The sequence below is a fragment of the Ovis aries genome, chromosome 23 (genome assembly GCF_016772045.2).
Source record: "Ovis aries strain OAR_USU_Benz2616 breed Rambouillet chromosome 23, ARS-UI_Ramb_v3.0, whole genome shotgun sequence".
Classification (NCBI taxonomy): domain Eukaryota; kingdom Metazoa; phylum Chordata; class Mammalia; order Artiodactyla; family Bovidae; genus Ovis; species Ovis aries.
In genome coordinates this window covers 7,328,879-7,473,057 of record NC_056076.1, presented here as the reverse complement: position 1 = coordinate 7,473,057, position 144,179 = coordinate 7,328,879, and the positions used below count along the sequence as shown (strand labels likewise).

The window sequence follows — 144,179 nt, the reverse complement described above, 5'->3', positions numbered from 1 at the left end:
AGTGTAAACTCATGAAATTTAAAAATAAGTTTCCTGATTCTATCTACCAGAAGGGTCTAGAAGCAGGGACAGCTGAATAGCCCCATCAGCTATGAATGCATTAAAGACATTGTATATTTGATGACACAATTGGGCACTGAGGTGCCTTTTAATCTAGCCACCCACACAATGAGGTTGGGTGAATTTTCTGAATCTAATGATCTGAGGCCTTGAAGAGGAAGTGGGAGTGGAAAATTAAAGAAGGAACCACTTCTGAGAGTGTTAGTGGAGTTGCCATGAAGCGCACTGTTATGCTGTAATTTTAAAAAATATTTATTTGGCTGCCCCGGGTCTTAGTTGCAGCATGTAGAATCTTTAGCTACAGCATGCAACATCTTAGTTGTGATGGGCAGGATCTAGTCCCCTAACCAGGGATCAAACCTAGGCCCCCCTGCCTTGGGAGCATGACGTCTTAGCCTCTTGACCACCAGGGAAGTCCCTGTTATGCTATTAATATAATTTTTGACAAGGTCAGTGGGTATGAGAGCAAAATTGTTGTCTATTGAGGATTTGGAAACATTTAGAAGAGATAAACATGAGTCTCTAGTAATATACTTTACTCCTTTTCAGAGTCACTTATCTCTTTATTATTCCTTAATTCCCACACTTGTGCTCAGACTCTCAGTCATATTCACCTCTGCAACCCCATGGAGCCATATTATTTACTCTATCAATATTCATTATGTGCAAAGTCTCTTTAGCTGTGTCCAACTGTTTGTGATCTCATGGACTGTAGCCTGCCAGGCTCCTCAGCCCATGGAATTCTCCAGGCAAGAATACTGGGGTGGGTTGCCCTTTCCTCCTCAAGGGGATCTTCTGGCCCAGAGATCGAACCTACATCTCCTGCGTCTCCTGCATTGGCAGGAGCATTCTTTACCACTGCGCCACCTGGGAAGCCCTTAACTCCCATAAAAATCTATGGATAAGAAGACCAGAAAACTCTCCAAGTTATTTACATGTCACGATTCTCTACCATCTGCGCATGTCCTGCTGAGACTGTCTGTAACCTTGGTTGTGTGATCGCTGTCGTGTCAGCCTGAGCAAACTGCAGTTACGGAGACAAAGAGTAAGTGTTAACAACTGGATGTTTCCTCAATGTATTGCATGGAATGTGGAGGAAACCTTAATTCCTCTGGAATGGGTGGCTCTCTGTGTGTGTGTGTGTGTGTGTGTGTGTGTGTGTGTGAGTTGCTCAGTCATGTCCAACTTTTTGCGACCCCTGTAGCCCTCCAGGCTTCTCTGTCCATGGAATTTCCCAGGAAGAATACTGGAGTGGGTTGCCATGCCCATTCCCCAAGGGGACGGGTGGCTACTTAGGTCTAAAAGGACCTAAGAAATCAGGTCGATGTGGAGGCACATGGACAGCGAGAAGAACGGTAGGAATGAGGTAAGGGTTTACAAGCAGAGCAGGGTCTTCCCAGTAGAGGCAATAACTGGTCAGAGGGGGTGGTGGCATGATGTCTTGGGGAAAGTACAGAGAGAGAGCTGAAGAATGTTTAAAGTAAAACTAAACCAAAAATAACACCAACCAAACCATAAACCGTATGTTTCTAAAGGGTCCTTAAAAGATCAGAAGACAGATCTTAGGGTGGGTTCAAATTCTCAGAAATGAGAACCAGCTCATAGCTGAGCAGAAATAAAAGTGAAACATAAGCACTTGCCACAGTGTTTCCAATTTAGTGATCATCCTATAGCTAACAATAAATAATAGCATCTGTCTTCCATAGAGTACCAACAGGTATGCTAAGTAGGGACAAAGTAATAAAAAATTTAGCCATCCTAAAATGCTAGAAGAATAATATTATGGGCCCACAAGGCGCACGCACACATATTGAATTCAGATGTATGAAATGTCTTGCCTAATGATCAAGCAGAGGGAAGGAAATCAGTGGCTGTTGCCCGAGAACTTGGGATATATGATTCTCTGAGTACAGAATAGAAACAGACCAGTAGTTGTTTTCTTTTCAGTTTAATAACTGTATTAACTTGATCTGTGCTCTTATCAGCTCTAAGCAGAGAAGAAACAGAGCTTTAACTTCACTGGGCTGTAGAACAATAACCCATAATTCAGATGTTTCCGGAAGTGAGGTTGGTGATTACTGTCTGGCATCCAAACGTAAATTGAGGTTGAGCATCACTGTATGGTCAGCAATACCCTACTTGTGGGAGCCAGTGGACGTTCAAGTTGGAGGCGAGAGGACCTCCACTCAGTGCAAGGTGACCGGACCCAAGTAAGGGCATCAGCAGATATGGGCAGCCCCGCCTGTGACCTTGGAGACTGAGCCGCTCAGGGCCGGGGCGGGGGGGTGGGGTTTGCACAGGAGCATGGCCCACCCAGCTCCAAGCAATGCTGGAGCCCAAACAGGGCATTAAGTAATCAATTTGAAGATGTTTACGCTGCTTGGTGTCTATGTCAGAAGCTTTCTATATCTCTTTTATACTTTAATAAAACTATATTACACAAAAGCTCTGAGCAATCAAGCTTCGTCACTGGCCCCAGATTGAATTCTTCTCCTCTGGAGGCAAGAATCCCAGTGTCTTCTGGGGTTCAGCAACAAACTTTCATCTTGGGGGCTCGTCCGGGATTCTTCAGGACAAGGTTAGGATGCTTGGAGCTCTAGTTCTTTGTTCTCCTAACAAACATGTTTTCTGCTGTACTTGACTAACTCTCCAGTGTGCTTGTGTGTACGACACACCCTGCGTGAAGCAAGTGAGGAGCCCTGCTCTGCCGTTCCACGGTGACCTCATATGGCTTATGGCAGAAACCCTGTCAGGGGTTTATACTGACCCGCCATTAGACTTCCCTGGTGGCTCAGATGGTAAAGCATCTGCCTACAATGCAGGAGACCCGGGTTCAACCCCTGGGTCAGAAAGATCTCTTGGAAAAGGAAATGGCAACCCACTCCACTATTCTTGCCTGGAAAATTCCATGGACGGAGGAACCGGGTAGTCTGCAGTCCATGGGGTTGCAAAGAGTTGAACACAACCGAGTGATTTCACTTTCACTTGCGCTGCTTGGTATCAGTCTCTCCCTGTCTCTAAGTACCTTCTCCAGACTCTAATATATGCCCATGATATGTGTGTGTGTGCTGCACAAGTTGTGTGTTTCTCCTGCCCTGGAGGATAGTGGGGTCGAATCCACATATTTTCAAGTCCATCAAGAGCAAACCTCTCTCTTATCCATTCCTCTTCTTTGAGATTAAAATATGTTTAGGTCTTTCCAGTGTTCTTGCCTGGAAAATCCCATGGACAGAGGAGCCTGGTTGGCTAAAGTCCATGAGGTCACAAAGAGTCAGACACGACTGAAAGAGGCAGACTCCAATGTGGAGGAGCTGGAAGGCTTTGAGCAAATACTGAAAATGTAATTGCTCCATTCATGATGAAGATTGAAAGCTGAAATGAGCATAACAAAGGGTTATGAGCTTTCACCGAGTGCCTGAGGCTAGGAACGGATAACGAAGGGTTATACGCCTGGCCTTGAGGCGTTCGAAGGCTTCCTTCTGACCACCTGTTTCTGAGAGCAAGGACTGTTGTTTCATGATAAGGCTCCCTTTAGAGTTTCGCCAAAGCTATGTTATGGCTTGGGTGGTGGGAACTGTATTTTATGCTTAAATGCTTTGAAGTTTATCTGAAATGGCTACGTGCAAGTCTGTCTTATGCTCTATTCCCTGAAAACTATAAAACTACACAATTAGATAATAAACTTTGTCAGTCCACTAGAGGCTGTCCCTGAGTGTCCTTTTCAGAGTGCGGTTCTCCGAGCCTTACAAAGCAACTTAGCATCATGCATTCAGGTCATTTGTGGGTTGTGTCTAGAATTTCATTTGGGTTTTTCTATACCAGTTTATGGAAATACCCAAACTTTCTGGCCAACCCAATAATACTCTTTTCATTTCAGATGTAACCTAACAGCGACATGAGCTGAACTAGTTTTAAGATGCCCCACAAAGTCAGCATTAACTATAAATCAGTGCCATCTTCAGCTCTAGCAGTCTGAGGCAGGCACAGTTAGCTGCCTCATCCACTGGACTCTAGGAGCTCACTGATCTTATTTGGGTCATGTCAGCCAGCAGCTGATGTGTGTATGTGTTTGTCTCTGCCCTGAGGGCTAGGAGCTGCTTAACCAGGGGCTCTGTGTTTCATACCATGGTGTCAAGGCCTGGAACATAGTGTTCGATGTGTGCTGACTTAATACAAGTCTACGGCAAGCGAAACGCACAGCAGACTCGTACATAGCATTGTTTTTGAGATTTTAGACAATGATGCTCAAACTCTAGGTATGCTTTCATAATGATGAAATCCAAGAGGTTCTTTCTAAATTACAATAGGTTAAAGGCATCTTTTAAGCTTTTCAGTTTAAAAAAAACGTTGGCCATTAGACCCCCTTTTAAGAAACATACAATTTCCATTTTTCTTGTTCTACCAATTTATTTCTCAGTTTGTTTCTGCATTAAATAATGCTTTTCTCCTGTGTTACTCATACGTAACTGGAATAAGGGAGAGGGCAGTCTTAAGCTGAAGTCTACCAAACAGACTTGCAAACCATATGAATATGTATTATCAGGTTTCATTCTGCGCATTTGTGACATGAACTTTTAAAAACCCATCACACATCTATAGCTTGGAATGTAAACTGAAGGAATCGATTCTACAAAATCAATGAAATAAAAAGCTCCAAGTGACTACTTTTACAGTTGACAGTTTGAAAGAAGAAAAATTTCCACTGTCCGTGCACACATCAAATCTCACTCTAAAGCCCTGGGCAGCCCATGTGGAAAAGAGGAAGGGAAACATGATCACCAAGGTTTATGTCATGGATCTCATAGCCACCAGAATCAGTATCCTTTCAACAAAGGAGGCTGGGAAAACTGGATATCTACAGGCAATCTATGCTCCCTCTGTATCAGCTTCATTGAGTTTCTATCATGAATGGACACTGGATTTTGCCGAAAGTTTCTTCAGCATCTGTTAAGGTGATCATGTGATTTTCTTTATCCTTCACTTTGTTACTATGTTGTAGCATGTTGATTAATTTGAAAACTAAATCATCACTGCATCCCTGGGAAAAAATCTCCCTTAATCACGATGTATGATCCTTTTGATGTATTGCTGGATTTGATTGGCTAATATTTCGTCAAGGATTTTCACATTGATGTTCATCTGGGATATTACCTATAATTTTCTTCTTTGGTAGGGTCTTTGTCCTGTTCTGGTTTCAAGGTTATGATGGCCTTATAGAATGACTGTGGAAATGTTCCCCCCTTTTCAATTTATAGACTAGTTTGAGAAGGCTAGGTATTAACTCTAAGTGTTTGGTAGAGTTCCCCTATGAAACCATCTGATCCTGTTCTTTCATTTATGGAAACTGTTTTGAATAGTGATTCAATTTCATTTCTAGTAATTGGTCTGTTTAGATTTCCTATTCCTTCCTGATTCAGCCTTGGAAAATTATATGCTTCTAGGAATTTAGTTATTTCTTTTAGGTCATTCAATTTATTGGCATATAACTGTTCATAGTATTCTCTTAGGATTGTATTTCTGTGATATTGGTTGTAACTTCTCTTTCTAGTTTTATTTATTTGGGCCCCTCTCTTTTTCTTGATGAGTCTGGGTTAAGGTGTATCAATTTTATCTTTGGAGAAGATAATTTCATTGATCTTTTCTATTATTGGTGGTGGTTTCTCATCCTACTTTATTTCCTTTCTTCTGCTAACTTTGGGCTCTGTTTGCTCTTCTTTTTCTAATTCCCTTAGGTGGAAATTTACGTGGACTATTTGGGACTTTTCTTATTTCTTGAGTAGGCTTGTATTGTTACTAACCATCCTCTTAGAATTGCTTTTGTTGTGTCATATAGATTTAGGAAAGTTACATTTCTATTTTCATCTGTCTCAAGGTATTTTTAGTTTTCTTTTTGATGATCATAGGATTTCTAGTAGCATGTTGGTTAGTCTCCACGTTTTTGTTTTATTCCAGTTTTCTTCCTGTAATTAATTACTAGTTTCATACCTTGAGTCAGAAAATGAAACAATATAATTTCAATTTTCTCAAATTTATTAAGGCTTCTTTAGTGCCCTAGCAGATGACTTGGAGAAAGTTCCATGTGCACTTCAAAAGACTGTCTATTGTGTTGGGGGATGGAATGTTCTGTAACTGTAAATTCCAAATGGCCTAACATGTCATTTAAGGCCACTCTCCTTACTGATTTTCTGTCTAATCTATCCACATTCATTAATGCAAGTGGAGTAATAATGTCCTCTACTATTAATGCAATACTACCAATCTCTCCCTTTATGTCTGTTAATAATTGCTTTATATATTTAGATGCTGTTAGGTACACATATATTTATGAACATTTTATATCTTCTTGGATTAACTCCTTTTTCATTACGTAATGCGTTTCTTTGTCTTTTGTCATAGACTTTGTTTTATATGAGCATTGCTACCCCGCTTCCTTTTTGTATCCATTTGTATGGAATATTTCTCTCCATCCTTTCACATTCCTCTGTGTGTGTCTCCAGCTCTAAAGCAAGTCTCTTGTGTTGTTGTTGTTTAGTAGCTAAGTTGTGTCCAACTCTTTAGCAACCCTATGGACTGTATGTAGCCTGCCAGACTCCTCTATCCATGGGATTTCCCAGGCAAGAATACTGGAGTGAGTTGCCATTTACTTCTCCAGGGATCTTTCCAAGAGATGGAATCTGCATCTCCTGCTTGGCAAGTGGATTCTCTACCATTAAACCACCAGGGAAGCCCAATTCTCTTGTAGGCAGCTTATTTACAGGTCTTGCTTGTTTGCTTTTATTCATTCACTCTATGTCTTTTAATTGTGGCATTTATCATTAAAATGATTATTATTAGGTACGTACTTATTGTCATTTTGTCACTTATTTTCTGGTTGTTTTGTAGTTCTTTTAGTCTCTTCTTTGTGGTTCAATGATTTTATTTAGTGTTTTGTTTGGGTCCCTTTCTCATTTTTTGAGTATTATCTATTGTAGGTTTTTGGTTTGTGGTTACCATGAGGTTCATATATATTGATATGTTATTGATATATATTATAAATGGATACATAATATTGATTATATTTTTATTTTAAACTGATAGTGATTTAAGATCCAGCACCTTCTAAAAGCCTTTGACTATGTGGATCACAGTAAACTGAAAAATTCTGAGAGAGATGGAAATACCAGACCACCTGACCTGCCTCTTGAGAAACCTGTATGCAGGTCAGGAAGCAACAGTTAGAACTGGACATGGAACAGACTGGTTCCAAATAGGAAAAGGAGTACGTCAAGGCTGTATATTGTCACCCTGCTTATTTAACTTCTATGCAGAGTACATCATGAGAAACGCTGGGCTGGAAGAAGCACAAGCTGGAATCAGGACTGCTGGGAGAAATATCAATAACCTCAGATATGTAGATGACACCATGCTTATGGCAGAAAGTGAAGAGGAACTAAAAGGCCTCTTGATGAAAGTGAGAGAGGAGAGTGAAAAAGTTGGCTTAAAACAAAGCCAAAAGCTGGTTCTTTGAAAGGATAAATAAAATTGACAAACTATTAGCCAGACTCATTAAGAAACAAAGAGAGAAAAATCAAATCAATAAAATTAGAAATGAAAATGGAGAGATCACAACAGACAACACAGAAATACAAAGGATCATAAGAGACTACTATCAGCAATTACATGCCAATAAAATGGACAACGTGGAAGAAATGGACAAATTCTTAAAAAAGTACAACTTTCCAAAACTGAACCAGGAAGAAATAGAAAATCTTAACAGACCCATCACAAGCACGGAAATTGAAACTGTAATCAGAAATCTTCCAGCAAACAAAAGCCCAGGACCAGATGGCTTCACAGCTGAATTCTACCAAAACTTTAGAGAAGAGCTAACACCTATCCCACTCAAACTCCTCCAGAAAATTGCAGAGGAAGGTAAACTTCCAAATTCATTCTATGAGGCCACCATCACCCTAATACCAAAACCTGACAAAGATGCTACAAAAAAAGAAAACTACAGGCCAATATCACTGATGAACATAGATGCAAAAATCCTCAATAAAATTCTAGCAATCAGAATCCAGCAACACATTAAAAAGATCATACACCATGACCAAGTGGGCTTTATCCCAGGGATGCAAGGATTCTTCAATATCTGCAAATCAATCAATGTAATTCACCACAAAAACAAATTGAAAAATAAAAGCCATATGATTATCTCAATAGATGCAGAGAAAGCCTTTGACAAAATTCAACATCCATTTATGATAAAAACTCTCCAGAAAGCAAGAATAGAAGGAACATACCTCAACATAATAAAAGCTATATATGACAAACACACAGCAAACATCCTCAATGGTGAAAAATTGAAAGCATTTCCCCTACCTAAAGTCAGGAACAAGACAAGATTGCCCACTTTCACCGCTACTATTCAACATAGTTCTGGAAGTTTTGGCCACAGCAATCAGAGCAGAAAAAGAAATAAAAGGAATCCAAATTGGAAAAGAAGAAGTAAAACTCTCACTGTTTGCAGATGACATGATCCTCTACATAGAAAACCCTAAAGACTCCACCAGAAAATTATTAGAGCTAATCAATGAATATAGTAAAGTTATAGGATATAAAATCAACATACAGAAATCCCTTGCATTCCTATACACGAATAATGAGAAAGTAGAAAAGAAATTAAGGAAACAATTCCATTCACCATTGCAACGAAAAGAATAAAATACTTAGGAATACATCTACCTAAACAAACTGAAGACCTATATATAGAAAACTATAAAACACTGATGAAAGAAATCAAAGAGGACACTAATAGATGGAGAAATATATCATGTTCATGGATCAGAAGAATCAATGTAGTGAAAATTAGTATACTACCCAAACCAATCTACAAATTCAATGCAATCCCTATCAAGCTACCAGCGATATTTTTCACAGAACTAGAACAAATAATTTCAAGATTTGTATGGAAATACAAAATACCTCGAATAGCCAAAGCAATCTTGAGAAAGAAGAATGGAACTGGAGGAATCAACCTGCCTGACTTCAGGCTCTACTACAAAGCCACAGTCATCAAGACAGTATGGTACTGGCACAAAGACAGAAATATAGATCAATGGAACAAAAGAGAAAGCCCAGAGATAAATCCACACACATATGGACACCTTATCTTTGACAAAGGAGGCAAGAATATACAATGGAGTAAAGACAATCTCTTTTAACAAGTGGTCATGCTGGGAAAACTGGTCAACCACTTGTAAAAGAATGAAACTAGAACACTTTCTAACACCACACACAAAAATAAACTCAAAATGGATTAAAGATCTAAATGTAAGACCAGAAACTATAAAACTCCTAGAGGAGAACATAGGCAAAACACTCTCCGACATAAATCACAGCAGGATCCTCTATGATCCACCCCCCAGAATACTGGAAATAAAAGCAAAAATAAACAAATGGGATCTAATTAAAATTAAAAGCTTCTGCACAACAAAGGAAAATATAAGCAAGGTGAAAAGACAGCCTTCGGAATGGGAGAAAATAATAGCAAATGAAGCAACTGACAACTAATCTCAAAAATATACAAGCAACTTATGCAGCTCAATTCCAGAGAAATAAACGACCCAATCAAAAAATGGGCCAAAGAATTAAATAGACATTTCTCCAAAGAAGACATATGGATGGCTAACAAACACATGAAAAGATGCTCAACATCACTCATTATCAGAGGAATGCAAATCAAAACCACAATGAGGTACCACTTCACACCAGTCAGAATGGCTGCGATCCAGAAGTCTGCAAGCAATAAATGCTGGAGAGGGTGTGGAGCAAAGGGAACCCTCCTACACTGTTGGTGGGAATGCAAACTAGTACAGCCACTATGGAGAACAGTGTGGAGATTCCTTAAAAATTGCAAATAGAACTGCCTTATGACCCAGCAATCCCACTGCTGGGCATACACACCGAGGAAACCAGAATTGAAAGAGACATATGTACCCCAATGTTCATCGCAGCACTGTTTATAATAGCCAGGACATGGAAACAACCTAGATGTCCATCAGCAGATGAATGGATAAGAAAGCTGTGGTACATATACACAATGGAGTATTACTCAGCCCTAAAAAAGAATTCATTTGAATCAGTTCTAATGAGATGGATGAAACTGGAGCCGATTATACAGAGTGAAGTAAGCCAGAAAGAAAAACACCAATACAGTATACTAACACATATATATGGAATTTGGAAAGATGGCAATGATGACCCTGTATGCAAGAAAGCAAAAGAGACACAGATGTGTAGAGTGGACTTTTGGACTCAGAGGGAGAGGGAGAGGGTGGGATGATTTGGGAGAATGGCATTGAAACATGTATACTATCATGTAAGAAACGAATCGCCAGTCTATGTCCGATGCAGGATACAGGATGCTTGGGGCTGGTGCACGGGGATGACCCAGAGAGATGTTATGGGGAGGGAGTTGGGAGGGGGGTTCATGTTTGGGAATGCATGTACACCCGTGGTGGATTCATGTCAATGTATGGCAAAACCAATACAGTATTGTAAAGTAAAATAAAGTAAAAATTAAAAAAATTTTTAATTAAAAAATAAATTAAGAAATGAAAAAAAAATAAATTAAAAGAAAAAAAAAGTTGGCTTAAAGCTCAACATTCGGAAAACGAAGATCATGGCATCTGGTCTCATCACTTCATGGAAAATAGATAGGGAAACACTGGAAACAGTGCCAAATTTTATCTTTTGGGCTCCAAAATCACTGCAGATGGTGATTGCAGCCATGAAATTAAAAGATGCTTACTCCTTGGAAGAAAAGTTACGACCAACCTAGACAGCATATTGAAAAGCAGAGACATTACTTTGCCAACAAAGGTCCGTCTAGGCAAGGCTATGGTTTTTCCAGTGGTCATGTATGGATGCGACAGTTGGACTGTGAAGAAAGCTGAGCACCGAAGAATTGATGCTTTTGAACTGTGGTGTTGGAGAAGACTCTTGAGAGTCCTTTGGACTGCAAGGAGATCCAACCAGTCCATTCTGAAGGAGATCAGCCCTGGGATTTCTTTGGAAGGAATGATGCTAAAGCTGAAATTCCAGTACTTTGGCCACCTCATGCGAAGAGTTGACTCATTGGAAAAGACTTTGATGTTGGGAGGGATTGGGGGCAGGAGGAGAAGGGGACGACAGAGGATGAGATGGCTGGATGGCATCACCGACTCGATGGATGTGAGTTTGAGTGAACTCCGGGAGTTGGTGATGGACAGGGAGGCCTGGCGTGCCGCGATTCATGGGGTCGCAAAGAGTCGGACATGACTGAGCAACTGAACTGACTGACCTTCTAAAAACTGCATTTTTTAGTCCCCCCTCCAAAGTTTTGTTTTTGATGACATTGTGTATTCTCTATTCATTGCAATTATAGTTGATTTTACAAATTTTTGTCCTTTATTCTTCTTTTGGTCATGCTGCATACCATGTGGAATCTTAGTTCTCATGTAAACATGTTACCCGTGTTCCCTGCAGTGGAAGTGCAGAGTCTCAGCCACTTGACCACCAGGGATGTCCCTCCTGTTTTGTTTTTTTTTTTACTTTACAATACTGTATTGGTTTTGCCATACATCAACATGAATCTGCCATGGGTGTACACGTGTTCCCAGTTCTGAACTCCCCTCCCACCTCCCTCTCCATACCATCTCCCTGGGTCATCCCAGTGCACCAGCTCCAAGCATCGTTTTTAAGTGTTTGATCCTCTGCCTTTACTAGATATTTGCCGTTACCATTGAGGTTTTTTTCACTCATATATTTTATTATTTCTTCTTATGACCTTCTTTTACTTAAATAATACTCTAACATATTTTTGTAAGGCTGATTTAGTGGTGATAAATTCTTTTAGCTTTGGCTTGTCTGGGAAACTATATCTCCTTCAATTTTGAATGATAATCTTGCTGAGTAGAGTCTCCTTATTGTAGATTTTTTTTTCCTTTCAGAATTTTTAATGTATCATGCCACTCCCTTCTGGTTTGCAGCTTTTGCTAGACCTCAATATCTGTTTCCTTCTTCAGTTAGGAAAGTTTTCAGCCATTATTTCATCAAAAATATTATCTGCTCCTTTCTCTCCCTTTTATCCTTATTGGATCCCTAAATGTAAATGTTAGTATGCTTGAGGTTATCCCAAGAGGTCCCAAAAAGATTGGTGTTTTGTTTTTTGTGGGGTTTTTTTTTTTTTTTTTTTTTGCTGTTTTGACTGGGTGATTTCCACTATTCTGTCACCCAGTTGCTTATGCATTTTTGTCACCTAATCTGCCATTAATTTCATCTCAGTTCAGTTCAGTTACTCAGTAGTGTCCAACTCTTTGTGTCTCGAAGGACTGCAGCACTCCAGGCTTCCCTGCCCATCACCAACTGCCAGAGCTTTCTCAAACTCAAGTCAAGTTGCCATCATGATGATGAAACTCATCATCGAGTCGGTGACGCCATCCAACCATCTCATGCTCTGTCATCTCCTCCTCCCACCTTCAATCCTTCCCAGCATCAGGGTCTTTTCAAATGAGTCAGTTCTCCGCATCAGGTGGCCAAAGTATTGGAGTTTCAGCTTCAGCCTCAGTCCTTCCAATGAACATTCAGGACTGATTTCCTTTAGGATCTCCTTGCAGCCCAAGGGATTCTCAAGAGTCTTCAACACCACAGTTCAAAAGCATCAATTCTTCGATGCTCAGCTTTCTTTATAGCCCAACTCTCATATCCATACATGACTACCAGAAAAATCATACCTTTAACTAGACGGGCCTTTGTTGGCAATTCCGTCTAGTGTATTTTAAATTTCAATTACTGTAGTCTTCAGTTCTAATTTTTCTTAAATTTTCTAATTCTTGATGAAGTTTTCACTGTATTCTTCTATTCTTTCTCCATGTTCAGTAAGCAATGCTTTGAACTCTTTTTCAGGTCAATCAATTATCTCCATTTCATTAGGGCTTTTTTCCTGGGGTTTTATTTAGGCCAAGGCCTTTTCCAGGATGTGCTGGGGTTGTCACTTTCGTGACGGAGGGTTGGAGTGGGGTGTGGTGGCCACAGTCAGTATCAGGTATGAGCCATGGCTTCTAGGGGTGCTAAAGGTCTATGAAGGTGGGGGGCAAGGCTGAAGCTCAAGGAGTTGGGGCCACAGTCCAGTGTGAGCTGCATCTTCTCTCCTAGGGTACGTTGGCAGCTAGAGCCCCGTGTGGGCTGGGGGGTATGCTATGGTGGTCTCAGTACACTGGTCCAGAGCACCAGCCACTTTTCAGACCGATGCCTCTGTGCTGGAACCAGTAGCAAGCAAATCTGGATGCACACTGTAAGAGTAGAGTCTTGGTTTCCTACAGCCCTCTGGTAAGCCCATCTGGTTTCTAAAACCAGCCAAGGAGGCTCCACTTCCTGGTGCTGGACCCCTGGGCTAAGGTGTTCAATGTGGAGCTGAAACCCCTGCTCCTTAGAGAGGCTCCACAAGTTTGTAACTTTGCCCTCCTCTTCTGGGTCACCCACAGGGCTATGGGTCCTAACCAGATGGCTTCTCTTCCCCCGTCTGTGTTTTTTCTTTATAGCCTTCATTGTAGAACAGCCATTCTGCTAGTCTTCAGGTTGTTCTCAGAAAGAGTTGTTCTACATGCAGCTGTAGTTTTGGTGTGTTCATGGGAGCAGGTGAGCTCAAGGTCTACTCTGCTGACTTGATCCTGCTTCCCCAAATGCCAAATTGTTTTTGTTGTGTGGTTGTACTTACTTATACTTCCCCTAACAATGTATAAAAAACTCCTGTGGATTTATATCCTTGCCAATATTTTTTATTTGTCAGAGTTCTTTACTTTTTGTCAGTCTGAGTGTGGTCTTAATTTCTACTTCTCTAAATGAAACTGATATTGAAGATCTTTTCATATGTGTATTGGGCATATGCACTTTTCTTTGAAATGCCTGCTCACGATTTGTGCCTACTTTTCCACTGGACTGTTTGGGTTCTACTCACTGATTTGTAGAAGTTACTTATGTATCATTGATATTAGTCCACTGTCAGTAGCATTTGTTGTTGTTTAATCACTAAGTATATCCAACTCTTTTGTGGTCCCATTGTCTGTGGCCCACCAAGCTCCTCTGCCCATGGGATTTTCCAGTCAAGAATACTGGAGTGGGTTGCCATTTCCTTCTCCAGTCAGTAGCATATGGTGAAAATATTTTCTTCTAGTTTATAAACATTTTCAATTACTTTTTGGTGCTTTTTAATTAATAAAGTTAATTTTTATTTATTAAAATTTATCAATCTTCTTATATTCAATGCTTTCTAAAAACTAGTAGGAAAAAATTCTTTCCTAGCCCCAGGTCTAAAGGGTGTTCATGTTTTGTCTTTGACATATCAGTCCTTAATTATTTGTAGTTTTTACATATGTTACGAAGAAGGAATCCAACTTCATCTTTTCCCGTATGGATAACACTTTATCTTCTCCTGTTAATCAAACTGTCCTGCCTTTCTCCATTATCGTCATGCCACTTTGGACATATACCAAACTTCCATAAATATGTTTTGCTTATCTTTGCACCATGTCAAACAGTTTTAATTACCGTTATTTCATATGAAATTCTGCTGCTTGGTAATAAGGTAAATTCCCTCCTCTTGCTATTGATCTTTAAAAACGTACTGGCTATCTCATTATTATTTCTTGTAGACTTAAGAATAAACTCATCAAATTCTACCAGGAATACTCTGTTGTAATTCTGGGTGCAATTAAACCTATCCATCAATTTGAGAGGGCTTCCCTGGTAGCTCAGAAGGTAATGGATCTCCCTGCAATGTGGGAGGACCTGGGTTCAATCCCTGTGTCAGGAGGAAGATCCCCTGGAGAAGGGAATGACTACCATTCCAGTATTCTTGCCTGGAGAATACGACACACAGAGCACCCTGGCAGGCTACAATCCATGGGGCCCCAAAGAGCCAGACACAACTAAGTGACCAATGCTTTTATTTTCATCAGTTTGAGAACTTACATTTAATGATACGAAGCAGCCACCATTCTGGTGGTCAGGAACCCAAGGATTGGGACTCAGAGGAAGCAAAGCACTGACAGTTTTTCAGCTACCGTGACATCTGGGGCCTCGGGTGGGACGATGGAAAGGCTGAAGGGGGATGCAGTGGCTAGGTGCAGGACTCGTGTGAAGGTTCCTTATTCACATGACTAACTGGCTGTTGAAGCCAGCCATCTGCAGGAAACCCAGTCGCTATCATTCAGAACACCCATTTGTGGGAATAATTTCAAGGGAATATCACTCCTCGATAACCACAAGGTATTGGCTCTAGGACCCACACAAATACCAAAATCTGCTGATACACATATCTCTAAGATGGGGCAGTATTTCCATATAACCTATGGACATCCCCCCCTCACTTTAAACCATCTCTAGATTACGCAGGACACCTAATGCAAAGTGAAAGTGAAGTCTCTCAGTCGTGTCCGACTCTTTGCGACCCCCTGGACTGTAGCCCACCAGGCTCCTCCGTCCATGGTATTTTCCAGGCAAGAGTACTGGAGTGGGCTGCCATTTCCTTCTCCAGGAGATCTTCCCAACCCAGGGATCGAACCTGGGTCTCCCCCATGCAGACGGGTGCTTTACCATCTGAGCCAAGGAAGTCTGTAAGTACAATGTAAATTGCTGCTGCTGCTGCTGCTGCTAAGTCGCTTCAATCGTGTCCAGCTCTGTGTGACCCCAGAGACCGCAGCCCACCAGGCTCCCCTGTCCCTGGGATTCTCCAGGCAAGAACACTGGAGTGGGTTGCCATTTCCTTCTCGTGAGACAAATCCAGGTCTGCTTTGGGGATTTTCTGGAATTTTTTCCTTAGTATTTTTACTCTGCAGTTGGTTGAATCCAAGAGTGCAGAACTGTGGATACGGCAGGCCAACTGTACGTCTGCTGTTCCTCCATTTAGAATGATGGTGCTCTGTTTTTTAAATATACTCTTTATTGTTTAACGTATTGCTTTCTACCTCTGATTCACTGAGAGCCTGCCATTAAGTAGAATATTATCAAGTACTTTTTCTACATCTTATCAGTGGAGAGAAGCATATAGATGTCTTTATATATATAGTCTACTTGTGCTAGTAATATTGTTTAGGATTTTTGTCTCTATTCATAAGTGGGCCTATACTTTTCCATTCTCATATTTTCCTGGTTTGGTTTAGGTATCTGTTATATTGGCTTCATAGAATGACGCATTCTTCCCTCTTTGGGCATTCTTCCCTATTTTCCTATCACTCTTGCAAACAGCTTGACTAAAACTGGGATTGCCCTTGGAATGTTTGTTAAAATTTGCCTGAGACCATTAGTCTTGTGTTTTCTTTATGGGAGAATTATAATCTCTACTTGAATTTCTTTATTAGCTACAAGACTATTGAAGTCTATTCTTTTTTAGGTCAATTCTAGCAAATGATATCTTTCCATGAATTTGTCAGTTTATGCTTTTAAATTTGCTCGTACAGAATTGCTGATATTTTGTAGTAACTCTTCATGCTACTTTATCCGTGTTATGTCCCCCTTTATATTCATTACACCATTTGTTCCTTTTGCTTTTTCAGTTGACCATTTATGGCAGAAATTCATCTATTTTCTTCAAAGAACCAGTTTTTGCTTTGTCTTCTGTTTTGTAATATCTTTGATTCTATCTCACTACCTTCTGCTCTTGTTTCTTTATTATCTCTTCAACTTCATTTAGGTTTATTCTGTCATTAGTTTTCTAACTCTTAAGACAGGCACACGGCTTATCATTTTGAGGCTGCCTTCTTCTAGACAGATCTAAAGCAAGAATTTTCTAAAGGATTAAAAAATATGAGAGACTTTCACTTTTGCTGCATCCCATAGTTCTTTCCGTGTAGAGTTTTCATTATCATTCAGTAACTTTCCATTGTGGTTTTCTTTCATTGTCAGTTATGTAGAAGTTTTTAATTTCCAAGTATACATTCTTATTGTTTTATTAAAATTTAACTCAATTACAAAGTGGTAAGAGCTCATGTAATATGAACTTATTCTCTGAAATTTATTGAGGGCTTTGTTGCCTGATACTTGAATAACTAAATGCTTTACATGGATTGAGGGGAAAATGTGTCTAATTCTTGGTTGCAGAAATCTGTAAATATCCACTAGATCAAGTTTATCAATTGTATTATTCAGATCTTCTGTATCTTTTTTGAGCTACTGCCTACTAAAACTTATCAGAAATCAATAGCATGGATATACAGCTATTCTTGCAATAACAGATTCATTATTTCATCCTTATTGTTCTGTCACTTTGGGATTCAAATATTTTGAGGTTATTTTCTTAGATATATGTATGTTAAAATTGCCACATCTTCTTAAAGCATAGAATCTTTTACCATTATAGTGACCTTTTTCATATCTATATGTTTTATCTTAAGGTCAATTTCATTTCACATTAATATCAGTTTTATTTTTGCTACATTTGCTTTTTTATCCTTACTTCAACCTTATAGATAGCATATACTTAGATTTCATCATACAATCTTTCAAGTTTGTCTTTCACTTGAGTTTAACCCATTTACTTTTATTGATATATTGATATAAGGTTCTGTCATCTTATTCCTTCAATTTGTCACTGCTTTTTTCATCCTCACTAAAAACAAAAATTGATACCTGCATTCCCCTCACAATAGCAATATAGCATTCTTTTACTTGCTTTGTTCTTCTCCTCACTAATGTCCATGCTGTTGATATTATCTAAATATAATTTTCCTTCTTTCAGGTGTCTTATTGTATGTATAATATACATACAATAACATGCACATTTTTAAGACTTTTTTTTACATATGCATGTTAACACAACCTGAATCAAAGGATAATATGCTGTAGATCAGACACAGAACCAGGATGATTGCTTTGTGTCTTTTAAGTTAACACAAGACAAAAGATTATTGTTACTATAAACTCCAGCGAGGTTGGGTTTACCTGTCATTTGATTTCATGTAAGTGGAATCATCCAGTACATTCTCTGTCAGGCTTTTTTTGCCCAATTTAATGTTTTGACATTTATTCATGATGTTGTGGTTATTGGTATTGTTATTTTTTATTGCTGGGCAGTATTTTGTTCCATATAGTACAATATTTTTTAACTTATTCTTATTGATGGGCATTTAGGTTGTTTCCAGTTTGGGGTTATTATCCTTTCTATTGGGTTGTTTAGGGGCTTTTTGTCTTTGACATTCTTAGATTTTCACAATGAGTGTATAATATATATATATTTTTTTTCTTCCCTGTCTTCTTCGGTTTTCTATGGGCTGTTTAAGTACAAACTTTATTGTCTCTTTTTAGTATTAGGAAAGTTATGTCCACATTTCAAAGACTTATTTTCATTTTTTTTTTTCCATTTTTGAGACTTCTGCCATCCAGATGTGAGCACTTCTACTTTTAGCCTCCACATCTCCTAGTGTTTATATTTTTCCTTTCTATTCCCGAGTCACTGTTGTTTTCTTCTTTCTCAAAAATTTCCTCAGTCATGTTTTCTGATTAATTCATCCTCAGTTGGATCCATGTTACCACTTATCCTACCCATTGTCATCTTTCAAATTTTCATATCCATTGTACATATTTTTGTACCTTTTTCATGTTTCCTCATGTAGGTCTTTTATTTTTAATTTCTTATCTCTTTCAATGTATTTATTTGGCTAATTTAAAATTCCTGGCTCATCTGTTTTGACATTGCTGTCGCTTTGAAAAATTTATTTTCAGCATGTGATTTTCCCTCTAAAGTGGTCGTAGTTCTCAAATGTCTTGTTATTCAATATTTGGTGAGTGAGCTAATTTTCCCAAAGGAATAGCAGACTACTCACAGTGAAAGGCCAGGCCTTGGTCTGTAGAGGCCCAGTCGGCTCAAGGGCTGGAGAATGGAATCTCTGGGGCACCCATCGTTCAGTCATCCCCAAACCAAAAACCACTGCTGGTCAGTGAGAAGCAGCATGAGGAAGGAACACTTCCATGACTGCATGTCCAGGCCTGGGGATCTGAAGTGTCAGGGCACAGGAGGGCCTGATGGGCATCAGAGAGACCAACTCCCTGGCAGCACAGCGGCTCTGTGTTGCAGCTTCGAGTTTGCTTGGAAGCACCCCCAGCCTAGAGATCTGAACAGAGAGGCAGGCACTGCTTCGCTCAAGGCATTGGCTGGTGGAGGCGAGAACAGGCTGTCTTCTGCCCCTGAGTCAAGACACCACCACCTGCTGCACACAGCGGTTCCAACAGCTGCCCCGTGACACCAGGGTTCGCTCACCTCGCTCCCTCTCCAACTGGAAATGAACTGGGGAAGGTGGACCCACAGTCCTGAGAGCTCAGCACTGTGGTGAATACCAGCCCCCATCTCCTTAACAACTTCAAATCTTTAATTCAGAGTAAATGTCATATGCATTGAATCTATCAGTTTTCAATTAGTCTCTGCATACTTAAAACTTCCCCATTTGGGTAAAAATGTGCAGGCACTATAGTAGTATCCTCACCTTGCAGACAGAACTGTATATTTTCAGCTGGGGACAGAAAATATACATGAAAAACATAACGTGAAGCAATCCCAGACTTCATTCCCTATTGCAGTGGTATCAACCAAAAAAGCATTTCCCCCCATTTTAAGTCAAACTATTAAAAGTTTCCTTTCAGCCATTACCACTGCCCCCTCCTTCCTTTCTGTGCAAAGCAGTGTCACGTTTATTTCAGTCAAAGGTTCTCACAGTGCCTGCCTGCTGCTGCCAAAATGTGGGCACGAAGAAGCAAACTGGAAGAAAGCCAACAGGTTATCTGTTGGTTTGTGCTTTGTACACAGCATGGGCGATGCAAACTGGCTTCTTCTGTTCTTTCCACACTGCTGGAGCTACAGCTTATATAACTTTCAGAATTGAAGGTTCCGTTTGCAAAAAGTTGATACCTACATCCTGCCTCCCAGAAAGAATGGCCTAAATAAGATTCCTCATAAGTAATGGGCCTTGACAGTTTAGATCAGAATCTCTGTTCCATGTCAGTGATGGTTATATTTTCAAATCAGATCTAAAATATTGGGGTTTTATTCTTTCTCTACGAAACTAAAAAAAAGAAAAATTCTACAGATTTTAAAGTGTTTTTAAGCAGTGCTTTTTGCTTTCATTCTTTAAACACCTAACAAAAATCTACTCTCATAAAAGCTTAAAATAATGCCTATTTTGACAAAGTCAACAGAATTTGAGCCTAACTTTCATGGTGAAATTCAACAGCTTTTACTAATAAAGTATTTTCTATATCCATCCATCCATTCAATTCAAGTAAATCAATATAAACTGAACACTTGCTTTGTGAGGCATTGTCGGAGGCAGAGAGTCCCAAGCTGTCAGAAGTCATGTTTTGAAGCAGATGGTGGGGAAAATGACTTTATGCAAATGAGTATAATACAAAGGGAAAAGGGCTAAGTGATATAAAAGTTAAAAAAAAATTCGACTAAAATCAATGCGGAAACTCAAAGAGTAAAGACGTTCTTGCCAGTCGGGGAATCTGCCACAGCTTCATGGGAGAGATGACCTTTGATCTTGGCCTTTGAAAGCAGGCAGAAGTGGAAACAAAAGGTGGGTGGAGGCACGCTGGTGGAGGAAAGTTGAAGAATTAAACCAAGAGGCAGGAAGAGAAAGGGCACGGAGGAGCAAGCCAGAGAACATGAAGAGGATAAAAGGGGAGTTGACAAGGCTGCTGAAAGGGGAACAGATAGCCGGGGGAGGTCTTTCCTTCCCGAGGTCCACAGGATAACTTGCTGGAGGAAAAATGCACCAAAGAATGGGCACTTGAGACTGGAGATACTGGCACCCAAGGACTGCCTTCCAGTGGGAGGAAGTGGGTGAGGGGGGCTTCCTAGGTGTGGGAACAAAAAAACAAAAAGAACAAGAAAATAAAACTCTTCTCTCACTGAAGCCATTATCATTTTGGGCTTTCTACTTTGCATAAAGCAATCATGGCTTTTCCTAACAGATAGAAGAGGTAAGCTTTTATAAGAGGTACCATATCCATAAACTGATTCTCTGCAACTCAAGCTTTACAAATCTCATCAGAAAATGATTAAAAATAGTTTTCCACTTTATAATCTGTTTCTTTCCAGGGTAAGCCAAGGGAAGAATGTTCACAGAGGATCTGAGGAATTCATGTTTCCAGAATGTGCCCAGAATGCAGGCAATCTGCTACCAGATCACCGAGCACCGCTGCCTACATGAACGAATGGAACGAGACGCAGACGCTCCTCCAAAGGCACAGTCACGGGCAAGCCACAGGGCAAGCCACAGGGCAAGCCACAGGAAAGTGACATTGTTGGAAATGGAGAAATGCATGGAAGAATTTTCCTTGCAGTCTACATTCACATACATATATTTCTCTTAGATTAAAGAGAAATTTATGGAACATCACCATATGGAGCACTTTAAAAGAGCAAATTTCTTTTCTCAGGCAGACTTCCCAAAGGCAGGAGTGAATGAAACACAAAAACGGACGTTGAGAACATCTGAAACGGGATCACGCTGAACTCTTTGCATCTCACTACCAAGTCTCGGGACCCAGGTCTTGGCTTGGTCTTCCATATATTCTAAGCCTCAAGGTCTACCTACTCAGCTCAGCAAACCCATCTCACTTGGAACCAGGTGACTTGTTACTTGAGTTTTAAAAGGAACATCTTGGGATGAATAACTTCTGACTTAAGAATAAACTGAAACTAAGTCTCCTAACCCCCCAAAACAATGGTCTTCTGTCATCCATTTCCCTAACTGCTTGGATCATGAGGTCAACAACAAGTGGCCAGAGGAAAAATCAGCTCCCAAACTGATGGGTTCTTTAGGCTAAGATTTTCTTTTGGCTGCTAAGATTATAATTTCATGTGTTTTTCATTTTCACAATTCAAATGGAGAAAAAGCAATATTTCACCAACTGACATTCAATCAAGACAACTTGATGGGCCAAAGAACAAGAAGCCTCAAGTCACCCAGGTGTATAAAGTGCCTCTATGCGATGCTTTACAAGACTTAGTTCTTCCTGATGACTTGCTCAGTGTCTGCCATTAGTGACCACAGGACTGTGGACATGAGCCTCCACCAGAAATGGATGATCTTTGGGGAATGTAGTTCTGAGTAAAACTCACTTTCCAGCATATCTGGAAAGGGACGGAAGTATTGCAAGGACACAAAAATGTTAATGTTTTAATGAAAGATAGTAGAGATCATAAGAATAATCAATCACTGATAATGTCCAAGAGACAATCACGTACGTACAGGGAGGACCAGGCACTCAGTCTTCTCCCTCACTTTACAAGGCGGGTGTCCGTATCCCCAAGGACAGCAGAAGCAGCAGGCTGTTCCCGGTCCCACAGCCATGTGGGGCGAGGCCAGGCTGGCCCCGGGTCCCTACACTTGAGAGCCCTAGGCCCTGAACCACTGCACCATGCTCTCTCGTTTGCCGAAAGAACCGTGGATACACCTCACGTGACAAGAGCAACTGTTATTCTTATCCATCAATCTGCCAGGTACAAGAAACATAAGGGGTCAGGCAGATCTCAAGAGACAGGAGCAGACAGGTGCGGCCACCAAGACTGACAATGGAAAATTACTACGGATAATGAGTGCATTCAGCACTCCAAAGGGAAACTGGTGACCTGCAGTTAAACCCGCAAATTCCATCTTTCATTCCCCTATTTACAGAATACCAAAGAAAAGAACATCCAGTTATTCACTTCTGAAAGCAATTTTTGGAAGAGTGTGGAAGGGCTTCAACTAGGTCAGCTAAATATTCTATGTGTTTCCTCTGTTTTCAAAACCGGGGGCCACCTTCTCCCCCAGAGGGCTCGAGGTCTAGAACACAGACACCTCAGGATCAGTGTTGGCCTGCTGTGGCTAACATGGCACAGTCTTTGAGCTCATTCTTAGCAGTTACACATACTAACCCCTCCAACAAAATGGCCAGGAAATGGGAACTCTGGGGACAGGGAGGCGTGAGCTAGTACCCTACCCCCCAACCCTGTTGTGCACTGGACCGCTGCCTAAATGAGGGATGTGTGATGGGAGGGACATCTGGCTCGCAGGCAAGAGACCCAAACTCAAGCCCTGACTTCCTCACTAAGTGACTGAGTGATGTTAAGGCATCTGTAAAGCTGAGGTATTAATCAGTGGTTCTCAAGCTGTGATTAGGATCAAGATCATCTGGCCAGTTTGCTAACCGTTCCAGACACAGGCCTAAGACTATGGTTCAGGTGGCCCAGGCATCTGCATTTCAAGGCATCCTGGGGGATTCTGATGCTGCTGGGTCCTCAAGGTAGAGCCACGGTGGCTGCTGAAACAGCAGGCCAGCGACCTCAGGGACCGTCTGCTCAACAGCTTCCCCACTGGTTAGCTGGACACAAGCTGAAGAGACAAGGACAGGCGGGCAAGCCACCAAGGCCCTGGAACACCACATGCCCCCGAGGTTCACACCTTGGATGCGTTCTCCTAAAGCCAGGACCTCCCTCCCACTTTCCAGGGTGGCGGCCCTTCTGTAACGTCCCTGCGGGGTCACAAATCCCCCCATGGCACTGTACTACCCTGAACTGCTAAGAGAATACAATCAATTACAGTTCTCTTAGCTTCCAAGGACATGAGGCAAAGCAAACCCTGAGATGTGACTCAATCAACCAATGAACCAGAAAGGAAGTGATGACTTCCCTAAAGAAACCCAACTTTGGTAGAAAAAATGGAAGTTATCTATAAGATCCAAACACAAAGACAGGGATATCAATGAGGGGGGAAAAGGAGCAGGGGGAACAGAGTACAGTGGTTGGAACCCCCAGGCTAGTCAACAGTTATCCTGGACTCCAACCTCGCCTGCACTCTTTGTCAGCCACAGATGAGCCACCAAGCCGACTCCATTCACTCACCTCCAACCTAGCAACAAAGGCAGTATTTTACAGGAAGACAGATTAAATAATAAACATTCTGAGAATAGTGCCTGACACACTGAAAGAAGTTCTTTAAATGAAGTTACAAAGAAATCCATTTTATCATTCATCAGTGAAGACTTAAAAGGTAATACCCCCCAAATGACATAAATATAAGAAACCAAGCAAAAGGAAGAAATAATTCCTAAGGTTTCTGCTCTTAGAATTTTTCAGAATACTGCCATGTCCATTGCTTCAAATTAATTTGGGCTGCCTGGAAACTTCTGAACTTCCGAGATCTACTTCTCAGATCTCTAATCAATAATTTTCAGACACTAAAAATTAATCTGCTTCTATCTCAGTATTTAATATATATTTTGTCCCCATGCTTCCAGCTTAAACATTACATGGGTTATTTTATTAATGATAGCAATTTGCTAACAGCACTTAGTAAAAAAAAAAAAAAGTGCTTTTTTTCTTATTAATCACAATTTATTTAGAAAACAGTTTCCTAAATAATGAGTGTGTATGTACATGTGATGGAGAAGGAAATGGCAACCCACTTCAGTATTCTTGCCTGGAGAATTCCCATGAACAGGAGCCTGGCAGGCTATATAATCCATGGGGTCACAAGAGTCAGACACGACTTAGTGACTAAATCATCATCATCAAATCACGTACAGTGAGGTATATGTGTGTATACAAACAGAGATGTGTATATACACACATACATCTATGTATTTCTGCTTTTATTTTTCTTTTTTCAGACAAAATTTTCTCTTCTTAATTTCAAAAATGTCAGGGAAACTGCTGAAAGTGATTACATCTGAAGTTCTCTTTTTTTCCCCTGCATGTAGCTTGCAGGATCTTAGTTCCCCAATCAGGGACTGAACCCAGGCCGCAGCAGTTGGATGTGCCAAGTCCTAACGGGTGGACCACCAGGGAACTCCTGACCTTAAGTTCTGAGTTTAGAACTACATGCTGGCTACGAGTTATGTCCAGAGACCTCAACAGAGTTGGTCCTATTAAATTTTTCACATTCTTTTTCTTCATGATGTTCTAAGCTGAGACAGAATTTGAATCCAGGTGTAAGTGACCATACATTCCACTTCTTCCTTTTTTTTTTTTTTTTACTACACAGCATTTCAGAAGTTGAAAGGTGAAAATAATAAGATATAACACATTTATAAATCATATGGAAAGGAGTTAATATTACTAAAAATTGCAAAAATAAGCTACTCACCAAACTAAACACATTTACTACAAATATCCATTCACTGATGTGTATGTTTTGAAAAATAGGGATTTGTATTGACAAGAGCCAAATTTTACATACAATGTTTTTTTTAAAAAAAATCAGAACACAATATCTTCTTTCCATTCCTAAAATTTATACTCATGAGACTGATAAAAGCCTGCAAGCAGAAATTGTTAGTCAATTTTCAGTTACTAAAAATATTTTATTAAATAATTGATAAATAAGATTTTTACAAAACACATTGCATAGAAAAAGGTAAAACTGCTTGTGTTTCCAGGACTCTCTACATCTTTTGTTGCGGAGGCTTAGCATGTCTTCGGGAATGGGTCTACATACAACTTGCTTCAAGGTTGGCTCACCTGTGCAGCGGCCGCCAACTTCGGAGCAGAGCACCTCAGGGCATTCATGAAGAGTTAAGCTGCTGCACAAGATTTTCAAGACATTTCAAATAATAGGCACTTAGAGGGGTTTCTTCTGAGTCTGAGAAAGCTGAGACAGAAAGATCAGAGCACAGAAGAGTAAGTTTATTTAACGTCAGCACTGCACTGAGCAGCAGACACACACACTAACCTATGTGAACAGAACTGTGTATAGATTCCAGTTCTATTTCAATTCTCGATGTGCTAGTACTATAAGGACATTTTTAAATTTAATATTTAAAACACATTTTAAATATTAAGACACTGTAAAATTTGTCTTTAGTTAATGGTTTAGCCAAAGAATAGAAACAAAAAATAATATAGCTCCATAATGGACACTTAAAGACCTATAAGCCCAAATGAATGTCTTGCTTTTTTATGTACCATCCCTAATACATAACTCAGTTATTCACTACCGACAGAAACCCATGGTCACAGCTAGGAAAAGAACCCCAAATCCCACAACCGAACCACTTACCAAAAAAAAAAAAAATCACACTTTATAAAAACACAAATTAAGAACCAATAGACACAGAGTAGAACAGGAAAGACACAGTTCAGCGTCTTAACAGAAAAAAGGTTTAGAGAATAAAGCTTGTTGAAAACTGGTGTCACTTAAAGTGAAAAATGCCCTTTGAGAGGAAAACCCTGCCTCATACCATGATCACATCACAGGGCTGAGTGGGTGCAGGGATAATGGGATCTATTCTTAGACGACTGTAATTCAGCTCCCTGACGTTGGGTCAAAGTTTTCTGTTCAAGGTCAATTTTAATTGGGCCCAATTCTTATCACCCGAGAACACACTGTAGCAGTGGTAGCCATTGGCAGAAACAGATTTGGTACCAGAAAAAAAATGACGGAGAGAAAGACCACTGACATGTCTTAAGAAACTACTACATCTCAAATATTCTCACCTATTACAGCATTTTATTACTGAAAAAAATATTTACAGTGAAAAGCATAGATCAAATACTGGTCCACTTTACAATGCCTTCACAAAGAAGTCTGCTTCCTCACAATACTTTCACAAAAAAGCTCCTCAGATGTCAGTGTAAAAATCAGTGTAGGAAACTGCCATTCTGCTGTGAACTGTCCAAATATTTCATTAATCAGGGAAGTCTGTATAGATTTCAACTATAATCTCTTTAATAATAAAACTTACTTTTCTTTGCTAAGGAATATGCTTCTTCCACTCTTCTTTTTATTGATGGATTTTTCAAAGTTGTTTTTGCCTAGAGACAATACAGAGCCATCCATCAATCACGTTTAGTCCCATGTGCCTAAGAATCAGGACGGCAGAGCACTAGCTCTGCGCTTGCGGACTACAGTACTCAACAAGACACTGCAGAAGAGCAGGAAGCAGCCGGAGAAGCCGGTCTGTCCCGCTGCGCCCCCCACTCCCCTCCCCGTGTAACCAGGTTCTTCCTCTGCTGTCCCGTGCTCACTCCCCCCGCCCCCATGTAACCAGGTTCTTCCTCCGCTGTCCCGTGCTCTTCCTTTCCTCCCCTTCCCCCCCCCCGCCCCCATCTCAATTTGCTACTTTCAACTATGCAATCTCAGTTTCAGTGTTTCATTATTCCCTCAAACCTCAGATTTCAGATCATCAATATGGAATATGAGCAGTTGGTCAGCTGCTCACGTATTTACTGAGGGACTCCAAAACGCCAGAGCGTGTGCTGGGCCCTGGGGGTCAGGGGTGCCGGGGACAAGAGTGGCCTCTGTCCCCCTGTGCGCTGACCCAGCCAGCAGGGAGGGCAGCCCACTGACCAGGGCCGGCTGGCTGCCTGAGCACCACTCAGGGACCCCCCTGCTGGTCACCACCTAGCCGCCAGGGACACGCAGCTATCTCTCTGAGGAGTGAGATGTCTGCCATCAGGAGAGCTGAGGCCAGAGAACCTGCCTGCCATTCTCACAGGGCTGGCCCTGTGAGAAGTGAGCTGACTTCAAAGCTCAGCGATGACATGTCTGGGAGAAAAGCGAATCCCACAATTGGATAAAAATTCACTGTCTGGCTGGATGTCAAGATGAATTTCTCCCGGACACATCCTTTAGGAAAAACGATTCATAGTAACACCGCAGGAATATGGCAAATCTAGTTCTATTAACAAGGGAGAATTCACCCAAGAGAGACACTTGGGACTGAGGCGCCTCCTATGGAAATGATAACATGAGAGATTCCAACCAATGGTTTACTAATGGTTTGAATGCACAAAGGCAACACTGTCTTTGACTTTTTTTTTTCCTTGCTGACACTCCTCTGACATCCCCAGAAGCTTGGCGTTTGCCCCCCAGGGACAATGATTTTAACAACTGACCTTCTGGTAATTGTGAATGAGAGCCCACAGTGCGGCTGCTCCAATCCTCTGGGCGTTTTGATTCTCACTTTCCAGACAAGCAGCGAGCACACTAATCACTTTCTCTAATAATAAACAGACACAAAAAAAGAAAGGGTCAGGTCCAGACAGTAGTATTCAAATCTCAGACTAGTCAAAGATACCCACTTTTCACCCATCCAATACATACAAAGTTGGCAAAAACAATCTTTTACATCATGTGATATGTGGGAGGACAACCCTAAAACAATTTTCAGAACAGGCGCAGAACCACAGAAGCCGTGGATGCTTATCTTTTTCGTCCCTAATTCAACGAAGCCACACTCCTTTAAAGACAACGACAGGGCAGAAATAAGCAAAGAACTTACTCTTACAATAAATTATAAAGACATTATAGGAATATATCAATAGCAAGGGCTGCTATAAAGAAAAAAAATCAAGAAATACCATAGTAGCTAAGCCTTTTAAGAAAGGACTAAACATTTCAAAGGTATTTTTGTGTGTAGGTATGTGAAATTATTTAAAGATATAACAACATATAAGATACACCCTCTTTGAGCAAAGCTAGCCAGAATATGGAATCAAGACTTACAGATTATCTGCAGCAGCCTCCTCCTTTTAAAGTAGAGACATCTAGCCCCAAGGAGACTGTCCAAGTGTCTCAGAGCAATACATGAACCCATTTTATTACTTAACTCTATCAAATTATTTTCCCTCTTAAGAGAGTGATTTTTAAGACATAATACATTCTTAGGGTTGAAACACTTGTTATTGGGAACTCTCTCCCTGTGCCTGACTGAGGGCAGAGTCTGTGTAGAATCTGCTCACCGGCGAATATCCACAGTGCAAGTCTACTGTAGGGGCACAATAAACTCTAGCTGGATGAAAGATACCATAATGAAAGCAAACAAGAATGCTGTTTAAGTGATCCTATCTAGAATTTTTAAAGAAATTTTAAGAAATTTAAAATCTTCTATAGGAAATAAATAAAAAGCTGCTCCATAAAGTGAACTCTGTGCAGTAAAGGGACAGACAGAGAGGAAGGGAGGTGTGGGCGCTGCAACCTTCCCGCCACCCACCCACTCCTGCTTGACCACCTTCTCTGCGCTCTCTGCTTCTCCTGCACCATAACCTACAGGAGCCAGCCTACATAAATAGCTATCTGGTGAAATTCATCATGCGAGGTCATTTCAGACGATGAAATTCATCATGGGAGGTGATGCGTGGCAGACTTTAGGGAACAGCATCAAATGGGAGGGTGACTTCTGTGTTCTCCATCTGAGTACCAGCCAGGGACATTTTCACACTTCGCAGCAAGCCCTCAGAACATATAACCCATGGTCTATGTAAGCTGATACAACTCCTCTGTCCAGTTACTATCTCTTATATTTTTAAAAGAAAGTACATATACAGGACAATTCATGTAGTACCCCCTCTGATAATACAAGTAGATCAATTTTTAAAAAAAATTTTACTGTGAAATATAACATGTACACAGACAAAAAGCATATAAAACATTTTTAAGTTTAACCAAGAAGTATGATGTGAACTCTCAAAGAAACATATAGATAATCTCTTATTTTTACTTATCTGCTTGGAATTATCTGAGTCTCCTGCATCTGTGGATTAGTGTCTGATGAAAACAGTTCTTGAAATGTTTAGTGATCGCTGCCTCAAACACTTTCTCTCACTTCCCCTTTTCTGTGAGGACTTCAATGCACAAGCAATCAGACTGCTCCAGTATGTCCACTCTGTCACTTAGCCTTTTTTTTTTTTTCCCCCTTAACCCTTTATTCTTCTCTGTGCTACATTCCAGAAATTGTTTCCTGATCTATCTTTGAATGCTTAAATTTTCTCCTCCACTATACCCAACTTGCTGCCAGACATGTATACTGAATTTTAAATTTTGGCTATTGAAGTTCTGTAACAGTCTCCTGTCCATCAGAACTTCCCACAGAGATGGAAATATTTATATGCCTGTAGTCTAATAACATAGCCAATAGCCACCTGCAGCTAAGTGTGATAAACAAATTGAGTATCTTAATTAATTTGCACTTAAACACCTGTAAGGGGCTGACATTATCGTACTCAACAGTGAAGTTCTGTTTGGTTCTTTTTTCACATCTTTCAATTTTTCAGTTTCTCATTCCCTGCAAATACTTTCAAGCTTGTTGTTTACTTATCTAAACGCAGCATCACTAAAGTTGTTTTCAAATCTGTGTTTCACAATTCAGGCAGGTAAGCTGGTATTTTGCCCCTGTGTTGCTGTTGCTCTTTCATGCTGCCATTTCCCTGACATGCCTGGTCATCTTTAACTGTGAATTGGCTGATGCTTTTGAAAAACTGTTTGTGGAGGTTCCCTGAGGCCTAGGATGAACCTGTCCTCCGCCCGTTAGAGGGCAGTTCAACTGAGGAGCAGCTCCCACCAAGGTCAGGGGCCACTTGTCTGTGTGTCTCTGGGCTGAAGAGCTGTAAGGGGCGGTCTGTGTGGCGCCTGTTTTTCTTTATCATCGCCTGGATGAGGCTCAGGGCACCAATTTAATTCTGATTCACCTTCTTCCTTTGTGGCTCAGCTGGTAAAAAATCCGCCTGCAATGAAGGAGATGTGGGTTCAATCTCTGGGTTAGCAAGATTCCCCTGGAAAAGGGAAAGGCTATCCACTTTCATATTCTGGCCTGAAGAATTCCATGGACTGTATAGTCCATGAGGTCAAAAAAAGTCAGACTCAACTGAATGACTTTCACTTTTACCTTTTTCTAAGAGGTTAGTTCTTTGAGATTCCAGCTTAGTATCTGCAGGATGGCCCATAGGACTTGAGAGAGCCTGTCCTTTAGGACCCTTCCCATTTGGCACTCATGGACCAAAGCCCAAGCACACTGGCTGGCCAACGTCCCTGGAGCAGAAGAGACTTCTCCAGACTTCTTACCATCCTGGGCACAGACTGCCGATCAAAATTGGCCTGGAAGTTTCCCACTATCTTCAGTTATTTGATTTTTTTAAGGTGAATTTTAATATATTTTACCTGGCACATTTTTGTTTTGCTCAGAGACCTGGTCCGACATGACCAGAAACAAGACGCCCTCTGGATCTGTTCACACAGCAGTCGAGCCCCACTGCCCACTCCACTCCAGACCACCTAAACCTAAACTGGATGTTGGCTGCTGCTGATCAGAGTCACGTGGCCTTGCCGGGAAGATCTTCCAGCCTCATGACCCAGCCAAGCTCCTTCCTTCCTCTGGATCCCCAGGTGGAAATGGAGGCCGCGCCTGGGACACATCCACGGAGAAACTGCACAGTCACTGCCTCCCAGCCACCTTGGAGGCCCCTCATCTCACATCTGTGGGGCTAGGGAGCTTCCTTCTTCAAGCTCATGGAGGAGAGAGAACACTGCTGACGCAAGGAAATGCTTAAAAATAAATCCTGAGTGATCCAGAAATGGAAGATGCAGGCTTCTCTCCTTCAGCTCTTCCTGACCCTCTCAATAATAAAAATACAAAGAAATGTCTTTGGTCCCCAAAGAAGAAACTTATCCTGAGAAAGGTGATGCTAATAGGCGACCATGGAACAGGGACAGGCACCTCCCAGAGGCTCTCGTGTCCCATGAGGTAGGGTCCTATTGTCACCCTCATTTCAGCAATGTGAGGACAGAGGGGGACACAGTGAAGGAGGGCAGAAACCTGGAAACAAAGCCACCAACACTCTCGTTGATCCCTCTCCGGGAAAGGAGATGACAGTTAATTCAGGTAAGTTAAAGGCTGGCTGAGCTTCTAAAATCTTTCGCTGAATTTCTAACAATTCAATAATTATCATCAGAAAAATAGAATCATGACTATACACAATAATATAATCAGTTTTCCATTTGGGAAATTCCATGTTTTGTAGAAAAACACTTCTAAGAAAAGATTAAGTGGAAGGCATGAAAAGAAAAGAGAATTAATACATCTAGAGCACCTACCACATTCTATAGACAGGGCTGGACAGTTTATGTGTTAAAACTGATTTCTACCAAAGTCAGGAAAAGAGGGGTTCTTTTCCAGATGAAGAAACTGGACCCAGAGAACCAGCACCCGAGGCCCTGGAATCCAGCACTGGATACATGGGGTCTAGAGTCCACCTGTCCTTTTTTTTTCTCATGATAACACATCCCCTTATAAAACCTGAAATTCACATACTCCTCACAGGAACAGCACATGGCTGCAGAAACAGAGCGCTCCATTTCCCCTCTTTCAGAATTTCTGATTCCTCACCAACCCTCGCCTCCATCTGTCCCAAGGGCAGAGTGAGGTCGCTGTGGGGCTCCTGTCACCGTGCGCTCGCGGGTCCTCAGCTCCGTGGCCTGCTCACTCTCTCCATTTCACGTGCCCCCCGGGAGCCCACTCGTGACAGGCACGATCATAGATGCCCCGGTACACACAGCAAAAGAAGCAGAAACCTCCTGACCCGTGAGACCTTCTGCTCTAGTGCGGACAGAGGAGGGATGCACGGATGTGCACTGAACACACAGCCTATCAGCTGGTGCTGACTCTCCAGAGGAAAGTAAAACGGGGAAAGGAGGCAGAGAGAGGGTGGGGGAGGCAGGAGACGGGCACGGGGAGCACCAACCACGCAGACAGGCCGTCTGGAAAGGCTCCAAGGGCGGGGCCGTGCTTGCCCAAAGGCACAAGAATCAGAGGACCAGGAGGAGGGACGGGGGGAAGGAGGAGCCCAAACTCTCCCAGGAGCTGCCTCCTGAGCCCAATGTGGCCCTCGTGCGGTGATCCGTGAACGCCAGGCGGGAGTCACGCCCGATCTGTTCCCACAGCCTCCGCCTCCAGCAGAGCCTTGAACATGGCTGGTGCTGAATGACCACCAGGCAGACTGTTTATAAAAGTACTCTGTTTTAACCTGAACATAACGCTGTGTGGATAAGCACGTGTATCAATGGATTCATCTGGTGCTCAAGGAGAAGACTCACCGTTGGCCAGGATCTTGGGCTTGTTGGCAGGACTGAAGCAGATGTTATGGAAAATAAGAAGGGGGATGGAGAGGCTGCTCTTGTGCTTGAATCTGCTCATCTCCGTGAGCAAGTCTAGACAGCCATCCAGCCGCAGAATCACTTGCTGCCCGTCTTCTTCGAAGGACATGTTCAGTAGCAGCTTCAGCCAGAGCACGCTCAGGTTACTCAGATGTTTGTTTCCCCCTTTCGGCAACGTCAGAGACAGAAAGTTCTGCAGGAAGTTACTCTGTGGATAAATGGAGAGAACGTTACTTTACTTTCTCCCTGAGTCTTTTAGAATTACTTTCCGAGTCCCAGAGAGATCAATTAACCAGCATTCTACTCCTGTTTTCCTTTAAATTAAAGAAACTTTAATTTCTCCTTCTTCCCAATACTCCATCGACACTGTTTCCAAGTAGAAGTGAAAAAGTAAAGGAGAACAAAATAGTGCTCAAATTTTAACTCCTACTAATCAGTCCCTGACAATGGATAAAGCAACTAGTCAACTCAGTTATTTAGGATTGATCATTCGGTTTGGGGACTGTTTCAGGCATCCTGGGTTTTTCTCTTCCTGTCTGCCTTCTGGCAATTTTGCTACTCACTGAGAGCTATCCTACAGGGAGGAGAAAGAAACAAAATCCCAGTCAGTCTTGGACACCAGTTAATAGCTGTGGTATTACTAAGGATATTTGAATCTTTATAGCTGCAAGTGTTTTGTTTTTTTTTTTAATCCGTGGGTATATCTTATACCCACTTTACCCAACCGCTTATCATCACTGAAGATTTCTCATGGCTACGTGTCATTCTTGTAAACTTAGAGCAAAGAAAGCTCCAGTACTTAACTGTAAGAGTCATTTCAACCTCCAAATAAAACCCCTTCCAAAAACCACACCAAACCCTGGACTATGTGAAAGACAGTGGCTTACTGCCTAGAATAATCTACATGCAACAGGAAAGAAAGCATAAAGGTATCATCAAGAAGCAGCCTGGGCCAGCATGGGAACCAGTCAAACGAGCATTTTGATCAGGGTACAGAAATAGGAACTTAACTTTCACAACTCTCCAGGATACCCATGTCTCTTCCTGTTTAACAATCTATTCGGGCTTATTTCTTGGGTTCCTCTAAACCTACATCAAGATTTTGGCTTGAATCTATAAAATAAATTAAGCACTTTTATGTAAAAGGACTCTGAGTACGAGAACAAAACGAGCTATAGGAGCCTTAGCCACCCCACCCAAGCATCAAGGAAATGGTCAAACTACACCCTGTTCTGTCCTGCAGCCATCACTCACGTCTGCTCTCCTCTCACCCAAACGAGGGCTGGTTAGATTCACCCCTTGCCTTTCCCATTCAGCCAGGTTCTGCCGTGACCTTGGAGACCTGGAGCTGACAACGGTGATAAAATACAGAGAAGAGTGTTAAATCGTAAATAGGCTCTGGGCATTCCCTCTTTCTGCTGGGCCTAAAGACTTGCGAAGAATGTGCCAGCCAACGCAGGAGACACTAGAGATGCAGGTTCAACCCCTAGGTCAGGAAGATCCTCTGGAGTTGGAAATGGCAACCCACGCTAGTATTCTTGCCTAGAGAATCCCATGGACAGAGGAGCCTGGAGCTACAGTCCACGGAGTAGCAAAGAGCTAGACACGACTGAGAGTCTGAGCATGCACACACACACAAAGACCTTTTCAGACTTCCCACACTGGTTAGGATGCAAAGAAATATGCCCTGGTAGACAGATATTTTAGAATCTTAACTGTATAACAGCATTCTTGACATTTTCTGGTAACTAAACAAGAGTTAGCGGAGGTGTAACTCCAAGTGTCTAGGGCTCGTCATGACAGAGCAGCAGAGGGAAAACAACCTGACTGGCCTCTACCTGGAGTGGGGCCTGATCGCACTGATATCAGAATATACTGAAGTTCAGCAGCCAGATCAGAGATCGGGAGTTGAAATACTTTAGAAAGCATTTTGTTTAACCTAAACATTTTTTGAGTGAAGAAACTGAAGCTTTTTAAAGGGAATAAGCACCAGTCAGTCACACGTCAGATCCGAGAGTAGCGCTTATGTTCCACTTGGAAATTCCTACTTCGCTTCCTACCAACATGTTCTCTGTAAGGAAGTGGCAGAAAGCACTGTCCCCTCACCCCCAGGCTATGCTTTCACACATGTGGAAGGATGGCAACCACAAAAATTCAGTCCAGGATAGTCATACACACATACATACAGACCAGCTATCCAGCCACATGCTAGTAAATAAACAGCTGAGGCTGAAGCAGTAGGTCCTCAATTTGCATGGAGTGATGTTCCCACCATGGCTGATTTCAAGATACCATGATGATGTCAGCTGGACTGCAAAATTCTTGAAAATGATCAACAAGACTCATGAACCAATGCTGAGTTAGCACAACATATCACTGAGAAAAGATCTTTCTTTAGTAAGACTTTTCATTTAGAGACTGTACTCAAAGTGTATTTTTTCGGGGGCGAGGGATTGCAGTGATGATACAATAGAGGAAAAGGGGGCTCAATTCTTATGAGAGCTGTCAACTTTTTCAGTTTATCTTGGCCTTCATGTAAATGAAACAGAAACACTCAAATGCCTGTGGACTATTAAGTAACAATAACCTGTTCATAATCAGATTTTAAGGAATCTTCCAAACTAGGGATTCTGTTTATATATCACTAAATACAGTCTAACTGAACATGTGTAGTAGATTTTGTTTAAACCAGCAAGCCTCCTTTAAAGTGCCCTAAGTTAAAACCAGTGATAAGAATTCAAGTTTTGGCACAAGGGTCCCAGAGAACTGAAAAATCACCTGTGACATAAAGAAGTTAGGTCTAACTTGGGGAAAAAGGGCTACAATTTGACAATGTCAATTGACTTGAAATTGTTACTTCTCAATTTGGTCTGTTTAAAGACCAATATATTACTTTTGGGCTTCCCTTGTGGCTCAGACAGTAACGAATCCGCCTAAAATGCGGGAGACCCAGGTCCGATCCCTGGGTTGGGAAGATCCCTTGGAGGAGGGCATGGCAACCCACTCCAGTATTCCTGCCTAGAGAATCCTCATTGACAGAGGAGCCTGGTGGGCTACAATCCAAGGGATCACAAAGAGTCAGACACGACAGAGCCACTAAGCATAGCACATACTACTCTTATGATCTCAGACAGATATAAGACAGCTGTCTTTCTGAAACTATCATTTTTGAGAGAGAGAAAATACAATCCAAAAGCTAAGAAGATAAATTAAAAGGAAACGATACAGTCATATTCTAGTTTCCATCACTTTTCATGTGTCAATAGGCTGTAAACAAAGTGAACCCTTCTAATCTCTTTACAATCCTTTAAAATGCTTAAAATCATAATAAGTTTCCCTAAAAACCGAATTCTAGACTTTTCACACATGTCCTGGGTTGGAAAGGTATTTTACGAAGTCTCTTTTTTATGAAAGGAAGGCGAGTGTAATACTCACTTTCTGAATTACCCCTTTACAGTCGTGAGATAAGGCCAGGTTTGAAAGAATCATGAACACTGTCTGCTGAACAGCCGTGTTCTCTGGAGGCACTTGGGAAGCCATCTTCAGGATACACAGCATCAGGGAGCTGCCGGGGGCCCCTCGGTGTGCAGCTTGAACAGGATGCTGTCCGTAACTTGACCAACAGAGGGAACTGCAACCTTCAAAAACAGCAGCCGTCACAAGGTGGCTCAGCTTCACGCTTTGGTTCAACCACCTGAGTGGTGAGCTCATCCGTCTGTGGAAGGACTCGGTCATTAACCCGTCAGCTGCAAGCACCCTGAAGGCCGGTACTGGTGACCTAATGGACTGAGGGGCTGGCAATCTCAATAAAGCACGGAAAGCACTATGACTCCTGTCTCCATTTTACAGAAGGGAAAAATCGAGGAACACGATAAACTTGGGCCGCGGGGGAGCACAAATGCCACCAGGACGGGCGGCTGCAGAGTGGAGGCCGAGGTCAGACTCTGAGGAGTAAGCCACCCTCAGCACAGCAGTGATGAGATGGGCTGCGTACGGTCCCCAGTTCTGGTCCCTTCTGTCTTTTGATATTTGGAAAAGCCAACTGCTGAGCTGCTGAATTTGCTAGAAAAAGCAGGCGAACCCCAGACTTGCTGGCTTAAACCTCAACTCTGTACCCCTGAGTTTACGTGGGAAATGCATACTGCCTGCAGGCCCACACTTTCTTTTGCTCAGAGAGTGTGTTTCAGTTTCTCCTCCCTTCCCAAGTCGTCGCCCGCCTGCCTTTCTCACTCTCAGCTGTCGGCCACTAACAACAGGGCCTATGGGAGGCGCGCAACAAAACGCCTGACAGAGGCAGGCGAGAAAGAGGCACCCCAGTGACATCAACTGTCACCAAGCCACCCGACCCCAGGACCACCTGTCATCACACCAGCCTCCTGTTCTAGAATCTATAAAAGCTTAACCTTTACCTGGTTTTTAAGGTCTTCTATCACACTTTTCCCTCTCCCAATTCGCCTATTAAATCCAGTGTTCTCCTGTGGTATCATCAGGACAGTTTCTCCCTCTATGCCCTGAGCTGTCTGATGACTCTTCTGTCTCATCAAACCATTCACTCTTATAAATCCCTACAGGAAAGCATACCTCTAACCAACACACCTTCAAAATAAGTGGAAGAAACACTTCAAAAAGTATATTCATTTTTGCACTTTAACAACACTAGTACTTTAGTACATTACTGAAAGGCAGCATCAGGCTCAGTTTACCATTTGGGAAATTTGCGGTGTAGACACAAAGCAGCTGCAGCGCAACCTGCATCAGTGAGTCATCCATCAAGAGCCAAGGCCAGAGAGCGTGCAGGACGGGGACCAGGTGAGCGTCCAGAGCCGCCTCCTGTGGCGGGAAAAGAGGCAAGGCGGCATTAGTCTGAATAATGAAAATATAAACGAAAATCACAGCCAAAACATCTTCACCAACACAGGAGACAAAACAGAATTCATTTTGTTCTGACTGGAGAACAGAATCCTGTGGACAGGTTCAGCACCCTGAAACCAGGACCACCCTGACCATGAGACCCAGTCTCAGGAACTCCCTCCAACACTGGGTGACCAGGATATGCAACTTCGGTAAGAAATGAAGAAAAACAGCTTCTGAACACATACATTAAGCAAGACAGTGGTATCTTACAGCACTGAATGAGCCCTTGCAAATGCTGTGATACAGTTAAGAAATGGGATTCTCTGCTCAAGGAAACATGCTGATCAACTCTGAGTCCTCCCCACCTGCTCTTCTCCTGTGTACATATACATACCTAATGTGTGTGGCCAGATAGATCAGAAGATCACTGCTTTTATTTATTTATTTATTTTTACTTTATTTTACTTTACAACACTGTATTGGTTTTGCCATACATTGACATGAATCCACCACAGGTGTACATGCGTTCCCAAACATGATCCCCCCTCCTACCTCCCTCCCCATAACATCCCTCTGGGTCATCCCCGTGCACCAGCCCCAAGCATGCTGTATCCTGCATCGGACATAGACTGGTGATTCGATTCTTACATGATAGTATACATGTTTCAATGCCATTCTCCCAAATCATCCCACCCTCTCCCTCTCCCTCTGAGTCCAAAAGTCCGCTATACACATCTGTGTCTTTTTTGCTGTCTTACATACAGGGTCATCATTGCCAAGATCACTGCTTTTAAATGAGCTGAATATGGCAAAATCCAGTCAAAATATTATGCTATCTCAATAATTCTTAAGGAACTCAGTTTTCATTATGAAGATCACTGGGACAGTATTATGGATAAAATATAACTATTGGCAGCAAATGCAGCAATTTCTTCATGAACAGACTGACTAGGCAGTTTGTAGACCCACACATGTACACACGTGGGCGTTTGTTCAGTGCCCTCACAACTTCACAAAGAGAGAGGCGAGTTGTTCCCAATGCTGTTCCCCTTGCTCCCCACTTTCCACGAGCCTGGAGGGCAGCCCCACGACCACAGAGGACAACCACGTTTGCTGTTTCGTGGAGAAGACAGAGCCAGGCAGGGATGAGCTCCTCCTCGACTCCACATGGCTCATCTGGGTCTCCTCCCATCCCTCCTTCCCACCTGGCAGGGAGGACCCGGAGTCCCTCTTTTGGCAGCACTGATCCATCCATCCTGGACAGAGCCCACTGCCTCCTCAGGGCTCTGAGTCCATCTAGGAGGTCGTTTCTTCCTCTCTTTAATAACTAGTCCTCGATTTGCTTACTTCTGTCTATACTTAAGCACTACCTGTTAGAAGAAGTCAACATATAGGCTAGCTTCCTTTACAACTACATATTCTCAATTATAAATGATGCTTTTCATAAGCGAGCTTCTTGCTGTCATTTCCCAACCGTTATTTCATCTTCAATTTCTTTTCTGAACTGATGATGCTGGTAAAATTGTTCCTACCTTTGTAGCTGTGAAACCCTCAGGCACTGTGGCATCTATTAAAGGCACTTTTTTCTTCATTTCCATGCAGCCCTTCTATCCTTTATTACCTCCAAACTCTCCAGCATTCCCTACACAGTCTCATTTTTAAATAGTTGAATTTTCCGAGAATATGACCTAGGCTTTCACTACGTACTCTACTGGGAAATTTCAACAACAGTCACGGCTACAAACACCTCTATCCAGCGCTAACTCCTAAGACCCCCCAGTCTGTGCTGCTCCTCAGAGCCCCAGGCCCACGTGATCCACTGACTGCCAGCCGTTCTCCACCCCGATGTCCCACAGACGGGCAGACCCCACGTGAGCATCACTCACGGCGACATTCTGCTCTGCGACTCACGCCTACGTTACACCTGAGCCTGGAAGTTGCTCCACATCTCTTCATCCCTCGGATCCTCAAATCCGCCCCTCCCTCCCCATTCTCCTCGTCACCTCCTGCCTGACCAGCACCGTCCCCCACCTCTAACCCTCAGTCCATCGACCTCACCAGCCCTGGGCTCGTCCCAGTGTGAAAGCTCCTCATCGTCACACACTTACGGACATCAGGGTGGCGTGGGCGTGGAGGACTTGCTGAGTCACCACAAGAGTGACCAACACTTAGTACTGGGAGTGTGTGACACCCCTCAGGTAAGTTGGAACAGGAAAAGAAACTAAGGCTGTCTGTCCCACAGAACTATGTTTATCCTCAAGAGTCATCTGAATATTCTTCTTTGGATTTATTCGTTATTAAGCAACTTGGAAATGCACACATGCTTTGACCTGTTGAGAGATTACACTTTCATAGCTGGCTAACGTGTTACAAATGTGAGCACTACATTTACACCCAGTGCCCACGCTAGCATCTCGTGAATCTACAGGCAGATGCTACCTGGGAAGTGTGCCAGAGTACTGCCTGAGTGAGGTGTCATGGATGAACACTAACTGCATCCAGTTGCAAGGACACCAGCAAATTGAGTGACATTACTAATGAAACATATCAATACTTAATTCCCATGAAATTGTTTTGAAATGTAAATTGTTAGGCATGTGTCTTGAGTAAATTATTTTATATAGTTTAAGGAATATGTGCTCCAAATGTTCATTTTCTAAGATATACTTTTTCCAATTTCATCATAAGTAAAATAATGAAAAAGGTAATACTATATAGCACATGGAACTCTGCTCAATGTGATATGGCAGCCTGGATGGGAGGGGAGTTTGGGGGAGAATTGGATACATGTATACGTATGGCTGAGTCCCTTCGCTGTTCATCTGAAATTATCACAACACTGTTAATCAGCTATGCCCAAATACAAAATCAAAAGTTTAAAAAGAGGTAGGAAAAAATTTTTTTAAAAGACAGCTTCCTTAAGTTATCTCTGACTTACTCATTTTCCACAGTGATTCTGTGTGGAGGTTAGTGCTTCAGAAGTGTCCCATCACTGACAAAGCAAATCAAGGTGTTCCAGACACTGTGTTCTGCGTAAGAGCCCCGATGGCTGTGTGGAATGACAGCACCAATGCTCACAGACAGAGCAAAACATCTCAAGGGTCCCGACAGAGGGGCTGCATCAGGGGCCCTGCGAGCGGCAGAGCTGGGACTGAAGAACCTGCCTGACATCAACACAGCGATACGTTCTCTCCTCTGAAGCAGGAGACATCCTCATCTTCTTTCCTGTGCATGCGGACACCTCCGCATGGAGAGGTGTCTGACAACTGCCTAGGCAGAAAAAAACCCTGCCTAAAAGACATGCACAGCCATTCACACCATCTTAGTTAAAATTAAATTTAAAAAAAAAAATGGCTAACAGTAGGAAAAAAGAGACTCAAGTTTGCTTTAGCTGCCTCAAGTCAAAGTTTCAGGGATAAAGTTAAAATGCTGATATGAACAAGAAATGTCATCCGGGCTGATGAACAACGGTAAGATTAGGTGCCTTATTTTCTGAAATCAACGCTGAGCTTATGAACCAATCAACCGTGCATCTAAGGAAACTTCAAAGAGCTTTCCAGTTTCCCTAATTATCTCATATGAAATTTAAATTGTTTCATAACAGCACTGCTTTCAAAACTGAGAAGGAGCTCTACTTACTTTACATTCTTCATTCTGATAAAGACAGTTTCTTAGGAGCTGCATGGCAATGCTTAATTCTTTAATAAAACCATCCTCCTGTTTAAACAAAAAGCAGTTGAAAGATGTGAACGACGATGGCGTATTCCACTTTTGCATACAATAGTTCCTTCTCCCTTGGATCATGTGACACCACAGCTATGCCCTTTCTGTGGCCCGACCACCACGGTTTGGAGGGGACTAACAGGCTAACGATCTCTGAAAGATGACCACGTCTCGAGAAGCACACCCACCACAAAAAAGCTATTTCTGTTCAATCAGCCCCAGAGGGACTGAGATACATGATAACCTCCATATTTCATCTCAATAAAGTAAAGCACATACTGGCTGGTTTTCAATCATATCAGGTGTTGGCTGACTTTCTCAATGATGAGGAAAAGGGCCTTTGCATGAGAGGAAAAAGGAAAAGAGGCAAGAAAAGAAACTGACAAACATATAAGCACCTAGACCAATAAAATGATTAAATAAGGCTTTTTCTTGGTTTCTTACTAGATGCAGTAGAAACAAGTCATTACACAGACCGCTGTAATAATGGTCTTAGATATGCAGGTATGTTTATAAATACACACACATCTTTATTTCCTCAATAAGCTTCTGTGGCAGATCTTTTTAACCATATTTATTATTATTAACCACTGCTATTATATAAAAACTGTCATTTTCAACAGTTGAGTTATGAAAATAATCTAAAGAACTATTGACAGATGATGGATTAAAAAAATGTGGTGTATGTATACAATGGAGTATTAGTCAGCCACAAAAAAATCTTGCAATCTGCAACAAAAGGGATGAATTTTGAAGGTATTATGCTAAGTTAAATAAGTCAGACAGAGAAAAACAAGTGCTACATGATTATACTCATATGTGGAATATTTTAAAAAAACAAACAAAAAAACAAAATAAATGAACAAACCAAACCAGACCCAAAAACAAAACACCACACAGACTCAGAGACCAGCAGAGCGGTGACCAGGAAGGAAGGGGTGAGGGAGGGCAAAGGCAGTAGAGGGAGTCAGCTGTTTGGTGATGGACGGAAACTCAAGTTGAGTGATGAGCAGGTATAGCATACACAGAAACAGATACCATGTAGTACAGGTGAAACTGACATAATGTTATAAACAAAAGTTATTGTGATATAAAATACAGTGTTCTTAAAAACCTATGTCACATCAAGTTGACAGTGAACATGCAGCCTGTCACGAGTCCAGCAGACTCAGTGCTAAAAAGAGACACTGAGAGTCACCAAAGGATATGAACTGATACTAGGAATACCAGTTCTGCAACTGCACAGACACGGGGCGAACAGTGGCTTTACCCGTTATTGGTTCTATGAGTACTGTCATGAGTGAACAGTGGATAATAAACATGAAGTGTTCAGAACAGTGCCTGCCATACAGAAAACACTTAGTAAGTTATTCTATTTCTAGTGAACCTATGAAACATATTCTTTCTGTGGAATAAAAATGTATCTTACATATCCCCAAAGGCTTAAAACAACAACATATCATATAAATCTCACTTAAAGATCTTCAAGTGAGAAATAAGGACACACACGCACAAATAAATCCCAACGCAAACCTCCTAATGTAGAAATCCCATTAATTTATGTGGCTGTACCTTTCCTCTAAAACACTGACTTCAACCAAACATGGGTGTCATTAATGAGCACAAGGACTCGAGAAATGGTCACCCCTGCCTCCCAGAGTCTGAAAACTCAGTGACCTTTTTCTTCAGCGCTGCCCTCCCCGGCTTCAGAGAGCCCAGGTTCAGCTGTGCATGAATGTGCTTCATCTGCTCCACGCAGCTGTCTACGAGATGAGCTGGAAGACAATGTCCAAAATAGCCACAAAGATACTTTATTTCCAAATAAGTTAAAACTATATACAACAACCAAAGTTCTCAAAAAATGATATTTTCTGTTTCTGACCAATTCTATTTTCACATTTTCAGTGAGACATTAATGAACCAGAGGATAAAAACACAAGAGAACTACAATGCTAAAACCCACTTATTTTTAACTTATTACTCCTCTTCACACATCTCATCTATGTTGGAGGCATGCGGAGTTTCAGTAGCAAAGTTACAACTGAAATTAGTGGACTTGATATTCTCTTTCATCTCAAACACCTGTGTTCCCTGACTCTGGATGAGAAATTACAACACTCCAGAGGGAAACTGATATGAAAATATAGGATCATCTAATGCAGTTGTTATTCCTATCGAAACTACGTGTTTTCTTTGTATGTGCAATATGTGCTTGTAGTTAACACGTGATTATTATGAAACTGAGTGATATGTTACGTTAAAAAACTTCTCTAAGATTTAATAGATTCTCTCGAGAAAGACTCATTACACAAACAGTAATCCACATGTCTAATCTTCTTACTTTAAAAGAAATGCGTGTCTGGACTTCCTTCCCATTTAGGCCACCACAGAGGGCGGAGGGGCGCTCCCTGTGCCGTGCAGCCGTCCTCCCTAACTGTCTGTCTGTATACGGTGGTGTATGTGTGTCAGTCCGGTCTCCCAGTTCTTCCCACCCTCTGCCCTCCCCTGGTATCCACATGTTTGTTCTCTACATCAGTGTCCCTATTTCTGCTTTGCAAATAAAACCATGGAATGCATCACAGAAAATTTTTTAAAAAAGCAAAGCGTGTTTACTATGTTTCTGTATGGGGGGGATAAAAACTATTCTTGTTGCTGACACTAAGATTTTAAGTTCTTTACACCTAAAATAAACAGGCAGTAAAATATACAAGTTAAAAACAGCTGAGGCGTCAGGTGGCTCACCCTTCAGCGCGTGTCTCTGTGCTCTTCTGCTGACGGCCAGAAGTGACATCAGTGCGTTCGCAGCGACCCTCTTCAGGACATCTTTGGAGGTTTTTCCTTCATAGCACTGCAAAGAATGCAAATCAAACTGCCTTCAAGAAAAACTTAAGCTGGAGCAAAACACTTGTGAATGAAAAGATGCGTCCTACTTAAGAGCTATAGTTAGTTTTCAACTACTTCATGAAATCCACTAGAATGTGATAAATCATTAAGATTTGAGAATGTTCTGTGTGGATGAGACTGAATAAGAAGTTTATAATATAGAGAAGACCGAAAATCATTCTCAAAGACTCACCTCTAAAGAAAAAAGCTATGTTGAATATTAACATACAGCAAGTTTAAGCACTTAATCAATTTCACAGGGGAATATATATACATATATGTAATTTATTTAAAAGGCCCCTTAGAAAACAGAAGAATTGGAGAACAATTATCAAATTCCTTTCTTCTATTATTTAAATGGTCGTAATAAGCATTGTTTTTTAATCCAAATGATTAAATAAAATTCTTATAAGATCAAAACTGAAAGTCAATTATTTAAAAACTAAACCAAATTTTAAAAAATCAAGAAACCACTAACCTGAAGAATTACTTCAGTAAGTCGTTCTAGAGAGTTCTGACTTTCCTGGGTTTTGTCAAGAAGTGAAGCCACTGTTGGATTGTGGCATAAGCTTGTTTTATCCTTATCCTGGAGATGCCTTTTTGCTTCTTCAGTCAAGAGAATAGAAAGGAACTGCAGGCTGGCGGTATACAGAGCGGGGCTTGTGGTAGACAAACGCGCACACCTGCAGAATGTGTCTGAAAGATAGTTTCATGTGTAAATGACTGGAAACATCTTCAAAATTAAAGAAGTCAGTCAAATTTATTTGAGTAACAAAGTTTATAGGTTTTTTAATCCTAATGAAGTTTATTAGCACAACAATAACTGCAGTGTTTAAAGATAAATTAAATAGTACCAAGACAACCTATTGATCAAGAAATTGATTTCATTTTCACTTTGTTCTTTTCATATAGGTTCCTGTTTATAAGAATGTGTGAGTGTGTGTAAACAATGGATTATCTTAATTTTATAAGCAAAAACACCCTGAGCCCAGCAAGACCATCTCCTTACCGATCACCGCTGCCCAGGACCGGGCCAGACCCATGGTCACAGATGGGAAAGAGGCAGGGCCAGCTCGCCTCAGCAGTGCAGCCAGAAGGTGGAACAGGTGAGTCCACGTCTGATAAAAAGCTGACATTAACTCTACATCTGTAAAAAACATCAATCAAAATGTTTCAAGTTATTAACACAAAGAAGAAAAAGAGCCTTTTGAAAACTAAACCTCACCCAGACACTTCATTACACTTAACGTAAAAATCACCTCTTGCTCCCTGGGGTGGATCTCATCCTATTCTCTATAGAGAACACGTGGTGTAACCTCGCGAGCTCATCCGGACATCACTGCCACTTGTCAAACTTGCACGTTAAGTAACTGCTGCTCCCGCAGCACTGGGTGACGCAGTGCTGGTGAGACTCTGCAGGCTGCCTTTGCTGGGCGTTGTAAACCCCTTCACCTACCAGACCCAAAACCTGCAAAGCCATAAGTGCAAAGGACTAAACTAGAATGAGCCAATGGGCAAAGAGAATTACCAAATGAATGACGACTTCATTATAAACTCTTTCCTATCATATTTTAATTTTGATTAAAATACGATAGTTGCTTTAGTTTTCCCCACTGCTGCTGCTGCTGCTAAGTCACTTCAGTCATGTCCGACTCTGTGTGACCCCATAGATGGCAGCCCACCAGGCTCCCCCATCTCTAGGATTCTCCAGGCAAGAACACTGGAGTGGGTTGCCATTTCTTTCTCCAATGCATGAAAGTGAAAAGTGAAAGTGAAGTCGCTCAGTCGTGTCCGACTCTTATCGACCCCATGGACTGCAGCCTACCAGGCTCCTCCATCCATGGGATTTTCCAGGCAAGAGTACTGGAGTGGGTTGCCATTGCCTTCTCCGAGTTTTCCCCACTACTAAGCTCTATATTCAACGTTTCATTAGAGCATATTTTTTAAGAATTTTTAAAGAATTTTTTGGAAATTTCTGATATTATATTCTGGACTTGCTTATACTTGTTACTTAGCCATAGCTTATAAGAATAATTAACACCTAACACTCACTGTACTTTCTAACATCACATAAAGAACTTTACCCTCATTTAAAATGACAGAACAGGGTAACGGTCCTTCACTATACTGCGTACTTGCCTCAAACGGTCTCCTGGAGCCACTTAAAATATCCAACCTGTAAGACACTTTATGGAAAGTCTTCCAAAAACACCAGCAAAGAACAACCCAAAATGTGACCTTGATCTGAATACTTGGTGCAAAGTTAAGATTTTTTCCTCAGTATTATTTACTTTCCTTCTAAACTAAAAAACAAAAAATTAAATAAAAATAAAGCTTACTGTGGAGGGAGGTGGGAGAGGGGTTCAGGATGGGGAACGCATGTACACCCATGGTTGAGTCATGTCAGTGTATAGCAAAAACCACTACAATATTGTAAAGTAATTAGCCTCCAATTAAAATAAATTAATTTAAAAATAAATATATACAGCTTACCTAATATATCTTTGGTGCATAGGGTGAGAACTTGGATGATGTTTGGGATAAGAGGTTTCAGAAGCTCATCCTGAATAACAAGGTCAGGATCCACCAATAAACATGACTGCAAAAGCCGGGATAAGGAGGACAGGTATTCTAGGAGAAAGGACACCTGCCCGAAAGAGGAGATACAGTAAAAACAAAGCACATCATACGAAAAGCCAATCTCGGTGATGAAGTGTCACTTCTTTATAATACAAGTTAATAAAAAGTCATAAAATATCCATCTTAATTTTGAAAGACCTAAAATGAACGCACAGCAGACAAAGCATTATTTTTCTCATAAGCATGTCACTAACAGTCATTAACGGTGTCAACTATAATTATACCAAACAAAACATCATTTTCACAGCCAAATTCTGAATTCTATTTAGAGAGTTTAGAAAGTCTTTATGGTTTTCAAGTAGCTAAACTGTGGAGTCAAAATTCGGGAAGAAGCAAAAAAAGCAGTCCAAAGCTCTACAATTCTGTAAAGAAAGATTATAACATATTCTTCAAGGTGTACAATTGAGGGGTAGGAGAAGTCAGCATAACAGCCTAGTGATTACTACAAATAAAATGAAAACATGTCCAATGTTCGCCCTCAACTATCCTTTAGCACAAAAATACCATTCTTAAGTTTTAAACGAACAATTAAATCCTCCCTAAAATTACCAATAAAACCACCTTTGGAATGTTACTTGTTACTAATACTGTAAGAAGTATTCATGGGCAAAAATACTGAAAAAAAAAAAAAAAACCACACAGAAAAACAATTCTCTGGATATGCAATAATAAAGAACAAACTGTGATGACTTCTCTCTCCATCATGCCCAAGCACTGCAACAATCCATAGAAATGAACTTCACAGACACATTCTGGTGCCTCTCTTTTTGTACATGTGTGCACACACACACACTCACAGTTTTTCCTCCCAGGTTACTGTAAGAGTCAGGGACTGCCAGGCATTTGTTGAGACGTAAGTACCTACAGGGCTTCCCTCGTGACTAGCAGTAAAGAATCCACCTGCCAATGCAGGGGACATAGGTTTGCTCCCTGGGTCAGGAAGATCCCCTGGAGGAGGAAATGGCAACCCACTCCAGTATTCTTGCCTGGAAAATCCCATGGACAGAGAAGCCTGGCAGGTGATAGTCCACAGCACTGCAATAGACGCAGGTACAACTTAGCAACTAAACAGCAACATAAAGTGCCTCTCTGGTGAATGGCGTCAAGACTACTTCCAAAGAGTTCTTCTGAACTACTTCTCTGGATGAAAGGTACTCCCTTTATCTAATCTGTGAACACATTTTACATAAAAGTACAGGTGGCTCTACTTTTTTCCTATCAGGTGAAATGCAAGCAGTTTGTGAAATTTAATTTCCTTATCGCTGTGAAGTACTTCCTGACCCCTTGCTAGGCCACACCACTGCAGTTACAGTGAGTCTGCCCTCTGCGTGTGCTGTGTGACCAAGAACAGACAACCCATGGGAGGGGAGAGCCTGCAGGAAGCCTGAGCGAGAATGCCTGAGCTGTCAGATTCTCCTGTGAACTACAATACTGAAGATGCAGTCAGCTACCGGTAGGATAGCTCATAAAGTAACTTTTTCTCTTACGTTTGAAACTCTTTCTTAAAAAAAAAAAAAAAAAAGCCCAACCAAGCAACCCCCAGCATCAGCACCTCATGTCTCTGTCCCCCGCAGAGTTCCGCCGCATGCTCTGCCTCGCCACCACAGCCTGTCTCCTCAGCTCTGCTCACATCTCACCTCGCTGAGGCTTTTCCTGAGGTCTCACCCATCCTCACTGCTTTTCTATATTCATCACCACCTGATAAAACCTGTAACTGTTGTTTACTGTTTACTGTCTCCTGTTCCGAGGACCCAGACTCTGGGGCAGGGGCGTGCTGCTCTGTTCAGAGGCATCACTGGTGCCTACGGCACGATATAGTGGGGCGTATGCTCCAGAGTTTCCTGGAATGAATGAACCATCTTACTAAGGACAAACAGGCAAGAAGCAGTCAGTCTACATAGGCCACACAGTACAAGAGGAAGACTGTGGATTCCAGAAGCAGCCTGCACGGGCTGGGATCCTGGCCCTGTCTCTCACTGTGGGAGCCGTCCTGGGCAAGCTCTCCATCTCTGGGCTCGTCGCTTCCTTTATAAAACAGGCCCTAATGGCACTTCCACCTTCACGGAGCCCTGGATGCTCTGGCCTCATCTCCACCTCGCAGACTCTGCTCCAGCCACTCCGTGCAGTTTCTTGAATAGGGCAACTCTCAGGGCCCCATGAGGCCCCACTCACTTCAGGTCACATGTCACTGTCTGAAAGGCCCTCTCTGAGCACTCGACGCAGAAAAGCCCTGCCCTGCCAGCTCTGACACTACTTCTTGTTCCCCCTTTAGTTTTCTTCTTAGATGTCTGTCTAAGACACCATCAGGCACATATGTGTTTGACCACCGTCTACGCTCCCAACTTGATGGGAAGGTTCTCTATTTTATTCATTTAGGGAAGATCCTGCTACTCAGTAGGCCCCTAATAAAGATTTGCTGGATGGACAGGCATAAAAATGGAGGCGATGGCCAATACGCAAACAAGCACACTCTCAAGTGGAAACGCCGCACCGGGCCAGCGTTTGGAAGGTGATGTACCGTGTTACCCAGCCTGTAGGACACGGTCTGCCTTAAGCAGAAAGCTCGAAGAAGACATCACAGAGCAAGAGATACTGGTCTGGCCTACCTTTATTATCTCTCACCCAAATAAATCTTTTGGCCCTTTTTAAAAATCTGATCTTAAGGTACCATTTCTATTAGCAACAACTTCACTAAATATCTGTGAAGGAACAAACATAAATTTATCCTTATTAAACTGAGCTTTGAAAATACACAGAATTTACTCACTAAGTATTTCTACAACTTTAATTTAGGTAGAAATAACAGAGATATCCTAAAATCACAGAGGGGGAAGGTGGGCTATACAATGAACATTCCCTTTGTCTAATACAGTACTCAAAGGTACCCAGATCCTTGATGAAACATGTCTAGCTGGTTAATGATGGAACCAGGCATAGAATCTAGGACTTCAAACCTCTCACTGCTCTTTACTACCATTCGGAGATGTCTCCAGTTGAAATATTAAGTAACCTATTTCAAATAACCTCATCAAACCATGTATACCCTAAGAGACTTTCACTCCTCTCCTGTGGTATGTCCTCCATAATTTCTGTTTTGGGCACCAAAGGCTATAGAAACGCACACACAGACGAGGTGAGAGGGAAACCTGGGCGCTCACCTGAGCTTGAGTGTGTTCAGCAGGAAGAGACGTGGGCAGCAGGGCCCGGAGCTCCTGGACGCTTGTCTCTAGGAGGGTGGCATCTGCGATGCTGTGAAGGAAGAGAAGAAGCACCCTTCAGACCATCGGGATGCTTGTTACTGAAGATGAACAAATCAGAATTTACAGTTTGGATATGACCATGAACAGAATTCAAGAAAAGGGGTTTTTATGAAATGAAGGAAATAAATGTTTATAAAAAGTTTCCCTAAAATATTTCAGAACATGGGAAAAGATATCATCAGCTAAATGTCAGAAACCAAGAATTCTAAGGAAAATATATAATGAAACCTATTACAAGCAGAATATAATAAAGTTCTTGCAGAAGGAAAAGACAAACAAGAGAAAGACCTTGGTGCTTATGTCCCTATTTAAAACAGGAAAAACACTTTCGAGGAAGTAAGTTCTGATTTAGAAAGTAAAAACCAAAAAAAAAAAAGAAAAAAAAAACAGCAAAAAAATTTAAGTCAGAAAGAACATGGATGGAAATATAAGCCTTTCCTGTAAGATTCTTTAATACCTCCATGCCCTCAACGTCACGACAGACTCTTAACAGACTCTGCTGAAGCAAAAATATTCCTAACACTCCATTTTGACCATTTTTGAGATAGGAAACATTCAAGAAGGAAAGACAATCACCTAGCAGTTTCGTTTTCCAACTCTAGTAAGACAAGAAATGTAAACAGACCAAAGTCTGATCTTGCTGCCTACTATAAAGGGTAAGGAAACGGACACCACTGAGTAAGTGAAGCACAGCAGGCTTCTTTCTCTTGAGACTGCTCTTATCCCAAAAAGAAAAAGAAAGTGTTGTGCTTTGGCTAAGACAAGGGAAACAATTCAGAGAGCGGATGTTCAAAGGGCAGAAACAGAGAGAGAGAAATGCAAATGAGCATATGGGGAAAAGGAGGTGGGTATATGTGTCTGGAATAAGCAGGATGTCAGGAGGGAAGGAACACTTTACTCAAGAGAGTATCATAGACAACACCTCTTTTTAATCCTAACAATTAACTAGTGTTATTAGTGACGCATCAGAGATTAAAGTGCCTTTCCCAAGGCTGCAACACTAGTGAGAGAATGAACCGTAATCAAGACCTAAGCTGGACTGAATCCAATCTCCTTGGCCTTTTAACGATACCATACAGCCAATCACAAAATCAGAAAAAGTCCGTTCAGATGCCAATTAATATTAGATACATCAAAGAACCAAATCATGATTTCCTTAACTTTTATTGGACTACTTTCTATTAAAACTTTCAGCCTCCCATAACTAAACAATTCCAAATGGATTTTAAAAATAACTTTTCAACCCAATGACGTTATTCTGATATGACGACTAGGCAGATGAAACCCAGAACTCCTTCACTTCCATTCTGAACAATCAAGGAGGCTTGTATCATATTTCTTTAGTGTGGCAGAGGACAAATTTCTGAGTTTTAAAATATCAGGATGGGGTACAGGAAGTTTAACAGTTAGTGAAACAAAGCAATGCAAATGCTTTAACAGACTGAAAATAAAAACTGTCCAGACAAATCTGGCAAAAACGAAAACCTCGGTCTCCCTGCTTCCCTGGTAGTGTTTCTCTCTTACCTACAGAGAAGCTCAATGAGACGGGTTCGTCGGAAAGCGCTGGCAGTGTCGCCTGGAGTGGCCACCAAGAGGCTGTCTAGGAGGCTGCACATCGCGGAGAGGAGGGGCGGGGTGACAAACACACACTGCCTGGGCAGAGGAGCAGAGAGGGGTGAATCAGGAGGAAGCCGTGGAGACGCAGCTTCACGCTGACCTATTATTGAGATAGGTGTGAAAATTATCACCATTTTGTTTAGCTTGTGGTTACATACAAAATTCACAAGTTCTGATAATCAGATGAAAGTTCCTAAAAGTGCTAAAGAGAGACATCTGGGGAATTCCCCTAACTGCTCGGCACACCTCAACCGTGAGGCCAGCGAGTCAGACATTCAGCTCCTACAGAGAGAGAGAGAGAGAGAGAGAGAGAGAGAGAGAGTGTGTGTGTGTGTGCGCGCGCGCACGTGCGCACATGTACATGCATGTATCTGAGGGATACCTTGGGTGCCAATGTACTGCCCAAGACGAGAAGGGCAGGGCATGGTTTTGTGTCTCATGCACTCAGACACTGGGTAACAAACAATCTCTGGGTCAGGAATGGCAACCCACTCCAGTACTCTTGCCTGGGAAATTCCATGGGCAGAGGAGCCTGGTGGGCTATAGTTCATAGGGTCTCAAAAGAATCAGACACAACATAACAACTAAACAACCACCACCACTCTACACTAGTTAACACCCCCAGTGGAATCTTGGGCAATGCCCCACAAGGAAACAAACCTTTCTGCAGTGCAGCAGACACATAATCAAAACAAGTAGGACAAACATATAACCAAGTGCAACCTCCAACTAGAACTGGTCAGATTTTGTACTCAAATGTATTCAGGCACAGCTAAGGCTTACTGCCACCTGAGTTCTGAGAAAAATTTTCACTTTCAGAAATTCTGGATTTTAGAACTGAAGATACACGAGTACGGAACTTTCCTAGAAAGACTCGGCAAGGGACTGTTAACAAGACAGTTTAATCTGCCTCAAGACTCCCTCATGACCTTTACTTCTTATTCCTATTTTAAGAAAACATTCTATTTTGAATAAACCAAACTTACACAAAAGTACAAAAAAAATTCCTGAGTTACCCTCACCCTGACCCCTAAATAAGATTCCATTTATATGCAACATCCCAAACTGGCAAATCTATAAAGAGGGAAAGCAGGCTAGTGATTGCAGCAGGCTGGGGGGAGCAGGGGAAATCAGGAGTGACTGCTAGCAGGAACGAGGCTTGTTCTGGGTGATAAAAGTGTTCTGCAACTGACTGCGGCAATGTTTGCACGACTGTGTGAATACATTCAAACCCAAGGAACTGTACACTTACAATGAGTGAACTGTATGAATGTGAATTATATCTCAATAAAGCTGCTTAAAAAACAGTAACTCAACATACTCTTAGAAATAAATGTTTGTGAGATTCGTTATCAAATTTCATTTCATGCTCTGTGTTCTAAGCTACTTAAAACAACCTGAGTTTGCTTCTTTTGTTCTTAAGAGGATCAAATAAGTACTTTCTAAAATTAAACATTTTTATATGTTAACATGAATTACTAAAAACCAAACTGGGACACTGTTCAGGCAGTTCTGGAACAAACACTGTAATGAAAATTCAGAGTAACGTCTTACTTAGACAAATATTTCTCAAGTTTTAGAAAGCATTTTCCCTGCAGATGCTCATATTTCAGTGTTTAAAATTACATTCTTTTTAGGTAGTATATTCATTACAGATTAGGGATTTAAAGCTACTGAATAAAGGCCTATCTACTGCCTTAGAAGAAACAAAAGCTAGCTGTAATCTACACAAATATATAAAGTGTGAAGCAAACAGAGCTGGCAACAGTCCCTAAAACAAAGAATAAAATTTACACATTGTCATTAATAAAAATAAATCCTAGGCTACTCATCATGACCTTCTTATAAAATAAGGACTCGAAATATTTTGTGTGCTTTAAACCGAAAGCATCGGCTCTGAAAAACCCTTATGACCCCACTTCTCATCACTTTCAAGTGGATTCACTTTTCAAGTGGCAAACTGAGGTATGTTCCCAAAAGAAGGAAAAAAATGAAGCTAATTAACATCTATCAGTTCCTTGATTCAAATACCACATATCCATTATTATCTAATAAGGAACCATATGGCAATCAGACTACTTGACGGCCAAATTCCCATTTATTAGTTAAGAGTATTTGTTTGTTAATTCCTGAAGTACTTATTCTATTATGTTCTGTGACATTTCATTTTGTTCTTATCTGGACAGCTTGTTCTGTGACTTAATTTGGTTCTTTTATCTAGACATTTACTTTCAAAATTTCTGTCTGGACCAACTTGCCAATCTTCTTCCTGAAAGTAGAATGCCTTCCTAAAAGGATACCTTGGGCCACCAGCTGGTCGTGTATGACTTCAGGGTGAGGCACCATGGAGAGCACGAGAGACTGAAATTCAGCACTGCCCGACGAAGCTGCCACCTAGGGATCAGCAAAGACAATTACTTTATATTTGGAGCACTCACTGGTTAACATCACCAACTGGGAAATGAAACACCGGCAACATACACACAAGATATCCTCACACAAAAAGGTTTATCACAAAAGCACACTAGTTAGTAGAACTGAAAAACACTCCATGTCTTGAGAGTCATAACAGATTTTGGAATGGCATTTTCTGCTTCTTAGACCTGTTACAGTTTATGTAAATCAGTTAACTTAAAGGAGCAAAGTTTTGGTATGAAGCTCATCGAGGATTTTAAGGTCCTGAGAAAGCCCATTGCCAGGCTTCCCCAGTGGCGCAGCAGTAAAGAATCTGCCTGCAGTACAGGAGTTGCAGGAGACATGGGTTCAACCCTGGGTCAAGGATTCCTGGAATAGGCATGGCAACCCACTCCAGTACTCTTGCCTGGATAATCCCATGGACAGAGGAGCCTAGTGGGCTACAGTATATGGGGTTGCAAAGAGTGGGACACACGACTGAAGTGACTGAACATCCACGTAAAGCCCATTCCAACTTAACTCTCAAATGTTGAGAGGCTAAGACGCATACTACTTTAACTATAAATTGCTGAGTCTTTAAGGTATTTTGCACTTCTTAATTCATAATAAGAGTCTTTTCAGTTTCAAATGGCACATGCAAATTTTAATAATGCATATAAAAGAATTAGAAGGATGAAAAGATTTTTCTCTATCTCTTCCCCATCACAAATGAACTGTTTTTAAAAATTAAGAACTATATCGACACTGTACTTCAGAAAACACTTTACAGAGTGTTAGATAGAAATTTTCTACAGAATTTCTATCATGCTTTTTGGAAACACTAAACAGGATAGAAATTTTGTAGAAAACAAACAGAATTTCACATGTAGATTTACAGATTATAAAAATTATAAAGCTGAAAAAGCCCAAACTGTCAAGTACCTTCTGTGTAAAAATTACTGAGTTCTCCCATCAGTTTCTTTTCTCTGAGACAGCATAAACTTCCCATACCTGGGTCAGCTCCAGGTCCATGCATGCACGCAAATAAGTTGTCAACAGAACTTACGAATCAACCTACCACAAACCCAGACACTGTACAGCTCACAGTATCTGTACATTGATTCCGTATTTGTCCTAATCCTTAAAGTAGGGTACCTTAGACTTGATTTGACAGGATGAAAGCAAAACCCAAGGTGATTTTCATTTGCAGTTTCTGATAGCAAAAAAAAAAACAAACAAGAATTTGAAGAAAATGGCACATGAAATTAATAGTTTTTAAAATCCCTCTTTCAACTTCTGACCTCAATCACCTCTCACCACTTGAAGTACGACATTAGAGCAGCAGCAACTAAGTGACAGAAAGCTGCAGCCAAAAGCTGTAAGCTGAGTGGATAAAGTCATCTACAGATGGAGGCTAGATAAACCTCAGTCTAGATAAATCATTCATAAATAAGCATGTATTAAATGTCTTATTTTATATAACATGAGATCCACACAGGAGGAGGGGAAAACCTAAAGACATTTTAAAATTATATCTGCCTATAACTGGCTATAAGAGATGTGTTTAAAAAAAAAAAAAGAAAAAAAGAAATGTCCCTGTCAATGGACATCCAGATAACTTTCAGTCTGTGAAGAAACAATCACACACTGAGACTGACATCACAGCCACACAGGAGCCACCAAACAAGCCTGGCTCCAGCTCCCTCGGCTATAGGGGAAAAAATTAAAGAGGACGAGGAGTTGAAATCCTCCATCTTTTCACTGAACATCGCTTCAACTGACAAACACTCAAGCAGTCCTCTCTACTGATGAAAATGAAGATTACACTCACTGCAGGAAAAGAGCCTCTGAGGACCCACTAAATACCTGTGTAGAAGAACGCAACAAACATCAGGCCTTAATAAACACTGGGCTCTTCCTCAGTATCAGCCAAGGAAGGGACAAACAAAGTTTGAAAAATATGATTTTACAAAGTATCTAATGGTTGCATTCTAACTTACCCCACCCCATATGATTGATAAAACGTAAGAACTTCTTTCTAGACCAATATACTGTGTTTTAAAAACTGACTGGGGTTATTTGTATTTCTACTAAACAATCTAAATTTTTAAAATTTGCTGTATTAGCATGAAACTATTAGTTGTTGAATCATGTCTGACTCTCCGCAACCCCATGGACTATAACCAGCCAGGCTCTTCTGTCCATGGAATGCCCCAGGCAAGAAAACTCTAGTGGGTTGCCATTCCTTTCTCCAGGGCATCTTCCCAACCCAGGGACCGAACCCAGGTCTTGTGCAATGCAGGCATATTCTTTACCATCTGAGTCACCAAGGATTACTATTTTAATAGATAAAAGTAAAAATGTATTAAGCTGACTTGCTCTATACTGTCCTCAAATCTTGCTTGCTTGAAAATAATCTCCAAAGGACATTCATTTGACCATATTTAATAATACACATTAATATGTGAATGTGTTATTTGTCATCCTGGTCTATAAAATAACTTTTAACTACCATCGAACAAATGTCAATTCATATTTCTCTAATATCAATTATAATGTTTCATGACATTTCACTCTGCTGGAGTATCTTTACGTCTTTATAGCTATTACAGATTCTCTCTTCAAAACCATAAACCCAGACTCAGGTCTCCTGGTTAATCCCATCTGGTCACACCCGTAATCAAACTTAAGCCTTTCTCCCACACTCCAAACAACTCTATGCATTTTCTGAATATCTAATGCTTTCCACCACCTCACAGCTTGGTATTCAGTTATTTTCTAATTATGCTTTATGTCTCAACTAGACTTTCAAATCTCATATGTGGGCACTGAATTCCAAGACATATTTGAGTATCGTTTTCAGTTCAGTTCAGTTCAGTCGCTCAGTCGTGTCTGACTCTTTGCAACCCCATGAATCACAGCACCCTAGGCCTCCCTGTCCATCACCAACTCCTGGAGTTCACTCAGACTCACATCCATCGAGTCAGTGATACCATCCAGCCATCTCATCTTCTGTCGTCCCCTTCTCCTCCTGCCCCAGCATCAGAGTCTTTTCCAATGAGTCAACTCTTTGCATGAGGTGGCCAAAGTACTGGAGTTTCAGCTTTAGCATCATTCCTTCCAAAGAAATCCCAGGGCTGATCTCCTTCAGAATGGACTGGTTGGATCTCCTTGCAGTCCAAGGGACTCTCAAGAGTCTTCTCTAACACCACAGTTCAAAAGCATCAATTCTTTGGTGCTCAGCCTTCTTCACAGTCCAACTCTCACATCCATACATGACCACAGAAAAAACCATAGCCCTGACTAGACAGACCTTAGTCGGCAAAGTAATGTCTCTGCTTTTGAATATGCTATCTAGGATGGTCGTAACTTTTCTTCCAAGGAGTAAGCATCTTTTAATTTCATGGCTACAATCACCATCTGAGTATCTTTTTAGCTCCTTGTAAATGTGTACATAATATAAAAAAGAAGGTGGTGATCCTTTAAAGCCCACTTCAATTGCCACTTCTCACACAAAATCACTCCCATTTCATCATTCCTTTTCACCTAAGCTCACTGCAACCTCACTGTCACATCTATTTTGGCACTAGTCACATTTGCTTTGTGGTGAAGGGGCATGACATTATGGCCAGCTTCTCTGGATTCAAATAATGCTTAACCAGTCAGCAATGCTGGAACCCTGCACAAGACACTTACTCATTCCATGCATTCATCCCTTCATTTGTAAAATGCCAATAGTAAAAATGATTTTCAGTTTTTTAAAGGGTATGAGGACCCATGGGTAAAATTTCTCTATAAATGTTTAAATAAAACCAGTGCTCCTTAAATTAGTGCTCCAGAAATTAAAGAATCACATATTTCACAAAGAAAAGCTCAAAAGGAAATGACCCACATGTCCTTTACTTTGAAAATTGATAAAACAGACATAATTTTGCTCAAGATCACAGAAAAGACCAAACTTTGGTGTTAAAGCTGTTGATACACACTGGTATGTCCAAGGAATAAACACTCATCTAGTTCGAATCTCTCTGAGAAGTAGAAATGTGATTCCAAGAGGAAAAACAACTGATGCCTGATCCCCCAACTGCCACCCCTGCCCTGGGGAAGGAGACAGTGAGTTGAGGAAGCCATCTCTAAAAAGGCTTTATTTATAGGGCAATACCCCCCAAGGTAACAATGACACTCCTTACTCTATCTGTAACTCACAAAGCATACAAGCTGCAGTCGCCTATATCAATATGCATCAGGTAACGCCGCGCAGGCACCTAGTGTGGCACCAATACCAGACAATGGTGCAGCCACAGTGCACTGAATGGCGTGGCCCACAGCAAAAGACAGTGCCCTCCTTGGAAAGACACAGTGGAAAAACAAACTGATCAACAAGCTGTGTCTTTTCTCAATTCTGGAAGACATACAAAACTATGATTTAAATAACCAGAGAAGCTTATTAGCAAGATTTACAGCCATTTAACTGCTACCTCAACATTTTCTTATACCTGAGGAAGCATTAGTTGGTCTGGGTACGGACTGCTTAGGTTTAAAGTAACACTGACATAATGAATAAAAACTCTCCACATCTGTCTCCTGCTGGAAAAAAAAAAAAAGATATAGTACCCCTCATATGATAAGGAAAACAAGACAATTCGTAGAACTGGAGTAATGAGACTACTTTTTGTGAATAAAACTCAGCAATTTGGTGAGTAAGTTACCAACACTAAAACTCTTCCATTTGGAAACCTTGAAAGAAAGAAAGAGCTGACTGTAAAAATTCTAACAGGTAGTATTACTCTTTTGAGAAGTAAGTTTTACATAGGACTATACACAAGAATTCTTAACAACAGATTTCACTGGTATATACTTCTCAAAGTCTATGTGATATCCTCACATTAAAAAGTTAAAGACTTGCGTTAATAGTTCAGTTCAGCTCCTCAGTCATATCCAATTCTTTGTGACCCCATGGACTGCAGCATGCCAGGCTTCCCTGTCCTGGATTAATAGAGGTGTTTCTAATTTAATTATTATAAAAAGTGATATATTTACAAAGTGTTTCTCAGAAAAACTAGTATCTTAATCTATAAGATTTACATATTATTATAAAATAGAGAAATATAAATGCTTGATTTGCTTTTGGGTTTTTTAAGTCTCCTTGTATAGAAAAAATACAACTTGGTTATCTACCAAGCAGCTAAGATAACTCAAAGTTACTTAGAGTAATTACTATTTACTATATACCTTCTATAAACAAAGAACTGAAGTATGTACAGATTGCAAAGTTAGCCTATAGCCCTTAAAACAAAAAGGGTAAACCTAAGAATTACTATTTTTAAGCACATAATTAACACTGTCCTTCTATGAACTATTTAAATAGCCAATTACTGCAGTTCCCTTTAGCACTGAGTCATATCATTATTTCTCTTACGGAAACAAAGATACTATTTCTAGCTTGCAAAAGAGAGCATCATTCCTACTAGAATTGGGGTAATTATTCTATTTTTCTAAATAAAGGTTCAATTTAGCACTGAACATAAACTCTTCTGAGTCTGGAGACGGGGGAGGGAGGGAGACTTAAAACTTAGCAAAAAGTACCACTTTCTTGAGAAACTGCAGGAGGTGAATCTCATTAATTCCTGTATAATTATTTAATTCTCATATTATTTTTGTTCCTGGAAGCATCGGAGTCAAACCTTTGCCTTCCTAATTGGTTCTACTACACAGTGATTGTTCCAAAAATACATTGCAACGTTTTCCAGTTTAGAATGACTTTGTATGCTTCCAAAACAAATGAAACCTATAGCATGTTATTATTTAAAAATACTTAGTGTCTCAAACTTTTTAGAACAAAGCAACTTATAAATAAAAAGGAAGAAAGACAGGCAGATATACATAAATTTCAAGCATTTCAGATAATTAAAACAAGCTCCTCTCTGATGCAAGTATTTAGAAATGTGTTTAAAGTCATCAGTACCACACTGGAATCGCCTGAATGGGTCAACATTCTTCAAACTGTTTGGTCCTTAAGCAAAATTTCAGGGTAATCAAGCACTGCTAATCACATGGGGTCTGTTCTCTTCTTCAGCTACTGTGTGCTCAGTCATGTTCGACTCTGTGCGACCCCATGGACTATAGCCCACCATGCTCCTCTGTCCATGGGATTCTCCAGGCAAGAATACTGGAGTGGGTTCCCATGTCCTTCTCCAGGGGATCTTTCCACCCCAGGATCAAACCCACATCTCTTACAAATCTCCTATAATACCGGCAGGCAGGTTCTTTATCACTGCGCTACCCGGGAAGCCCTTTCTTCTGCTACTACTGATAAATATTTTAAAACTTTTGAACTTCTGTAAAAAAAAAAAAAAAAGGTAGAAAACAGGTTGAAAATTCATCTATAAAGTTATATTTAGCACACTTATTTGAGCCAGGTAGAACCTAGTTCTAGACAGACAGCAAGTCCACTGAATCCCAGTTGCCATGGTGGTCATAACCTGATTCTTCACATCCATCCTTATCCCTCCACTATGTAAATGCAAATTTTTGCAGAAATTCAAAATGCAGCACTTATGTGCTCTTTGGAAGTACCATTGTTTCCGAGGTAGAGAGAGAACTTGGATCTCGATCTTGACTGGACATTCGAGATGGAGCCCTCCAGAACTTGAACGAGTCATCTAAACCTGTGACAACAGGAAAACTGTCAACACGAACGGTCTTCTGGGCATCTTGACAATTAACAGGAAGAGTAGTCCTTACATGAAACCAGTCCAGAACTAAAGAAAAAAGTATGCCTAATTTTTATCATCTGTAATTAATTAATATATACAGCATGTTTCACACACAAAAAATTAACAATTAGTTAACTATGCTTTATAGTTTAATCTAACATGATTTATGGAGAGCACCAGTTCCCAAGCTTCAAAGTGTAGAAGAATCAAAGGGAGCTTATTAGAGAGGTTTCCTGAGTCCTATTCCCAGAGATTCCATTCCCCCAATCAAGGTGGGGTATGAGGAGCCCATAAATTGGCATTTCTAACAAGATGGGAGCAGATGTCAATGCTGCTGGTTCCAGGGCCATGCATCTAGTGACACCAGTACAGAAAATCCAAACAATTAAACGGGTTGCTTTCCACAGGGACATTTGTTTAGAATGTTCAGAAACTTCATCAAATGTCATTCTCTTCTTAATTCCTCCAGGAAGTGAGCAGAAAAGTGAGCTAGAAACTTACAAGTATTTCAGGGTAAAGAAATTTCATGTTTACAATTTACTCTTGAATGGCTCAGGAAAAAAAATGTATATATATATGCATATAAATAAATTTTTCTTATATGTAAATACATACACATGGGAGGGCAAATACAGTAAAATGTTAATATTTGGGAATTTTTTGTTCTACTCTTAAACCTTTTCTGTGGGAAATTATGTCGTTTCTTTAATATTATATTAAAATTAAAATTTAAAATTTTTATTATTTATATTTAAAAAAATTTTTTCATTATTAAATTGCTATTTCTTTTTATGAGACACAATTATTATTTATAGGCACTAAGATCTTATACTTAGGAAATCCAAGAGAATCTACAAACAAGTAGAAATTGAAAGATTTCAGCAAATATTTTGATAAATAAGTAATATGCCAAAACAGGTTTTCACTATATTAGCAAAACAAATTAGAAAATTTGGTAGGAAAAATCTCATTCTTGATTGCCTGAGAAAAGCCTTCCAAAAAAAAAATTTAAGACATAAATAGAGGAAAAAACTATAAAATTTTACTGAAGGGCATGAAATAACTTATGAAACATTAATAAGATATCAAAAATGGTTTTCATGAAGAATTTATAACAAGAAAAATTCTTAGGCAATGTTCAGTGAAAGGAGGAAATACAAAAATGTACGGAAGATTGGAAGGAAATATACACCCTAAATGCAACAGCGGCAACCTCTGGGTAGTAGAACTAGATATGAATGTTTTCCTGGTATTTTTCATTGTTTTCAAATACTTTGTAACCAACACAAAGGTTTTAAACAATTTACAAAATATATTTTATTAAAAATATAAACAGAATACACTTACCATTTAAATCATTGCCTTCAGGAGCTCCATTAAGAGCTGAAAAACTGAAATCAAATGTATACCGTCCCAGGTAACAGTGTTTTACCATCTGATTCAAATGTTCATAAAAATGGCAGTGGTATAAAAGAGCCTGGAGGGCAGGTTTTCCTATGAGAGACAGGCCAGAGTCCTCATCATGGACACAGGGGCCCTGCAGGAAAAGAGGGATTTTTTTCTTTTTATGTGGAGGAATTCACCACATAATTTCTTCCAAAAGACCCTCTGTCTCCCCACAGCCCCCTTAAGGAAACAAATGCTACTACACTCCTTCACTTCTCCCTGTCCTTCCACACACACACCAGCCTGACCCTGACCCAGAAAGTTAATCCAGCTCTCTGCTGTCAAAAAATCCACTAAAGGCAGAAAGCTGATCTAGCCTCTCTTGAGGGGTCACTTAGTTTAAAATGTTTCTACAAAATGGTACAGCTCTAATCAAGTAATTACTTACTTCAGCCACAAATACAGTAAAAGTAGTGTGTTGCAATCCACACAAAACAATGAAATGGTTTGTATTAAAATATCTGAAACAACGTAATCCAAGTTATTTTATTCAAAATTATTTTTTGTGCCTATCAGTAAGCTAGATAAAGTGAAAACGCTCAGTAATATCCACAGTAAAATCTGCTTGTCACTTTATTTTCCATTGAGTGAACCCTTCTTCCAAGGGCATTTCACATGTGTGCATGCTAACACAATCATAAACACGTGTGTGCACAAACACACACACACATTTTCCAGCAGAAGGCTGGGAAGAATCTACATTGCATACTTTTAATCTCTTTGCACTTTTTTTTTCAAATAATTTTTTGAGGTGCCACTCATGACTTTTCCTATAATATCGAAATGGCTAAAACCAAGCAATCAGTTAAAAGTATGCCAAGGCTCGGTTTAAAGTATGCTAATTATCACATCACTAGATGGATAGGGAGGCCTGGTGTGCTGCAGTCCATGAGATCGCAAAGAGTCAGACACGACTAAGCGACTGAACTGAACTGAGTTCATAACTATTTCTATTTTTCTGAAAATGATAATATAGTTCAGACTTTTAAAACAGAACATAACAGAGAGAAAAATAAAAACAAAAAATAAAAAGCTAAGTGCCGACAGGAAAGGTCTGCATATATAGCATTAACTATGAAATTTGCACATGTGCCCTACTTCTCATGGCCCCTGATCACCAAGGAAAGATGAATCTTTTTAAAACGTACCATCCAGGAAGATGAAGCAATAGTTAAAGGTAGAGTTACAAGTTAAAGGTAGAATTACATTAAGATGAGTTTCTCCATTAACTCTCTTCTTTAATATATGCTTAAAATTAAACCTCTTACCTTCAATATGTCATGGTACTAACATATCCACTAGCTATGATTCAAAAGAAACTAAAGCAAAACAAAATTACATATGAGAAGAATGTTATCAAGAAGAAAAAGGAATTATTTTGCTGTATACAAACTTGTAAAATGCTATAATTAATATATAAATTGAAAAAATGACCTTAATTACATAAGAAATTCCTTATGTAATTGCTTAACTACATGTTAAGAATTCAGTTAAAATGAAATTGTTTCTCTGACATGAAGCATTCACTGTTTTGTGAAATCAATACCCATAATGATTTATGATGAACACAATAGAAAGTGAAAATATGCACTGATAATTCTCCCATTAAATATGAAAATAGTACATACTACAACTATAAATGAGTCGGCCATCCCTATACAACAGACATGAACACATCTGCAGACAGTCTACCTACATCCACTGAGAGTGCACAGAAGCAGTGACCCCTTCTTAGAAACATCAGCATCTAGATATTAGTGCTACTTCCTGCTATATCCCCCAGAACACTTCGAAATGTACATCAAGACAAGTAAATGAAACGTCTTGTTGAATAAGATTATTATTCCTCATTCTACCAAAAACAGTTGTAATTTTAAAGCACTGAAAAAGGAGCATCTTCTTTCTTAGCTGTACTGAAATGGTGGAGGTCACACTTCTTGGAGATTATAAAATTCCATTGTCTACATGTGAAGATCATCTTTCTCCCTTACTAGAGCAGTTGTTTCCACACTGAGATTTAAAGTACCAGTAAACTTTTTAAAAATTGGGGGACAAATACCCCTGGAGAAGGCCACGGCAACCCACTTCAATATTCTTGTCTGGAGAATCAATCCCAAGGACAGAGGAGCCTGGAGGGCTACAGTCCATGGGGTCACAAAGAGTTAGATCCAACTGAAGCGACTTAGCACAGCACAGACTTTTTAAAACTGGGGGACAAATACTAGATTACCAACTACTTATATTGCCAACTGAGGACACATAAAAACAAAAACTAATAACCAAAACAGAAAAAAAAAAAAAAGACAGGAAGAAAATGAGTGCACATTAAAAATGCCCCCTGAAAATTAGACTTAAATTTTGCTTAAGACTAGCGACTGAACTGAACTGAGCAGAAGTTTCATCACCAAGTACTGTATTTCAGAGTAGCTCCCAAAATATCTTTGATTCTAGCCAACACAGGCAAAGCAGAAGACTCTGTGAAATCATACTTAAACCACTGTTTTCAACTTTTTAATAGAAAACTAATTCTGTGATGAAGAACTGGAGAATAACAAAACCAAAAAGCTGCACATCATCAGCATCAAAAAGGAACTGCAGACTATTTAACTAATTAGAAAAAAAAAACGTGAACTTCTACACATGGTTCTATATTATAATACAGAACACGGTTCTGTTCTATTTAACAAAACCAAGAAAACTTACTATGCTTGCCTTTGCATCATATTTATTTCAATTATTTTTTTAAAAATTCACTGGCAGAACATCAAGATTATAGTATAAAAAGTGTCACTAGGTTAACAATGAGAGTACAGATTATATGCATCTGAGCCAAAAACAACACGTTTTTAAATCTGGTAACTGGATAATAGGCATTAAAATCACTATGCTGTTAATATAAATATTAATCCTGTATATTCTTTTCTAGTTTTTTTCCTATGGGTTTACTACAACACAGACTGTGAATAACAACCATTATCAGAAGGCCGGTTAAACAAACAAAAGGAGTCAGGGCAAAACCTGCCTGGGATATTCAATAATTGGCAGCGTTACGAGGTTTGTAAAGTCTGGAAAAATAAACTTTCCAAGAGTTAAAGGAGATCCAGGCCTTAACAACCACCTGAGTGCCCATAAAGCTGCCCTCGTATATACAGCTCAACTAGCTTCAGTGACTCCCCTGAAGACGTATTCTAACGAAAACTGAACAAGCAATCTTAGACCTAAGTAAGATCCTGGGGTGTGAGATGCCACAGTGTGACGCATACACACATACATGGGATGAGGACATGTGGATGAGGAACAGGGCAGAAGAGCATGTCCCGTCTCCCCACAGACAGCACTTTTCTATCTTCCAAAACATCTAAAAAGCAGCAGGCTATAAAAAAGTCAGCTAAAACTATTTACTGACTTGACATTTAGAACATGAAACAGAAAATTAATCCAATAGAAACCAAAGAAAGGTTAAGTTATGACTCTGTGTACTAACCCAGAAAAGTAGATGTTAAGATCAATGTATATTTAACTACAAACAAATTTGCTTATTATTAGAGAAACAATATAGTCAGTGGGAAAGAGAAACTGGCTGGACTGAAAGCAAAAGGATGTGATGTAGGGCAAACTACTTAAACTCTTTGTGCTAAATTTTCTTCTACAAAATGAGGAGAATAATGGTTCACAACTCAAGCCATTATACAGGTCGATATTTGTAATGCTTCTAGAAGAGTGCCTAGAACATAGTAAACACCATGCTAATGATTATTATTTCTGCTTAAAATTATTTTTAACACCATAGAGAACTGGTAAATATGATCAAGCATAAAAAGATCTCTATATTCTCTTTTAAGGGATCCTGTTGGCTTGTACGAAGTTTCATCACTAAGGAAATATATACCAATATAAAAATATATTTGCTGAAACTCTATCATCAATTAATCTCAAAGATCTACAAGGCTGATAACTGTTTAAAGGCACCTACCTGCCAAGTATAATCCTTTAGAATTACTGACGGCATTGGAATTACAAGGAGATTCTGAAAAATAAATGCAGCCTGAAATTAAAGGGGAAAAAAAATGTCAATACTGCCATCTTGTTGTCATGTCTGAAATAACCAATATACTGTAATTTAATAACAAAAAAAAGCATATCCCTGGTCAGCTGAACATGCTAAGAGGTCACTGTGAGAACTCCCCAACTGTTGTAATAACGGGAGAAACTACTTCATCAGGATTTCCTATTTCAGAATGTTGTCTTTCTAAAAAATGATATGTAAAACAGAAACTATCCTGGCAGCATTTAAGAAATATATTTCCTGTTTCTATTACTCTCTTACAGATCACACACACACCTCTCTCCTCCTGTCTTTCTACCTAAGTTCCTCTCAATAAAAAATGGCAAATTAGAAACACAAACTACAAAAATCCAACTTGACCTAGGTCCTGAAGACAGCCAAGTTAAATAATCACACTAATATGAACACTGATTACCTATTCAGTGAAAGATTACATTATAACAGGAGAACCACCAGAGTAACAGCGGATCAGAGGGAGGGAAATTTTCAGCCTCTTCACTGGAGGCCAACAGGTAATCTGAACAGCTTCAAGAAGAAGCTATCCGTTTAAGCATTACTATCAAGAAACAGGTTAACAAGAAAACTACAGCTTCTGGATTTTGGAACTGGAAACTGGCTAATGGTGGTCCTGGGAGCAGATGTTTTCTTTACAAATCTCTAAGCACTATTGGATTACTGTTTCTAAAATGGTCTACGTCAATCATCTCTGATAAAAGCAGCAGTAAAGAAAATCACAAACTGTCTAGAGAGAATTAAAATAGCATTGACTTTTCCTCTTTACATGTTATGAGTACTTTGACAGCTCCTTATCTTGAGTAAAGCTTTATAAACTTGAACACTGAGATAATATAATTTTTCCCTGTGAACTACTTTTCAACGTATAATAAAGTAGAAGAGTCCATATTAAAACAGACTCCATTTTGCTTTGATCTTTCAGAGCAAAGGACTCCAGGTTTTACTGTGAATCAATACCATTCTGTTCTCTGCAACCATTTAATTGGGTTTTTCGCAGGCAGAAGAGACAAGGGTGAGCAGTCAGTCACACAGGGAGTATGGTTTATAAGAACATTCACAACAGATTTCCAAGGGAAACAGGAAGGAAGAACTACACAGACAGGCCTACCTCCCGGCGCACCATGCTGCATTCCGACTGGTCCAGAAGAATGTTCACCACCGTTCCCCAGAGCCCACCAGAAATGTTTTGACAACTGTTTGCCAAGGCCACACAGCCAGTTTCAAGGGTGGTTAGTGCTGATCCTAATCCCAATGAAGTGAACCTCACCTGGTCAAATTAGAGAAAACGTTGTAAAATAAAAAAAAACCTGATTCCATAACATGAATTGTTAATCTTTCTGGTACATAAAATACCATATTCTTATGACATTGTCTTGGCAATCCTAAATTATAAGACACAAAGAATACTGTACTATAAATCTATAAAGGAATAAAAATTCTATACCTAATATAAATAATAAAAGCAAATATCACAAAAAGTCAAAACCAGGTATAAATAAGAAGACTAAAAAAGCACAGTTCAAAAGCCTTTTTCGAGGGAAAGCATACAGTGCTCACATATCTTTTATGAACACAATTCTTGTTTATTTCTCATTTTTAAGAGGATACTATTATTTTGTTCCATCTTCCTTAATTTTTCAGTGTTTCTTTCAAACGAACAGTTTAAACTTCTTTGAAATTTATTTTCAAAAATAAATAACTGAATTATCTTTTTATAAGGCACTTAGTATTTCTCCCAAAATTATTTTAAAAGAAAAATGTTTCAAGTAAGATGGATAAGATATAATATGTTTGCCACGGTACTCCTGCTGCTCAAGCTATGTATTTTGGTGAACTTCCAAATTCTAATTACAAAATAGAGCTTCCCTGTGAAAACCACAGGGTAACAAAAAGCAATGCAGTCATAACACGGTGAAGCAACAAGTCCAAGTTCAACGTGGCTGAAGAATGTACCTCTAGCTGCTAACCCTACATATTTTTAATATATATGGGCTTCCCTGATGGTTCATATGGTAAAGAATCCCCCTGCAACGTGGGAGACCTGGGTTTGATCCCTGGGTTGGAAAGATCCCCTGGAGGAGGGCATGGCAATCCACTCTAGTATCCTTGCCTGGAGAATCCGCATGGACAGAGGAGCCGGCGCACTACAGTCCATGGGGTCACAAACAGTTGGGCACGAATGAGCAACTTAGCACAGGACATTATTAATATATACTTAAAAATTTGCTAAGAGCGTAGATCTTACGGCAAGTGTTCTAATCACAAAAACAAACAGTAAAGAAGACAAAATGAAACTTTTGGAGGTGAAGGACTGGTTTATGGCATTGATTCTGGAGAGGTATATTTCATGGGTGTATATCTCCAAATTCATGAAACTGCACACATTAAATATGTACAGAATTTTGTATGGCAACCATACCTCGATAAAGTGGTTTAAAAAAATAAGATCAAATGGCAAAACAGGAAAACTCCTTAATATGAAACACTGCAGTGTAGTGTGCTATAATTCTATTAAATGACACTCAAATGTCACTTGGCCACTATTCCTCTAAACTGTTCGAAAATGGCTGGACTTCTCCAATAATTTTTTCACTGTTCTTTATAAATCTCATTGACAGATTTTATAATACTTCCTCTTTCTATTTTTAATCTGCACTCTGAATTTGGCTGAATATGGAGGTGCCATCAACTATATTATGTACCCCCAAAGTTTGTATGTGGAAGCCCTAACCCCCAGTGTATCTGAGGATAGGGTTTTTCAGGGGATGATTAAGGTTAAATGAGGCCACAAGGATCGGGTCCTAATCTCACAGAACTGGTGGCCTTACAAGAGGAGGAAGAGAGAAAAGGTGCTATGAGCATGAAGTGAAAAGGGAGCCACATGAAAGCCAGAAAGAGTCCTTGCCAGACCTGACCACATGGGTAGACAACCTCATCAACTTCCCGCCTCCAGACGTGTGAGAAAATAAGTATCTTTGTTCAAACTAACCAGTCTATGGTGTCTTATTATGCAGCCCAACCTGCTCAAGATAAGGGGTAAATACAGCTTAAGGGTTAGTCACTAAAATGATCTCATTTTGGAAAATATGAACATGTGTACACATGTGTGTTTTGCTTCATCTGTTCTCTAATCCACACAAAACAGACTCGATTCTCCTTCACACTGACCTCTGGGTCTCGGTCAACCCACAGTGGAATCAGCCAAGCCAATCCCTGCTGAGTGGGAGCATGGTCTTCACTCTGACTCCCCAAAGGCAAGAACCAAAGTGACATCCACTCCTAGAATGGAAAAAGGGAAGAGAAACACACTAGGTAAGTTTCTAAGGACAAAAATAGAGTTTAAAATACCTGAATTTTAAAAAGCAAAACAAAGTAAAAATCTTTACTTAAGACTTGGCTTTAGTTCATTATTTAGCCAACATACAACAAACAAAAATCTCAGCTCCTCCTTAAGAAGTCACACGTCTCTTTTTTCTTCAGAATTGCTATTTTCCACGTAATTTAGACAAAAATCCAGTTCTCCAGTGCATGTAGATTTCAAGCAAAATAAAAAAGTAAAATTCAGATTTGTATAATATACAGCTTCTAAGAAACTGCTTAGTTAAAAATCATTTTTGTCTCCTAAAAAGGAGATATCAAAAGACATTTTTCTTGAGTAATCAGACAGGCCTGAAACCCATCAAGCACAGCACACCCCTTTCCTGGCAACCGTGGAAAGACAGACGGCTGCAAGCGCACTCACCGAGCTCTGGGCCTGGGCCATCATCTCGTGCGACAAGTGGAGCAGGCAGAGAACGGTGCTCTTTGTGACACCTTTTCCCATGAAGGACATCGCATTTCCTCCTCGCTCCACGTAGAAGGATGTGATGACCTGAAGAGCAAATGCACACAATTCAGGGGCAGCTTTACTCTTAGAGGCTAAATATATACCTTTCTACTGACTCATCTGAGCTGAACCCTAACCACATAAAGTATTCATATATCATCATATTCTCAGTTTATACATTTAAAAATGGTTCAGAAGGTAAAATTTCATTATGTGTATTGCATCACAAGTAAACATTCTTCATATAAACCTTTTTTTCCTTTGGAATTTGTACAAAGCATATGTAGTATACTCCTAGGAGATTGTGTGATTTAAAATATGCTCATAACATATTTCCAGTATTATAATATCCTTTTGAAGTAAGAGTTCAGTTTACAAATACCTTGCTGAAAAGTATACTTAGACATTTGGTAGCTATACAGAACTCTTACTAACCACCAGAGTTAGGCTAGGTTTCTAGAATTATGGTTCAAATGTAAACAGTTTCTCCACTGATAAGCCATCTTAGATTTCTATTCTATATCTAAATATATATTAACTATTTAAATCATTGGCTGTCAGCTTTTTATCTCCCACATATCTGAAGGATTTAACACACTTCCATCAATAACAACAAAATAAATGTTTCTTATTTGAAGCTATCTCCCCTTTTCTGGGCAAAGGTCTGTATAGTCAAAGCTGTGGTTTTTCTAGTAGCTATGTACTGATGCGAGAATTGGATCATAAAGAAGACTGAGTGCCAAAGAATTGATGCTTTTGAACTGTGGTGTTGGAGAAGACTCTTGAGAGTCCCTTGGACTGCAAGGAGATCAACCCAGTCAAGCCTAAAGGAAATCAATCCTGAATATTCATTGGAAGGACTGATGTTGAAGCTCCAACACTTTGGCCACCTGAGTTGAAGAGCCGACTCACTGGAAAAGACCCTGATGCTGGGAAAGACTGAAGCAAAAGGAGAAGGGGATGACAGAGGATGAGATGGTTGGATGGCATCACCAACTCAATGGACATGAATCTGAACAAACTCCGGGAGACAGTGGAAGACAGAGGAGCCTGGAGGACTGCAGTCCATGGAGTCACAAAGAGTCGAACATGACTTAATGACTGAACAACAACCCCTTATCTGAGAAGCTGAACCAGAATGAACATAGGGAGTTAAGAGACAGCCGTTTGAGGAAAAAGTCCTTCCATCTGATTTAGAAAATCCTTTAAAATATGTTATAGACTCTTTTGAAGTATGTCTGTGTAAATCATATAATGTCTCCCATGCAGGGGTTCAATAAATATTTGCTGACACTGAATAACAGTCCTCACAGCTTTCAATTCAAGCAAACAACAATAACAAAAAAAGTTCAGAGTGACAAAAGATCACTTCACAATTCACAAAATTTTAATTTAAAAAAGACTGCTGGAACGAAAAAATTTCACAATTCATATGGAAACACAAAAGACCCCAAATAGCGGTAGTGAGAAAGAAGAATGGATCTGGAGGAATCAACCTTCCTGACTTCAGATTCTATTACAAAGCTACAGTCATCAAGACTATAGTACTGGCACAAAACAGAAATATAGACCAATGGAACAAGAGAGAAAGCCCAGAGATAAACCCATGCACTTATGGGCACCTTATTTTTAACAAAGGAGGCAAGAATATACAATGGGGCAAAGACAGCCTCTTCAATAAATGGTGCTGGGAAAACTGGACAGCCATATGTAAAGGAATGAAACTAGAACACTTCCTAACACCATACACAAAGATAAACTCAAAATGGATTAAAGACTTAAATCTAAGACCAGAAACTATAAAACCCTTAGAGGAAAACATAGGCAGAACACTCAATGACATAAATCAAAGCAAGATCATCTATGATCCACCTCCTAGAGTAACGGAAATAAAAACTAAACTAAACAAGTGGGACCTGATTAAACTTAAAAGCTTTTGCACAGCAAAGGAAACTATAAGCAAGGTGAAAAGACAACCCTCAGAATGGGAGAAAATAATAGCAAATGAAACAACTAGACAAAGGATTTATTTCCAAAATACACAAGCAGCTCATACAACTCAATACCAGAAAAACAAACACCACAATCAAAAAGTGGGAAAAAGACCTAAACAGACATTTCTCCATAGAAGACATACAGATGGCTAACAAACACATGAAAAGATGCTCAACATCGCTCATTATTAGAGAAATGCAAATCAAAACTACAATGAGATAGCACCTCACACCAATCAGAATGGTCATCATCAAAAAGTCTACAAACGATAAATGCTGGAGAGGGAGTGGAGAAAAGGGAACTCTCTTGCACTGTTGGTGGGAATGTAAACTGATACAGCCACTATGGAAGACAGTATGGAGATTGCTTAAAAAAAACTAGGAATAAAATCACCATATGACCAAGCAATCCTACTCCTAGGCAGAAAACCTGAGGAAACCAAAACTGAAAAAGACACATGTATCCCATTTCATTGCAGCACTATCTACAATAGCTAGAACATGGAAGCAACCTAGATGTCCATCAACAGATGAATGCATAAAGAAGTTGTGGTACATATACACAATGGAATATTATTCAGACATAAAAAATGAACGCATTTGAGTCAGTTCTAATGAGGTGGATGAACCCAAAGTCTATTATACTGACTGAAGTAAGTCAGAAAGAGAAAGATAAGTATTGTATTCTAACCCATATACACGGAATCCAGAAAAATGGTATTGAAGAATTTATTTATAGGGCAGCAATGGAGAAACAAACAGAGAGAATAGACTTATAGACATAGGGAGAGGGGAGAAGAGGGTGAGATGTGTGGAAAGAGTAACATGGAAACTCACATTACCATACCAAAAAAAAAAAGAATGCTAACTATTTTTAGGTGCCAATATATTACAAAGGAAACACTTGTGAGTCAAAGCAGTCAAAACCAATTGCTATCTAATACAACAGAAAGTATTTCAATTCCTCTACCCAAGAACTCAATGCTTTTACTCAGCACAGTAAGCCATTTTGTCTTAGAGACTACTTTTTAGTTTGTATTCTTTTTAACTCATGCAACAAAGAAGGTTAGTTTAAAAAAAAAAAAAAGCATAAGTCATGTTAGGTACAGCTTATTTAACAAAAGCAATTTATTTGTAAGATAACTTGGGGATTCTGACTTAAATTAGAACTTTCATAAACCAAATAATTATACAGTGTGTCTGAAAATGACATAAGTCTGGCCAGGGGATGAAAAGCTCCAGGTGACTGCTACATGACTATTCTTTCTGCATATGTGTATGTTTAAGGTTTTCCACAATTAAAAGCTTAATATTTTAAGGGGCTATTTTTAGAAGTAAGAAATGTGAATGATTCACTAGAGAGAGCTATATTATCATGGTTTTAGTTTTGGCTTATGATGGACAAGTTAAGAACTTTGATAGTATCTCCTTTCAAATTTGACTTATTGTCAGATACCTGGAACTGCACTTCATATATAATTTTTAAGGATTTAATTATCATATTTATTTACCTATCATAATGAACCATGCTTAGTCTAAAAGCCTAATTACTCAACCACAAAAGGCAAATACTTGCACCCAAATTTCACTGCATAGAAACAAAATATCTAATAATGAACTGTAGTTCCCATCTGAAAAGGAATCAGCCTTAATTAGTGAAAAATTATGAAGCAAATCATTTGGATCAACAATGACTTTGTTTCAGTGTCCATTCACATAAGTATTATTTTACTTTTTAAAAGATCAATTTAGTCAGTAGTAAAATAAAGAAACCTGTTTAGCTAGTTAAGTAAGCAGAAGAACCCAAATAAGATTAAATATGTATTACTGTCCTGTCATTAATGTAAAGATAAAGATTTTCTTCCCAAGATGTTATATTGACATGAAGATAAAACGCATTCCTCTGTTTTTTTCAAAGCTTTGTAAATAAGGTTTTCATAAAACAAGGATCATACTTTTAATCTATTCCTTAGCTGTGCTGATTTTCACTACCCCAAATACAACTGAGCTTAGAATGAAATTATTTTCTTTTTGCCTTGACTTCTTACCTAGAACTAAACCTTTTTGTTCTTCAATAACATAGAAAGCTCATTTTAATTTCAGGTGTTTGAAACACAAGCGTGATCTGAAGTCTCTCCTCTTACACAGCTTTTACAAACAAAAAGCACTTCTGACAGTTTCTAAATATAAACACCAAAATATTTCTTCCGTTACTGCTGTAGCAGGTCCTCACCTATCTCTATTTGAAACTGACAGAATCACCTCATAGAGGCAATGTGTTCCAAAAGGTTGATACATGGAATATTTATACAATGCATTATAAATAAAGCTATAAATTAGATACTTGTAAGTCAGTTCAGTTCAGTCACTCAGTCGTGCCCGAATCCTTGCAATCCCATGGACTGCAGCACGGCAGGCCTCCCTGTCCATCACCAACTCCCAGAGTTTACTCAAACTCATGTCCATTGAGTCGGTGATGCCATCCAACCATCTCATCCTCTGTTGTCCCCTTCTCCTCCTGCCTTCAAGCTTTCTCAGCATCAGGGTTTTTTCAAAAGAGTCAGTTCTTCGCATCAGGTGGCCAAAGTATTGGAGTTTCAGCTTCAGCATCAGTTCTTCCAATGAATACTTGTAGACTGAATTATATTAAAAGCATTGGAGGAGTTGACTTTTTATTTTTTTTTAATTTTTTTTAAGCCAATTCATTTTATTCAATGATAATAGAGGTTACAGTGATAACAGAGTTTTGATAAAGATTTTTTTTTGTTTTGTTTTTTAGTTTTTTATTTTTTAAATTTTAATATCTTTAATTCTTACATGCGTTCCCAAACATGAACCCCCCTCCCACCTCCCTCCCCATAACATCTCTCTGGGTCATCCCCATGCACCAGCCCCAAGCATGCTGCATCCTGCGTCAGACATAGCCTGGCGATTCAATTCTTACATGATAGTATACATGTTAGAATGTCATTCTCCCAAATCATCCCACCCTCTCCCTCTCCCTCTGAGTCCAAAAAGTCCATTATACACATCTGTGTCTCTTTCCCTGTCTTGCATACAGGGTCATCATTGCCATCTTCCTAAATTCCATATATATGTGTTAGTATACTGTATTGGTGTTTTTCTTTCTGGCTTACTTCACTCTGTATAATCGGCTCCAGTTTCATCCATCTCATCAGAACTAATTCAAAGGAATTCTTTTTAATGGCTGAGTAATACTCCATTGTGTATATGTACCACGGCTTTGTTATCCATTCATCTGCTGATGGACTTCAGGCTCTACTACAAAGCCACAGTCATCAAGACAGTATGGTACTGGCACAAAGACAGACATATAGATCAATGGAACAAAATAGAAAGCCCAGAGATAAATCCACACACATATGGACACCTTGTCTTTGACAAAGGAGGCAAGAATATACAACGGACTAAAGACAATCTCTTTAACAAGTGGTCATGCTGGGAAAACTGGTCAACCACTTGTAAAAGAATGAAACTAGATCACTTTCTAACACCATACACAAAAATAAACTCAAAATGGATTAAAGATCTAAATGTAAGATCAGAAACTATAAAACTCCTAGAGGAGAACATAGGCAAAACACTCTCAGACAAAAATCACAACAGGATCCTCTATGATCCACCTCCCAGAATTCTGGAAATAAAAGCAAAAATAAACAAATGGGATCTAATTAAAATTAAAAGCTTCTGCACAACAAAGGAAAATATAAGCAAGGTGAAAAGACAACCTTCTGAATGGGAGAAAATAATAGCAAATGAAGCAACTGACAAACAACTAACCTCAAAAATATACAAGCAACTTCTGCAGCTCAATTCCAGAAAATAAACGACCCAATCAAAAAATGGGCCAAAGAACTAGACATTTCTCCAAAGAAGACATATGGATGGCTAACAAACACATGAAAAGATGCTCAACATCACTCATTATTAGAGAAATGCAAATCAAAACCACAATGAGGTACCACTTCACACCAGTCAGAATGGCTGCAATCCAAAAATCTGCAAGCAATAAATGCTGGAGAGGGTGTGGAGAAAAGGGAACCCTCCTACACTGTTGGTGGGAATGCAAACTAGTACAGCCACTATGGAGAACAGTGTGGAGATTCCTTAAAAAATTGCAAATAGAACTATCGTATGACCCAGCAATCCCACTGCTGGGCATACACACCGAGGAAACTAGAATTGAAAGAGACACATGTACCCCAATGTTCATCGCAGCACTGTTTATAATAGCCAGGACAAGGAGTTGACTTTTTAAAAAACATTATGGTAAGTATTTACTTAACGTATCTGTTCTAAAATTCCATATATTTCTGACCACAGACACCTTTAAATACAAGGGGTGTGTGTGTGTGTGTATGCTTAGTCATGCCCAACTCTCTGTGACCCCATGACTATAGCCCAGCAGGCTCCTCTGTCCATGGAATTTTTCAGGCTAGAATACTGGAATGGGTTGCTGTTTACCACTCGATAAATATGAAATAATTAATATAGTAACACTTTGCTCCTTTTCAGTATTTATAATTACTCAAAAAATATTTCATTAAAGTGACTATAACAAATTTTACATTATAGTCACATTAAATTTTAGAGGACAGCTGGGAGTATTTAAAATTTTTTTAAAAAAGTAAGATGTACTTTTGGAAACAAATCCTAGATAATATCATCTGAAGTATGATTTACAAAAGGATTAATAAACACAAATAAACAAGTTACCCAAATAAATTGGCTTAATTAAGTGTAAGCCTTACTTTTCTTAAAAATGAGTTTATTCATAAAAGTAACCTTACTTACACCTTTGCTAATAAAAATCATTAAAACATTTAATCATGATGAGCCATAAACAATACTCCAGGACACAGTGAAGGTCAGGGAAGCTTGGCATGCTACAATTCATGGGGTCACAGAGAGTCAGACACAACTGAGCGACTGACCAACAACAACGTAAACAGTAGTAATCTACATTAAATACAGTAGCACCCACAATGCACTTCATATTGTGCCTGGCACACACTGAGTGATCAACAGTGAATAGCTATAGGAAAAGGAGTACGTCAAGGCTGTATACTGTCACCCTGCTTATTTAACTTATATGCAGAGTACATCATGAGAAATGCTGGGCTGGAAGAAGCACAAGCTGGAATCAAGATTTCCAGGAGAAATATCAATAACCTCAGATATGCAGATGACACCACCCTTATGGCAGAAAGTGAAGAGGAATTAAAAAGCCTCTTGATGAAAGTGAAAGAGGAGAGTGAAAGAGTTGGCTTAAACCTCAACATTCAGAAAATGAAGATCATGGCATCTGGTCCCATCACTTCATGGGAAATAGATGGGGAAACAGTGGAAACAGTGTCAGACTTTATTTTGGGGGGCTTCCAAAATTACTGCAGATGGTGACTGCAGCCATGAAATTAAAACACGCTTACTCCTTGGAAGGAAAGTTATGACCAACCTAGATAGCATATGCAAAAGCAGAGACATTACTTTGCCAACAAGGTACGTCTAGTCAAGGCTATGGTTTTGCCAGTGGTCATGTATGGATGTGAGAGTTGGACTGTGAAGAAAGCTGAGTGCCGAAGAATTGACGCTTTTGAACTGTGGTGTTGGAGAAGACTCTTGCGAGTCCCTTGGACTGCAAGGATATCCAACCAGTCCATCCTAAAGGAGATCAGTCCTGGGTGTTCATTGGCAGGACTGATGCTGAGGCTGAAACTCCAATACTTTGGCCACCTCATGCGAAGAGTTGACTCATTGGAAAAGACCCTGATGCTGGGAGGGATTGGGGGCAGGAGGAAAAGGGGATGACAGAGGATGAGATGGCTGGATGGCATCACCAACTCGATGGACATGAGTTTGAGTGAACTCCAGGAGTTGGTGATGGACAGGGAGGCCTGGCGTGCTGCGATTCATGGGGTCGCAAAGAGTTGGACACAACTGAGCAACTGAACTGGAGTTGTATTATTGCTATTTATTGTCAGTGACTATTTTTACTTACTTCAAGGAGACCTGACAAGTACTTCCCACAAATGTCGAGTGGCTTTGTGAGAGGAGAGTGTGTGCTCCACCCCGGACATGCCGTGAGGTGGGCCATCCCCCGCAAGGTCCTCTCGAGGGACGGCAGGCCATAGAAGTGAGGAGCGTCCGTGACTCTCAGACACTGGAGTAGTTTCAGGGCCAGCTGTGTTTGGAAAACGTAAAAAAGCTCCAAGCATTTCCTGTGTACGTAAAGGAGGGAAAAAAATCAACCACTGAACAAATGTAATGGGTTTAATGGGCTTTCTTACTGGTGGTAGAGGGTTACTAACAATTCACTGTATCAGAAAAGTAGGAACTAGTGGAAATGGCAGAAAATACTCCCTCTTATGTCTTTCCAAGGAAAACATAGTGAATGTACCATCCAGAATATATAATGTAAAATACAAGTAACAATTACACTGAAAAATGCATAAATGGGTATCATATTGACAACTGACAATGAAATTAAAAGTTAACACAGAATTACCACATGAACCCACAATTCTAGTCCTAGGTATATACTCAAGAACTGAAAACATACATTCACACAGAAATTTGCAGATGAATGTTCATAACACCACAATTCACCACAGTGAAAGGAGGACTCAATGTCTACCAGCAGGTGAACAGATAAGCAGAACATGGCATATCCGTCCAGGGACTATCATTTAGTCACTGACATCTGCTATAACATGGACAGACCTTGGAAACATGATGCTAAATGAAAAGAGCCAGACATAAAATGGTCACGTATTGTTTGACTCCAGTTATATGAAATGTCCAGATTACACAAATTCATCAAGATTAATTAATGGTTACCAGGGGTCTGGATCAGGGTGAATGGGGACAGACTGCTCTGGGGTAATGAAAATGTTCTGGAATTAACCAGTGATAGTTGCACACTGTATATATATCAAAACCCACTCAATTGTATACTTTAAAATTAAAATTATGAATTTAAAATTATGGGTTAAAATTATTAATTTAAAATTTTTAAGTCAGAGCTATGGACATACATTTGAAAATCATCAATGCAAAAATTTGTAAAGTCATAGAAATGGGTATGACTGCTCAGTCAGATGTATAGAAACATAAGAGAGAACCAAGAACTAAGTGAAAGTGTTAAGCCCTTAATCATGTCCAGCTCTTTTGTGTTTGTGTGTGTGTGTGTGTCCAACTCTTTGGAACCCCGTGGACTATAGCCCGCCAGGCTCCTCTGTCCACAGAATTCTCCAGGCAAGAAGACTAGAGTGGGTTGTCATTCCCTTCTCCAGATCTTCCTGGGTCTCCTGCACTGCAGATGGATTCTTTACCATCTCAGCCACCAGGGAAGCCCCAAGAACTAAGCCTACAGACAACAAAATAGTGTGCACATGTATGTAAAATTATAGTCAGGACTGAAATAAAACAGACCACAACAACTGATTTTTACTGAAATCTTTCCTCCTCTTAACTTGAAACAAGTGAAACGACTCTTTGGAAATCAAAAGAAAACTAGGTTCTACATAAACGTCCCCAAACTTCCAATTATCCCAACGGTACCTGTCAGTAACGGCCTCAAAACTGAGCAGCAAGGTACTAAAGAGAGCAATCAGCTCTTTCTGGAGCTGCTGCCTGACCGCAGTGCGGACATCATCCGTTTCCTCTTGCGTCTGGGACTCCGTCAGAACCAGCAGGTCCAACAGTGGATTTGGACTCTAAAAAATGAAGTTTGTAAAACATGTATTTACTCTCTCATTGAGCTATATGCTGTTCCTCCAAAATGTTGGTTTTTTGGTTGTTAATCATGTTCTGGAGAAACTAAGACTCAATAATTTAACATAATACTTAATAATTTAATCCTTGTAGCATGATATTAGAGAGTAAATTCTCCTTAAGTTACTCTGCTCATGTTTAAAACTATTATTATTATTTATAACACTAGTGATGATAATATATGAGAAGACAAGATAAAAGTCTTCTAAAACAGCTTTAATACCATACAAAGTCAAATACCAAAATTCCTTTTCTAAAACTGCATTAACATTACAGTATCATCATCTACAACTCTGAAGAAATTTCATTTAAACTATGAATAAATTATGGAATATATATCAGCACTCATGACATACTATAAAACTCATAATCATTGAAATATAAAGTTTTAATTGACTATATTTACACAATTTAGGTAAATATATTTTAATTTTTCTATTGTTATATACTATTTACAGCCTTATTTACAAACATTCAACTACTGTACAGATTTTCAAGAAAAGATTCTAAAACTGAAGACCGGTATATATCTGCTATTTTCACAAACCGAAGCCACCACAACTCCCAGTGTACAAAAACTCTAACCAAAGAAGGAGATTGTTTTAAAGGTTATTCTTTTCTTAAAATGAGCAAGAATATTATGAAGTTATAGAAAAGTATATAGATCAAAAATCAAGTAATCAAAAAACTCATTCAGAGGAAAAGTTCTATAGAAATTATTTTAATATCTTAATATCTAACATCTAAAATATTTAAGCAGGCTTAAAAGTTAAAAGAACTATGACATTAGGTTTTCCTGTTTGCTTTATTAAAGATATTCAGGAAAAAAACTGCCTCTAAATGCTTTCTTAATTTTTTAGTAATTAAAGAATAAGAGAAAATAAAAGCAAATTCAGTAGTTCAAAATCATCCTTGGGAAAGTAATAGAAGAGTAAACTTTGAACAATATGTACTCTGGAAGGACAACTATCTTATTAAGAACTCAAAAATTACAATTCAGGGAAATTAGCATGTTGTCTCATTGAGTTCAGTTCAGTCGCTCAGTCACGTCTGACTCTGCGACCCCATGGACTGCAGCACGCCAGGCCTCCCTGTTCATTGTCATCTCCCGGAGTTTACTCAAACTTGCATCCGTTCAAGTCAGTGATGCTATTCAGCCATCTCATCCTCTGTCATCCCCTTCTCCTCCTGCGTTCAACAGTTCCCAGCATCTGGGTCTTTTCCAATGGGTCTTTTCACTTCTGGGTCTTTTCCATCTGGGTCTTCTTCACATCAGGTAGCCAAAGAATTGGAGTTTCAGCTTCAACATCAGCACTTCCAATGAACACTCAGGACTGATCTCCTTTAGGGTGGACTGGTTGGATTTCCTTGCAGTCCAAGGGACTCTCAAGAGTCTTCTCCAACATAATAGTTCAAAAGCATCAATTCTTTGGCACTCAGCTTTCTTTATAGTCCAACTCTCACATCCATACATGACTACTAGAAAAACCACAGCTTGGACTAGACAGACCTTTGTTGGCAAAGTAATGTCTCCACTTTTTAATATGCTGTCTAGGTTAGTCATAACTTTTCTTCCAAGGAGTAAGCGTCTTTTAATTTCATGGCTGCAGTCACCATCTGCAGTGACTTTGGAGCCCCCCAAAATAAAGTCTGACACTGTTTCCACATCTATCTGCCACAAACGGATGGGACCAGGTACCATGATCTTAGTTTTCTGAATGTCGAGCTTTAAGCCAGCTTTTTCACTCTCCTCTTTCACTTTTATCAAGAGGCTCTTTAGTTCTTCTTCACTTTCTGCCATAAGGGTGGTATCATCTGCATATCCGAGGTTATTGATATTTCTCCCAGCAATCTTGATTCCAGCTTGTGCTTCATCCAGCCCAGCGTTTCTCATGACATATAAGTTAAATAAGCAGGGTGACAATATACAGCTTTGACGTACTCCTTTCCCAATTTGGAACCAGTCTGTTGTTCCATGCCCAGTTCTATCTGTTGCCTCCTGATCTGCATACAGATTTCTCAGGAGACAGGTCAGGTGGTCTGGTACTCCCATCTCTTCAAGAATTTTCCACAGTTTGTTGTGGTCCACACAGTCAAAGGATTTGGCATAGTCAATAAAGCAGAAACAGATATTTTTCTGGAACTCTCTTGCTTTTTCAATGATCCAATGGATGTTGGCAATTTGATCTCTGGTTCCTCTGCCTTTTCTAAATCCAGCTTGAACATCTGGAATTTCACAGTTCACGTACTGTGTCTCTCATTTATCTTATAAGTATTTTTCTCAGTTTACCATGTCTTTATATTAAATGGCTCGGCCTGGGGATAGTAATGGTCAAGGGGTGAGAGGTCAGGTTTTTCTCTCTCACTCTCTCACATACATATATATACACACACCACACATACCCCTGTAGACTATACCTAAATGTAGAAATTATGATCATGGAGCACAGTTTAACTACAATAAAAGATGAAAAGTAGAAACAACTAACAAAAGCTAGGAGATAAAAGGGGTGGGTAAAATAGGAAAATAACTCCAAAATACAGAAAGTCAGAAGACTAATGGAAAAAAAAAAAGTTTGTAACCCATATCACAGATAAAGGGCTAATCTAATTTATGAAGGGCTCTTCTGTTACCAAAAATGAAAGAGAAAGGGGGAGAGTGTGTGTGAGCACATATGTGCTAGAGGAGACCAAAAATCAACTGTGGGGCAAAACGTAACAAAGGCATCAAGGGACAATTCACAGAAAAGGAAACAAAAGAGCTCCAAACTTTTGGAGCTTTGTAAATATCTTTGTATCATTCAAAATAAGGGTTATCTATTTAAAACAAACTCAACAGAAACACATATACATATGTCTCTGCAATTTGTAACTGTCTCCAGCAATTATAGTTCTAGGAGTTATTATTCTACAAATATACTTACACACGTAACACGGCCCGCAGTTTCCATTTATGTTCTATTCTAACATCTTATGAAATGAGGATTATGTGTGTTTCTTGTAATTAACTACACAGCTTCCTTAATATCACATGTTTACTAGTGAGTTAATAAATGTTAACTGAAAGTTCACTTGACTTCACATTCCAGGATGTCTGGCTCTAGGTGAGTGATCACATCATCGTGGTTATCAGGGTCATGAAGATATTTTTGTATAATTCTTCTGTGTATTCTTGCCACCTCTTCCTATCTCTCATCTTCTTCTCATCTTCTGCTTCTGTTAGGTCCATACCATTTCTGTCCTTTATTGAGTCCATCTTTGAATGAAAATTTTCTTGAAGAGATCTCTAGTCTTTCCCATTCTACTGTTTTCCTCTACTTCTCTGCATTGATGACTGAGGAAAGCTTTCTTATCTCTCCTTGCTATTCTTTTGGAACTCTGCATTCAAATGAGTATATCTTTCCTTTTCTCCTTTGCCTTTCATGTCTCTTCTTTTCACAGCTATTTGTAAGGCCTCCTCATTCTGAATATTAAAAAGCAGAGACATTACTTTGCCACCAAAGGTCTGTCTAGTCAAAGCTATGGTTTTTCCAGTAGTATGTATGGATGTTAGAGTTGGACCATAAAGAAAAATGAGTGCCAAAGAATTGATGCTTTTGAACTGTGGTGTTGGAGAAGACTCTTGAGAGTCCCTTGGACTGCAACGAGATCCAACCAGTTCATTCTAAAGGAAATCAGTCCTGAATATTCACTGGAAAGACTGATGCTGAAGCTGAAACTCCAATACTTTGGCCACGTGATCTGAAAAGACCCTGAGATGCTGGGAAAGACTGAACGCAGGAGGAGAAGGGGATGAGATGGTTGGATGGCATCACCGACTAAATGGACATGAGTTTGAATAAGCTCCAGGAGTTGGTGATGGACAGGGAGGCCTGGCGTGCTGCAGTCCACAGGGTCTCAAAGAGTCGGATACGACTGAGCGACCGAACTGAACTGAGAGCTCACGATGTGCAAGGCACTATGACAAATGCTGGGTATGCACTGTGAACAGAACAGTCCTCCTTTACAACGATCACAATAACGTGGAAAACAGTAAACACTAACAGTTAGAACTGGACATGGAACAACAGACTGGTTCCAAATAGGAAAAGGAGTATGTCAAGGCTGTATATTGTCACCCTGCTTATTTAACTTCTAGGCAGAGTACATCATGAGAAATGCTAGACTGGAAGAAACACAAGCTGGAATCAAGACTGCCGGGAGAAATATCAATAATCTCAGATATGCAGATGACACCACCCTTATGGCAGAAAGTGAAGAGGAACTAAAAAGCCTCTTGATGAAAGTGAAAGTAGAGAGTGAAAAAGTTGGCTTAAAGCTCAACATAGATCATGGCACCCAGTCCCATCACTTCATGGGAAATAGATGGGGAAACAGTGGAAACAGTATCAGACTTTATTTTGGGGGGCTCCAAAATCACTGCAGATGGTGATTGCAGCCATGAAATTAAAAGACGCTTACTCCTTGGAAGAAAAGTTATGACCAACCTAGACAGCGTATTGAAAAGCAGAGACATTACTTGGCTGACTAAGGTCCGTCTAGTCAAGGCTATGGTTTTCCAAGTGGTCATGTATGGATGTGAGAGTTGGACTGTGAAGAAGGCTGAGCACCAAAGAATTGATGCTTTTAAACTGTGGTGTTGGAGAAGACTTTTGAGCATCCCTTGGACTGCAAGGAGATTCAGCCAGTCCATTCTGAAGGAGATCAGCCCTGGGATTTCTTTGGGTGGAATGGTGCGGAAGCTGAAACTCCAGTACTTTGGCCACCTCATGCGAAGAGTTGACTCATTGGGAAAGACTCTGATGCTGGGAGGGATTGGGGGCAGGAGGAGAAGGGGACGTCAGAGGATGTGATGGCTAGATGGCATCGTGGCCACTGACTCGATGGACGTGAGTCTGAGTGAACTCCAGGAGCTGGTGATGGACAGGGAGGCCTGGAGTGCTGCGATTCATGGGGTCGCAAAGAGTCAGACACGACTGAGCGACTGAACTAAACTGAACTGAAACAAGTTTTACATACAAAAACATTCATAGACATATCTTTTCAAATCTATAACTACTTTTAAAAGCATTCTCAATTAGAATTTCTAACTTACATTATATGAGCACCTTGCATTTTTATAGAGAATCGAGTCTTTAAATGAGCTTTGCAGTGCATTAACATATAATGAAACATTTTTGTTTTATAACGTCTACTATATTGTTTCAGTTTAGGCCCTTTTTCCTAATTTTACTGTGTTTTTTCATGATTATGCAAAGGTTTGTCTTTAGTAGGTTAAGTAAATCTCTACAGTATCTGTAAAAATAAAACACAGCTAGCTTCCTGGGTTCTTGGCAGGTTCTTAAAACACATTCATCTACAAAAAGTAGAGAATAGTCAGGGCTGGAAGGGTAAATACTACAGTAAACTTACATTAAAGCCTGAACAGTCTGACTCATTCTTTCCAACCTCACCACCATTGTCCCTCTGCCTCCAGGCTTGGCTCCCTGCCTCTTCACAGGCCTATCTGAACTTCCCCGCTCTAAGAACCTCACTGAAAAATACGGTTGCAAGCTGAAAGTTCACACAGAGATCAGGTTTTGTTAAACACCATGACTGAAGGTCCCATTTAGTCCATAGACTTTTAACTTAAACTCAGTCATGTTAGGAAGGCATTCTGCTAAAAGCTATTGATTACAACAGAACGACTACTTTGCTAAACATGAGCCATGTAAAAATTATACTTTTCCATATTTCCATACACAGTATTAATAATCTTTATAAATACATCATCTGTCCAACCTAAAACTCAAATTCCTTAACAGCACTTACTTGTCTAAGAAGTAATTCTAGAAGCCAGTTTAGAAGTTCTACAGGTACATTTTTCCTTTGTTCCTTCAATAACTTGCTGAGAAAATGTATAATATCTATTAACAGCTTCTCATCTTCAGTGCAAGCAGGAAGAACTTGTAAAAACCTACAATAAAAGAAAACCATAACCATGGTTTCTAGTTCTTTAAAATAAGTGGCACCCAGATAAGTATTTAACAACTGGCTGAGCAGTGAGGGGGAGGCTGACTTGCTGTGCTTGCCAATTTCTACAGTGTAAATACCCTGCCGTGTCTGCCTGCCATCCACCGAGGGACCACACAGCTGTCGGGGGAGGCCTGCAGCTCACCATCACACACCGTTCCCATCACACAGGCAGATCCATATAAACAGCTTCGAGAACACAGATAACACTGAAATGTTGTAAAATAATTAGGAAGCGATGACTTTGCATAATTGTTACCTTTATCTTTCATATAATTTGACTAGAAGTTTACAAAATATAATTTTTAAGAGTGGTTGTGTTTAACAACTAACTTGCAAAAATTCAGATAATTTAACCAACAGCTCTCAAACAAGGTGGTCTAGCTGGCTCCAGCACACCACTGAAAAAGGCAAATTAGATATCCAAATTGTGAGAGCTACGCTAAACGAGCGTCCACGTTTTAGAAACTCATATAAACCTCGCATTTTGAAAACTGCACACTTTCTGTTAACAGAAAGTTATACATTTTATACTAAAGTCATATGAAGACTGAAATGTAAAATTGCTGGCAGCAGCTATTTATCAGTCTTGTTTCAAATGCAGCCATCTGCTACCAGTTAAACATGTTAAATTTACAGGCAGGGTTTTCCAGTAACTACCAAAGGACCTCCACATGGTTATCAACTTCATGAAATTCAGAGTAAAAATATCAATGAGATAATTTACTTAAGAACAAAACAAAGCCAAAAGCAAATAAAACAGCCAGGGTTACCAAGGCTTTAATCAATTCCCTGATATCTCAGCTCATTTACAATATGGACAGGATAAGCATTCAGTTTGTTTACCCCATCTTATCCTAATCACTTACTTTCGTAAGATAAACTAAGGTTTCCTATGATAGGACCAAAAAATAGAATAACGGTAATATCTATAAAAAATTATAACAATTTATTTATAACTCCAAACTGCAGTAATTACGTTCAAATTTTCTCTTTTGCTGTTATAAGATATGCATTACAGATAATTAAAAATCCTTAAGTTTTTCTTTCTAAAATCACGTTTCTCCCTCACAACCCCGACAGTAAGAACACATGCTCGCATCTTAAATGTGTGGAGGGAACCCAAGTGCGACCCGGCCTAGGCCTCTGGGCTGACACTGACCTGCTTAGCGCGGTGTGCCAAGACAAGGACTTCAGGGCGACCCCGCAGGGGCCTGTGCCACCCCTGAAAGACAGTCTGTCGTTCAGAAGATAAAAGCCCATCCTTGTGAGGGCAGCCCTCACTGCCCTGTGGCCTGCAGCCTGAACAACGGAGCGGAGACAGTCCTCGAGTCCACTAGGTGTGTGGGTCATCTTCAGAGTAAGGGTGTCCTCGGTGGATAACTTCAGTGTATCTAAAAATCTTAACAAAGAGCAATAGAAGCTATTTAAATAAAAGCTCACAATTATTTTTAAACTAGCTCCCCCCAATTCTGTTTTATCTTTGTTTCCTTTTAATTAAAGAGTGACTCATGGCCAAAAGAAAATCTGATGTGTATCTATCAATATTAGGGTTTTACAGTAGCTTAAGGATGTTTATATTGACATTTTACTGCTTAGAGAAATATAAAATAATTTTCATCCAAAAGAAAACATTAATTTTTAATATATTTAAAAGTCATCACCATCACAGTAATGATGACAAATGCACATAGACTTATTAAGCTTTTACACTAACCCAGAGCACTTTTCCTAGTGAATTAATCAATCAACTAACCCAACTTTATACAATCTCTAAAACAGCAGAGAACAATGTGTTGAAATTCCTTTGTGTGATAGTTTTTTAAAAGGCATGAATACACACAACCTATAAAACAAAGTAAAAATTATTATCTTCAGTGAAAAAGCAGATGACCATAAGCAAAAAAACTACTTGATCTAAAGGAAAAATAAGGACTAATTAAATTAATTAAATGTGAATGCTTTTCTACATGTGCCACACTTACTCCTGGATCTCAGCTCCGGAGTTCACTTGCTTCAACACACTGTCACTCCCGTGATACCACGACAGGTTCCAAGCCATCCTCAGCATATCTGATACCGGCTTCAAGGCCAGAGAGTCAGCAGATAACGGCAGCACCATGGAGTAAGGACTCACGGCATGGTGGCCAAGTACATGCACTGGTAGATGATACCTGAAGAAAAGGAATAAAAATAATCACGAACTTTTAAATTCTTAAATGCTACTCAAAAGGGTGAGCCACAAAGGAGAGTTAATTCTATGCCTCCCACTTTACAATAACACGATTGTAATCTCTCTCATGATCCCGATTTTGAGCAGCTGTCACGCTTTATCCTTCTGCCCTACTCCAAACTTCCCAAAACACTTGATTAAACAATTTCCTGAGCATTTACCACAGTAGGACTTCCCTGGTGGCTCAGACGGTAAAGCGTCTGTCTACAATGCAGGAGACCTGGGTTCCATCCCTGGGTCGGGAAGATCCACTGCAGAAGGAAATGGCAATCCACTCTAGTACTATTGCCTGGAAAATCCCATGGACAGAGGAGCCTGGTAGGCTACAGTCCATGGGGTCGCAAAGAGTCGGACACAACTGAGCTACTTCACTTTGTTGCATTAAAGTTGTTTGCAGAGGGAACTGACACCCCCCGAAATCAAGGCCCATGGCTACAGTGAACAACACATACATGGTGTTCAACTGAAACACAAATGTCTACTGTATGCTAACAATGTACGTTACCTTTTATTCAGTTATATGGCATGGCAGTATGATATCCATTTTACACTATCAAAATGATACTTACAGAGGCTAAATGAACTGCCTGTGTTCACAGCAGTCAATAACGGACAGAATCACAACTTAACTATTTCCGCTTGAGAACACAGTGGCATCATCAATAAATTCAATCACTGTGTGTTACCAAGAGAACCTAGAAATATTTTTAGATCTAAGAAATATTCAATAGCAGCCTCTCCTAAAGTTAACTTCACAGTGTTTAACAGTACAGCAATGTCTAGCATCTCAAATGTTAAAGAAGAATTTTGCTAATAAAATAAATCCCAAATTCCTAATTCACATATTTGTAACTGTCAGGTAAACATCCTTGAGTAGGATTTCTAAGAGGAACTTTAGCATGCTTCTTCACTTCAAGCATCTCAATGAAAGAGGCTAAGGTAGGACTCTGTATACAAATGAGACTGCACAATTTAAGAAAAGATAAATTTCAAAAATTGGAATTTTCCTTAGGAGTAACCAGGGCTCCTCAGAGAAATGGCTACCGCGAGGTCTGAGATAGGGAAATCAAAGGTGAACGATGGACGTGCCTAGTGGGGATCCAGAAGTTGTTTTCATATATGTGGTATGGAGCGGCAGGGACTGCCACACTGGAGCTGGGAGGGTGAATCACTTTGGTGGTTCCAGTGCACCACTCTGGAATACTGTTTAGGAGCCCAAGAGTCGGACACGACTTAGTGACTAAACCACCACCACCACTAAAGTTAAACGTGTAAATACCCTCTGATCCATATATGTTCGAGAATATTCTTAGCAGTTATTTATTCATAGTAGCCCCAAACAGAAAACAACGCAGTGTCCATCAGTGGTAGAATGTAAACCTCACAGCTGTATACGCTCACACAGAATACTACAGAGCAATGAAACAAAACCCAACAGTGCTTCCTGACATGACACACACAAATCTCCCCAAGTTGAACAAAAGAAGCAAAAGACAAGAATATACTTTATAAAGTGCAAGAACAATGTATAATAACAGAAACAAAAGTAGAATTACCTTTGTGGGCACAGGAAGGTAAGGAAGAAGCATGAAAGTGGTTTCCGGCATGCTAATGATATTTTGTACCTTAATCTGTGTGTTAGATGCATGCATGTATTTATCAGGAAAAATTTATGACTTGTAAACTTTGTACACACTTCCATAAAAACAACTTACTTTTTAAAAAGTCTAAAGAAGGATGAATACTAAATATAATTCATGACCTGATTGGATCTTGCTTTAAAAAAAAAAATCCATGAAGGATATTTTGGATATAATTAGAGAAACTGGATCAAATTACAGAATTACTTTTGATTTTCTTAAATGTGACCATTCATGGTACAGTGGTTATATAAGATAATGTCTTTACTTAAGGAGGTATACGTTGGAGTAATTGGGAGGGAAGTAAGATTATGTCTGAAGCTCATCTTTAAACTGGTTGGGGAAAAAGATTACATAAAAATAAATAAATGTATTGACAGAGCTGGAGAGAGGGAGGGAGGGAGGATGGAAGACCTACATCTTAACAGTTGCTTAGACTGCAGGGTATGCGAGTGTTCACTGCGCGGTTCTCTCAAGCTTTCCGTAGACGTGAACAGCATCAAACCAAACATCTGGTGACGGCGGATGCACACCTACTGAGCCCTCAGAAGCCCCCCTAAGAAGGAGACGTGAAAGTGCTACAAGACATGTGATGAAAAGCTAGATGAAATTTTAACAAACCACAGAGTCTTGTTTCCCTTTCAGTACCAGTATTTTACCTTTGAGAAAATCAAAGGAAGAAATTCTTTACCTTCTAGAAACTGAAACAGGCAGACTGAAGACTGATGGTGAAGATGGTGTGCAGGAAGGACTCTCAGACCTATTTCACAGCAGAAACAGAAAAGCAAAGAGACAACTGAGTGGACCGTCATCATGTCAAACAAACACAACCCGCTTCCCTCCTCGACCAACGCTCAGATCAAGAGCTGCTCCTGATTCTGTCATTCACTCCAGTTACAGCACGGCGCCCCTGCCCAACCGACTTATAAAGAGCAAACAGTGCTTTTCTTTAAGAAGTCCATATAAGAAATGACTCAGACGATGCAAGTGCTATCTGGCAGGTGGCCTCCATGTCTCCCTCCCAGGAATCCTGCTGAAGGTCAATGTTAATCAGATGCTACCATCCTAAACATCTTCCCCAGGGTTTTTTAAATTAGTCAAGAAAACAAAAACACAAAATTGAGAGTATATACTAAAAAATGCATTTATGATAGAATTTACTATAGTAATTATTAAATTTTGTACTTAGTAATGTTCGAAAGTAAAGTTCAGGGTGACTTTTTGAGCCAATGTGCTTTTTAATACTGCTACTCAAACCAAAAATCACACCACATACCATGGAAAGCATAAGCTTCCTAAGTCAGAAAGTTCCATGTATTGCTGCAAGACTGTATCAGAAACCTTAGACAGATATTTCGGAGCAAAATTCGTTTAATAGCTCACCACATATCCATTCTTGATACTTCATCAAATAACAGAAGACAAAACAATGCTCCAACTTCAGTCACAATCGTACAATCTTCGTGAAATATCAAGGAAACTGAGAAATAAAAAGAAGCATAACTTTTATATTTTCACCTCAAAAAAGAACGAATCTCAAATTTAAAATATCTTAACTCAAAAAGAAGAGATGCCATTCTCAGAGAAATGCAATGTTAACCCAGACAAACTGACATGACTAAAACAGTGGCTCTCAACCTTTCAAATCTATGCAAATCTCTGCAGGGCTGGTTAATAGAGGTTAATAGAGTACACTTGGAGGATACAGACACTACTGGTCTAGCACACAGCATGCAGTCAACGAATGTCTGCTGAGTAACGAATTTTCCTTGTTGAGTACCTAGGTAAAAAACTAACTTTGCCCTGAAACTAAATTCATTAATGAGAGATATTATCATTTATTCTCAGACTCAATTAAGTAATGATTGGAAATATCAATGAGACAGAAAAAGTATTAAAAAGGGTACAGATTATGTTAGCTTAGAAATCGCCTTTGAATCTAATAGGCACTCATAATTAGTTGACTGCTTGAATAATTTAAATCAAAATCATAAAGAAATGGTAAACTGGAATTAAGTTCTGCTGAATGACATTAATAGGAAGATAATTATTAATGAGATGAAAGAAAACTACAGATCTATAACTGCTACTCTTCCACATCAATCTATAAAAAAATTATAAAATTTTACACACTACTCAAAATATATGAGGCCGGACACTCTGAGTCTCTAAAACTTTACCTGGTTAGCATGGCTAGCAGCTTTATCAATATTATTTAAACTGTGTCCTATTAACTTGACAAGCAGGAATCATTAGAAAACAAGAATATGCTAAAATAAAATGACTATATTCTAAGGATATTTTGAACATAAGTATCATTTATCTCTTAATATGTTTAATAACTGACAAAGTTAAGCATATTGAGACATCAGATCAAGACATTTCTCACAGAATATTTAAAAGCAGTGGCCTACACTTCTAGGAAAGAAAACAGCATATAATGTTACCAAGCTCTCTACTGAGAACAGTCAGAAAAGGCAAGAAAAATTAAAAAAGAGAAAAAAATTACATAGAGTTTTCCCATCTAAATATGTTACTCAATTACAATCAAACTGAAAGGGGTTAAAAAAAAAACCACACTTTATAAAATGTAATATAATACATTGATGCTCAGAGCCATTGAGGATGGTCTAGCTCCCACTCCGCACAGACTGGGTTTATATAACTCAGGCCAGTTTAAGGATGTAAGCGGTTATCTCAGCAAAGCATCAGATCTAAAGGCACAAAATAAAACAATAGAGAGGAAACAGATGCTGGAAAGAAGGCAGTGGTGACATGAGCTTTAGCCCATCGCTTTGTGGGTGAGAGCTGACCACTCCTGATGGCTACCTCACCGCGCAGGGAGCCGCCAGAGGCTTCAGCCCTCCCAGCTGTGAGGCCTACTCTGAAACAGGATTTTTAAGAAAATTTCCACAAAAGTGTTAAACATTTTCCACTGCGATGGATTCTTTTACCGGCATACCCACTTTGGTATTCTGTTAGTAAAGTAGAAAGTAAATGTCACCTACAGTTAAAGAATAAACACTTAAAGCTTAAGACTGAGCTCCTTACTATCAGAATTTATGTACCTCTGAAGAGCAGGGTCAGGACAGAAGTCTGCTGGGACAGAGAAACTCGCAGGTCCGGGTCGGCGCAGAGGACCTTCCTCAGGAGCGTGAGGCTCGGCTGAGCCAGGCACTCCACCACCTGGCCGGTGGGGGAAACACAGTTGTCTATGGTCATCAGTTTTTTTTTTTTTTGTTTTGTTTTTGATGGAGCAAAGGTGTTTTAATCAACATGGTGTGGGCATATACACTGTAGTTATTCTCAGCAAAGATAAAGATTAAAATTCCAGACTTACAAAACATAGGCGATCCATATTAAAGAGAGAGTTGTAAATAATCACTTTTACTGGATGGTTCATCAGTTTTAAGATGAGATAAAATATACTTTGCATATGTGTGTGCGTGCGTGTGTGCTCAGTCGCATCCCACTCTGTGACCCCGTGGACTGCAGCCTGCCAGGCTCCTCTGTCCATGGGGTTCTCCAGGCAAGAGTACTGGAGTGGGTGCCATTTCCTGCTCCAGGGGAATCTCCCCGACCCAGGGATCACACCTGCATTACAGGCAGAGTCTTTCCAGCTGTGCCACCTGGGAAGCTCCAATATAACACTATCTTATTCTAAATTCATGCTTTTTCACCAAAATTATGTGAAACTAAAATGCAAACATTAAGAATTGTTTTCCACTAAAAATAAGTTTTGTATATACTTATGCTTATACATCTAATATAAATTTTAAGGTTACTTTTCCTTTAGAGACCTCACTTCTAAGAAATTAAAAAAAAAAAGAACAGGTTGTGGGTGTTATTCGAGACTGACACTCCAAGAACTCATCCAAATCCAGGTGAATTCATTTCAAATTTAATTAACAAAAACAGCAGTCTGTAAAAATATGTCTTACCTCACCATCCTGACCCACACATTCACTTAAATACTCAATTATCTTGTCAACTAGGTGCAATTTTTTCACCACAGCATGCATTTTAATATCTGTAGACCAAAAAAAAAAAAAAAGTTACTAAAAATTAAAGAACATTTTCTATAGTCTTAAAAATGCAGAACAGACATCTACACAACTTTCAAACTGTTAAAAATAGCTGAAAATTAGAGGATGACAGCTTCAACTTTTCACTTTATACACATCTCAACAATTTGAAAACTTTTAAGTAACAAGCACATCTTCTATAATGTAAAGAAACTATTTAAAAAGACTCATTAAATGAACTAGCCAGATTCTGAAAAGTACTAGAATTTTAAGTATACAAATGACTCCTTTAATTTGTACATGGAAAATTACTTTTAGTTCTTTCATTGGCATTTCTTCTCTTTTCCAAATCCATCATCTCAAAACATTTAGATTCTCCACAAGCGAATGTGTAAATATCACTTGCAACATGATTTTCCTATTAACACAAGTTCTTTAATCTCAAACTCTTAATAGCAAATACAAAAGAAAGGGTCTGTAATATATTCTACATATTTCTAAAGAACTTAAACATATTCATGCGGATATGTGTGCACACACTGCACGGTCTGAGTGTCTGTGTCCTCACAGAGCCCATCTGTGTGAAAGCCAGTCTCCAAGGTGGAGGTTCCAGGAGGTGGGGCTTCTGGGAGGTCACCAATCATGAGTGTGGAGGCTTCGTGAATGAGATTGGTGTCCTGATAAAAAGAGGAGAGCTTTGTTGCCCCTTCTCCATTTAAGGACACAGGAGGAAGACAGCCAACTACGAACCAAGAAACAGGCCCTCACCAGACACTGAACGTACAGCACGGTAACCTTGGACTTTCAGCCTCCAGAGCTGTGAGAATAAATTTCTGTTGTTTATAAATCACCCAGTCTGTGGTATTCTATTAAAAAGCCACCCTAAAACATTAAGACGTATACACACACAGGTACTAGAGACATCATTAGGACCAAAAACTCTCATTGCTTCTAAGTTAGATATAAGTATTTCATAATTTGCAGACAAATTTTCTTAATTTGTCCTCCTATATTCTCATTAAGGAAAAACATACAAACATAAAGTTGATATTGAATTAGTAGCTATCACTGTAACTATCTTCAACTGCCACTTTAAAAGGCAGCTCCACTACCCTCCAATACAGTGCATACCAAATTATGAGCTTTCTTTTTGAAATATTAGACAATACCAAAAGAATACTCTCTAAAAGCTTTTTTTAATCTTCTTAGCGTAGGCTTTCCACATTTGCTTGAGCCTGATTTTCTGTAGTTTCAACTACTGTTATTAAAACCACAAATATGTTGAATATGCCTTTCCATGTTACTCTCTCATCCCAATCAGGATGGTAACATTCATCATATCCCACCTTCCAAGTTGAAAAAAAATACTTTTATGTAAATGCAAAGGTACTTCTTTCAAACATTAACAATAAATTATACACATCACATATAGGAAAAAACTAAAAACTAAGAATTACAACACTACAAACAAGGTAAGAGTACATTCTGCTACTTCTTTTTAAAAATAAGCCTTTAAAGAAAATACATAGTTACAGTACATTATTTTTCTTACCTACCCAAAAAGTACAATTTGATTTATTTCTTTAAGCAAGACAGAACAAACAGAACACAACATACTAGGTAAAGTGAGAAAGGAAGATGCAATTTACTGTTTGAATTTATCTCAACATTTTAAAAGGAAGATAATCTTATCAAATGCCATTCCACAGGGCAAATAATGATAATCTAAACAAGAGGTCAGCAAACTTTTTTCTGTAAAGAAATAGATAGTAAATATATCAGGCTTTGTGGGCCACATATGGCCTTTGTTGCACATGTGTTAAAAACATAAACATCACCCTTAACTTGAAGGCTGCTAAGAAAAACAGGCCACAGGTCGGAATGGCCTACAAACCAGTTTGCCAATCCCCGGCACTACTGTAGGCAGCAACCGGAAATTCCATTCTCAGCAGCATGTTCCTTAGACAGTACCTTGCATAATCACCACTAACTGCTCTGCGGCTGACTTTCTCAAAACAAGATCAATATCATCTGAGACAAAGATTTCATACACCTTTTCAACAGTCTCCAACTGAAAACCAAAAAGAAAAAAGAAAATTATTTTTTCATCTACTTCCAATTCTCCAGTAAAATTCTACAGAATTCAATAGTTCATACCATAAAAAGAAAAGCTCAAAAGCCAACTTATTTAAGTAATCGATATATTTATATTTGAAAGAAAGATGTGCTAGGTCAGAGAGGGAGTTAGGATCTAAAACAAAGAGTCATCATGTCAAATAAGCCTCTCCTCTTGATGTACATTTTTGCCAGGAAGTCATTCACAACCCATTAGCAGCCACTTCTAACTATTTCAAAGAAAATATTCAAGTTATACAACATCACTCCAGGTGGTAGCCTGCTAGCCTGAGAACAGTGACCCAAGATATGTGAGTCGACCCCAGTGTGACTCGGGGTTTCTCTGCTGCTCCCAGAGGCCACCAGCTGGAGTTCCCCTGGCCCACTCCCGTTCCCGTCTCAAGCACCCTGGAGCAGAGAGCTCTCTGGGATGGGCTGCCCAGCTCTCCAACCAGCCCCTGCCCTGTACCAGTCCCCAAACGTTGCTTCCTGCCAGGAGAGAGTCTAAGGACGCAAAACACAACAGGAGCAGGGGAGAGAAAAGGACACAGACCACACTCTTCCTTCCTCCCACCCACTGCCATCTGCAGCCCTAACGTGGACTCGGGAAAGAGAGTTCTAGAACCCACTCCTTCCCCCACACCACACACAGGGCCAGGAGTGACACCAGGGGCTCAGTACACAGGATGACCCCAACAGGACCTGGTATACGGTCCATGGAAGGTTCTCCAACCACCTGTCAGGACCATGACATGGCCCCACTCAGGGTAGGAGAACGCTGAGCGTGTTTCCCCATTTAAAAATCCACTGTATTATGTGTGGCTCTACAGCAGTGACACAGGCCTCAAGGGCTGGTCTAAACTTAAATAAAACTGCCGGACTGCACACTTCAAGTCACAGGAGAAGCTATGAAACCTGGGAATGAACCAATGAAGATAACCGACAGCGAGCTGTTACTGATCCCACAAGTCCATCATGATTCGGGTGCAGCCCTGGGCAGACAGGAGATGAAGGCTAAACCTCTGAAGACAGGGGAAAAGCCAAAGATTCAGAAAAAGAGATTAACAAAAATATCTCAGAACCACTGTAACATTTAAGAGAAACTGCCTTTGACTTCTATATTATTTTCCTGTGATGAAAAGGCTGAAAAATTTTATCATAGGAATATTTTCTTTTTTGAATATTTCCAAGAGAAGAGAAAGAATAGTTTTTATGTCAGTGATGTTTGTTTTTAAGAGTCATCACAGAATTTCTTTCCTCGAGATTAGCCTTATGCTGTGTTTAAGATTCTATTCAAATGAATTTGCCTTTCCAGCATATACTCTCAATGAAAAGGGACATGATGCCTGGCAGACAGTGGGCAGTCAAGAAATATCTGTTCAATAAACAAATGTACCCAGAAGCCAGAAAAAGCCAGGATACAACTTCAACTTCATACGTGAAGCTACGCCTTCTCTCCCTATCTGATGTATAATGGAATAAAGAAGGTAACACAAAATAAATCACACAGTTATAAACAAATGAATAAACTTGAAAGTTAGAGTCACCTTAATCATCAGTTCTCTTCGGTCATCCAATTTGAGTTCAATAGGTTTTTTCACAATAAATAAATTAGTAACTCTGGACAGAACTCTGGCGTCTATTGAAGGGCGCTTGGTATCAGCCCCCTCTTCCCTTGTAAGGTAAGATGCTAAGAGCTTTAATGCCAGCACCCGGACCCTGCAGAAACAAAGTCTTTAAGTCAATATTTTGTAACATAAACTGAATATAAACGGCTGAAAAAAATAAGTATAGAAATTAGAAAGGCCCATAATCACAAAGAATCATCACAAATCAACACAATTATCAGCTATGTTTATGCTTCCCTTGTGGCTTAGATGGTAAAGAATCTGCTTGCAATGCTGGGGACACAGGTTTGATCCCTGGGTTGGGACAATGCCCTGGAGAAGGAAATGGATACTCACTCTAGTACTCTTGCCTTGAGAATTCCATTGACAAAGGAGCCTGGCAGGCTACAGTCCATGGCGTCCCAAAGAGCAGACATGACTGAGTGACTAACACTTTCACTTTTTCATTTTCTACTATACTGAAATTATACATGCCATTTTACTTTTTCTATTAAAATATTTACTGTATATCTACAATTATTCTTGCATTTTATATTTATAAATAGGCAGCAGAAATAAAGAATAATTGGTAATCACAAGAGAAGATGCAGACTGTGACTGCAAACTTCACAGTCAATATCGCCTCAACTCCAAGTTAAAAATTAAAAATCCTGACTCCAGCCTCCATGTCAAGTGATTTACCTCAGTCAATCATGAAAACTATCACAGACGCAGGAACACAGTCCAGACAACAGGCCAAACCTTCAGGAGAGTAATCACATTAATAGCTAAAGTGAGATATTTGGAGTGAAATAGATCTCCTCAAATATGAAAATGCAAATACTTCTAGCTCCCATCAAAACTCTATTTTATCTGGACTTGATTAGCTTTAAAGCCAGTTGAGTGGGAAGGTAGAAGATTTCAAGAAAAGGCTGACTGCTGCACACTATTAGTTCAATTCAGTTGCTCAGGTCGTATCCGCCTCTTTGCGACCCCCATGAACCACAGCACGCCAGGCCTCCCTGTCCATCACCAACTGAAACGGAAAACTAGAACCATCAAGTGGACAAGCAGCAATGAGTTGGAGGATACTGAGACAGGTTCTTGAACTACATGGACACCGGGACATTCTAAGTGGTAATCCAAGTTCCAGGTTTCAGGTTCCACCTGGGAGACTACAGTTAAAACCTGCACACCCACTCAGGCCTCCCTACCACAGCAAGCCTGTGTTTCGCCACCCTGAAGTCCCCGTCACTGATCTCGCTTTGTTACAATTGGTGATGAAGTATGACTGACACGATCTCTCCTCTCAGTTACATGCCCAGTTCTAGAAGGGCCGTGTCATGTCTGTGTAGTGTGCTGCCATGTTACAGCCAACCACAGTCCTCAAGTGCTCCCCAAATCAACAGAAAGCAGGAATTTGCTGTATTACGAGCAGGTACCATCTTTGAAGGGCACATATTTGCTCAAGATGGTGTGGGAAGGCAGGCACAGCTCCCTCTCCCCTCTGCTGTGTCACCCACACGACGCTCTTCCTTAGGGCCCATGCTCTGCATTAGTGTCTGGGGTCACTGGTGCAGGGGCAGCCACCACCCCCAGGGAAAAGGCTAAAGGGGAACACGGCAAGCATGGATTTATGCATCTCTTCCTCTGGGAGACAAACTTCGCATTTTCTGGTTTAGCAAGAGCACCAGAATCCGATTATTGCCCCACACTTATTTCTTTCAATGAATGTATTTTGAGCATATTTATGCCCAAGGTGGTCAATGAAGGTCTGAGGATGTAAAGATTAGCCAGGAGACAGCGTTCCTGCCTAATAGAGTTTATGGTCTGGTGAGATGAGAGAGGATCAGTCAAATAATGAAAACAATTACACACTGATTTACACTGCTTTGAGCTCTGTGTAACTGAGAAGTACCTGACCCGAGCCCTTGGCTCCTGGGAGGGGATCTCTAAGCCACTAGAATGTCCTGCCTGAGAACAGCGTTTCTGTTTACCTGGAGACTTTGGGCTGGGAAAAGCGATCCAGAAATAAACATCTGTTTTGCTAAATCACCAAATTTGAGGAAGGGAGTACTAAATGAGCACAGTAGTAACAAAGACACTGCCTAGGGAGCACCTGCAGAAGCCCGATCCCAAGGAGCACACGCACACTGACCCCGTCTGCCCCACCCGCTCCAGCATCACCCACAGCTTCCTCTCTGCGCGATGCACATGCTCTTACAATCTCCCTATTTTCCTCCTTCCATTCTCTTATTGTTTTACTTTATTTCATCTACTTCCTTATTTTGTCATCTGACTGCCTGTTGACAAAGAAGCCACTGTATCATCCTGACTAGGCAAGGGGAAAACAAAATTACCAATCGTCAAGAGAACGTCTTGTCTATGTCCCCCAGCCTTTCCAGCCTTTCCTTTCTCGTCATCACTGCTGATCCATCTGGACATTTAAGTGTTTTTTCTCTTCTTGGTGAGGGAAAATCTAACCCCTGCTACACCAAGAGAGTAACAGAAGATTCATGCTGCACTGACCGAGAAGGAAGACAAACAATCCTTCTCTCCTCTTCTCTTTTTAGTTAAAATGACACACGAATAGTGGAGGAAAGGGCACTTCTTCAGTTTGCCTAGCAAGAGGACAAGCTAAACGATGAAAATATACCCACACGCTGGTAAGCTCCAGGAACTGGTGATGGACAGGGAAGCCTGGCATGACACAGTCCATGGGGTTGCAGAGTCAGACACGTCTGAGTGGCTGAACAGCAACAACAGACCCTGGTATGTGAGGCAACTGGTCCACCACACTTTCATGAAAAACTTTAATTTTCAGAAAAAATATTTCATTGGAGAAGTTTCACTCCATGAGGCTAACAATTTCTAAAGAGAAAAGACAGTGCGAACACTCTACAGTTCCTGCATCTGCTTCTCTGCCCGGCTCCACCCCGCCTGCAGCAGTGCTGTGACCAGCAGTGAGCGTGGCGCAGCCACAACACGGGCGGACCAGGCGCCGAGGCCAGAGGAGGATGGGGCACAGAGGAAAGCATCCACAAGACCGCCCATGGGGCCCTCTGATAAGAGAAGTGCTCTCCCTGACCTTCTCTGGTTCCACACAGATTCACTCATTTCCCAGAATGCTCTCGTGGCCCCGCACACTCAGAGGACCTGCTCTACTTACGAGGGCTTCTTCACCAGCAGGAGCCGCAGCATAGACTTCAGCCGGGCGGCAGAGGGGAGCACCCCTTCGTCGGTCTCCGGACTCTCTCTGCTGAGGTGGAGGATGCAGTTCCCCAGAGGGTCTTCAGTGTCAGCGTAGCCCTAACAGATTTCATCAAGAGGCAAGTTATGATTTGACTGTATACATAACATGCTGCTCGATTGTTTACCTTGAAATTAAGAAACTGTGTTGACCCGTCAGGCAACTCACAAATTTCTTTCAATTCAGTTGAATAAGGACTTTTCAAAATAACCGACATGAAGTAAGAAGCCTACATCCAACTGTATTTAAAAAATAATACTGGAGAACTTCAGCAAAATGTGCCAACCCTCCTGACATGTGCTAATTTTTCTCCAGGAGTCGATCTGTGGGGCTGCCCTGGATGGGGCCCCTGCAGATCTTCAGAGCTGCCCCCTGCACCTCCCACCCCGCACACACAGCAGGAGCGCCTGCAGGAAGACGGGAGCAGTCTTGTGGTGGCCGGAGGCCCCGGATCTGTCTTCTGAAGGATGGCTCCTGTGAGGGTGGGCCTTCCCCATCTTCCCCACCTTCTCATCCAAGGGAGGAGGCCCCTGCATGCCCCTCACTCCTTTACTTGAGCCCAGAAGGGCTGCTAACAAAGCTGGCTCTCTGAGAGCTCAGTAATCAACCTATCACGCTAATCCATACATAAACAAGAAGAATCCAAGAAGCCAGTTTCATTCTATCAAGCCTGCTTGAAAAGCATGGTTAGCTTTGCCTATAAGCCTTTACATGAGGCTGAGCTCTATTTTTCACAGTCGGTGCCGAAGGCCAGTGCCTCACTTCTTAACCTCACACCCAGACACACAGCACCCCAGCGTCTTGTCTCCCCCACGGCGTGCGTTTCAGTCACGCTCACCGACCAGAAACGGTGGCCTAGGCGGGTGAGCGCAGAGTACCTGCAGCACGGGGATGACGGGGCACAGGGACTCGATGAACTTGTTCCAGGTCGGCGCCGTCACCCTCAGTCGGCCCTGCAGCAGGTGCACCAGGATGGCCTTGGCTGCGGCGCTCACCTGCCCAACAACATGGACAGCAGTCCAGTGAGGCGGCCGCCAAGTCATCTTACGTACCTGGGACACTCCATGCGAAGTCTGGAAAGCTGCTACAGTCAGCACCTCTTCCTTCAGACTTCCTATGTCCACAGCATCATCTTACACTCTGTCCTCAACCAGGTTTTCCCCCTTTTAATGGTTTCCCTTTTTATCTTTACTGTACACTTTCCCACTGAATAAAAATGTTTCTTATGGGAATACTCTTACTACAACTACTGCCTCATCCCTATACCTTACATGAAAACTTACAGTTTGATCTGAGCTCTCTGAGAACAAGGATGTCCTATATTTTGAGCCTCATTTTTTTTAACATTTTTTTAACAACAATTTAACTGAACCCACACATCAAAGACAAGTTTCTTTTTACTTTCTCATCCTACTGTCTTGTTACATTAGAATATTACCTTGATTTAGCTGACTATCTACAGAATTACTCTTTTGTATTGACACTTTCTCTTAACATGCCATACCTCATTTTTGGGCTCTTGAATGCCAAATGCAGAGATTTCATACAGAACTTTTGGGTGAAGTAGAAAATGAATTCCATTACAAAGGGAAGACACAGGTTTACTGATATTATGGATGCCTAAACACTCCTGCAAAATAATACAAAAAGTTTTTAAAAATCAGTGACACTGATTTTTCCAAAGGATTCCTCTTTCTTCTCTTTATAATTCAAATCCAATTTTAGTACTTAGGTCACTAAAACTTTTCTTTTAACTGGTAGGAGATAAAGATTCTCTTGACAAGTTTTGAGTCTCCATGACATACCTATTACAAAGTCATACTGCAATGAAACTGAAGAACAGCAGAGTTAAGGAAAAGATCTTAAAAGCAGGTAGAGGGGAAAAAAATACAAAGAAATGATCATTTAACTGACAGCAGACTTCTCAACAGTGACAGAAGCCTACCAAGAGCAAAGGAGTGTTGGAAAAGTGCTAAGAAAACACAGCAGTCCATCTACAATTCTATATGCAGCTAATCCATCATTCAGGAGTAAGATGGAATCAAGACATTTTCAAACATGCACTATCAGTTACAGACTGTTATTGAAAATACTGAAAAACTTTATTTCAGTAAAAAGTAGACCAAACCTAAATACTTAACTATAAACAGAAGAAAATACATTCAAAGTAAAGAGCAGTTAAGATGAATGAACCAGGTAGACTGAATGAAAAGAACAGGCCATAAAAACATGTGTACATCATGAAATTATTTACTTTAAAAAGGCAGAAACAATAATATATATGATTTATAGAGACATGTATGTAAAACACATGGATGGGAAGGATAAACACCAACTTTTAAGAATAGTTATATTGGTGGCGAAAGGGAAGAAGCCTCAGTTGTTACTAATATTTTTACTTCCCTGCAAAAAAAAATGATAAGTAAAAATGGCAAAACGTACACATTATACCTAGATAGTACTTATAAAAGTATTGAGTACAAGAGGACGTTTTCAAGAGTACATGGGAACATATATATTTTTCTATATTGTCCTTTGTACAGTGTTCTTTTCAATATCAAAATAGTCAATATTTATGTACTACTCTATCCTAAAATATTTTATACTTTAAAATATAGGAAATATTTGTTTCAAAAGAAAGAAAAGAAAAATATTACTAAGAAAACAGATCTGAAACTGCAAAATTTAAGCTGTAATAACCTAAAACTTTTCCTGTGCACAGAAATCACTTTGAATACTTGATAGAAGTCAACTTTCCCTTACAATTTTTCCATCATTAAATAATACAACATAAATGTAATTCTTAATAAAACTTCTAATAAAGCAATTCAGATGCTAGACTTACCAAGTTTGCAGTTACAGAATTTAATAGTATAAAGTTTTCAGAGTTGACTAACAATTTTGGGGGGCTTCCCAGAAGTCGCTAATGGTAAAGAACCTGCCTGCCAATGCAGGAGACTTAAGAGACACGGGTTCAATCCTTGGGTCGGGAAGATCTCCTGAAGGAGGGTACAGTAATCCACTCCAGTATTCTTGCCTGGAGAATCCCAAGGACAGAGGAGCCTAGCAGGCTATGGTCCATAGGGTCACAAAGAGTCAGACATGACTGAAGTGACTTAGTGCACACGCACACACACACATAGCACGCATGCAATAATATAAATTTTTTAGAGTTGACTAATGATTACCATCTATTTTTATGGTAATAATTCTTAGTTTTAGTGTTTTAATAATAAGAGAATCCACTGTTAATGCTTCCCCCTCAAAAGAAAACCCACAAAAACCAAAACAACCTACCTTAACAATTTCCAGACAGCAGTGGTAAGTTTCAACTTTCACTTGCAGCAAAGGGTGAGACAACATCCGCAGAAACACCTTCTGACTTTCTCCCTGTAGTAAAGGACTGGCCTGCACGGACTTCCAGCTGGTAGGAAGGTAAACATCCAAGAAATCTAAGGCAAGTAAGTTACTAAACATGACATTGAAAAGCACAGTGAACGGGATTTCTTCCCACTCCAATTCCTCCACCTGGGGTCTTCTTTAACCAACCTAGAATTAATATTCAGCCAAGTTTACTTGTTTTAAGTAGACTTAAAACAAGGTGGGCTTCCCAGGTGGCTCAGTGGTAAAACAACATGGGAGATGAGAGTTCAATCCCTGGGTTGGGAAGATTCCCTGGAGAAGGAATGGCAACCCACTCCAATATTCTTGCCTGGGAAATCCCATGCTTAGAGGAGCCTGGTGGGCTACAGTGCATGCGGGTAGCAAAGAGTCAGACACGACTGAAGTAACAGCACATGACTTGCTTTAAGAAAGAGAATATTCTCTCTTAAAGAGAACAAAAAAAAGTCTTTAGAAAATTATATTTAGAATGTAAAATGGTACAGCCATTATGGAAAACAGTATGGAAGTTCCTCTAAAAACTAAAAATAGAACTACCGTATGAGCCAGCAGTCCCACTGTTAAGTATGTAACCAAAGGGAATGACACTGGTTTCCCAAAGAGATATCTGCAGTCCCATGCTCACTCTAGAATTATTCACAATAGCCAATACATGAAAATAATCAGTGTTTAAATATGTACAATGGAATACTGCTGTTGTTTAGTCCCTAAGTCACGTCCAGCTCTTTGCAACCCCATGGACTGTAGCCCGCCCGGCTCTTCTGTCCATGGGGTCTCTAGGCAAGGATACTGGAGTGGGTTGCCATTTCCTTCTCTACGGGGTCTTCCTGACCCAGGGATTGAACCTGTGTCTCCAGGACTGGCAAGCAGATTCTTTACCCCTGAGCCACCAGGGAAGCCCCATAATGGAACACCATTCAGCCTGAAAACGGAAGGAAATCCCATCATTTGTGACAATACAGATGAAGCTGAACGACATGCTAAGTGGCATGGGCCAAGAAACAGGAAAACAAATACTGTATGATCTGACCTATATGTGGAATCTACAAAAGTCAACTCACAGGAGCAGAATGTAGAACTGGCGATTGCCAGGGACCGGATGGAATGCAGAGATGTGGGTCAAAGACACAAGGTTTCAGTTACATGGGGCAGATAAGTTTTGGGGACCATGGTTAATAATGCTGTCTTGTACACTTGATATGTATTAAGAGTAAATCTTCAATGTAGTTCTCACCAGGTAATTATATGAGGTGACCTACTTGACAGAGCAGGAGAGAGATAGAAAAATAAATTCCATATTTAATGGATATTTATCACCATGGAATTTACTCTATCCAAAAGCAATGAAAATACTAGGTTTTAAAGCAAACTCTGCTCCAATGTCCCCAAAATGTTAATCAATGCATTATGTTTTCCAAAAATCTATATAAAAGATAGGATAATGAAACTTACATTTAAAAAACCCTCAATTCAAGTTATTAATTACAATGTTAAAGATAAATTAACAAATTTGGACACTTATTTGGAAAGACATCAGAAAGTGTAAAAATCTAAGGATAATTAATGTTGATTACAAGCACATTTCTAATTTACTCCTGAAGAAAACATTTAACTGTCTAATGCAGCTATACACCCACAGTTTAAAAATCAGAACATATAAAAGCAATTTAAATGAAAAAATAATAAGACTGAAAGCCAGTTTCATTTTCATTGTCCCTAAACTTACACACACACACACCCCATATAATAATATAATCATAATAAGAAAAAAATTACATTTTTGAACAAATGGAGATGATTTCCTTTATTAGGGGGAAATGCTGATGGTAGGAAAAGCTATGTAAGGCTTGATCTGCCAGCTCCACTAACTCTAAGAGATTCTTTTCTCCCTAAAAAAGAAGCAGAATGCAACAGTAAATGTCAAGGTCATATACAGTAAGATTCTCAACAGCTAACAAAGCAGCTTCAAGAAATTGGATCATCCAGAGGCCCTGAGCCTGTTCACATTTGCTTAAGTCAACCGTCTCCACAAGCAGACCGAAAAGGTCAGCCTCAGAGGAAAAACGAGGAGAAAATGCCCAACTCAACAGCACCTGAGACTTTATTCTATTCACCTCTGAGTGGCATGTTCTTTGACGGTGAGCCTGTGCCCTTGTCTCCCTATTAACTGCAGCTCAAGGCAGGACCCATGTATTTTAAGATCTACCTCCCCCCTCTAACATCCTGACAGGTTCTAGGAAAACAGGGTACGATCAATACATGTGTGATTAACTGGCCATGCAAAATGCCACAGGAATAATTCAACTAAACAGCAATTCAAAATTCTCTCATGGAGGAAACAAGATACAGCGGCATCAAGGTGAAGGGAAAAGAAAATAAAAATAAATAATAATTGGTAAATAAGGAAAATTTAAAATATGAGGTTCCCAAAAAGTCCACTGTAGGGGCCAAAAGGAGTAAGAATTTTGCTCCTAATTTTTCGAAATCTTCAGGACCCATTTTGGTATATCAGACAGTAAACAACTACTGAAGCAATGTCTATTTTAAAACTCATTAACACTTTCATTTAGAAAGTGCTACTTATTTATGTTACTTAGATAACATACTAAATAATATCCTAAAAGGGATAAATAACAAATACATAATTACTACTGTAACAGGGTACCGAAAGTAGACCTTCTACCTTACAATGCTGTTCATAATTTTATTTAACAAAAGAACAAGCTCTTTATATAAATAAATAAAGATCTATAAAATATTAAGGGGAAAATATGCCTACAAAGAAGCACTAAATTTGCCCTTATAATTCTGTTTATGTCACTTGTCACACTGTTCACACATTAAACCACTTCAAAGAGGAACTCAATCTAATAAAGATACTAATTGTTCTAAAAAATACCACTGGTCTCATGAAAATACACCATTCATTAAGCCAAATCTTCATTTTATTTTATATAAATCATATCCTTAATCTTATAATTGGGCCATTAAGTAATGATGAATCCTATCCCGAAGAATTCAATTGTTAAATGTCCATCAGTTTGAAAACTATAGGTTATATTTTCTAAACATTTTATTAAAGGAATTTTAAGGAGATGTAAACAAAACTTTTTACCTCCTTCCCAACATCAGACAGGAAGTTACAGGTACACTCAATTGAATAAGCAGCCTCTGCAGTTCGTTTATAAATACTGTAGTTTTCAGAATTCAGCTGTTCCAAATAGGCCACAACAGCTTCGTGAATGTCTGGATATTCCAAAGAAACTGGCATATCCAAAGAAATAAAAAATAATGCTGCTGACATAGGTTCCGGTAAAAAGCGGCTTGCCTTGATAAATTAAGAAAAAAAAAAAAATTAACCGTTGTCAGATAAATACAGTAAACTATAATCTTAATGCACTTCAACTTTTTTTTAGTCATTTTCTATCACAAAATCTGTGCTTTTCCAAAGAAAATTCTATCCCCCAAGACTTAATTTACCTCTACACTTTTGTTCAATGCAATTTTTTCTAAGCCTAAAATATCCCAGGGCTTACTAACTACACACTGAATTGAACAGCACTAAATCAAGTATAACTATACACTGATTTGAACAGAAATTAATTTCTATTTGGTTTTGTGTTTTAGAAGGGAAAGGAGAAATTCAACATATTTAAAACAGTTTTAGAACACTCACAAAAAATTGACCTTTAATTAGTATAAAATCAAGGGGCCCATTTTATAACTTAATTGATTTAAAACTAAGAAAACCCTGTTAGATTTTTTCTTTTAATGATTCTAGCTTTGTGATAGGATTCTATACATCAACTAAGAAAATGAAAAGGACTGAAAACTCAACACTCAGAGAAAACCATTTGAGAAGAGTTCAGTACTATGCTGCCTTTGTTTTAGTAGGTTTGGTCATAATATTTTCATGGATAACCTATTTTAAGGATAATCATTAACTGTCTGAAGGCCTAAGAGCTAAATCAGCTAAACAATGCTTTTACATGAAATAAAGTTGCCAAATGAAAGTCAAAAACTAAAGGAATCAAAATTGTATGTTACTGAGCATGGGAAAAAAAAAAAAACTATTAAGAGAGCAGCCATTATAAAGTCAAGAGAAATTTCTCTTATTCTGTAAGAACACTCCTAATGGAAAAAAAGAGAGAAACTAAATCACCTCTTGACTGATTATTCGCTCCCCTGGCAAACACTCCCTGAGCCCCCACTGTGCGCGGGTACCATTTCAGCTCCTAGGGACACAGCGGGAAGAGACAGAACCTCTGCCCTCACAAAGCTAACATTCCAGCGGAGAAAGCAAAGAGTAAGCCACACTTGTCAGGTGCGGCTGGGGGTGCTGAGAAAATTCTAAAAACAGGAGACAGGAAGGATGGACAGGGACCGAGGAGTGACAGGAGGGGGTGCAGAGGAAGGACTCTGACAAGGCAACATGTAAGTGGAGACCTGGGAGTCAGGAGCCACGTGGACATCTGAGGGAAACGAAGCCACAGCGCAGGGAACAGCGAGTACAAAGGCTCAGACATGGAACATCTTTGGCAGCAAGGAGGCCAGCGGACCTAGCGCGGGGCGATGGCCTCCAGGGGCAGTGGTGCCAGATCAGGGAAGGCTTCAGGTCATCAAAAGGACTTGTCCTCCAAGGGGGCACTGGAAGGCTTCGGCCAAACATCATGATCAGTTCAAACGAACAGGTGGAGAGGGGCAATGGTGGAAGCTGAGGGACCAAGGAGGAGGTCAGAGCAACAGCACAGGCAAGACGCGATAGCAGCTTCCACTCAGGCCGTAGCGGTGGGAGTGGTGAGAAGTACTCAGGTTCTGGACCGATGGTCAAAGGAAAAAGACACTTTGTCCAGGGATTGGACCTAAGTGTATGAAAGACAGGAATCAAGGATGCCTGTAAGGTTTTCTCACGATCAACTACCAACCAGAATGAAAGTGTCATTTACTGAGATGGGAAGACCACAGGATGAACACACTTGGGAGGGAAGTGAAGAACTAGGCTTGGGGCCTGTTAAGCTGGAGATATGAACGGTCAAGGGAAGATGTAAGAAGGATACAGTATGTACATAGGACTTTGGGGTTCAGACGACACATGCGGTCTGGAAATATAAGTTTGGGAGGTGTCCCCAAATAACTGGCATTTAAAGACTCAAAATGGGATGACATTTCATGAGAGGCACGGCCTGTCTTGGGGTTCTGCTGCTTTAAGAGGTTAAGAAGACAGAGAGGAATTAGCAAAAAAGAATGAGTGAGGTGGGCACTGCACTGAGACAGTAAATCCTAGTGGATCAACTCCAAAGACGCTGTGTTCTAGTTTAAAAGAGCTTTCTCTGACTTGAGGCAGAAAAATATAAATAGCTGACATGAGGATTAAACAAGTAAGAGTATGTGGTATATCCCACTCAATAAATATTAATTTCCTCTCTTTCCTCTTCTCACCCATCACTCAGGAATTTCTACATTCCTACATCTGAAACTCATCTCAGGAACTCAGAGCACCAAGGGAAGGGTGTACATTTAATCCTCGTAAGGGCCAGAGGACCCGTCACAGTTTACACCCCAGACTGAAGACAGTAGTCCTCCAAGCATTAGTCACATGTCAGTGAGGTGGGACTAAAAGTGAAGATATTTCAGTGGAATGCCATTACCACCATTAGGTAAAAAAGAGTCAACATCATTTGTTTCACCAATTTGATTTACCCAAGCAGAGCACTTTTCATAAGATTACCAATGCCTCCTTTTAACCTGTATGCGGATATTCTCCAAATTCATCTAACAACCAGCAATTATCAATTTCAAAAAAGGTCTTCCAGGGCATTCTGTCAAAATGTTAAAACTCAGGAAATCCTTACACAGAGTCATACTATCATTTTCCAATTTCCAATTACATATTTGGTAAGTGGCAACTCAAATATTTAAAAGCTACTTTCAGTGTAGAAAGTTTCAGAGTTCAGATTCAAGTTCAGTTTCTGGTGGGCTAGCAACAGGCAGAGGGCAGCAAAACCTTGTATTTTTATCAATTAAAGGACAAATTTAACAGCAACGGAAGAAGAGCATTTTTGTTTAAATTTCACTTTAAAGTTCTCAATCAAAGCAATGATAACCATCTATAAGCTGATACTTTTATTACAATCTCTTCATTGACCCATTTACTGCTCTAATGAAGTTCCAAGCTATATATTTAAGAGAGCTACCAAAAATTGCAGATATTGATTTGCCTTCAAAAACAAGAAAAGTAAGTATCTTAAGAAAGCAAAAAAGTCATTGAGAGTTGGCTTTACATTATTCTATACAAATAAATTACTGATTTGTATTTTAATTGATTCTTGCCCAAATAAGCATATAGATGAAAAACATCTATAATCAAAAAAGCAAAAATTAAGCTCTATGGTACAATTAACAAGTAACTTTTCCAACAACTTTCAACATATAGAATGTTGAGTCTGGTAACACTTAATAAGTTATTGTAGCACTATTAAGTTTTCATTTATATGATAGTATCTAAAGTGAGACACCTATATTTCAAACGTAATTCCAGTCTTTTATGACTAAAATCCTTCAAATTATGTTTATGCTTTGGGATTTATTAAATTAAAAGATGCTTGCTCCTTGGAAGAAAAGTTGTAACAAATCTAGACACCGTATTAAAAAGCAGAGACATCACTTTACCGACAAAGGTACATACAATCAAAGCTAAGACTTTTCCAGTAGTCATGTACAGATGTGAATGTTGACCATAAAGAAGGCTGAGTGCTGAAGACCTGATGCTTACGAACTACGGTGCTGGAGAAGACTCTTGAGAGTCCCTTGGACTCCAAGGAGAACAAACCAGTCAATCCTAAAGGAAATCAACCCTGAATATTCATTGGAAGGACTGATGCTGAAGCTGAAGCTCCAATACTTTGGCCACCTGATGCAAAGAACCAACTCACTGGAAAAGACCATGATCCTGGGAAAGATTAAGGACAGGAGGAGAAGGGAGTAACAGAGGATGAGATGGCTGAAAGGCAACACTGACTCAATGGACATGAGTTTGAGCAAACTCCAGAAAATAGCAAAGGACAGGGAAGCCTGGCGTGTTGCAGTCCATGGGATCACAAAGAGTCAGATATGACTGAGTGACTAAACAACAACAAATGCCTTGGAAAATTATCACTCTTTAACAGAATGTTACGCTTTTCAGAAATATAACGACTAGGGAATAAAAGTTAAAAATAAAATCAACAGAAATGATGTTACTTTTCCCTAAAGCAAAATACTATATTTAAAGTTTAATGTTTTAGTCTGATTTTCTCAGATGGCCTGGTAATATATTACATATATTGCATATGTGCTATTAAATGGAGTTTAGACTACGTGCTCTGCAGATTCTAGGAACCAAAAGGGAAAGTACCTACAACAAAGAACAAGAAGACACAGGAAACAGTTCTTTAGCTACATTAATTTCTCCCATACCTTCAGCTAAGCATGATGCCACACCCTTTTTTTTGCAGTAAGTCCACTGCACAACACTTGCGTATGAGTCATTTGAGATATTTTTACTACTAACATTCAAATGCAGAGATATATCCTCCAATTAAAAGTACAGTCAATAAGGGGATTTAAAAGAAACAGTCACGCTGATTAAAATCACATTTAACATACAGTCACATAATGGAGTAATATTTTGTGATAAAAATTAACAACCTCCTACAAGCAACAAGGATGAATCTCAAAAGAAAATCTTGAGTGAGTAAACACTTTGTAAGTCCATTTATATAAAGTTCAAAAACAGACAAATTCTTCTATGGTGACAGATGTCAGAAAGGAGTTTAGCTGGGGGTGGGGGTGAGGGCAGGAGAGAGAAAGGACAGGAGGGGCGGTGAAATGCTGGCCATGTTCCACCTCATGTTTTGGGCTGGTGGTTATTTTTCAAATAGAGATATAGTTACTTAGAATGAAGACAAAAGGAGAAGGGAACAGAAGAGGATGAGATGGATAGACAGCACCACCGACTCAGTGGACATGAATCTGAGCAAACTCTGGGAGACGGTGAAGGACAGGGGAGCCTGGCGTGCTGCAGTCCACGCGGCTGCAAACAGTCAGACACAAGTTAGTGACCGAACAACAACACAGTCACTTAGTAAGAATGTACTTTTCTAAATATGCTTCACAAGAATTTTTAAAAATCACCTTAAAAAAAAAAACTTTACAAAATGAGTGCTTTTTTCTATCAACAGATTTGTCAAAACTAGTCAAATATGCTAAAATTAGCCATTTCTCAACTTCTACATTTCCAGTATAATCTCTGTACACTGTGAAATGATCAGAAGGAATTACAACAGGGACCGTAACACCCAGTAAACTACAACTAAGCCACACTACCCGCCTTACCTTTTCCACAGGGAGCAGCGTCTGCAGGAGCCGGACGGCAAACAGCGAGATGCTGACAAAGGCCATCCTGTGGTGCACAACCAGCGCCTCCGGCTGCTCCAGACTGACGCTGCTTTTATGGTAGCACATGGTGTCTCCAAGGGACGCCAACACCACGAGCAGCTTCTCTTTCTGCAAACGTTTAAACACCAATCAGGGACCACAGTCAACTGCAGGGGCCAGTATGCAAACATCATGGAGAATGACATAAAATGTCATCATTAAATAACACAAATGTACTCCTCTCGGTAAGAATAAACAATACATGCTGAGATTCCTTTAATGGCAGGAGAGAATAAGCAGCACACCTAAATTTTTTAAAAGCTACAAGTTTTAAGAAATTAACATGATGAACTCTAATAATAAACAAAACATAAAACCTTAAGGGACCATAAATTCCTCCTAGTTTCTCATGCTTAATTGTTCCAACTTTGAACATTACATGTAAACCTCCCATCCAGTAACTTACTGGACTTATTGTCTCCTGAACACAGTCCTAAGTATGTGGGGGAAAAGGCACTAGTTTAGGAGACATGGTCTCTGCCCTCAAAGGGATCCCAAATTTGCTTAAGACATGAAACAGGCACAGCCAAATAGTTTAAAAAACAATGAAATATTACATTATATAATCTCTCTTCAGGGAACAAGGCCAATTTAGAGCAAATGTTCCACCATCATAAATTTCTAGATAGCTTACGACTCCAACAGTAGTTGTATCTTTTAAACTGAAAGGTACGAGTAAAGTATGAAGAGACAAGACTGGCAAATCGTAACAACATGTATCTATAAACGTCCTGCTAAAAGGACAGTGTTAGGAGATGGCAGAAGAAAAAAAAACACTGTGGTTCTCATCTCAACTTTCCACAGAAAAGATATGAAAACTAAAATGAAAAATGATTTATACAAAGTAAACCTGTCACATGGATCATTCGATAAATCTAAAATATGGCACCAAAAAAACCCACCTACAAAACAGAAACAGACTCACAGACAAGAGAACAGACTTGTGGTTGTCACGGGGGAAGCGAGGAAGAAAAGGGATGAAATGAGAGTCTGGGCTTGGCAGGTGCCAACTATTCCATTTAGAATGTGTAAACAACAAGGTTTTGGTGTACAGCATAGCGAACTATATTAAATATCCTGGGATCAGCCATAATGGAAAAGATTATTGAAAAAAAGAAAGTATATATGTGTATAACCGAATTAGTTTGCTGTGTAGCAAAGATTCAAACAGTGCCATATATCAACTACACTTCAAGTAAAAAAAATAGTGTAGTGAAATATGAAAGAAATCTCTAAGGTATAAATAATGAATAATTCCGAACAAAAGAATTCGATAAAGTGGTAACTGTCTATTGATGAAATGTGTAATAGACAGTAAAGACGCAACACAAATGAGTCTTTGTGGTCTGAATAATACAAATATCAAGCAAAACCTGAAGTTGGATTTTAGGTTTTAACTCAATCTTTTTCAACTTAATAAATTAAACAGATATAAACTTTGGTTCAATTACCCTTCTTGAGCCCTTACTGGATACCAAGCCCCTCTCTCTAGAATCTTTCACAATCCTCGCAATTTCACTTGAACTTCAACCAGCAACTCTTCTAACAAACCGGGAAATCTAAGTTACCAGCTCACAGCAGGTCAGGCAGGAATTTAGAAGGAATGAGTAAGAAAGAAGGAGCAAAGACTGCTTTTCGTGACAATGAGTGACAGCAGTGACAGAGAGGAAAAGGGCAAAAGTTGAAGAGAAGCAGCCCCAGGAGTCTGGAGTCAGCTGGCAAGGGGAAGAGAGCCTCACTCCATGAGCCTAACTTACCAGGCCAATAAGGAAAAATAAACACAACTTCCTAGGGAGGCAGAGGAGAGATGACATCCTTCAAGTCTTCTAACGTTTACAAACTTATCAATAAATTTTAAATTTTAACAAAATATAACAATTTCAATGAAAATATTTTATTTGCTTCAAGTGAAATAAAAATATTCAATTTATAGAGAAAAAAATTCCTTTGACTATGTTTACACAAACTGAGTTATGGGATTTCATGAGTGTTATTAGCAATATTTGGAAAGCTCTAGAGAATTTATTACACATCTTCAGGTATTCAATTACTGAACTGCTCAACTTTTATTATATTGTTCCTTTAACGACACAACAAAAATATACCTCTGTTCTCTTTTTAAACTTTGAAAGAGTAAGGACATTAAGAAATTCTACATAATTGTCTGCTTCTATTAATATATAGCCTAAAGGAATGAGACTTTTTTTCCTAGGGAGCATTTTTTTCTTTTTAAATAAGTGGATCAAATATAATTTCAAGCAGTACTGTTTTATTTAACATTTCTAACATACCAATTGGCTCTTGTACAACAGATTTAACCTTTAAAGTAAAAATAATTCATTGAATCATAAAAGATCAGCAGCCAAAAGTTAAAAGTGAATGACTAACTTTTACAGATAAATGCTCTGGCCAAGAAATTTAAGCTATTTTAAGAAGCAACTGATAAAACATTCTTCACACTTCTCAGGAAAAACTCACTTGTTGAAAATCTTCAATATGTGAAAATCTTCTAAAAGTACTACAAAATAGTGGGATAACCTTAAGAACGATCAGAAAACTAAGATTAAGAACTATAATCCCTATTTTATAAACAAGGAAATTGAAGGGCACAAAACAATTTATTAAACCTATTGTAAAAGATTTAAATCCTTTTTCTTCTCAAGAGATTTGTGTATATTGAAAAATTGGGGGATTTCTTCACACATAGATGCTGGTATAAAGTAAACCAGGATTTTATTTAGTTTTTCTGTTTTAACGTCTATACACAACGATTTCAAGCAGCCTATAGCAAAGATCAATAAAATGTAGACAGATCTAGGTAGGTCAAAATAACATAAAGAGGAAAAAATGGTAACTCTAGGAAGCAATATATACATTTTTATGACTAATAAATTTTACTTCCAATTCTCTGATGAAGGGGAAAAAAAAGGAAAAGTGAGGCATAAGTTACAAATTTACATTAATAGAAAAACAGAACACCAGTTCTACCCAGAAAAGCAAGCTCATTCGATGATAATTTGAAATTAAAAGATATAAAAAAGCAAATGATTTATGATATACAGGAAATGTAAAAAATGATATGGTTTCCATTACATGGAAGCCTGCATTAAGTGTAACTGAAGTGACTTAGCAGCAGCAGAATCTCTTGAGAAATAGTCGATTCTAGACACTGCAAAATAAGCCTGGGATCTACTGCATCTAAAACAAAGAAAGATTTCAAAGGCTAATGAGACAATGAAGCCAGCTTGAAAGGACCAAGATAAAACAGAAGACTGATACTGTTACCCACGCTGCAAGGAAAACCTTGAGTCTCACCATATCTATTGCAAAAAGACTGCTGTCATCCCACAGATGTGCTGAAATCGCTTCACCAATAAGCACCACAACTTCTGCGAGCAACTCCAGAACTCTTATTATCATCTGTCTACTACCTGGGAATACAAACAGGAGAAAGAAGGGGAAAAAGTTAACTTCTGGGTAAAGCTGAATAGCATACTGTTCAATCCTCTGGTTAGCTAATGCCCCCAAATTCCTATTTCTCTTCTTATTTTTTGGTGTCTTTAGAACTGTTAAAAGAGAGATGACTAGGGAAACCACAGTATACAGTCACTATTAGGCTTCTGTTTCAATCGTAACACTATTCAGCTACAAAAAAATCAAATGTGCTCATAAGTAGGAAAGATAGCCAGGAAGAGAATAACAATATAACTAAAAGCACTGTGAGACAGAGTAAAGTAAGTTTTCAAATTCAGAGACCATCCATGTTACATGTAATATGTTGACAAGGCACAGGTCAGTTGAGAAGATATGGTCTAATAAATTCCCCACTTAGGACTAGGAGGTTTAAGCCTTGTCATGAATTAGTAGTTTCCCACACAAGAGTTTGGGAAACCTACCCTCACCTTAAACTCTAAAAACATTCCAGAAAACAGGGTGCTGTTAACGCACCTGAGCAGCCTCCTTCTCCACAGGGAAAGAACAACAAAGGAATTCCACCACCCATACTCCTAAGTGAGTATTCAATCAGGACTTTCCTGCCCCACATACCAAAGGTCAAGTTCTAATGAATGAGAGTAAAACAAACTACCAGATCATGAGGGCCCAGATCAATTGCTTCACTGGAACAGCTGGAGCAAATTCTCTTAGAAATCTCTTATGACATTGAACAATTACAAATTAAGCAATAATGTGCCTTTACCAAAGGGCAAGAGAACATTTAGAAAATTTTATGTACCATGATACAGCTTTATAATTATCAATCTGACTTTCTACAGCAAATTAAGAAAAGGTTAAATGCAAAACCATTAAATCTGAAAGTGTTCTCCTCAGTACACCATGCAGACAAACATATACACCCAATGCTGGAGAAGTTCAGGTATTCCGTCATGTCACTTTATTAGTGAATGAATTAATCTGTTCTCCTCCCTCCCGAAGCAGAGTTCTCCAGCCAGTAAGAAGTTAAGGTATACTGTTCTCAGAACAAAAAATAAAAACTGTTAATGTTTCCAAATATACACTTACCTCCTGCCCCTTCCACATCACTTCCAAGCAAGCAAAAAATAGCCACAGGACTTACAGAACCATTAGCGTGGGATACACTTATCACTCAGCCAGTATAAAGCAAACAAAGCAAAATTTATCTTGTGTTTATATTTTGACAAGTTTATCAATTACTTAAAATGTATACACTTAGAGAATACAAATACAAAGGAGACTGCAAATGTTCCTTTACCTTGCAAAGTGTTAAGTGCATGGATTTTGGTCTCAGAACTGAAGTTCAAGTCTCTGGTTTTTGCTGTCTGACTTTGGATGAGTTTCTAAAGCACTCTAAACCTCAGCTTCCTTGTAAAACAGGGAGAAGAGCAGTAACTACCACTGAGGGGTGAACTGAATAGGCTGGTGTGAGGAGCACGTGGAATAACATGCACCAGACCCTGTTCGGAGAGGGCAATGGCACCCCACTCCAGTACTCTTGCCTGGAAAATCCCACAGGTGGAGGAGCCGGGTAGGCTGCAGTCCACAGGGCTGCTAAGAGTCGAACACGACTGAGCGACTTCACTTTCACTTGTCACTTTCATGCATTGGAGAAGGAAATGGCAACCCACTCCAGTGTTCTTGCCTGGAGAATCCCAGGGACGAGGGAACCTGGTGAGCTGCCATCCATGGAGTCGCACAGAGTCGGACACAACTGAAGCGACGCAGCAGCAACAGCAGACCCCATCCAGCAGCTGAGCACAGCGGGCCTTGGTGTGTGGTAACCTGACTGTGGGACTGCCCTGGACATTGGCCACGCTATTCTTTCTCCAGGAAGATCACAGCCAATTCCCAGAGTTCACTGCAGGACATCTGCGCAAACCTACCCAGCACAGTGGTAAGGAAATGTCATTCCAGAAGGTCTGGGTTTTCTGAACTCTGGTTTGTTTTTTAAGAGGAAGCTATTACTGCAAAGGTACAATCCAGTGTTGGGACTGTTCTGGTTTTTAACATGTCCCCATCACTCAGGCTTCCCTCATAACTCAGTTGATAAAGAATCCGCCTGCAATGCAGGAGACCCCAGTTTGATTCCTGAGTCAGGAAGATCCACTGGAGAAGGGATAGGCTACCCACTCCAGTATTCCAGCCTGGAGAATTCCATGGACTGTATAGCCTATGGAGTCACAAACAGTCAGACACAACTGAGCGACTTTCACTTTCACTTATCACTTAAGTCAAAACTGAGTGGGAAGAGTGAACAACTGGAAGCAACTCAAAAAATCTCTAAAGAGCAAAACCAAGGAGTTTTTCTTTTGGTCTATTCCTGCCAGTCCATCTTCTCTAACTCACTTCAGTTGTGCTGTTTTCTTTCTCACTGCTTACCTTTAAAATAGCCACACACAAGTGGATGTCTGTGCCATAAAAGGCCAGAAGTGAAAGGGGACACTCTATCTGAACAGTGTTCCGTGACATCCACGTTTAACTGAAAGACAATAAAGCCCTTACTAAGTCCTCAGTAATGTAAACTTACTAAGTAAATACAGATTTTTAAAGATCGTAAGACAGAAGGTGAAAAAGAGAAAAATGAGAGTCCTAGAAAACAGAAACAAACACAAAGTGTACAGGCGAGCTCTGGCTCCAAGGCCCACCGACCTGTCCTCAGGAGGGGCGTGGCGGCCTCCAGGAGGGAGACGCAGAGCTGGGGCAGGCTCAGCTGCTGCAGCTGCAGCTCCAGCGTGTCCTCCGCCAGCTCCGGCAGGTCCACGGGCGCCAGGTCCAGAGGCGAGGGGGCAGAGACCCGCGAGCTGACGTGAGCGTGGCTGCTACTCCCACTGTAAAGCAAGCAAAGACAATCACGACCCTGGGGTGGGGAAACCGCCTGCAGACAGACTACTGCACGGCTGCTGTCTGCCTTATTAAGCAGCTTCGAACTGGGCTCGACTATACTGTTCCATGGAACAACTGTGGTCAGACTGCTAGAAACCTTGACAAGTTTATGACATTAAACTCCATAAAGATGGCTCAAAATTGTAAGCGAAACCAAGAATGCATTTATATTTTGTTCTTCAAACTGATATTCTCCAAACATGTCAACATTCCTGTAGCAATAATAGACATAAGTACTGAAAACCCATCCACCTCTAAAGGAAAGCAAACAGATTCATAGCAAAGTTCTTCCATAACTTATAAAGGCAAAAACTAAATAGTTCATATGGCTCCCTAGACTTTCTGTGATTTTCACCAAATGTTCGAACGAAGCCAATGTTAGCAACTGAAGAATGCAAGAAAATGCCAGAAAAACATGATGAGAAATGGATTACTTTATTTAGGACAGTCAACATCATATGATTTTGAAAATGTACCCAAAAGTGGAACATCCCATCTTTCTTAGCTTTATTTAAAAAAAAAAAAATTTTACCTTGGGTATACAGGGTGGGGTGGGGATCAAAGTGCCATAGAAAGGCTTGAAACATCATGTTTACAAAGCATCCCAAAATGTTGACTTTTGATGTCACCCACAGCTGAAGCTGAATCACAGAGACAGACTGACGCTACTGAACACGTACAATTTAGTACACGTTGTCATTCCTTCAGCAATTTACCAAGCATCCAAAAACATGGAAATGAGCTGGGCTTCTCTCTAACTCTGAAAGGGGCTGGAAGGAAGTTCACTTAGGAGTGAAAATTTAAAGCACGCAGCACACTACTTACAGCTCAGAGAACGAGCTGAGGAGGAAAACCACGCTGACCAACAGCAGCCGCGCTTTCAGCAGAGGAGCCATCTCGGACCGCACTGCCCAGCCCCTGTGCAGTGCAAACTGGGGTTGGCCCCCAGCCCTCCCAGCCTCAGGTTTGTCTATAAAATGATGATAATAATCATTCCAATCATAGCACAGGACTCCTATGAGGACACCACAGGAGACAAAGCACGTGAAGCCCTTGAGGTAACACCAAGAACACAGCAAGCGTGAGTCGGTGTTAGCCTGGAGCGGCCACACTAGTCATGTCAGGAGAAAAGAATCAGGCCGACACACAAGTGTTGGTCTCAGGGAGCATTCAGTGTAACGAATCTAAGGAAGAGCCTAAGAGGTTTTTAAGATGCTTATAGCCTAAGGATGAGGTAACACACAAACACGGTGCCAGTTCCTTTAAGGAAACGATGTGCAAAAATCTTCTTTGTACAAACAAATAAATAAAACACCATAAACACCATGAACTCTGCACCTTGAAGGGGACTTTGTTTTAATTCTCCAATCATTCCCTTAAACAGTAAACACCAATACATTTAAATTACAATTAAATGAAACCCAGAAGTGGGTTTCATTAAAATGTTATCAAGATGTATCCAACATTTAAAAACTATGCTCTTAAACTAGATCACAGTCCATTTGTGGCTGCTACAAACAATTCAGTGGGTAAGAATCACCATTTTCTTGACAAAATAGAAATGAACAAATAATGCAATTCACTCTGTAATATGCAAAATCACAGAATAGTTCTGTGAACATTTTGTTTTGGTGTACGGACACAGGGACACACACACACACACATACTCAGGGTATATGTCTGTGCTTTGAGTGCTGGGTTGCAGTATAATACTTATTTCTTACTGGAGGTCATGGTCAAAGTATGAAAGCCACTGGTTAACACAAGACCAACATCTGAGTTAACGCTTCAAAAGATAAGACAGAGGAAAAAGGCGATCTCCCTCTAGCACTGACACGCGCTCGAGCTCCCTCGGCCCCGGTCACCTGGAGGACACGGCGTCCCAGTCCTGGCCATCCCCCCGCGGCCGCTGACCCGTGCGCCCCACCACGGAGGGCCGCGGGCTGCTGCTTCCGGGAGACGGGTTCTGGGAATGCGGAGCCGCCCTGGCGTCAGGACAGTAAGACAGGGAAGAGTTCTGGGACACGGCATCTGAGGGAGAAAAAATAAAATTACTCCCTGGTACAGACAAATGACTGATTATGAGCTTTTTGTCATTAAAAAAAATGGAAATAGTAGAAATGCTTCTCTGAGGGAAAAGTGAAGGTCAACCTTTTCGGCAGTGCTCCCTTAGCACGTGAGGTTCATATGAAACTGACCTGATTACACAGAACCTTCTAGCCAGCACCGTTCACCTACAACATCAGAAACCAAACCATCTACTCTCCTGCTTAAAGCCCTCTTAGAGACCATACCTCAAACCATGTGCAAAAATGAGCTCAAAATGAATTAACAACCAAAATATGAGTTAAAACCATAAAGCTCTTTAGCAGAAAACATAGGGGTGAATCCTCATGACCTTGGATTTATAACGAATTTTTAGATAATACAGGGAAAATACAAACAAACAAAGAAAACAGAGATAAACTGGACTTTATCAAAACTTTAAACTTGTATGCATCAAAGGACATTATCAACAAAGGAACAACCTACAGAATGGGAGAAAAATATCTGCAAGTCAAACACCTGCTAAGGATTTAATATCCAGGATATATAAATAACTCCCAAAACTCACAACAAAAAAAGTCAAATATCCCAACTTAAAAATGAGCAAAAAACTGTGATGGACATTTCTCTAAAAATCTATGGCCAATAAGCACACGAAAAGTCACTAGAGAACCCCTAGTCATTAATTAACAGCCATTAGGGAATCAAAACCACAATGAGATACCACCTCACTCCTAGTAGGATGACTATGATTAAAAAGAAAAAACTGTCAGAGAGGCTGTGGAAACTGGACGCCTCATACACTATTGGTGGGAATGTAAAATTGTACAGCCACTGTGGAAAATATTTTGGTGGTTCTTCAGAAAGCTAAGGGCTTCCCAGGTGGCTCAGCAGTAAAGAATCTGCCTGCTAATGCAGGAGACAGATTTGATCCCTGGGTCGAAGATCCCCTGGAGAAGGGAATGGCTACCCACTCCAGTACACTTGCCTGGAAAATCCCATGAACAGAGGAGCCTGGCTGGCTACAGTCCATAGGGTCGCAAAGACTAGGACATGACTAAGCATGCACACACACAGAGAGACAAACAGAAGTAGCACAAGACTCAGTATGTCTCTTCTTGGGTATACACCCGAAAGAACTGAATGCAAGGACTTGAACAGATATGCCAATGTTCACGAGAGCATCACTCAATAGTCAGAAGCTGGGAACAACCCTCACATCCATCCACAGATGAATGAATAAATAAAACGTGGTGTGTACATACAATAAAATATTATTCGGCCATAAAAGTGAATAAAGTTCTGACATCTGCTACAACATAGATGAACCTTGAAAACACTAAACTAAATGAAATCAGCCAGAAAAATATTGTATGATCCCATTTAAATGAAGAACCTAGCCAGAAAATAGATTAGAGACTAGCAGGGGCTGCAGACGGAAGGAGAAATGGGGGTTCTGCTGTGCTCACAGAGTCTCCGTTCAGGATGAAGAGAAAGGTCTGGAAACACAGGATGGTGATGAGGGCACAGCAGCATGAATGCAGTGAACGCACCAAACTGCATGTTTATAATGGCATAGTTTATGCTATGTGTATTTTACCGTAATTTTTTTGAAAGAATTAGGTAAAACAAAGACATCTGCAGAGGGAGGAACAATAACAACTCTCCAAGAGCCTCTCACTGCACTTCAAAGAAAATACAAAGTCATACCAAGAGCTGCAAATCCCAATACCCGCTGCCCCAGGCCACCTCCCGCCTTCCCCTCCTGCACCCCCACCTAGTTAACCACCTCACTCACTCCAGCCTGACTTCTGCTCCTCAAGCAGGTCGCCCTTGTGCCTGAGGCCTCTGCTGCTGCTGCTAAGTTGCTTCAGTCGTGTCCAACTATGTCTGACCCCACAGACAGCAGCCCACCAGGCTCCTCCGTTCCTGGGATTCTCCAGGCAAGAACACTGGAGTGGGTTGCCATTTCCTTCTCCAATGCGTGAAAGTGAAAAGTAAAAGTGAAGTCACTCAGTCATGTCTGACTCTTAGTGACCCCATGGACTGCAGCCTACCAGGCTCCTCCACCCGTGGGATTTTCCAGGGAAGAGTACTGGAGTAGGTTGCCGAGGCCTCTGGCCTCCCTGAATTCTCCTCCTGCAGCCCCTCAAATGGAGGTTCCTACTCACTGTCAGGCCACCTCCTCCTGGAGGCCCTCCCTGACCATCCTACCCAGGTGACCCGTCTCCCGGGTCACGTTCTGTCACAGCACCCTTCCTATCCCCTTCAGGCACGACCTACCTGAACACTCCTGTGTTTGCGGCCTGTACCAGCCTTCCACAGCATAAGCTCCGACAGGTGGCACCACACTTGCCCTGTTCAGTGCTTCGCCTCTAGAGCTGTGGCCCCCAACCTTTCTGGCACCAGGAGCCGGTTTCATGGGAGACAGTTTTTCCAGGGACGGGAGGCCACAGGTGGATGGATGGTTTCAGGATGATTCAAGCACAGTGCACATACTGTGTGCTTCACTTCTAACATACTGCCGCCGCTGATCTGACAAGAGGTGCCGCCACCCCTGATCTGACGAGAGGTACCCCCGCCCACAAGCACTGGTTGGCACAGAATCGGTGATAAACATTTATTTACTAGATGAGTAAGTCTTCTGATTTATCTACTACTTTAACCAACCAAATTGCACTTAACTCTTTCTCTGATGAAATATGGGGTACCCACAAGCTCTCAAGAATGTTACTGAGGAAACTCCAGGTCCCCTGAAGTCCATAATAAAGCTGATATAAAGCATAAGTATTCAAGTAGCACAGGATCAGTGATGCTCTCAACAAAACAGGTCTTAACTATGAGCATGACAAGTCACTGTAATTAAACATTCAACTTTCAATGGATACTGCGTAAGAACACAGAAACCCTGAACTGAAGTGCGGGTGTGACAAGGCCAGCCCAGAGTACTCCTGGTGGCCATTAGGTGGTGCTCTTTCCCTGAGGAGTCTGGCACTGCTACCATATTAACCACCTATACCACAAGTTGCATTAAAATAGTTTCCATAAAATACAGACAGGTATTTTTCAAACCGAACAATTTCTTAACACAACGTATAACTTGCTAAAATGCCCAAAGCCCTACGTGATCAGCTGGACTTACAATCCCAGTCCTTAGTTCCTATCGCCACTGCACGCATGGGAGAAACACATCGTACAGAAGTCTCATATCAAAAAAGAGGACGCGGGGACTTCCCTGGCCACCCAGGAATCGCCTGGCAATGCAGGGACGCAGGTTCCCTCCCTGGAACAATGAAGATCCCACATGCCGGGGTGAAACTAAGCCAGTGTGCTCCGAGAACCCAGCCCGCGAGCCACAGTGAGAGCGTCCACATGCTGCGACAAAAGATCCCAAGGTCCCACATGATGAGGAAGACCCGCGTGCTACAACTACAACGAGACACAGCCAAACAAACAGAAATACAGCTACGACCAGACACAGCCAAACAGACAGAGAGAAATACAGCTACAACCAGACACAGCCAAACAGAAATACAGCTACAACCAGACACAGCCAAACAGAAATACAGCTACAACCAGACACAGCCAAACAGACAGAGAGAAATACAGCTACAACCAGACACAGCCAAACAACAAACACAAATACAGCTACGACCAGACACAGCCAAACAAACAAATTTTTTAAACAAAGTTAATGAGTTCATTCTGTTTAAAGAAAAAAAAGGGGATGGGCTCATGAGTTCTTCCGTCATTAATACACTGTTTTCAAAGATTGATTTGATAAACACTCAGGATGGGGCATTTCCGCTGTGAACATGTACACACACAGTAAGCCTGACAGTAAGTACAATGGGGAGTTCTTGGAAGAATCTACAAACACCACCAGTGCACAGGGAATAAACAAACAGAAATACCTTGTTTATTAGAGAAGAAACTTGGATCTCTGTGGAAATTGAGTCTGTTTCTTAAACACGTGCATAGCTGCTGCAGGCAGGACACTGACTGTAATGCCAGACGATGCTTCCCGTCTCCTCCAAAGGCCAGTTTCAACAGAGATAAAAGGCTCTGAAATGAAGAGTGAGGAAAACGACCATGGGAACAAAGTGCTCAACTGCAAAGACAGACGCAAAGCTTACTCAAGGTTAAATGGACAATCAAAGAAATCACAATAAGGTGCCAAACATTTATAAGAAAGCAGCGGCAGAAACGGGTAAAAATGACAGCGTACTGCTGGAAGACCGGTTGAAGAACTAATTTAAAAGGAACAGTCAGCGTTTCTCATTTCTGAACTGTTAGTTGAGTACCTATCCCGAAGAACACAGGAAAAAAGTCAACATTCGAGACATTGTTACAGAGTATTTTTTTTTTTAAGTACAGCAAGGCTTTTTCATATCAAACAGCCAAATCATTTGGCATGTTTTGCTGATTAACAGCTGTTCCTCTGCTATCACTTGGAGCTGGGACAGCATGTATTCACAGCCGCCACTCACAGCACCCATCTCAGCCTGGTAACTGCAGAGCAAGGGTGCCGGGCCTGACCGGACGCTGTGGACAGGCTGCAGCCCAGCGCAGGCTCCAGCATCTCTGCTGCACATGTGTGTGGCAGGCTGCAGCCTGGCGCCTAGAAGGCAGCCACACTGCTCACCTCTGCCGTCCCCACAGCAGCCGGCACTGCATGTTCGAACCCACACGCTCAGAGTGAGTCTCACTGATCAGACTGGTCACGGCCACCCAACGTCAGTGCCCCACGTCTGTCCTCCCCATCAAGTGACCCATCAATGGTGAGGCCAAGGTGGCCAAACTGGACTGAGTGTGCCAAATGAGACCATTGCCCACCAGGAGAACAACCTCTGTCCAAGTAAGTTAGAGAATAATGGGTCTGAAAAGTCTGGTAGTTCATTACCTAAATATGAGAGTGTACATCTGCCTCCCAAGGACTCCTACTTTGCACAATGTGTTTCACTGCAAAAAGTCCCCTATTTCAAAATCTAAAATAATTACAGAGGAAACGCACCTGAACAATTTTTGGCCTTTGAAGGAATATCTCAGCAGGAAAATCTTGCATGATAACATCTTTCAATAGTTCACAGGAGTTCCAGATTACAGTGTGGTTACTACTTCTTAAAGAGCTACAAAATATACAAAATACAGTCTTTATTTTTAAAAAATGTTTATCCATGCCAGATTCTATGGAACCAGGCGGCATAATGACCCTATCAGAACCCTTCAGGTCTCGGCTGACACATCGTCCCCTGGGAAACCTTCCCAGCTCTCCTCCCTAACCAATGAGCAAGCCTGGGCGAGGTGTTCTTTCACGTGCCCAGAATTTGTGCTGCAGTTACTGCCTGTTGACTTTGCAGGCCCCTGGGCCCTCCTCAAGAGCAGGGACATCACAGTGCCCACCGCTGTGTGCCCAGGGACCATCACAATGCCATGAAATGAGGTCAATGAAATCTGCTAAATGAATTAGGAAATAAAACAGAGGAAATCATAGTAGATTCAGAATTAAATTCTAGGCATTAGATTCCTTACTGCTCTTCCCTACCCAACGCAGAACTGACAGATCAATGCCACCCAGGCCCAACCCCAGCTGCATGCAACCTCTTCAGCATGTTTTTCCAAAAAAATTCACTGCAGGCCTAGAACAGCCATCATCAGAAGTCACTTAATAGCATCCCCCTATTTGGTCCAAACTCTAGACATTGATCTTTATTTTTCAGACTCTCACCAAAACAAGGCAGACAACACATTTGGTGTGACATTCATTGAAATTAAGTTTTAGCAAAAAGTGAAACTAGACACTCTCCAAACTTCTAGATATCATCTATTTTGAGGATTAATGACCAAATAAAATCCATTACATAAGATCAGATCAGAGGTCTCCAACCTTCCCCTAACAGAGTCCATGTTTTGAAATATACTGTCTACTAAAAAGACTGCATTTATGTTTAATTGCTCCATTTTTAGACACCAAGGGCCTAAGCAATGGCCAGCTAATCTGGTTGATAAGAGATGACTCATGTCACCAAAGCATGCACAGGATTCCAAGCACATAAAAGAAACTTGATGTGAAGCCTGATTAAAGGCAAAGGGGAATTTTTTGGCTTTTTGAAATACTGAAAATCATTCATATATTCCCATTACTACCAACCACAGCCACTTTTAGAGTCTTTTTTTTTTTTCCTGATGAAAATGTATAGTAATAACTCTCAGACTTCATGGCTACAAATACCAGAAGCCAAAACACCTGCCATACATCGGGCACAGTACCTTTCGTTGGACGAGAGAACATGTCTGTCAGCTGCAGTCAGGGGGAGCCAGGGGAAAGTAGAAAACTTCAAACACTTCGCAGTCCGATTTGCTGCTAACGGAAGAGCAAAACATAAGGCAGCGAAGGAGGCAACGTGGACAGATTTGCAATGTTCCGAGGAACGCTTTGCCTTCAAAACAAGTCCCCAAATAAAGTTACAGCTCACAGTTCCCTGAAGTATGTCAAAAAGATCAGCTGCAAATTTGTCTCCTCAAAGAAAAAATAACATCTCTTTTCACAATTTAAACACAATTCTTATTATTTTTAGAAACCAATATTGAACGACATTTACAGCAGCAACTATTTATTCTATCAAGTGGCTACCCAGAACAGAGACCTTAAACAAAAAAGAAACTGGTATTTGGCGATCTCTAACTGTAGAAATTAAAAATGATATAAATGTAATCATACACTGTATTTAGTAAGTCAAGTTCAAATATCATAAATAGGGTTCGATATTTTAACAGTTACTCTTTGAGGATGACTTGAAGACCATAAGGTTAAAGATCAAATATCAGTGCTCAAACAAAATTAAAAGAAATCCAAGAAACCGAATGCAATTTTATACTACCCTCCTTCAAATTATTTTTAAACAGATCTTCTCGTGTACAACTTAAGGTGGCAACACAGAAGCCCTTCCAAATGGCAAATAGTCTTTCTGCCACATGCTTTAAAAAGAGCATGGGATTGCTAAATTCAGGTAATGATATTATTAAATTCCCAAACACAGCACAGTTGCTTCTTTCAAAACTGTTAACATAAAAGCAGGGCTTACCGTCTAAGAGAAAAGCAAGAGTTGGGAAGGACATAAAGATGCGTCTAAAAGAATCCACACCATCAAATCCACAAACTACAACTCACACAAAAATGCGTCACTGTCTCAGTCTTCCTGGATGCTTTCAACAGCTTCACTCAAATACCCCCCCTTCCCAGCCCTGGAGACACTCCCTTCCGATGTCTCCGGTTATCACTACATTAAGCCTCTCAGCCACAAACACAAAGAACTACCATATCAAACCTAAGCTCCCAAGAAATCTAACACAACTTTTACAGAAAGGAAAGGCCAAGTATTTTAACAGCTGAGCAAGTCTTCTGTTCCCTCTTACGCTGTACTCAATCTGAGAATTTCTACAAAATCTTTTCTGTAACAGAGGGCTTCCAAACTGAATTGCTCTGAATACCTGATGTCCATAGAAATATCACCGGAAACAGCCCTTTCATTTCAACTTCACAGGCAATAAAATATAAAGTTCACGCTCACTTAACCATGCCCTAACTGTGTCATCTACTACAAAGATTTTATCCTTTTCTAAGTCCAAAGGTCCTCACTAGTAAAATGGGGTTATTAAGAGTATCAATCTGGGACTCCATGAAGATTCACTCATTCATTCAAAAAATACATACTGAACACCTAGTGCATTTCCAGCATTGTTCCCCACACCCACACCAGACGAAGCGGTTCTTGTGGCTGCCATTAAGCTTACAACAAGGGAGACAAACAAGACGTAAATAAACACAGAGTTTAATAAACACATGTAAGAAGAAAACCAAAGACAGAGAAAAAGTGACCCTGGCTGGAGTCGTCAGGAAGGCCTCTTTGAGGAGGTGGCACGTGAGCAGAGGTCAGACACAGGAAGCCCTGGATGAGGTTCCCGGGAGAGGCTCTAAACCAGAACTCGCAGGTCAACCGATGTGGGGATAACGACAGAGGGAAAAACAAACGTGATCCAGAGTCTTTGGCTTGTGTCAGTGGATGGACAGTCCTGCTGGGTGAGCTGGAGAATTCACAAGGTGACGTGAATTCTCATGAGGTGACAGGGCACAGCTCAGCTCCTAACAGAGACTCCCCGCTCAACAAGCTCCAAGGACCTCGGCACCATTACCACACCCACAGGGCAGCTCAAAGGCAGTAAGAACAATTAAGTTGGACCCTTTAGACTATCCTAATCTAATTAGAGGAAATAAACAGTTTGGTGCTGAAACATTTAAGTCTGACCACAACATGTCTTCAGAACAATGAGGAAAAGTATATTATGTTCCAATTTCCGAGGTCAACAGTATCTACTTCACCACAGACACTCACCCACAGGTCGTGAAGGTATTTCTGTCTGCTGCAAAGTACTTTTCTCTTGAGGAAAATATCCTGTTACGATTTCAGGTTGATGCAGCAAATCTGAAAAGAAAATATATATATTATTAACGCATTACTTGCTGAAAGAAAAACTTGCTCTTTTCATATGTTAATGGTTTAAGTTTCTGGATCATTTTAAAAACTAAAAAAAATGCAGTTATGTTTCTCTGAATAATCTGTCCTCCTAAAGAGGGAAAAAATGTGACTGCTGAGTCAATTTCAAACTCAGGGAGTTTCTTCTTTTACTGTTAAGTAATTGCAATTATTTCTTAGAATGAAAACATGCACAATATACATAAAGAATTCGCTGCAAGGATTAATTCAAGGACTGTTCACCTCTGCTTCTTAGTCCATCTCTCTCCTCTTTTACGCCACATAGTTCCCCATCACTTCAATTTTCCATTCACGTTTTTAAGAAAAAAGTTGCCAAGGCAAGATTCAGGCACTACCTTTCAGTAACTCTGACTATCCCCTATCATACATGACCGCATATTCAGCACTTCAATTGTAATGAGACTGAGAATGAAGAAAAGGCTAAAACTCAATTTTGTAATTTTCCATTTGCAATTTTCATGCCAGTGGTCCTCAGACTGATACAGATAACTATAAATTAGCCCACGACCACTCCTCTAACATTACCTGCAGGAACTACGTTGAAAATTCATGATATAAGATTATCCTTTCTTTGTTATGCCTTACAAAGAAATTCTAAAATACACTGTTAAAAATCACAATCACACAAGAATTCAGTAAATGGCAGCTGCTATTGTTATTTCCTGTTGTGAGCGGGCCCAAGGGTCACAGCAGGGACAGCAGAGCACTGCATAGAGAAACATCAAGTCTAACAGATTAAATGAGCAAAAACACACTTGTTTATACTTCTACTTCAATTTCATACTCAAGAGTATGAAAATCTTATACTTTTCACAAATTTCAGGAGCATTTGCTTTTCTTCACATCAATTTAAATGCTTTCCATGAGCAAGGAACTACTGGACATCAAATAGGAGTTCTGGGCTTAATAGACGCTGGGCTCTATGCTAAGTACTGTCTCACTTAACCCTCACAAAAATCTTGTAAGATGTTCTCGTTTATTGTACCTATTTCTAGAAGGGAAAACAAAGCCTAGAGGGACTGAGGCCCTTAGCCAAGACCACACAGCTAGTGGCAGACCTGGGACATAAATCTAGTCTCTTTGACTCTGATTTTAGCAGGTATACTAAATGTGTAGCTCATTTTGATTGTATCCCATAACAAAATCATGAGTATCACTATGAAGAACACAGTTCCAAAATGAAAGTATAAAACATTTAAAACAATGCCTGGCACTTAGTAATGAGTGCTCAATGAATATTTCTTATCGTTTAAAAAACAATCCGTCAAAGTAGTCTCACATAAAGAAAGTTACTTGCATCTTTTTATGCCCCTCAACCAAAAAGGCAAAATTACACAACTGTCCTCCTGTCTATAATGTTGGTGGTGTTAGTTGCTCAGTCGGGTCTGACTCTTTGCGACCCCATGGACTGTAGCCCGCCAGGCTCCTCTGTCCATGGGATTCTCCAGGCAAGAATACTGGAGTGGGTTGCCATTTCCTTCTCCAGAGGATCTTCCAACCCAGAGATTGAACCTGGGTCTCCTGCACTGCATGCAGATTCTTTACCATATGACCTACACGCAAGTCCCTGTATAATGTTAGAGGAGGAGAGTTATGGTCAAATTCATATAAATTAACACAAGAAAAGTAAGTTGTAACAGAGGAGCCTGGTGTGCTATAGTCCGTGGGGTCACAAAGAGTCGGACATGACTGAGCAACTACCACCACCACCACCAAGGTCCCTTTCCTTAGAATTAACCATTAGAAGCAATATATTAACAGAATGATTGATTAATTGACTTCATCAGTTTGATTTCAGAGAGTTACCAGTTTGACTGGTCTGGTAAGATGAAGTATATGTTTCAGGAACTTCTGAAGGAAGACTAAAAAGTCCATCCAGAATGCCATCAATTTCCGCCTGCAGATTCGGCTCCACATTAGGGCGAAGTTTAGATAAGAATTCGACTGCACCAAGATCAACCAAATGCTGCACTGCTGGAGGATACTGCAATCAGAAAAGGAGAATCTTGAGAAAACCTACGAATATCAAAACCTCTAGAGTTTATGCTACAGCAAGTAAAACATGAAACTATTTTTGGTATATCAGATGTTCCCTTTTTAAAACATAAAACTTGCAATGATGTACATGACACACAGATTCATACAGACATATATGAAATATTCGGTCAAACTGACGAGAGAAAAGCCCAGACAATGAATATTAGAAATGCACATTATCAAACCCTACTTTTATTTATTAAACTGATTACTTCTCTCCACTGACACTGACCCTATCCTTTCCTACCTCCAACCACTCACAGGATGCCAAAGTAATAAGTACCCCCTACAACTGCACATGATTTATAGTTTGGAAACCTTAAACTAGCACTGAGCTATTCGACCCTGACAACTAACTACTCTCAAGACAGAAAAATAATCTGAAAACCAGGTATGAGAAACAAAACAGAACAACATGTGTGCTGTCTACCATCGGGATCTGTAACATCATCTTTCATGTGTTCTTTTATACAAAAGTACCTCTAATTTTTAACATGTAAACAACAGACCATAAGGGAAAACAGCATGACAAATAGTAACCTCCCAAGATGATGCCAAAATAAGGGGGACATCCCTGAACTCAGAAACCGTGTTAACTTCAGAGCATATGAGACCCTGGGAGGGTCAACATCACACATAAGAGGAAAGGAGGAAAATTATATACCCTGACGAATTAAAATTCAACATATCCAGTTGTGATTCTTTTTTTAAAATTAATAATTTTCAACAGAAACTCCAACTAAGCGACTACGGAACACTTGCTTATTTCGAAGGGATGCTAACCTTAACCAGTCTGCTCAGCAGACCCAGGACCTCGTCCTTCATTGGGACGGACGGGAAATTGAACCATTCCAGCAAGTGGAGAAACAGCAGCCTGTGCGAAGCCAGGTCCGCGCCGCAAACCAAGCTGTGCTCGAGCTTGCAGAGAATACTCCTGAGCGCGCGCTCCCGGATCTCGGCCAGGGGGTGACCTGTCAAAGCAGCACAGCACACGTCTGTTTCCCGACCCCGAGAGCCGCCCGCCAAGGATCCCCCCCAACGCTTTCCCTATCCAGGCCAGGGGCGGGAGCCGGCTGAAGAGGCAAAGGAACAAGCCGGTTCCGTCTACACGCGCAGGCCGTGACGCGAACGCCCGGGTATCTACACCGAGTCCGACGTGGGTCCCCGGGGGGCTGCCCGGCCGCCACGGGAAGTCGTCGCCGCGGTGGCCCGGCCTCCGTGAACGTGGCCCGGCCATCCTCGGCGAGCGGCCGCCTCAGCCGGGCGGCCCGGGCGCGGGGGGACGCGGACGGTTACCGAGCTTCCGGATGAGCCCGGTCAGGACCATCTCGTCTCTTCTCCACTCGCTCGGCCGCCGCCGGAGAATTAAACCGCCGCGCCACCGCGTCCGGCCACAATTACCGTCCCCCCGAGAAACACTGCCGCTCCGAAGGCGGGTTCTGCACCGTGGGCACGAAAGACCCAACGAGTGAGAGGTATACTCCGTGAGCTCTCCGCGGCCCCCGCACTGCCAGGAGAGCGTATACGGTCTCCACGGTTACGTATGCAGTTCTCAGACGGTGGTCTCCATCATAAGCACTGGACAGAGAGGGGACAAGCGGGGAGAGAACGGGCTTCGTGCTGTGCATCTCGGGAGTTGTAGTCTTCGCACTGTAGTGCCCCTTCCCGGAATTCCGGGCCCGCCCCCGCGCCCGCCTGTCTGAGGTTCCGGAATGCCCGCGGTTCCGGCCTGCCCGCGCGGGCTGCGGCGCGGGTTCTGCAGAAACTCAACCCCGCCCTGCGTCCTGCCTCCGCAAGGGCTGGCTCAGCACCCTGCCAGTCTGAATTATCACCTCCCAGAGAAGTCCAGCTCCCTTACCATTCAGAATGCAGGCTCGTGTTAGGATTACCCACCCCTACTTGCCTCCCTCCCGTGACTAATCGACCCAACGTCTTTAGCTGTAGGATGTAACACATCCAGGTGGATGTAACCCGTCAAGTCGTGGTTCAGAGTAAACAAGTGGTAAAAGGCGTGAGTGCGGCGGAGGGGAAGTGCATAGGAGAGAAGGGGGCTGTAGAAAGAAAAGGACTGAGGAGGGGGTGGAATTCTTTCTGAATGCCACTGAGGTTGACTGCTGCACTTCGATCTCAACAGGAAAGAAAAATATATATAGGCAATGGCAAAAGCGTTGACAACAAAACGAAATTTGTAAAGTGATTTGCATTTTAGAGAACACTTTACCTCGGGGACCTGTTCATCCTGGGAAAAGGGATGTCGAGGCACCAATTCCCATTCTTATTTTGAAGGGAAAACAAAAGAGGCACTTAAAAATCTAAAGTTCCTGGCACACAGTCACATCAACTAGTAAGTGGCTGACTGAGGATTCGTTTCTTTGTCCCCTTTTTCGGAGTCGGCTACTTCTAAAAGTGTATAGGTAAAACACACGCTTGTGGTGACATTTGAGCTGAATCTTGAGGGGTAAGTAGGAGTTTGGGCTTTGTTTGTTTGTTTTCCATGCAGTGAAAAGAGGTGAGAGAATTTCTGCCAGAGAAAACAATATATCAGTTCAGTTCAGTCCAGTCGCTCAGGCATGTCTGACTCTTTGCAACCCCATGGACTGCAGCACACCAGGCCTCCCTGTCCATCACCAACTCCTGGAGCTTACTCAAACTCATGTCCATTGAGTGGTGATGCCATCCAGCTATCTCATCCTCTGTCATCCCCTTCTCCTGCCTTCAATCTTTCCAGCATCAGGGTCTTTTCAAATGAGTCAGTTCTTCGTATCAGGTGGCCAAAGTATTGGAGTTTCAGCTTCAGCATCAGTCCTTCCAATGAATATTCAGAACTGATTTCCTTCAGAATGGACTGGTTGGATCTCTTTGCAGTCCAAGGGACTCTCACGAGTCTTCTCCAACACCACAGTTCAAAAGCATCAATTCTTCAGTGCTCAGCTTTCTTTATAGTCCAACTCTCACATCCATACATGACTACTGGAAAAACCATAGCTTTGACTAGATGGACCTTTGTTGGCAAAGTAATGTCTCTGTTTTTTAATATGCTGTCTAGTTTGGTGATAGGTTTTCTTCCAAGGAGCAAGTGTCTGAATTTCACAGCTGCAGTGACCATCTGCAGTGATTTTTGGAAACAGTATATACAAAGGCCCAAAATCAGAGTGAGTCTGTCAGAGTCACTCTGAAAATGAGAAAGTCTTGGTGGCTGGATGAGGTCTGGGAGTAAGAGAAGGGGCAGCTGGCCTGCCAGTTCCTCTCCACGTGGCCCCTCCAGTGGCTCCGTTCCACTTGCCAGACCCTGCAGGTAACTGACTTGTCCACGTGAAAAGGCTGCACCATCCAGGCAGCGGGGCCTCCAGCCCTGTGTTGACCGTGGCCAGTGAGAGGCACCAGGAGGAAATCGAGGGAGTGAGGAGGGGGGGATATTTAACCAAGACCCCACCAGCTGGGACCTAAGGTGGCCTGGTGCCCACTGAAAAAATATGCACAACTTAAAATACTGAGAGTTATGTTTTATTCGGTGGGAATTTTTAAAACTTCAAGCCCAAGAGGCAGAATCTCAGGAAAACCCTGAGAGAACTGCTCCAAGGAGGCGAAGGGGTAGCCGGGTTATATAGAAGTTTTGCAACAAGCAGGTAGTCTGAACGGAAAACCGGGTATCGCAAGTGAAGGAATTTAGTGCTTTTCTAGGCATATGAGAAAATGCAGGAGTCTGGGCTCCCTGGCATCACTCCTGTGACGTGCACCTCACCTATCTGGCGCCAGTATCCTGGGTTTTCACAACCCTCTGCCAGTGGCTGCGGTCTGATGGCTGCCAGGAGGCAGGGAGTCTTTCCTCCCTGAGTTCCTCATCAGGTGGTGGCTGCAACTGCTGAAGACCATGATAGTCTTCATTTACTGATACAGCAAGAAATATTCCATAGCTGATCCTAGGTTACCTGTTCACTCTCTAAGCAGTAGTGAGTTACTCACTCAGTCATGTCTGATTCTTTTGGACCCCATGGACTGTAGCCCGCCAGGCTCCTCTGTCCATGGCATTCTCCAGGCAAGAATACTGGAGTGGGTTGCCCTTTCCTTCTTCAGGGGATCTTGACTACCCAGGGATCGAACCTGTGGCTACTGCATTGCAGGCAGATTCTTTATCATTTGAGCCCACATCAAGGAAGACCCATCTAAGAGCAGAAGAGGCTGCTGCTGCTGCTAAGTCACTTCAGTCGTGTCCGACTCTGTGCGACCCCATAGACGGCAGCCCACCAGGCTCCCCCGTCCCTGGGATTCTCCAGGCAAGAACACTGGAGTTGGTTGCCATTTCCTTTTCCAGTGGATGAAAGTGAAAAGTGAAAGTGAAGTCGCTCAGTCATGTCCGACTCTTCGAGACCACATGGACTGCAACCTGCCAGGCCCCTCTGTCCACGGAATTCTCCAGGCAAGAGTACTGGAGTGGGTTGCCATCGCCTTCTCCACAGAAGAGGATAACTAGATGTTATAACAAGATACTATGCAAGGATCACAAGGAGATGGGAAGACTTCCACTAAGGAAAAGAAGGGATATTAACATAAAACAAGGGGAAAGAATTGGGAGTAAGGGAGAAAAACTGATGCCTCTATAACCTCAACTTCTACAAGTAGAAACTGACATTAATAATTGTACCTTCTGATAGGACCAAAGCAGGTAACAGCATGCACCCCAGGACCTCCATAACCTGTAGTAACTACTAACAACAAACATTTTAGCAGCTGTGGCAATGGCACCCCACTCCAGTACTCTTGCCTGGAAAATCCCATGGATGGAGGAGCCTGGTAGGCTGCCGTCCATGAGGTCGCTAGGAGTTGGACACGACTCAGTGACTTCACTTTGACTTTTCACTTTCACGCATTGGAGAAGGAAATGGTAACCCACTCCAGTATTTTTGCCTGGAGAATCCCGGGAACGGGGGAGTCTGGTGGGCTGCTGTCTATGGGGTCGCACAGAGTCGGACACAACTGAAGCGACTTAGTAGTAGTAGTAGTAAGTGAAGGGTGCTTCTTTGCCGTGGACTGAACGTTTGTCCCATTACCCCCACACCAAAAAAAAAAAAAAAATCATATTAAAATCTAATCTCCACTGTGATGGCGTTAGGAAGTGGGACCTTCAGGAGCAGATTGCGTCCTAAGGGTGGAGTTCTCATGAGTGGGATTTGTGCTTGTATATTATTATAAAAGAGGTTTCTGAGAGGAAAGGTTTCCTCCCTTTTGCCAAATGAGGACACAGAAAAACAGCCATCTAAGAACCAGGAGGGCTTCCAAGGTGGCTCAGCATAAAAGAACCCACCTGCCGATGCAGAAGATGTGGGTTCCACATCCTGGATCGGGAAGATCCCCTAGAGGAGGAAATGGCACCCCACTCCAGTATGCTTGCCTGGAAAATCCCATGGACAGAGGAGCCTGGCGAGCTACAGTCCACCGGGTCGCAAAAGTGTCAGACATGTCTAAGTGACTGAGCATGCGCACAGGAACCAGGAAGCTGGTCTTCACCAGATGCCCAATCTGCCAGGGCCTTGATCTTACCAGCCTCCAGAACCATGAGAAATACGTTTGTTTACAAGCCATCCATTCTATTTTGTTACAGTAGCCCAAAAGGCGGAGAAGGCAATGGCACCCCACTCCAGTTCTTTTGCCTGGAAAATCCCATGGACAGAGGAGCCTGGAAGGCTGCAGTCCATAGGGTCGCTGAGGGTTGGACACAACTGAGCGACTTCACTTTCACTTTTCACTTTCATGCTTTGGAGAAGGAGATGGCAACCCACTCCAGTGTTCTTGCCTGGAGAATCCCAGGGATGGGGGAGCCTGGTGGGCTGCCGTCTATGGGGTTGCACAGAGTCGGACACGACTGAAGTGGCTTCGCAGCAGCAGCCCAAAAGGACTGAAATAATCCTCTTTCTAAGAATCAAAGGCAATGTCAAGTCATATCCCAGTGCTACCTGCAAGTGGAACCACAAGATAGACGCTCCATCAGAGGAGCCCTGGGCCCCAGAAATGACTGCTGCTTGGTGAGGGAGGCTCTGTGGTTGGAGGTGACTGCAGCCTTACAGCCATTTGTAGAGCCATATCCAGGAGATATTTCCAGCAAAACAACAGCAACAACAAAAACCCCCGCAGTACTTTGACCCCTTTTCCTCATTTTTCAGAGGGAAGAAATTATTGGTCCAAAGGGCAAATCGTTTTCAGGCTACTTTTGCATTAACTGGGAAACTCAGTTATTTATGGAGACAATGCAAGCAGGAGCCCTAAACAGAAGGCGCTCTCCCCAGCAGACGCGTGGGAGTTCTTCACAGGCCCCCAGGGGCAGCAAGCACTCTGTGTGCCTTCTGGGAAAGTCGCCTGGACCCCGGCCTGCCTTATTTAAAACTGAAGATCATGATTTATTAATAATTCTGATCTCTAAGAAGGAAAAGTGGTTGAGGCCTGACGTTTCATTCCCCACTCATGAATTTTCCTAATCATGCCCCGTAACTTTGTCCTATGAATTTACATAATGTTTAATTTTTAAGGGGATTGTCAAATTCTAATTTATTGTCCCCATACCAAAATAGAACGTTCATAAATATTTCATGCCCTTTTAAAGTGGAAGGATGGAAACAAGATATATTCATGTTCCATTTCAAATAGCAGAGCAACATAAATTTGAACCCTGCTTTTTTTAAAATACAATTTAATAAGTAAGGGTCTTATTTATAGATGTAGAAAAGCAGACACAGATGTCTGCTATTGATATTTCTGTTCAGTTTTGTACTGGAAATTTTTATTCAGGGTGATTGGGCAAGAAAAAGAAAAGTCCTCCAGATTAGAAAGAAAAAGTACATCTATTTCTGTTTTTTCATTGACATGATCTTATTTAGAGAAAAATCCTAAAGAATCAAAACAGAAACTATTGGAGGTAAAAAAAAAGACCTTAGCAAGGTACAAAATCAATATATAAAATCAATTATATATCTATATACTAGCAATAAACAATTCAAAAATTAAATTAAGAGTTATTCCATTTATAGTAACATCAAAAAGAATAAAACACCTAGAAATAAATTTAAGACAGTAAATGTAATACTTCTACACTGAAAACTATATGATTGAAGGAAATTAAAGAAGACCTAAATAAATGGGAAGACATCCTGTGTCCTTGATTAAAATATTTGCTGCTTTTAAGATGGTGATACTCTCCAAATTAAGCTACAGATGCATAGCAATTTCTATCAAATACCCAACTGCCTTTTCAGTGAAAATTGACAAGCTTATCTATAGGAAAATAATATTCATGTGGAAATAAAATCAGACTGACCAAAACAATCTCAAAAAAAGCAAAATTGAAGGATTTGTACTTCCCCATTTCAAAACTTACTGCAAAGCTACAGTGTTCATGAATGCTTGGTACTGACATAGGGACAGAGATATCGACTAATGAAATAGAATTGAAAGTCCAGAAATAATCATTCGCATGTATAATCAATTGGTTATCAATCAGTGTTCCCAGACAATTCAATGGGGGAAGGAATAGTGATTTTGTTTTGTGTTTTTACAACAAATGGAATCGGGTATCTACATGCAAAAGAATGAATTTGGATCTATTCCTCACATCGTCTATACAATTAACTCAAAATAGATCAAAATCCTAAATGCAAGAGCTAAAACTATAAAATTATCAGACAAGAATATAAGCATAAATCTCAAGGAGTGTGAATTAGGCAATGGTTTCTTAGACATGAAAGAAATGCATAGGCAAAAAAATATACAGATAATTTAGACCATCACATTTAAAACTTTTTTGGTTCTAGGGACACTGTCAAGAAAGTGAAAAGATAACCTGAGAGTGAAAGAAAATATGTACAAATCATATATGTAATAAAGATCTATTATCAGAAATATACACAGAACCTTCACAGCTCCACATTAAGAGGACACATGACTGAATTTTAATGCATAAAGATTCTAAATAGATAGTTCTTCAAAAAAAGATGTAGCTATGGCTAGGAAACACATTAAATGATCCTAAACATTATTAGTCATCAAAGAAATGAAAATCAAAAACCAGAATGAGATACTACTCACACCCTCTAGGATGGCTATAATAAAAAATGTTGAAGATAACATTGTTGGCAAGGATATGGAGAAACTGTGAACCTCATATACATTGCTGGTGGAAGTGGAAAATGGTACAGCCACTGTGGAAAACAGCCTGGCAGTTTTTCAAAACGACAACACAGAATCAACGTGTGTGTGTGCGCTTTCTGTTCAGTCATGTCTGATTTTTTGCAACTCCATGAACTGTAGCCCACCAGGCTCCTCGTAGAGCAGGTTGACATTTCCTCCTCCAGGAGATCTTCCAAACCCAGGTATCCAACCCAAGTCTCTTGCATCTCCTGCATTGGCAGGCAGATTCTTTACGACTAGCACCACCTGGGAAGCCCCATGGAATCAAAATATGACTGAGCAATTCTGTTCCTAGATTTATGCATTCTAAGTCATTTCAGTTGTGTTCAACTCTTGGCAACCCTCTGGGCCATAGCCCACCAGGCTCCTCTGTCTATGGGATTCTCCAGGCAAGAATACTGGAGTGGGTTTCCACGCCCTCCTCCAGGCAATCCTCCCAACTCGAGGATCGAACCTGTGTCTTTGGCATCTTCTACCCCAAGATTATTGAAAACAGGAATTCAAGGAAGTACTTGCACATAAGTATCCATAACAACACTATTTACAATAGCCAAACAAAGGTGAAAAGAACTCGCATGTCCATAAATGGAGGAATGGAAACAAAATACAGCAAATCTGTACAACTGAATAGTATTCAGCCATGAAAAAGGAGTGAAGGAGTGGTCCATACCATCACATGGATGATCTTTGAAAACATTATATTTGGTGAAAGATGCAAGTCACATAAGGCCACATATCTCATGGTTTCAACTATCTGTGTGTTAGTCTGCTCCAGATGGCAAAACAAAAATGTTACAGGCTGAGCGGCATAAACAAAAGAAACATATTTTCACACCGTTCCTGAGGCAAGAAGTCAAAATGCCTGAAAATGTAGTTTCTGGGGAAGCCTGTCTTTCTGGCCTGAAGAAGGCTGCCTTCCGACTATGTTTCTTCCTCTGTACGTATTGGTGGGGGGAGAGGGATGGAGTGGGAGGTGCTTTCTGGTAACTCTGCTTCTTCTTATAAGGATACCAGTCCTATTGGATTGAGGCCTCACCTTTTGACCTCATTAAACCTTAATTACTTCCTTTTTCTTTATTTGTTGCTCTAAGTCATGTCCAACTCTTTGCTATCCCATGGACTGTAGCCTGCCAAACTCCTCTGTCCATGGAATTTCCCAGGCAAGAATACTGGAGTAAGTTGCCGCTTCTTCTCCAAGGGATCTTCCCAACTCAGGGATTGAGCCTGCATCTCCTGAATTGGCAAACTTTACCACTGAGCTACCAAGAAAACCCTTTCTTTGGTATTCCTGCCAAATACTGGGTTGGCCAAAAAGTTCTCTAGGATCCAATCTTTTCCATAAGATAGGACAGAAAAACTTGAATGAACTTTTTGTTCAACCCAACACAATCACATTGGGAGTCAGAACTTCAACATATGGATTTAGGGGGCAAACCATTCAGTTTATAACAGCATGAAATATCCAAAAACAGGCAAATTTATAGACCCATACAGCAGATTGCTGGTTGCTAGGGGTTGGTGGGAGGGGCAATGGGGAGAAACTGATAAGTGACTACAAAGTATCCTTTTGTGGTTGTTGAAGATGTTCTGGACCCAGATAATAATGGCGGTCACCCAATATGGTGAAAGGTACTAAATGCAGTTGAATGGTAAACTTTAAAATGTTAACTCTAGGTCATGTGAATTTTCCCTCAAGAAAAATTTAATCGAAACTTTAAAAGTAAAAAGTCAAGGAATAAATAATAAGAGAGAATCTGGAGAAATCACAACCCTGCTACACTGCTGGTGAACTGTAAAATAATGACAGCAACTTTGAAAAAGAGTCAAACAGTGCTAAACACAGAGTTAGCATAGGACCCAGCAATTCTGCTTGTAAGTGTAGACCCCCTCAAGTGAAAACATACATGGCTGCTAAACTTGACAAAGGAATGTTTAGATCAGCACTGTTCATGAGAGCCCAAAGGTAAAAACAACCCAAGGTCCATCAAGTCACAAAGAGAGAAACCAAAAAAGTATGGAATGGATAAATCATAGCTATAGAATAAAATACTGTGTAGCTAAAAGAGGAATGAAATAGTGATGCGGGCTACAGCGTGGATGAACCTTGGAAACACTGAGTCGAGTGAAAGTAGCCAGATGCGGATGACCGCAAGTTATATGATCTTATTTATAGGAAATGTCCAGAATAGGCGAATCTGTAGAGAGAGAAAATGGTTTCCTGCTTCCTTAGATTCGGGGTTCATTGGAGGCACAGAGGGGTAACAGCTAAGGGGTGAGGGGTTTCTTTGTGAAATGATGAAAATGTTCTAAAATTGCTTGTGGTTATGGTTGCACTTCTGTGAATATATTAAAAGCCATTGATATGTACTCTTTAAATTGGTGAGTTATATGCTACATGAATTATATCTCAGTAAAGTGTTACAAAATGAAAAGCAGTAAGGAGACATTCAGTTGAGAACAAGAATTTCTTTTATAAAAAGCTTATTTTTGTAAAGACACACAGCACCCTTTCCCACAAATCTGTGAGTGTTTTTCCCTTCTATCTGGTGACATTTTTATGTGGCCCTTCTTAAGTGATAGATTAGATGGGTGGTCCTTACGTGAACCTTGAAGATTCATTAAATTTATCATCTACGTTATTCGGTAAATGCAAGATGTACCTGCCCCATTCCTCTACTTCCTTTCCATTGGGATAACTGTCTACTCTATATTTTAACTTCCCCAAACATTCTCTTTGTTAAAATGAGGTAAATGTATGCTTTGATTTCCAAACTATGAAATTTAACCGGCTAATGATGGATAAAGTCCTTGGATAAAGAGTGCAGGGCAAGTTCAAAGCAATCTTGTAACTATGTTCAGATATTTTTTCAACGTGTAAATTCACATAACCTCATTATAACCATCAGTTATATGTTGCTGGTCAAGTGTTACTTCCAGGAAAATGTAATAAAAGCCAGTTCCAAAAAAAAAATAAAATAAAAACAGGCAGCTCCGTTGAGATCCAGCACACAGATATAGATTCCTGCGATCTTCAGGTGATTCCCATGTGGGTAACCTCTCTCAACTCAGCTTTAATAATAATGAACTCCATTTGTGCTCCAGCGAAAGTAATCTATTTAATCTATGTTCTGAAAATGACCCTGACTTTCAGTCCTGCTTTGGCTGATGAATACAGCTGTACTGAATATATCTTGGCTCTGTAAATAAAATACTGATTCCAATCACTGCCACAGAATGCATTTTGATACCGCAGATATTTTTCTGGCTCAGTTTTAAAATTAGGTATCTCTAAAGAAGAATGAGACATCACTTAAGGCAAAAACGTAGTCCAGAGCCTAAAGTGGTAATTTTAAAATAATTTTGATCTTCTCTTTAATTGGGAACGTAATTTTCTACAGATATTAGATTAAACCCTGTGTCATTCTGACTCCCAAATGAAGACAGAAGTCATGGAATTCCAAAGAACATCTCTCATAGGGCTGGTGTCCAGTCAATAGACTTTATTTATAGTATCTCAGGACACCTCCTATGGCCCTGGACAGGCTGGGTATCAAGGAGGCCTGTAGCAGATCCCTGGAAACTCTCCATCTTTGCATTTCTGTAGGAATCTCATCCACGATATCTGCTTAGTAAATACTCCAATGGAATAAATGGATGAATTTCCTGATGCTGCTTAGGTCATTGTGCTGGTAGTTTCGGAACTAAATTTTCTAAGTGTTAGTGTTCCTCCTTCTAGAAGTTTGCGTATCCCCTGTCTTGTTCTGGTGTGTTCCTGGTGGGCAGAATGATGGTTCTCCCAAAGAAGTCAATGTATTAAGTCCTGGCACTTATGTTCTTTCCCAGGGCAAAGGAAAATTAAGATTCCTAACTAGCTAACTTTTAGAATAGGGAGATTATCCTAGATAGTGCAAGTGGGCTCTATGTGGTTACCAGGGGCTTTAAAGGTGGAAAAGGGAGCTAGAAAGGGAGGTCAGAGTGAGGCAATGTGAGAAAGATAAACCTGATTTTTCTAGCTTTGAAGAAGCAGGAAGGGGC

General features: G+C 40.5%; 1 protein-coding gene across 4 annotated transcripts; it reads right to left on the bottom strand.

Moving 5' to 3' along the window:
* Positions 1 to 25,398: 25,398 nt before the first annotated feature.
* Positions 25,399 to 133,336, bottom strand: RTTN (rotatin). 4 transcript variants are annotated; one of them, XM_012103282.3, is made up of 49 exons: positions 133,266 to 133,336; positions 132,753 to 132,940; positions 131,739 to 131,916; positions 129,771 to 129,860; positions 127,648 to 127,741; positions 126,392 to 126,506; positions 125,292 to 125,442; positions 121,197 to 121,362; positions 119,098 to 119,276; positions 116,287 to 116,402; positions 112,870 to 113,040; positions 107,612 to 107,824; positions 106,273 to 106,385; positions 104,392 to 104,518; positions 102,599 to 102,724; positions 101,973 to 102,089; positions 101,014 to 101,153; positions 97,785 to 97,956; positions 96,094 to 96,193; positions 94,039 to 94,127; positions 93,166 to 93,283; positions 91,481 to 91,577; positions 90,789 to 90,857; positions 88,210 to 88,398; positions 87,387 to 87,626; positions 86,024 to 86,168; positions 80,000 to 80,154; positions 78,438 to 78,657; positions 70,341 to 70,469; positions 69,767 to 69,877; positions 67,707 to 67,865; positions 66,491 to 66,562; positions 62,419 to 62,608; positions 60,932 to 61,023; positions 54,262 to 54,355; positions 51,869 to 52,061; positions 50,243 to 50,333; positions 46,938 to 47,091; positions 45,454 to 45,591; positions 44,923 to 45,140; positions 44,304 to 44,409; positions 43,239 to 43,336; positions 41,478 to 41,555; positions 37,688 to 37,814; positions 36,420 to 36,622; positions 32,925 to 33,192; positions 27,953 to 28,056; positions 26,800 to 26,869; positions 25,399 to 25,706 (listed from the first exon to the last, which is right to left on the bottom strand). In XM_012103282.3, the coding sequence occupies exons 1-49, from the start codon at positions 133,294 to 133,296 to the stop codon at positions 25,621 to 25,623; spliced, it is 6,690 nt and encodes a 2,229-aa protein (XP_011958672.2). In that variant the 5' UTR covers positions 133,297 to 133,336; the 3' UTR covers positions 25,399 to 25,620. The 4 variants fall into 4 exon arrangements, with proteins under 4 accessions (XP_011958672.2, XP_042095519.1, XP_004020451.2 ...); XM_042239585.1 differs by having other exon boundaries at positions 66,491 to 66,544; XM_004020402.5 differs by having other exon boundaries at positions 127,648 to 127,738.
* Positions 133,337 to 144,179: the final 10,843 nt, after the last annotated feature.

Excerpts from the sequence above, each read along its gene's own strand:
- RTTN (XM_012103282.3), bottom strand. The coding sequence starts at position 133,296 with ATGGTCCTGACCGGGCTCATCCGGAAGCTCG. Across the intron at positions 45,141-45,453 it reads GTCCTGGGCAGCGGTGATCG|ACACATTCTGCAGGTGTGCG; the intron begins GTAAGGAGATGG and ends ACTATCTTTCAG. Across the intron at positions 28,057-32,924 it reads GCCCAAGATCCTGGCCAACG|AGAAAGTGATTAGTGTGCTC; the intron begins GTGAGTCTTCTC and ends GTTTATTATTAG.